This window comes from Amphiura filiformis, chromosome 16 (assembly GCF_039555335.1).
Source record: "Amphiura filiformis chromosome 16, Afil_fr2py, whole genome shotgun sequence".
Taxonomy (NCBI): domain Eukaryota; kingdom Metazoa; phylum Echinodermata; class Ophiuroidea; order Amphilepidida; family Amphiuridae; genus Amphiura; species Amphiura filiformis.
In genome coordinates, this window is record NC_092643.1 from 10,143,298 (window position 1) to 10,278,194 (window position 134,897).

The following is a 134,897-nucleotide window of genomic DNA, read 5'->3' on the forward strand; positions in this document are numbered from 1 at the left end:
CACCATAAACACTGTCTGACACAGCGCCATCCGCCATTTCATGTAAGCTATTCATTTCCTCGAAAAACCGTTTATTTCAATGTTTTTAATTTCTATATTGCATTTATTTATTTATTTACATATTTATAAAGTGTGAGTATGTGAACAACTTGTGAAATAGCACTAGTACAGCAATAATAAGTGAAAGAGTGAGTAAAATATATAAATAAATAATACTCAATTAAAATATCTGAAGGATCAGAAACTGACAATCCCGATTTACAGTCTTTCTGTTATGTTCTCATGGTGCTGACCAAGGTAATCGGGCTTCAGTACTTGGTAGTGCAGTGTTCTGTTGCCTAAACATTTTACATTTATAAATGAAATGCGAATCTCCTGATTTATGTTCTTTTTGAAAAATGTTAAGAAATAAGTCCGATCCTTCAAATTATTGAGTACTGTATATATATGTGTCCATTAGTGAGTATAAAGTGAGCAAATTAGTGAAAGAGAGTAAAATAAATAAATACATAAGCAAAAACATAAATAAACAAACAAACAAACATAAATAAATAAATAAACATACATAAATAAGTAAATAAATGCACATAATCTACCAAATCAGTTTACACCATGCCGGCCGGCAACAGAATATATAGGCAATATAGCCCAAGGTTCACAAACTAGAACAACGTATCAAAGTAAAAGACATTAATAACAAATGAAATGATAAATGGCGTAATGTCAGACTCTGGAGAAGGTCATTTATGATGATGGATCAATTAATTCACTGAATATAAGTTCACGTTGGAAAAATGTAGTTAGACTTAGTAATCTAAGCCATTGACACCAGACGATGTCAGTTGGCTCATAAGAAAGGAAACTCCTTGATTCCATTGTGAATGAAAATTCTTAATTTTTCCCCTATTATTGCAAAATCCCAGTTTTCTATAAATGACAAAAGCATGGAGATGCTGTGTAATATGGCCACTTACTTGAAAGACACAGTCTAATGCTGTATGTCCAAAAGCAGATCTTGTTTCTGGTAGTACATTGTGCCGTTCTTTGCATACTAATCTCTTTGTGCATACTGTTTGTGCATGTTTGGTTCGAGAGTTATCCAAGTCTCTGCTGATCCTCTCAAGGACTCAATGTGTGACTTTCACCTTCTTTACATCTCTGTAAGAAAGGATGGAAAATAATGAATTTGTATTACATAAAAATGAAAGAGAGTGCCCTCAAAATCCAAGTCTCCACCAGACGACGGTGGACTACATTATTCAATGTGGCAACAGCCAAAAGCGTAAACAAAACAGACAATATGACGGCAACACTGCCTGCACGATGGACGAATTATTTTTTCCCGGAGCCAAGATCCGCTTTTAGCTCTATTGTCCGGGTGGCCCCATTACAGAAAAAAAAAAAAGCACAAAATATATTTCCCCGTGCAATATATACATTTTCACATGAAAATAAATAATTTTAAATTCAAAGAAAAAAGAAGACGAAAATTTTTTAATCATCGCCGGGGATGGGAATCGATCTCGGGACCCTTTGCGTGGTAGGCGAGATCCGTAACCACTACACCACGTAAACTCATTGATACACGGAGGGGAAATTTTCAGTATATATTGTAACATATCGTGCGTTATTCACACAAAAAAACTTAAAAAAACAGTACTTACAATGAGGTTCACTGGCGAACCTCAACGGATTTAGACTGATAAAATAGTGCTTAATAACATACGTACAGTTTTGGAATAATTTGAGACATTTTTGTGTTTACGTGTAAAACCAATGACGACGTCAAAATTGAGCCAATCTTGGCCGGCCCCCCCCTGGTCTCCACTGATGATGTTAAAGACTCCTGTGTTTCTTTCAGCTTCTTTCCATATAAAGGAGAGAAGATAATGAATATCACATCAAAATCATCAGGAACACCCTAAGCGCGCTTCAGACTCCGAGTATTGTACATACAATATTGTATGTACAATATGTACGATATTTAATCTATTGCCATTCTATTTCCAGTAATGTTTAAGTTCTAACGAATATTTAATGACGAAAAATCGATAATATGTTACATACAATATCTAGCAGAAATATATTATCGATTTTACGTCATCAAACATTCGTTAGAACTTAAACATTACTGGAAATAGAATGGCAATAGATTAAATAACGTATATATGTACATACAATATTGTACGTACATAATAAAAAGTCTGTATACTGCTTAAGAGATAGTGGGGGTATTATTACTTATAGGTGGTGCACAACTTAATGACTCCCGACTGTTGTTAATGGATCAGAAACACAAACAAACTACATGTTGTTCTCCAAATCCTAAGTAAGGACTGAGAACACCAAGAGTTTGGATGAAAGTCTTCTACATTCATTCTCTGAGATAAAAAAACCCTTTAGCCATCATGATAAACTTTTCGGCTGCAAATTTATATTTATATTTCAGTATTTCATATTCACATTTAGGAAATAACATGAAATAAAATAGACACCACATTGAAGTTTATTTGGCTTATAATATAAGCACAAATTTGGTTTTTGTTACTGCTCATCAATAAAGTCCCAACTTAGTTGTAAATGCAAACAAGCGTGCGCTAGTCATGCATTTAAGCAACCCGCAACTAACTGCGTAAGTACTGTGTACATGACATGCTATATCAACACACAATCTTCATTCAGATATTATAAGCCAAACAAACTTTATTTTAGCTTAGAAGCACTCAAGCAAAAATATAATAAATATATTGCAACAAAATACACAATGCGCTACATCAGTTCGCAGGCACTCATAATGCACAGACGTCTCTGATTTCAAAGACGGGTCAGTGATTTCACATACGGGATTCTGTACGTGATATCACATACGCCAAGCTTTGTTAACAGCTGGGCACTTTCGATGCAGCACATCGGAATGAAGCCGAGTGGATTAGAATAAGATTTCCTATGTTTTGCAAATATCTACCTGTGCAAAAATTATAACTATCTGTGCAAATTCTGACAAATGGTCCCAGAACACATTTAGATTGCAATGACCAAAATCTAATGTTTTGAAGTTAAAAAATCCCTGAGTACCTGAGCCTGCGCTCTAATTCATGAATTGGATAGTAAAATTAGCAGGCACTCAACTTGGCCTAGCTACAACCCTGATAAGGCCTACACCTTGGTCTGGGGCGGACATTTTAAAAATGAATTTAGGAGAGCAGCAATGGCATCACTTGCATTACATTCCAGATGTTAAATCTACATCATATGCAAAATTTGAGGAAATTCGCACGAGTCCGTTTTATTTTAGGGCCATTTGTCTGTAACTGGTCTTGACATGTAGCCCTATGGAGAGAGTGCCCGTTGAGGGCGCTTATAACCCCATTTTAGGAACAAAATGTGATTTAAAAAAACGGACTCGTCATGAATTTTCTAAAATTTTCAGAGTATGTAGTATGAACATGTAGAAATATAATCAAGTAGTTTCCCTATCTGCTCTCCTCCAAAAAAATAAAAAGTCCTATACCTCAATGATAATGAAACCTAGGTGCCTACTCACAAAATTATTCCCACTGCACTGGCACGTTCACCAAAATTACTAATATTGTTTGTGACTGGGTTTTGAAACTGGGGAGTATGTGATTTATGAGATGTCTCTGAAATATGATACTGTTATGACACTTCAAGAGTATTTGATATCAGAGATGTCCATGAATTAAGAGCGCCCACAAACTGACATAGTACAGCTGCTAAGCAAAGCATTGAGAATTTCCAAACATGAGGTACAATGTCCTGTGTTGATTTTAAGATGTGTGTAGCCATTTTGGATTAGACCCCTGGTGACAGCTAAAAGTTGCAAAAGGTCATACAGGGGTATTAAAAATGCTCCGAGCTTGCTGACAGATATACCACATTACTTGTCTAATTGTAAGGATTACAAAAATGTATAGTTTGTGCTATCTACAACCTATTGTTAAGAATTATCCTACAAAAACATCATTTTGATGTCTTTGGTTGTACAGAGGTATATACTCCAAATTTAGCACAAATGGTGTAAAATTTCTCATCTTGACATAGGAAGCAAGAAATGGTATATAGAACTTGCTTCCTAAACTGTTATGTGCATTGGAAATCAAGGATTAACAGCTAGGGCATACAGCCACCCAATGACCTTTGACCTTGTTTGTCCTTTATCTCAGTAGAAGAACACAGTACATAGGCAAAACAATTATTCTCCCGATTTGTATCAACTATATGAACAATTTGCCACCGTCTTTGTTTTCTCAAAATTGGAGCAATTAAGTTGATACAGCTGTTGAACCAAAAAAGTGACATGTTGCTTTCCTCATCGCAAACTTTTAGACTAGAATCCCTCAAAGGTCTCCAAATGAGGGACACGGTTGAGTGACTCCAACGCAAGTAAGTGCTATAGTATCTGAAGTGGATAATGACCATGTACAACAGTTTATGAGTGGATTGCAGGAGATAGGTACACAAAGAGTGCTGGGTGTGCAGTCACCTATGAAAATAAAATCATTAAACCCTAGTCTAAAAGTTTGCGTTTAGGAAAGCCAACATGGACATAAGTAAAAAAGTTTACAATAACTCCATAATAATATGTCGTAGATAGCACAAACTATACATTGCTTTAATCCTTGTGATCAAACAAGTAATTTGGTATGACTCCCCTGAATGACCTTTTGTGACCACGAGTCAAATCAAAATGGCTCCATATCTTGAAATCTTGTACTTCATGTACGGCAACTCTCATGCTTCTATTAGGAAGTGCACAAATATGGTTCCCAGTCAGGGAGCTTAGCAGCTGTACTACAACTTCAAACATATGTGTGGCTGCATGCCACTCCTGACTATACTGCTGATCTAAACTTTCAGCAACATTGCAAAATTATAGTAAAATAGAAATTTTACATGAGAGCACAAAGAAATGCTTGAATCAAACCTCATGTTTTACCCAACTCAAATGTTTCCCTTGAAATTCAGATTGCTACAAAGAAGCCTATCAAACAGGCCTATATGCATTTTGACGATTAAGAATAACTCTTACCTATGAATGAATGATCCCATTGGGTAGTAATCCCAGCCTAGCATTCCAGTTCAAACAACTTCGGCTCCCAATAGCTGAATGACATCCGTCCAACAACATTCAAAATCTGCAAAATTTTCAAAAAATTACACGATTATAAGTATAAGTTTTTGAATGCGATGTTTAAGCTACTTGGCGTGATACCATTGGTTTACCAAGAATCGCCATAGACTGTACATTACTTGAGAACTAGTTACACATTCGAGGCAAGAGTCCTTTGCAATCATTTTTTGGCAGATCAGTGTTGTAAGTTTTTGCAACACATTTTAAATAGTCTGTTGATGTTTGAATTTGAATATAGTTATCTTAATGAGTCAACTGTATCTTTAGAGCAAAGGCTGCCTATTTTGAAGTCTTAAATGGAGTTGAATTGCAATTTAAGGCTATAATGTTTGATCTTTTAAAAATGAATTTGATCTATTTTTTTTTTAAACCTGAATTTTTGGCATACCGTAAAACCCCATCTACAAGCATATAGTGTGCTTCTGATGAAAGCTACATTAAAGCAGTATTTCGTGATCCTAGCATCCTCTATTTATGTCATTTTTCATTAGATATCCACGAAAAACACCTATTCCCAAAATTTCAGTTGATTCCGATTTTATGCGTTCATGAAGTTATGCATGATTGTGTGTATTACACTGCTCCATAGACAATGCGTTGTAATTTCGTTCTGGTGCACCAGAACGAAATTCAAATTTCACGATATCTTTGCTAAACAAATTAATCTGCAAGAAATATTTTGTACATAAACATTATGTAGCCAGAGGTTTCCAGTGATATAAAAATCTCAACTTTTTTGAGAAAAGTGGGGGATCGATGACGCTGTGGATCACGAAATGCCCCTTTAATCCAGTCGCCATTATGGAGTTTGAGCAAATAAATTGCGATCCAAGCATATACAAACAAGTATTATTTTAAGACCAATCTATTGTATTGGTATATTAACACTTGCTTCAAATTAATTAAGCTTTTATAAAAAACACTATATATGCTTGTAGACGGGGTTTTACGGTATTTGTCATGTTTACACATGTCCCAACTTACACCTAATTCCACCGTTAACCCTGAGTCACTCACGACCCTTTTGGGGGTTACTTGCCAGAAAAAAAATCAAAATACTAATCAATTATTGTTTTATGAAATGAAGCCACCCAGGTTAATCCTGACATCAAGAATAAGTCATGGAAGATAGAAAGTGGAAATCTAGTAGTACCGAACGAGAAAGAGCCAAAAAAAGGTGCCAAATATGAAAAAGTTTTAATCAGCACCAGTTTTACGTATGGTTTGGAGGGTTAAATGTTGAGATTAGAACCAGTGTGTTATCTGCAACGTAGTGTTATCCTCGGAAAGCATGAATCCACATAAAAGCAGTGGCAGGCATTTAGAGGTAAAACACAGAAAAAAAGTTGGGAAACCAAAAACTTTTTTCCATTACGGAAACATTGGTATTACCAGCTATAAATGACATGGTAAAAATAATGCTACGAGAAGAATAAGCCAAAAATAAATCCATACCGCTGTCAAATTACACAGTAAATAGAGGATTTGATTCGATAAGTGCAAACCAAGAAGAAACCTTGTACATCACTTAAATGCAATATTTTTTTAAGGTGGTACTACACCCCTGGCCAATTTTGTGCCTATTTTTGCATTTTTCTCAAAAAGTATAGCGCATTGGTGACAAGTAAGATATGCATATTATAGGGGCAATGACTACAACTATTGCACTGACAATTTTATTTCAGCACAGACAACAGTTGTGGAGTTACAGTCAAAAATGAGGAGACACCCATATTTGATCAATAAATCAATAACTACTTGTCTTGAATCACTGAAATTCCAGTGCAGTAACTGGATTCCTTGCCCCTATAATATACATAACTATTTTTACCAGTGTTTTATTATTTTTTGAGAAAAATGCAAAAATAGTTACAAATTTATCAAGGGGTGTAGTACCACCTTAAGCATATATGCTCTTCAAGCAGATGCAAGCACTGAAGGACAGTATTGTTCATTTCTTGGTATTTGTTTGCCATATATATGGGAAGAAAAATTTGAGGATTTGCCTTATTGGTGCCTTCCTTTCTTTATAAGAGTGCAAGACAGCAGCAGTAATGATTGATGTATGACTGTAATGTTTTATGACTCCTAACAACATTCCATGGGATAAAATGGTACCTGGGATTTTGCACTGACAGAGCTCCATCAATGGCTGGTGAGAGAAGTGCTGTGTATGTGTTTATATGCATTTTTAATAAATTTACATTCAGATACATACTTATTTTAGCCATCTGTGTGAAAAAAGTGTTGCTCCAGGTCAAACAGGTTGTTAATTATTGTCAATTAACCCTAAACCGTACCAGGTACTACAAAATACTACTTGATATATGTGCTGTTCATGCGTGCACCCCACATAATGTGATGATGCAATCGCCCTAAGAGATATATAGACACGGTTTCGCTGGCCAGCGAAGCCCAACACCCATGACAAAGTGTTGCCGACCCAGTGGTTGGCATGCGTGGGGTCTCGGGTTCAAATCCCACCCAGAGCAAACATCTCTCTTTGTTTTCTCTCAAAATTCCTTCCTTCTTTCCCCGTCCCGTCGCCAAAAAGGTTAGGTTAGGTTACTACTATCGACACTCAATATAGGCTTCCTTAACCCTAACTGCATTCCGCTTAGGCCAATTTGGCTGACTAGCAAATGTGTTTAAACTATAAGGTTTGCCTTTCATACCTACAAAATACTACTTGATATATGCGCTGTTCGTGCACACATCCCACATAGTGTGATGACGCAACAACCCTAAGTGATATATAGGCATGGTTTCGCTGGCCAGTGTAGCCCAACGCCCATGGCAAAGTGTCGCCGACCCAGTGGTTGGCATGCGAGGGGTCTCGGGTTCGAATCCCACCCAGAGCAAACAACTACTTTCTTTGTTTTCTTTCAAAATTCCTTCCTTCTTTCCCCGTCCCTTTGCTAAAAAGCCCTTAGGGTTAATATTTTGATTCATGAAAACAATTAACATTAGAGACACCCTATGGCACTTCCTCAAACGTTCAAAATTTGTAGTTACTACAACTGTGCTAAACCATTTATCAGTCATTTCAGTGGCCTTTTATTTAGTACATTGTAGGTATGAAAGTCAAACTTTGTTAACACATTTGCTAGTCAGCCAAATTGGTGTAAACCGGGGCCCAAACACAAAAAAAATTTTACATAGAAAATTAAAAGAAAAGATTTTCAATCAAAACCTACATAAATATTTTGTCTATGCTTCACTTGACCCAAATATATGATTTATTTTTGTGATGTGATAATCGCACATATATAATTATATAGGGATTTTGATAGCAGTTCCACATAGGAAAAGCTGCTCTATCTCGAGACTGTGCTGTTTTGTAAAGCAATTGATGCATCAACTGTTCACTCTTTAACAAGATGTAACTTTGCTGCGGAAATGCTATGACAAATGATTTTCAGTTTTGGCTTTCTTTACTCAAGGGCTTTAATTTGATATATAAAATTCATTCATTCATTCATTCATTTTTTTAAATTCTACTTGCTGCTATCCAATCTTTGTATTGTGTTCCCCTGTGTTCCCTTTGTGTGCTTTAATTATCTTCTACTGCTTGCATTCCTACAATAGTAGCCACCGAACTTCACAAAATGATGTGGTTTGATGGCAAATTTGAATTCAACTTTTATACCTAATATATGGCTCACAACATTCCATGGGATGGAATGGTGGGATTTTGCCCCGGGCATTCAAAAGTTCTAGTTCTAGTTCTACTGGATTTATGGGTAGACAACTTACGTTGTATCATGCCCATCTTGTACTCTTGAACCTAGAGGGTTGAGTGCAGATATCAGAACCGGGCATGGTTCCCCTTCTTTTTTTTAATAGCTCTGACACTGCACAGGGATGAATCCTCCTGAACACGGGACCAATGGCTTTACTTGACTTCCAAATGGCGGACGTTGCACATACACCAGTGGTGTAACTAGGGTTGGTAGCGCCCGGGGCAAGAAACAAAATTGGCGGACAAATAAGGCATACCACTAAGTTTGGTTAGAAGTTGAATATCGGTCTTAAAATGTTCTTCTTGCCGCCCCCCCCCCCCACTGTAGTTACGCCACTGACATACACTACCTATATCTGCACATGCTAAGCAGTGTATGGGGGCGAGAAGAAATTCTACAATTAAATCAATTCTGTGATGAAACTGGACTCAATTGAAGGATTCCCGACCATATAGAAACTTTTTGGGAGGGAAGTGAATTTTCACCTAAGGCAAGCCCAAGGCTCGAACCCTCGCCGATCGTATCTCCCGGCTGACAGCGCAATGCCTTAACCGCTCTACCATCTCGCCCTTACCATCTCTAGATTTTGATAGAAAAAGGCCTCTAGCCTCCAATCATTGCCAATATGAAGCTACTAGTGAGCAAATTCAAACTACACTTCTAAGACTCTAGTTAACTGTACTCTTTCATGTTAGCATGCCATGATAGTAGACCTAGTTCAGGACCTTGCATGGTAGGCCTGCACTAGTATATTGTCAAGCGTGTCATGAATCATGATGGACGGTTTTATAATAGTATGCTTAATTTGTAAAAAATGATTTGGCAAAAAATATTAATGATGTTCAGAAACGCAATTTATGGTTCAGAATTCACCTTACACTCGGCAGCGCAGCCGTGGCCATGTAGTGATGTACATGTTGGCATAGTCGGAGGTGCTCTGACGATAACACTCCGATCGCCAGGCAATCTCGCTTATAGTGTAGTAGGCCAGGGGACAACGCAACCGCCACGTGAACGAGCTAATGTTGGCAGTGCCGCTTTGCCATGCATGCCCCAAGACACATAGACGTTGTCAGAAAAAGAATGAATTAAAGTCATATTATGTACGATCTTTTTTCAGAATTTACCTTTATTTTTTTCAAAACCGATTTTTTGACATATTTGTAATACTTACACATGTTCTAACTTAAATCTATGAGCAAACTGTCAAATTCGTCCTATTTGTAGTAAAACGGGACGATTTTCTGTTGGTCCGACATAAAGTCATAATTTTTAGATTATGACTTTATGTCGGCCACGATCGCAAAACCGTAGTCTCGTACAAAACTAGTTGGTTACGCTCCCTCCACATGTGGAAGGAGCGTAACCAAACTGGCCGTGTAGGAGACTAACTCTGAGGCCGCACTCGCTGTCCTAATCCAAATAGTGCGAGATGTTTCGAGCCGTGATAGAGGTGAAGTTTATGATGTTGTTTCTTTGCAAATTCCCAATGTTTTTCAAGCGTCCAAATGTATTGGGAACTTTCATAATGATTGCATATTATCATTTTAGAAGAAAAATCTAAAAATTTAAAAAGATCGTACATTAAGGCTTTAATGATACGCGTCATCAAGTTTATGGATGACGGATTCCTTCCTTCCTCCCTTCCTTCCGATAAAGTGCAGACCACATAGATATGGATAATCACACTTATTACTATAATAGTCTAACATGTATCAGTGTGGCATCATTTTACTAATATATGTCTTACCCAACCAACATGCATGCAGTACAGGCCGGCACAACAAATTCAAAAATGGGAATCCTGAACTTGAACTTTCATCCCGGGACTTTCATAAATGTACCTCCTTCGCAAATTTTGTTTTCCATGTACCAAAGTGGGCATGCGCAAAAGAAAATTTATTGGTAACGACAGTCCGTGTGCTTTATGGGCGCCCACCACTAGCTAAATTTGAGTTTCACCCCGGGAGTTCCACTATTTAAGGGCTGGGGTATGAACGTTTGGACAGTATTTATTTTGGGACATTAGAGCACATCAGACATATCGAATTGCATTCTGAATACGAAGAATGTCATTCTGATATCAAATAATTTTGATTTTTGAAATTCGCAATTTGATACACATTTTATGGCAAATCATTAAAAATTGATATTTTTGATATTTAACAGTACTTGAAGAAAACTTTATAAATCTGATGATTTATACTTAAAGTATATGTAGGTGGGATGAAAAGCCGACGATCAATTGAAAATTTTGACCTTTCGTATTGCAGATATGGATTTTTTTCCCAAAACACCAAAAAAAATAGGTCTTTTTGGGAAAAAATCCATATCTTCAATATGAAAGGTCAAAATTTTCAATTGACCGTCGGCTTTTCCTCCCTGCTACATACACTTTAAGAATATATCATTAGATTTATATAATTTACTTCGAGGACTGTTATATATCAAAATTTGAAAAATATCAAATTTTTATAATGTGTCATAAAATTTGTATTATATTGTGATTTAAAAAAATGAAAATTATTTGATATCAGAAAGACATGCTTCGTATTCAGAATGCAATTCGATAGGTCTGAGGTGCTCTCATGTCCCACAAAAAATACTGTCGAAACTCAATAAACGCTCATTTTGGATCCCTTAAGCCTTCTCCACTGAAAGTGGAGAATATCAGTTCATACTGCAGTTACTGTCCGTTTTCCTATACACAATACACAGTGCTCTTTCCCATTGACGCGTGACCTTTACAAATAGCCCTACGTTAACAGTATGGGGATATGACTAGTTAACGTCGCTGTGTGAAAAATAACCGGCCAATATTAAAAGTACTCTTCTAAAGTTCTAGAAAATATAGTTTTTAACATGTCCTAAATTTTTAGCTAATTTAGATGTTTGGAAATATTCGTACTTTGGTGTTTTAGTTAATGTTATAGGTAATAGTACATTGCCTAGTTAACGTCGCTGTGTGAAAAATAACCGGCCAATATTAAAAGTACTCTTCTAAAATTCTAGACAATATAGTTTTGTAACATGTCCTAAATTTTAGCAAATTTAGATGTTTGGAAATACTCGTACTTTGGTGTTTTAGGAAGGATATGTAAACGACAGATAACACCAAAAATATGAAGAAATTATTTCTAAACCGTGTTAAGTCAAAAATCATTATGTTGCTCATTTTCAAGAATGCTGGTTTACAAAAAGCACGACATTGTCTGATTTCGTGAACAAAGCCACACATAACATTGTTTCCTTTCGTTTCCTTTATAATCGGTTACCCAACTGAAGCTATGAATAGCAGCTTTATTGCGATATCGCACATGAAAACAGTCACTTGTGCACAACCAGAGAAGATCCGATTTAATCAGTTGAGCTGTTTCAATGAGTGTTATCTTGGTTTAATAGCTTTTAATGGGGTTAAGTCCTGCAAAGGTCGAGATGAATTCTACTGTAGACATGACTGCATCATGTTGAGCAACCTCGGACTAGGGGAGTGATCATTAATAATTTTGTTTGGGGGGGGGGGAGTAGTTTTCGTCAAACTTTTTTGTCACCGCCCTCAATGAACCACTAAACTTTTTTGACTCCCCTCTTTTGACCGGGCTTTTGACAGACTTTGTGACCTCAATCCACCCATTATCCCAGCCCATTATCGTACAAAAATAGGCGTTGTTTACATTGGTGCGATATCTGGGTCACATGTCACTGAGGGAGAAAAATGTTTCAAACATTCCCGGTGGGACAATTAAAGACCCATTCAATCCCAGCGCAATTGTTTATAAATTGCTTAAAAGTGAAGCACACTGTGAAAGTGAAGGATAGGCTAAGTCATTCAAATTGTCATTTCGGGTATTTTTGAAATGACAGAAAGCAGCAGTAGGCCCCCTACTGACGAAGTTGAAGCCTGAGACCATGGAGGTATATAAATACCTCCATGCTGAGACGAATCAGGTTGAAGCCTCATTCAAATACATGCAGCTAATTTAGATAGGGGGCCTACTGTCAGTATCTAAATTACAGATTCGTGTAAAATATCTTATTTTATACGCGGCTTTCGGCTGAACCACTCGCAGGCTATGTTAGCACATCTCCCGGGGCACATCTATGACAACGAGGTACCAAAATCTGAATTTTGATGATTTTTACAATCATCCGGATGAGCAAATCACGAATGGGCATGGAAATTTGTATCATCGGAACAGACGGACCTACTAAATTTAGATTTTTTCCGAATCAAGGTGTTTATCTGCATTTGACAGGGATAAATCAATATTGCACGCTTTGCGCCACTGGCCCATCAAATTGCAAAACACACCTTCATTTTAAATTAGTCTGAAAGTTACATTTTTCGCGCGCTTCATCATGCGAGCCAAAACATGACGATCCTTCATGTAATTATTTCGTGTAGGGGCCTAAGCTAATCCTAACCCTAAGTCCTAACCCTAATCCTAACCCAACCCTATCCCTAACCATAATTTCGTGTATACTTACATGAAGGAGTAACCCAAAAACAAGGCCTACTTTTTGCAATCCTTTTAGAGTGAAATTTTTCTACTCAAAAAGGGGTTGTCCTCCATTTCACTCTTTTTTCCACTCTTTCCGCTCGGTGTACCTTCAAATGCACGAGAAAAAGTTTGCCATATTGAAGCTAAACTGGTGTAAAAGTAGAATACATGCGCGCGAAGCTCACGAAAATTTGCCAAAATGGCCAAATATGAGAGCTTATCATGATGCAGTTTTGTCTACAGTAGAATTCACCACGACCTTTGCCGGACTTTAAAAGCTATTAAAAGCTATTAAAAGCTATTAAACCAAGATAACACTCATTGAAAACAGCTCAACTATGTTAAATCAGATCTTCTCTGGTTAAATCCACACTACACATGTTTCTGTTTAACCTGTGCGATATTGCAATGAGCTGGTATTATAGTTTCAGTTATAAAGCAAACGCAAGGTAGCAATGGTGTGTGGGCCTTTGTTTCCAAAATGAGACAATAGTCTGCATATTGTTTAGTTAACCAGCATTCTTGAAAATGAGAAACATAATGGTTGTAGACTTTTAACACGGTTTGGAAATAATTTCTTTTTTTTTTTGGTGTCATCTGTCGTTTACATATCCTTCCTAAAGCACCAAAGTGCGAATATTTCCAAACACCTAAATTAGCTAAAATGTAGGACATGTTACAAAACTATATTTTCTAGAATTCCAGAGAGTACTTTAAATATTGGCCGGTTATTTTTCACACAGTGACGTTAACTAGGCAATGCCCTACCCAGCAAACACAAAAACGTTTTAAAAACCTTTTAAATAAGTTATATTTTGGCTTTTGGTTTAGGTAAAAACGTTTTAATAACATTAAAATGTCGGGTTATATAAAGGTCATGATAACGTTTTAAAACGTTTTGTATGAAAACACACTACAACAATATTTTTTAATGTTTTCAAAAATGTTATTGTAAACTATTTTTGCAAACATTTTGCCAAATATTGTGTCAATACTTAAATAACATTATGTTAAAATATTGAAACCAGCAAACACAGAAATGTTCTTAAAATGTTTTTTCCAAAACCTTTCAATAACATTTAAATGTCGGGTTATATAAAGGTCATGAAAACGTTTTTAAAACGTTATTGAAAATATTTTGGGCAAACATTTTTCGCAAAATATTTTTTAAACCCCAAATAACATTCTGTTTAGAATGTTTTGTATCAAGTTTTCAAGAGTATCATAGGCACAAATACATTGTTGTTAAAAATGAACATAAGTGATGATGACTTATGTACTTTTTGTAAGATAAATCCAGAAACAATCAAGCATCTCTTTGTGGATTGCCCTTTTTCTAGAAATTTTTGGGAAGATCTCAAAGACTGGATATAAGACAAGATCAGTATAGATCTAGCTATGAACCCTCAGTTAATTCTTTTTGGATCTAAATATGATTTAATTCTAACATTGATTTTGACTATTGCAAAATTACATTTGTATAGAGTAAAGATGACAGAGAAACGACCAAACTTAGATGTTTTAAAAAGGGAACTTAAATGTTATTATCATGTTTTGAAATACCAAGCAGTATGTAGCCTAAAGTTACAAAAGTTTAATAATGAGTGGCAATCCTGGCAACTATTAATGTTATGATATAATTTTTCATTCCTGTGTATTTTTAATCCATAGTAAAGAAAGTAAAATATGCTCAACATGCTCAATGTGTGGTGGAGGGGGTCGGCAGGGTGGGTCGGGTGGAGCTCATTGTTGATTGTTTGTTTTTTGTTTTCTACTCAATTTGAGTACAAAATAATCAGCAGTTAGTTCTATTCGCTCATTCTGTTGCTCTTTTCCCTTATTTTTGTTGCTTGTTTTTTCAATCCTCTTATAACTCTCTTGAAATGACTATGTCACTAATATTAATAAATAAAATGCACGTTAATGTATTTAAGGTCATTGATTAAGTGACAGTACTATGTATTAAGAAACTTTTAATAAAGACAGCTGTCTACAAAAAAAAAAAAAAAAAAAAAAAAGGTTTTCAAGAATGTTTTTGGAATGTTATTAAAACGTTTTATACCCTTTATATAACCCGATATTTAAACGTTTTCTGTAAAACATTTTTGTTTGCTGAGCAGTAGATTATCAAAAATGTTTTTTAAGGTTATGCAAACGCTTTATACTCTTAATTTACCCTTTATATAACCCGACATTTAAACGTTTTCTGACAACCTTTTATAACCTTTTGCGAATGATGTCGAAAACGTTTTGTGTTTGCTGGGTATACCTATAACATAGGCCCTACACTAAAACACCAAAGTGCGAATATTTCCAAACACCTAAATAAGCTACAAATTTAGGACATGTTACAAAACTATATTTTCTAGAATTTCAGAGAGTACTTTAAATATTGGCCGGTTATTTTTCACACAGTGACGTTAATTAGGCAATGCCCATATATAACATACACTGTTTGTAGAGGTCAATGGTGAGAGTACATGTGTATTATGTATAGGAAAATGAACAGTAACTGCAGTATGCGAGGTTAATTTGGTCACAGGCGTCAATTTCCCCATATCAAAATGGGATTTATGCAAAAATGGACCCAAGTGTCCTAAAACTACACTCATAGAAATTGTTCGTTGGCATTACTCAGTAAGTTGATGTAAGTCGTTGCGTCAACTTTCCGAGTAATGCCAACGCGTACAGTTTGAGTAACCCTGACTCGATATCATTATGTTGGTCGCACTCATTTGCACTTACCTTATTGAGTTGTTACAACTCAGAAAATGAAACTAGGTTAGCATAATTTACTAGAGGTGTGCTATAGTATACAAAATTTTGCACTGATTACAAAAATATATATTTGAATACTGCTCATTGTGCAGAAAATGATCCAATTACGTGAATTAAGTAACAAAGTACCAAATTGGAATAACTCAAAACAATAAGTACCAATAATTTAATATGAACGAGTTACATCAACTTACATGTTGAGTTACAATAACTCAACTAATTGGTTCTTTGAACCTTGTTTATTTTTCTAAGTTCCCTGAACTTGCATTCAGAAGTTGGCATTACTTAAAAGTCGACGCAACGACTTACATCAACTTTTAAGTAATGCCAACAAAGTTGATTAGTCGACGGAACTCTTTGAGCTTTTTCAGCATTTTTAAGTTCGGAAAACTAAATGAATTTTGTTTTGGCCACTTTTACACTATTTTTGAGTTGTCCAAACTTACTCCTTTTGAATTGCGCCAACAAGGCGAACAAGTCAGTTCTATGAGCGTATACTACCCGAAATTGGGAAGGTATTTCGAGCCAGGGGAACAAAGCAATACACCTTCCATCACGGACCTATGCTCTAAACGTACGGGGTCCAGGGGTAAGCCGCTGACGGGTGTGCTATAGCCCCGGAACTACATAAAGGCGCAGGATTGGTCATTGCACAAATAGCCTACAGTTGCAAGAAAGTGTGCAATTTGTACAAATAGCACAAATAGCCAGTTGCTTAAGCAATTTTCACAAATTGCATAAATAGCCACAGACAGTTGCAATTGTTGCAATCTATATCGGACAAATTGTATAAATAGCCACAGGTGTTGCAATATTTGTGATTTATAGTGTCAGTCAATTGCACGAATGGCCTACAGTTGCAAGAAAATGTGCAATTTGTACAAATAGCACAAATAGCCACGTACGTAAGCAATTTTTACAAATTGCATAAATAGCCTCAGGTGTTGCAATTTGTGCCATTTATGTCAGTCAATTGCACGAATAGCCTAAAGTTGTAAGAAAGTGTGACGGCTCGAAGGGACTTGGCGATCAATGTCATTGCTCTTATATAGCCGGCACGTTAAAGCCCATTCCACCAAATTGCACATTTAATAGCGATCATCGGAAGCAACTCAGATATGAGAAAAAAGAATCTAAGATAATAATTGCATAAATTGCACAAATTGACGGCGGCTATGAGGGACTTGGCGATCAATGTCATAATTGCTTTTATAGCCGGCACGTTAGAGCCCTAAGTTTCCACCAATTGCAGAAATAGCACAAATAGCAATCATTGGAAGCAACTCAGATATGAGAAAAAATAATCTAAGTCAATAATTGCTTATACGGCCGGTACGTTAAAGCCCTTGGAACCCTTGTCATTTGCATTTATTTCTAGCTATTTGTGCTATTTGTATGTAAAATTTCCCCATACTTAAAGTATGGGAAATCTGCTCAAACAACCAATCTTGCGCCTTTCTCGGAAGCTAACGAGTTTTAGGGGTTTTCAAGGCATCAGGAGAGCAGCGTAAGTTTGCCTACTATTTTCTAAATTTTCTAAATTGTATAAATTCGGGTATAAATTGTATAAATATTACAACTTGTACCATACACGTATAATATCTGCTCTATACAATATAAGGCAGCCGACTCATTCGGATATTTACTTTCAATCAAATTTAATGACATCATCATCATTTTTAATATGCGTTAAAAATGTGACCGCTGATCTACCAAAAAAACCCGTAGCTTAGACCCAGAGCCCGGTACCGGAATATTGGAAATCTCTATACCTGCATAGTGCAAAAAAACACCCGATCACTATACCTCGCTTCTATCAGTTAATCAACCCATCTCTATACCATTTTTACTGTAATGGTGACCCATCATTATATCATCAATATAACCAAAAACTTACAACAGCCCATCTCAATACCATCACAGAAATAAGGGGCCATTAATATACCCGAAACAAATTCAAAACCACCCCATTGGTATACCAAAAACGATGAAAATGCACCTCAAAACCTTTGAGCATCCCCGTATACCATTTCTTAGGGAGAGGCCCCCCCGGGATATTTTGTTTATTTCTTAACACTGGGTATGCAGAGCAAATGTAAGAAAGTATCTTTTCTGTCCTGGGTAAACGGTGTAACGACGACTGGAAACCTTCAAAGTGATACAGAAGGTACTTTGGCAAAAGAACTCCCAGAAAAAAATAATGTCCTTTATTAAGATAACATCACAAAATTAACCTTAAATCAGCCGGTGAACGCTCATTTCATTTTGCTGCTCCAACTGTTTGGAACTCGCTTCCAAACAACCTTCGTAACATCCCCACAAGCTCCCACACTTTTTCAATTTAAACGTCAGCTTAAAACCCATCTCTTTCGTCAAGCATTTCCAGATTCACAGAATTAATTGCTTCTTTGTTTGTTACCTAGCCGGGACACCGGCTAGGTCTTGTGATGCTATCAGATCTTTCTTCTGCTTCTTTCTGGCAACACGTGCGTGACTTGCCACGTTTCGCCCTAGCTCTGTTATGCTTTGACCGATTTTGACTATACTTGGTCGCAAACACCATTGACCATGTCCCCACATGTGACATGACATTGAACTCCATTAGACCTTTGACCTGCTCACAATGGCAAAAATGCGATTTTTACTCTAAAATGCTTCTTCTTCCACAAATAACATGTGATGGTGACATGCTTAGGTCATGTAACTTGACTTTGGTCGGTGTCTATAGGGTGTTCACAGATAAGGGGTCAAAGGTCATTAAGGGGGTCATTTCCGGTGAGAATGCTAAAAATATTCAAAAAATCACTGCTTTTACAAATTACATAGCAGAGTATTGTCATTAACACACTTGCATTGCTACTAACCAGGGTCCTTGGGGTGCTTACGGTTTTGGGGTCAAAGGTCATTAAGGGGTCGCTTCCGGTCAAAAACCAAAAATCATCAAATATGTTCATTTTTTTATATCTCAAAACGTAACCAGACCAGAGTGACATAAACTTCATATATGCATTAGTGTTACCCGATGTATGCACGGTATTTTTATTTTTTTGGTCAAAGGTCATTTAGACGTCATTTCCGGTTTTAAGCTAAATAACTTGAAGAATTTTTATCTCCATAACTAAGCATAGTAGATTTTTTAAAATTTAAACTGTAACAATGCATTTTCTCGGTGTATATGAGGTTTTTTTTTTTTATTGGAGTCAAAGGTCATTAAGGAGTTCAAAACGTCAAATTTGCCAAAAAATGTTTAAAATTACGGAAAAGTAGCTGCATCTCAGCCTATGGAAGACGGATAAAGCACCTACATGCTACAGTGATGCACCATTAATGGTGTGAGATGTCCATAATAGCCGGTCAAAGGTCAAACTTTAAGATAAGACTGGCATTTCCGGCCCCGGCTAGGTCCAGATCTGTAACCAGATCTAGTTTGTCTTTTTCATGTGTTTGCGCGCTCTGAGTTCCACGGAAGATTTTGCGCCTTAAAAGAACCATTCATTACACAGCCGTGACGTTAGTCACGGCTGTGTCTTTTTTCTTACAGGTTCTTCTTTCTTTCTTTACACAGCCGTGACGTTAGTCACGGCTGTGTCTTTTTTCTTATAGGTTCTTTACACAGCCGTGACGTTAGTCACGGCTGTGTCTTTTTTCTTACAGGATCTTCTTCTTCTTTCTTTCTTCTTTCTGTCAACCATTACATTTGCTCTAGCACTCACATGCTTATATCGATTTTGACTTAACTTGGTCACAATGATCATTGACCGTGCCCCTACATGTCACATGAAACTTGTGGGGTCAAAGGTCACGCAGGGGTCATAGGGGTCAAAAACGTGATTTCAACTAAAAATGCATCTTCTCCTACAGATTACGTACGACAGTGACGCCACTTGCACACATGCGTTGTTATTAACCAGTGTCTATATGGTGTACACAGATTTGGGGTCAAAGGTCATTAAGGGGTCACTTCCGGTATAAAACGAAATACTTTCAAATTTTTTTATTAGCTAAGGAAAACATAGGACAGTAACGGTATATTCACATATGAGTTGCAGTGACCCAATGTATATGTGGTATTTTTTTATTTGGGGTCAAAGGTCATTAAGGGGTCACTTCCGGAATAAAACGAAATACCTTTAAAAATGCATCTTCTCCCACAAATTACGTAGGACAGTGACACCACTTGCACACATGCATTGCTATTACCCAGTGTCAATGTGGTGTACACAGATTTGGGGCCAAAGGTCATTAAGGGCCACTTCCGGTATAAATTGAAATATCTTCAAAAAATGTATTAGCTAAGAAGAACATAGGAGAGTAATGGTATGTTCACACATGAATTGTGTTTAACCAATGTATATATGATATTTTTTTATTTGGGGTCAAAGGTCATTAAGTGGTCATTTCCGGTATAAAACGAAATACCTTTAAAATGCATCTTCTCCCACAAATTACTCAGGACAGTGATGCCACTTACACACATGCATTGTTATTACCCAGTGTTTATGGGGTGTACACAGATTTGGGGTCAAAGGTCATTAAGGGCCACTTCCGGTCTGAGACGAAAAACGTTCAAAATGCCCCTTCTGCCACAAATAACATGGCAAAATAATGCCACGTGCACGCATACATTGACATTAGCCAATGCCTATGGGGTTTTCATACATTTTGAGGTCAAAGGTCATTAAGAGGTCACAACACGGCTGTGTTCGTGGTCTTAGACCACAGCTAAGTCTAGTTACACAGCCGTGACGTTAGTCACGGCTGTGTCTTTTTTCTTACAGGTTCTTTCTTCTTCTGTCAACCATTACATTTGCTCTAGCACTCACATGCTAACATCGATTTTGACCTAACTTGGTCACAATGATCATTGACCATGCCCCTACATGTCATATGAAACTCGCGGGGTCAAAGGTCACGCAGGGGTCACAAACGTGATTTCAACTAAAAATGCATCTTCTCCTACAACTTACGTATGACAGCGACCCCACTTGCACACATGCATTGTTATTACCCAGTGTCTATGTGGTGTACACAGATTTGTGGTCAAAGGTCATTAAGGGGTCACTTCCGGTATAAAACGAAAAACCTTCAAAAATTTTTATTAGCTAAGTAAAACATAGCACAGTAACGATATGTTCACATATGATCTGCAGTCACCCAGTGTATATGTGGTATTTATTTATTTGGGGTCAAAGCTCATTAAGGGGTCACTTCCGGTATAAAACGAAATACCTTTAAAATGCATCTTCTCTCACAGATTCTGTAGGACAGTGATGCCACTTGCACACATGCATTGTTATTACTCAGTGTCTATGGGGTGTACACAGATTTGGGGTCAAAGGTCATTAAGGGGTCACTTCCGGTATAAAACGAAATACCTTCAAAAATTTGTATTAGCTCAGTAAAACATGTGACAGTAACGGTATGTTCACACATGATCTGCAGTCACCCAATGTATATGGGGTATTTTTTATTTTGGGTCAAAGGTCATTAAGGGGTCACTTCCGGTATAAATCGAAATACCTTTAAAATGCATCTTCTCCCACAAATTACGTGGGACAGTGACGCCACTTGCACACATGCATTGTCATTACCCAGTGTCTACGGGGTGTACACAGATTTGGGGTCAAAGGTCATTAAAGGGTCACTTCCGGTATAAAACGAAATACCTTCAAACATTTTTATTAGCTAAACAAAACATAGGGTAGTAACGGTATGTTCACACATGAATTGTGGTTACCCAGTGTATCTCTGGTATTTTTTTTTATTTGGGATCAAAGGTCATTAAGGGATCACTTCCGGTCTAAAACGAAATTCCTTCTAAATGCCTCTTCTGGCATAAATAACATAGCAGAGTGATGCCACGTGCACACGTGCATTGAGATTAGCCAATGTCTATGGAGTGTTCTGAGATTTTGGAGTCAAAGGTCATTAAGGGGTTACACCACGGCTGTGTTCGTGGTCTTAGACCACAGCTAAGTCTAGTTCTTTCTTCTTCTTCTTCTGTCAACCATTACATGTGCTCTAGCACTCACACGCTTACATCGATTTTGACCTTACTTGGTCACAATGATCATTGACCATGCCCCTACATGTCTCATGAAACTCGTGGGGTCAAAGGTCACGTAGGGGTCATAGAGGTCATAAACGTAATTTCAGCTCAAAATGCATCTTCTCCCACATATAACGTAGGACAGTGATGCCACTTGCACACATGCATTGTTATTACCCAGTATCTATGGGGTGTACACAGATTTGGGGTCAAAGGTCATTAAGGGGTCATTTCCGGTATAAAACGAAAAACCTTCAAATTTTTTTATTAGCTCAGTAAAACATGGGACAGTAACGGTATATTCACATATGATCTGTAGTCACTCAATGTATATGTGGTATTTTTTTTTATTTGGGGTCAAAGCTCATTAAGGGGCCACTTCCGGTGTAAAAAGAAATACCTTTAAAATGCATCTTCTTCCACAAATTATGTAGGACAGAGACGCCACTTGCACACATGCATTATTATTACCCAGTGTCTATGGGGTGTACACAGATTTGGGGTCAAAGGTCATTAAGAGGTCACTTCCGGTATAAAACGAAATACCTTCAAAAATTTCTATTAGCTAAGTAAAACATGGGACAGTAACGGTATGTTCACAAATGATCTGCAGTCACTCAATGTATATGTGGTATATTTTTATTTGGGGTCAAACCTCATTAAGGGGTCACTTCCGGTATAAAACGAAATACCTTTAAAATGCATCTTCTTCCACAGATTATGTAGGACCGTGACGCCACTTGCACACATGCATTATTATTACCCAGTGTCTATGGGGTGTACACAGATTTGGGGTCAAAGGTCATTAAGGGGTCACTTCCGGTATAAAACGAAATATCTTCAAAACATTTTATTAGCTAAGAAAAACGTAGGACAGTAACGATATATGCACACATAAATTGTGGTTGCCCAGTGCATATGTGGTATTTTTTAATTTGGGGTCAAAGGTCATTAAGGGGTCAATTCCGGTATAAAACGAAATACTTATAAAATGCATCTTCTTCCACAAATTATGTAGGACAGTGATACCACTTGCACACATGCATTGGTGTTACCCAGTGTATATGGGGTGTACACAGATTTGGGGTCAAAGGTCATTACGGGGTGACTTCCGGTTTAAAACGAAATACCTTCAAAATTTTTTTTTTTATTAGCTAAGAAAAACAAAGGACAGTAACGGTATGTTCATATATGTATTGTGGTTACCCAGTGTATATATTTTTTTTTTGGGTCAAAGGTCATTAACGGGTCACTTCCGGTCTGTGACGAAAAACCTTCAAAATGCCCCTTCTGCCACAAGTAACATGGCATAGTGATGCCACATGCTAATGTACATTGACACTAGCCAATGTCTATGGGACTTTCATATATTTTGGGGTCAAAGGTCAATAAGGGGTCACAACACGGCTGTGTTCGTGGTCTTAGACCACAGCTAAGTCTAGTCTTTCTTCTTTCTTTCTGTCAACCATTACATTTGCTCTAGCACTCACATGCTTACATCGATTTTGACCTAACTTGGTCACAATGATCATTGACCGTGCCCCTACATGTCACATGAAACTTGTGGGGTCAAAGGTCACGCAGGGGTCATAAACGTGATTTCAACTAAACATGCATCTTTTCCCACAACTTACGTATGACAGCAACGCCACTTGCACACATGAATTGTTATTAACCAGTGTCCATGTGGTGTACACAGATTTGGGGTCAAAGGTCATTAAGGGGTCACTTCCGGTATAAAACGAAATACCTTCAAAAATTTTTATTAGCTAAGAAAAACATAGGAGAGTAATGGTATGTTCACACATGAATTGTGTTTACCCAATGTATATATGGTATTTTTTTAATTGGGGTCAAAGGTCATTAAGGGGTCATTTCCGGTATAAAACGAAATACCTTTAAAATGCATCTTCTCCCACAAATTACGTACGACAGTGATGCCACTTGTACACATGCATTGTTATTACTCAGTGTTTATGGGGTGTACACAGATTTGGGGTCAAAGGTCATTAAGGGGCCACTTCCGGTATAAATCGAAATATCTTCAAAAAATTTTATTAGCTAAGAAAAACAGGAGAGTGATGGTATGTTCATACATGAATTGTGCTTACCCAATGTATATATGGTATTTTTTTATTTAGGGTCAAAGGTCATTAAGGGGTCATTTCCGGTATAAAACGAAATACCTTTAAAATGCATCTTCTCCCACAAATTACGTAGGACAGTGATGCCACTTGCACACATGCATTATTATTACCAAGTGTCTATGGGTGTACACAGATTTGGGGTCAAAGGTCATTAAGGGGTCACTTCCGGTCTGAGACAAAAAACCTTCAAAATGCCCTTCTGCCAAAAAAAAACATGGCAAAGTTATGCCACGTGCACACATACATTGACATTAGCCAATGTCTATGGGGTTTTCATATATTTTAGGGTCAAAGGTCATTAAGGGGTCACAACACGGCTGTGTTCGTGGTCTTAGACCACAGCTAAGTCTAGTTATTATTATTATTATTATTATATAATGGATTCGTGAAATTACATTTATAAAGCTGTGTATTAAGAAATCAAAAGACAAGCACTGGTTAATCATTTTTCTGAAATAATAATTGTTCTTTTCTATTCTTTAGTGATTGAATGACAACTTGACATGTTTCAATCATTTGAAATACAACATTATACAATTTTAACGTGGATTGTAAAATACAGCATCGATCGAATCCGAGCATTAAAGGGCATTTCGTGATCCACAGCCTCATCCCCCACTTTTCTCAAAAAAAGTTGAGATTTTTATATCACTGGAAACCTCTGGCTACATAATGTTTATGTACAAAATATTTCTTGCAGATTAATTCGTTTAGCAAAGATATCGTGAAATTTGAATTTCGTTCTGGTGCACCAGAACGAAATTACAACGTATTGTCTATGGAGCAGTGTAATACACATAATCATGCATAACTCGCAAACGCAATATCGGAATCAACTGAAATTTTGGGAATATGCTTTTTCGTGGATATGTACTAAAAATGTCATAAAAAGAGGATGCTAGGATCACGAAATACTCCTTTAATAGGTATAGCTAAAATGCAATCTAAACCCATTCCATAGAGAATTATTATACTGAAATTGTCTTTTTTTCTGGTAGCTTTGATTTTGTTTTAAATTTTACGATCAATCATTTGAATGACGATGACAGTGACGATGACCATGTCTTGATTAATTGGTAATGAGCAAAAACAAAAACATCTTTTTTGCCGCCCTTCTTCTTATGCCGCCCTTCCTTTTTGCTGCCCTCTGCTTTTACCCCCCGATATACTCACAGGGATGAGTCAGTTTTGGGGATACCTTTTTAGTGATTTATGTATATTGATGAAGTGCCCTTAAGGGGTACTACACCCATGTGGTAATTTTTGACTATTTTTTTATTTTTCAAAAAATAATTACACATTGTAACAAAAGTTATGTATATTATTGGGGCAAGGAATCCAATTACTACACTGAAATTTCAGTGACTCAAGACAAGCGGTTCAGTAAATATGATGGGAAACGAGGTACATCCTAGCGGTACCTTATTTCTGATCATAAATAGCAAACCGCTTGTCTTGGGTCACTGCAATTCCAGTGTAGTAATTGGATTCCTTGCCCCTATAATATACATAACTTTTGTTACCACTGTGTAATTAGTTTTGAGAAAAATGCAAAATAGACACAAATTTATCGAGGGGTGTAGTACCCCTTAAGGTTAGTAACTCTTTTAAACTGTTGCGATTTGGTAGTTCACAGCATCTTGCGAATAGTAGTCAGTTTTGGCTAAAATTGCATTGATCATTTCATAGCGAGTGTGTATAAGAATTCAAATATCACAGATATACTTTTGTAGGTCCCATTTACCCATTATGTTGGGCAAATATTTTGCTTAATAGTTTTGCAAAAAATAAACCAATTACATATGAACCAGTACTGTGACTGTGTAAAAAGGCCCAACAGTTTGATCAAATTTTGAACAATAATTGGTAAAAAAATATTTGCCCAATACTGGTAAATAATTTGTTAAACGCAATTAACAATTTCGTCTTTATTTTGGACCAAAATAGTGTAAAATTAGCCTGGTAAACACGAAATTCCATCATTGGCTTAGGAAGATTTTCAACATCGGCTACCCTGGGGTGGCTGAGGGGTTTCTGTGGCCGAGGGAGGTTCCCCCTCGAGTCAGAAATTGTGCAAAATATAGGTCACAAACACCAATTTTCCTCTATTTTATCATAATTTTTTAACTTCACCTAGGATTATTGAGGGGGGGGGGGACTGAAAGGTATTCCAGCCCCGCACCAAAATTATTGAGGGGCTGGGACCCACCCAACCCACCGGTTCCTAAGCCTATGATAATTTTGGGCTTAAATAGTGTACAATTTAAATTTAAATTTTGTTCGCAATTACCAAAATGATGCCCACCGGTGTTTTGTCTCTGGCCCTTTAGAAAACTTAGCATGATACGTCTTTGAACGTGAATACTTGGACCCCCCAAGGATTTGTACAAAGACCACACTGTATCATAGGGCCTACTGACTTATGATTAAAGTACAACAATATTATAAAACGTACGTCATATTTTCGTCTTTAGTTTCAGATTTCTGGCTTCCAGCCTCCAGGCTTAGTTCCAACGAGATAAATCATCGTATTCAATCATTCCATTATCCGTATACGCCAATCTATATACCTGTCCCTGTCTGTGGTTCTGATACATGATAACATGACGAACGACTGAAAGCTAATGTCCACGCCCGCGAAAAATGAATAAAATATCAGTCATGTGATAAAATCGTGAAATCATTACGTTTGGGAATTGGAAAGAACCTTCTGATAAATCATGCATGACTCAATTACAAATCTCTACATCCCTTTCTTCTTGTCTATTGATATTTTGAATAGTGTTTATCTTTCCCTAATAGATAGCGCCCTGATCGATTCTTCCTGCATATCAATATGCTTCATTTACATTACATTACAGAGATCGGACACTAATCCCTACCATAACAAACCATGTATAGACTCTACATGCAAATACAGGTGATATAACAGGTCTATATTACAGGATTAGATTAGTAAACTATGATCTATTTGCAAGTATTATATTGATTGAGCAGGAAAGATTTGATACTATTTTTTTGTATAGTAGTCTAGTTGCCGGCGTGCGTTATTTCTTTCTGCAACCATAATGGGCCACAATGCGATAACACATAGTACATACATGTAATTAATAGGCCTATGAGGCTAGATATAACACGAGTTTATTACCATTATTATTTCCTCTTACTTAATAAAATAAAAAAGAAATCGATAGAATTAAAATTCTATAACGGTTTACCTGGGGTTCGAACCCACAACCTTTGTATCCATAGTCTAATGCCTACACGACTGTGCTATGATTCGTTGTGCCAGAAAGGTGTTTGTTTATGATACTTATTGATTACGGAATAAACTGCATACACACAATATACTATTACCAGTATAATAAATACGAATATAATCCTAACCCTAACCCTAATCCCTAACCCTAACCCTAACCCTTACCCTAACCCTAACCCTAACCCTAACCCCTAACCCTAACCCCTAACCCCTAACCATAACTATAAGACCCTAACCCTAAGACCCTAACCCTGACAATAATGAACCTTGCCTCGGACTATGCGGTTAGTGATATATTGCGGCCCATTATGGTTGCAGAAAGAAATTATTTATGTCCTCTTTGCACAATTACTGTATTTTTGTGGGACCTGAATTTCAAATTTTTATGATGATGACATAGACTCGCTTGCCAGTCCTATATACGCCGTACCTATGTATATTGAGGACTGGCTTACGCCATTTTGGATGTCAATGGGAAATACACACTTAACGATTTGCGCCGGTTAGAAACTTGAAAAAAAATCTTTAAAATTTCATCAATGTATATAAATGTGGTACCAACTGTATTGTGCTTGATAATTTAAGACTCGGTTGAAACAAAATTAAGGATCGAAAGCATTTAAGTGTCCAAAAAGGCAAAATTATCGTCAAAGTTCTGCCGAAATCGGCACCCTTGCGAAGGGTTCAGAATTCGAATCGGGAACGAAAATATCCGATCTTTGCGATCAAAAACACAAAATTACAACTTTAAACATACTATTGGCAAAAGACATTATTACCAAACAATATAGAATAGAAAATTTGACATCATTTTCTCAAAATAATGAAAAAATTTGCTCACTAGCCATCGAAAAAGTACGCAATCCAATTCCCGTTCAAACGCGTGGGAAACTGAAAGTGCATAATCGTGACTAATGATGACATGTATGATGCAAACTCATAGGTGTTGTGCGTTTGGCAAGTTGGGAGGGGTGGGGGTTCAAAATGACCCCATAGGATTATAAAATTGCTCAAATACCTCTTTCAAATATATCAAATTAGTTACATAAATAAACAAAAACAAATAAATAAATATATAAATAAATAAATAAATAAATAAATAAATAAATAAATAAATAAATAAACGAAAAAAATTGAACAAATTTTAGCGTAGCATTAAAATCATAAATATAACCATTGCTGGCAGGAGGACTCGAACCAACGATATTGATATCAGCAGTCTGATGCTCTACCATTGAGCTAAATGACAGCATCTAGTGATGAGCGTCGAGTTTTTAGCTTATACAGTGTTTGTCTGTGATAATGTCGCCTCGTGAAAGAAAGAAATATAAAATCTCAATTTGTAATTTAAATTTATTTGATAATTTTCTAACCTATATTTTCTTTCGAGCAGGGACAAATATTTCCCCTTTTATCTAATTTGACCGCTATATAAGAATCTATTTCTTTTATTACTGATTTAATTCCGCGATTTGTTCCATTAAGCAATATCAAAGATTAATGTCACACATCTCACAACAGATATTTAGTTGGTCTAGTGGTCTTTCACAGTGCTGTTTAACCGGGAGGTACCGATATCGATTCCCACCTCTGCCTGCAATTTTTTTAAAGACTGGGAAATAATAACCTGACATTCGCCGCTGATATTCGTACTTCAGTAGCGGAGTTATAACTTGTTAAACTTTTGCTCCTTCCGTAAAAGGGTACATTATTTTGGCACTACATTATTTCTTCTTTTTTTTTTTATTGCTGGTATTAAATATCAAATGGTCATAATTGGCGGTCACTTCAAATCATCCCCAACTGAACTAGGTTCAGGAATTTCCTCTCATTGTTAACTGTTGGTTAACCCACCACTTGAGAATAAAGGACTATGATAGGTGCAACAGGATTACCTACGGGATTATCTCAAGGATATAATTCTGTTCTCCATCCTTTTCTTACATCTTCTCTGATATGTGCTAGTGTCAATGGTTATTGTTAAAAGGCAATAAGGTGTGTAATTGCAATATTTCCTCTGAATAGGAAAGACTCTCTACATAGAGTTATGTATGCTGGTGGTTCGCAATACTGTTATTTAAGAGAAGGTATCTTCCAAATCCAAATTCAAATGTATAGTGAGGCGTAAGTGTGATAAACCTGTTAGTGGTATGGTATCCAGTAGAGCGTAGCCAGCGGGGGGCATGGCCTAACAAAAAATAAGAAAAATAGGCTTACTCCTCTGATATAAAAAAAAAATCAAAAAGAAAATGGGGAAGGCAAAGTGCAAAGTAAAAAAAGGAATAAAAGCTATATCTCACTGGTATAATCGGGTATAACCAGGAAATTTTGTTCGTCTTTGTCCCGAACTTTCTATTTTGCCCCCTCCCAAATACCAAGAAAGCTGGCTAAGCTGAGAGAAAAGCCTTTGGAATAGGGGAAACGACATGCCAAAAATGCTTTCCCCCCTCGGTCTGTCACTAATTGCTTACCCTCTCCCCCGAAGCCCTGCAAAAAACAAACAAACAAAAAACCATTTCTCCCACCCTTTTGCACATGCCAAATTGTTGGGATATTGCGAGCGTAGCGAACGGGAAAACTTGCTTAAAGGCCCTTTACTGTTTTCTTTAGTTTTTTAGAGCGTTTTATCTAAAAGGCACGCCATGAATGTATGCCAAAAATCGTTTGCTCCTCCTCTCGGCTTGCCAAAAATTGCCCCCCCCCTCCACTTCCGGCTGGTCAAAAAATCTTCCCTCCCCCAATTTGACCCTCCCCCAGGGCTCATTGCACAGTCCATGAAAGGATTGATGAAACTTGAGTGTGTGTATGAACCGTGGTAGAATCTTTAATTCTTATATTTTTTGTTAAGGGCTCTGGTATGAACGTTTTGACAGTATTGTTTGTGGGACATTAGAGCACATCAGACATATCGAATTGAATTCTGAATACGAGGAATGTATTGGTATTGGTAAAGTTACTATGTAGTATCTACTGTTGATATTGGTATTGATGAAGTATTTATCTACTGCTGATATTGGTATTGATGAAGTAGCATTCTGCTGTTGATATTGATGAAGTAGCTAGCTATCTACGGCTGATATTGGTATTGATGAAGTAGCTATCTACTGCTGATATTGGTATTGATGAAGCAGCCATCTATTGTAATATAGGTATTGATGAAGTGGCTATCTACTGCTGATATTGGCATTGATGAAGTATTAATCTACTGCTGATATTGGTATTGATGAAGTAGATATCTACTGCTGATATTGGCATTGATGAAGTAGCTATCTACTGCTGATATTGATATTGATGAAGTAGCTATCTACTGTGATATTGGCAGTGATATAGTAGCTATCTACTGCTCATATTGGTATTAAGTAGCTATCTATTGCTGATATTGGTATTGATGAAGTAGCTATCTACTGCTGATATTGGTATTGATGAAGTAGCTACATACTGTGATATTGGTATTGATGAAGTAGCTATCTACTGCTGATATTGGTATTGATCATGTTGATGAAGTAACTATCATCTATTTCTGATATTGGTATTGATGAAGTAGCTACCTACTGTGATATTGGTATTGATTAAGTAGCTATCTACTGCTGATATTGATATTGATGAAGTAGCTAGCTATCTACTGCTGATATTGATATTGATGAAGTAGCTATCTACTGTGATATTGGCAGTGATATAGTAGCTATCTACTGCTCATATTGGTATTAAGTAGCTATCTATTGCTGATATTGGTATTGATGAAGTAGCTATCTACTCCTGATATTGGTATTGATGAAGTAGCTACCTACTGTGATATTGGTATTGATGAAGTAGCTATCTACTGCTGATATTGGTATTGATGAAGTAGCTAGCATCTACTGCTGATATTGGTATTGATGAAGTAGCTACCTATTGTGATATTGGTATTGATTAAGTAGCTATCTACTGCTGATATTGATATTGATGAAGTAGCTAGCTATCTACTGTTGATATTGGTATTGATGAAGTAGCTATCTACTGCTGATATTGATATTGATGAAGTAGCTAGCTATCTACTGCTGATATTGGTATTGATGAAGTAGCTAGCTATCTACTGCTGATATTGGTATTGATGAAGTATCTATCTATCTACTGCTGATATTGGTATTGATGAAGTATCAATCTATCTACTGCTGATATTGGTATTGATGAAGTAGCTATCTACTGCTGATATTGATATTGATGAAGTAGCTAGCTATCTACTGCTGATATATTGGTATTGATGAAGTAGCTATCTACTGCTGATATTGATATTGATGAAGTAGCTATTCACTGCTGATATTGGTATTGATGAAGTAGCTATCTACTGCTGATATTGGTATTGATGAAGTAGCTATCTACTGCTGATATTGGTATTGATGAAGTAGCTATCTACTGCTGATATTGGTATTGATGAAGTAGCTACATACCGTGATATTGGTATTGATGAAGTAGCTATCTACTGCTGATATTGGTATTGATCATGTTGATGAAGTAACTATCATCTATTTCTGATATTGGTATTGATGAAGTAGCTACCTACTGTGATATTGGTATTGATTAAGTAGCTATCTACTGCTGATATTGATATTGATGAAGTAGCTAGCTATCTACTGCTGATATTGATATTGATGAAGTAGTTATCTACTGCTGATATTGGCAGTGATATAGTAGCTATCTACTGCTCATATTGGTATTAAGTAGCTATCTATTGCTGATATTGGTATTGATGAAGTAGCTATCTACTCCTGATATTGGTATTGATGAAGTAGCTACCTACTGTGATATTGGTATTGATGAAGTAGCTATCTACTGCTGATATTGGTATTGATGAAGTAGCTAGCATCTACTGCTGATATTGGTGTTGATGAAGTAGCTACCTACTGTGATATTGGTATTGATTAAGTAGCTATCTACTGCTGATATTGGTATTGATGAAGTAGCTATCTACTGCTGATATTGATATTGATGAAGTAGCTAGCTATCTACTGCTGATATTGGTATTGATGAAGTAGCTAGCTATCTACTGCTGATATTGGTATTGATGAAGTATCTATCTATCTACTGCTGATATTGGTATTGATGAAGTATCAATCTATCTACTGCTGATATTGGTATTGATGAAGTAGCTATCTACTGCTGATATTGATATTGATGAAGTAGCTAGCTATCTACTGCTGATATTGGTATTGATGAAGTAGCTATCTACTGCTGATATTGGTATTGATGAAGTAGCTATCTACTGCTGATATTGGTATTGATGAAGTAGCTATCTACTGCTGATATTGGTATTGATGAAGTAGCTATCTACTGCTGATATTGGTATTGATGAAGTAGCTAGCTATCTACTGCTGATATTGGTATTGATGAAGTAGCTATCTACTGCTGATATTGATATTGATGAAGTAGCTAGCTATCTACTGCTGATATTGGTATTGATGAAGTATCTATCTATCTACTGCTGATATTGGTATTGATGAAGTATCTATCTATCTACTGCTGATATTGGTATTGATGAAGTATCTATCTACTGCTGATATTGGTATTGATGAAGTAGCTATCTACTGCTGATATTGGTATTGATGAAGTAGCTATCTACTGCTGATATTGGTATTGATGAAGTAGCTATCTACTGCTGATATTGGTATTGATGAAGTAGCTATCCACTGCTGATATTGGTATTGATGAAGTAGCTATCTATCTATCTATCTATCTATCTATCTATCTATCTATCTATCTATCTATCTATCTATGTATCTATGTATGCCTATAAAGGCTCCGTCAGTTTCGATCCAAATGTCGCCAAATTCATACGGGAGATCGATGAATATACGGGAACGTGTTTAAACTTTATTTGGTTGAAAACGGTCAAGAATTGGCCTCAAAATCAATGAAAATGTGGTACGTTGCTATGCTGGGTAAACAAAAAAGGGAGTCAGTTGTTAAGCTAGCCCGTGCGCGTCGTACGGGCATATTTATTTTATTTATTTATTTATTTATTTATTTGAACAGACGCTTTTGAATCAGCGGCACACGTCTAAATTGGCGGTGCGTTCATATAAAAGACAAAAATACATTTCAAACAATAACAACAATAACTCATAGTAATCAATATAAATATTAAATAATGTACAATGTATAAAAGATACACAACCCACTCACCCCCACCCCCACGCTCTTATCCCTCTCACCCTTACTCACCCCATTCATATCACACATAATATACCCTCACACACATGAACACAAGATCAAACGTATGTAGGTCTATTATCTATACTATTAAGGGGGCGCAACACTAAATCACTACGCATTTATGTAAGAACGAAATTCGGCTAATATAGTCCACAGTGAGTATGAGATTGTAGCGACCATATCTACCGACATGTTCACTTTAAATCACTCAATATCAGCTCATATGAATTCGACAAGTGTCTTCAATGATAACATGCAGAAAAAACCGGAAATTTTATCTCAAAAGCAATTCTCTGTGGCGGATGAAGACAACTTCCGATTTTGAAATGTGAGTGGTGAATTTAGTATATTTTTAGGCCATATTTTTTGCACCGCGAAATAGCGAAAAAAGTCAACGGTCATCGATATATGCCGACAAAAGTTTTGGAATCTACAGAAACAGAGCTTTAATTTGATACCAAATTTATTTTGCCAAGTATTGCAGGGACGCCAGGAATGGCGCTCGAAGTAGGCCAAAATCACACGTTATCCTATGGGACGCTTATTTAGTGTTGCGCCCCTTAAAGAGGAACTTGCCGATAATCGATACTTTGAAGAGGAACTGATCGATTCATCGGTATCATCTCGGAGATTATAGATAAATTATAAATTAATAAATAGATAAATAAATAAGTTCTAGCATTTCCAGATGAATGGTAAATGCATAGATAGATAGATAAATTAATAAATACAAATAATTATTTGGATTTATTCGGTAGATCAACCAATGGTGGCCCGCTTATTTACGGTCCGTTGCTGCGTTGCTATACGCGGATTAATTACGCACAGGTCGTGGCAACTTCCCGACGCGCTAATGGTAACAAAACTTCCAGTTTCATCTAAGACGGAAAATATCACATCTCTAATAGACGGAACTAACAAATTAATGGCTGAGACAAAGGTGGTTTTAAGTTACGTATTTTGAAAATAAATGGTCCAAGTGATCTAATAATTTTGAAAGTGATATTAGTTTATCCGTTCGTGGTGACTTTCGACGGAGAGTGGGCATTATGCGGCATGGTAACCGCAACGGCTATAATAATAAATCAACTGCATTCGTTTATGCAAATTATGACTTTCGGAAACTTCTTTTGTGATGACTTTCCGAAGATTTTAAATTCAAGGTAGGCCTAGGCATATATACGGTATTGGAAAGTAATTTGAGTTTATTCGTTTGTCATGTTGTGATGAATTTCGATGGGGAGTGTGGGTCATTATTAGCAGATTATAGCATGGTATAAAACCGCAACCGCTAAATATCCGTGGCGTAGATTTCTTTTTGACACTAGGGGAGGGATGAAAACATTTCTTGAAGTAGGCATATTAATAGTGAATCCGGCATCTTTTGGCAACATTAACAATGGCGTAGATTTCTCTTGACATGGCATGGGGGATGAGTCCGTTTAAATCAATTTCTTGCAATAGGCCTACAGTGAAGCCAGCATCTTGGCGACAGAATAATTTATGGCAAGCTAATTAGGCCTACTGGTGAATTATATTGTGCAAAAGTGGAACAAATTCGCACGAAGGCCGCAAAAATTGGCACTTTTTAGTTTGGCCAAAAAATGAGGTTAATTTTGTCAGAAACCGTACCCACATCTATTATACATGTGTGAACTTGGGGTGATTGTACGGACCATTGACCTTATCAAAACATTGGGGGGGGGTTATACCCACCCCAACACCGGAATTTACGCTATGTAACTCAACCTTCTTGAAACCCAATGTTGCTATAGGCCTACTTGATGAAACAGAAACACATATAAAAAAAGAACGAACGAAAGAAATAAAGGAACCCACCACAGAGGAGTAAGATAGACAGAGCGCGTACCACCAGTCAAAGTCCCCGTGTATTGTATGCTACCAGTTCTCGCATATTCATGAGGGCCGATTGTTCGATTGTGCTGTGTCTAACAATCACGCCAGCACTGCGTGCCTTCGCGTATACGCGATAGAGCGTTGCGTGCTTTCGCGATTACGCAACAGATCATGAAAATACGCGGTAATTGCGTAGCAGTCTCGGCTGTCGCATTTCATGGAACAATCGGCCCTCATTATCGGATGAGGCGGAGACTTTGACTGATGGTACGCGCTCTGTCTATCTTACTCCTCTGTGGAACCCACATACATGCGTCAACATGGAGGTGATTCAGTAGATCATGCCCCTTATCGAAATATTGAGGAATTTATTACTCATCCCGGGATTTATGCCTATGTAAAGAAAGAAGAAGGAAGGAAGAAAAAAAGGAAGGAAAGAGGGAAGGAAAGAGGGAAAGAAAGAGAACGAACGAAAGAAAGAAAGAAAGAAAGAAAGAAAGAAAGAAAGAAAGAAAGAAAGAAAGAAAGAAAGAAAGAAAGAAAGAAAGAAAGAAAGAAAGAAAGAAAGAAAGAAAGAAAGAAAGAAAGAAAGAAAGAAAGAAAGAAAAAAGAAACAACGGGAAAGCAAGAAAGAGAAAGGGAGAGAGAACGAAAACAAAGAAGAAATAGACAGAAAGAAAGAAAGAAAGAAGAGAGAGAGAGAGAGAGAGAAAGAAAGTGAACAAGCAAGAAACAGAAAGAGAAATGGAACGCAGGAAAGAGAGAAACTGAAAGAAAAAAGGGAAAGACAAAGAAAAAATAAGTAAAGAGGGAAAGAAAGAAAGAAAGAAAGAAAGATAGAAAGAAAGGGAAAGAAAGAAAGAAAGAAAGAAAGAAAAACAGAAAGAAAGAAAGAAAAGAAAGAAAGAAAGAAAGAAAGAAAGAAAGAAAGAAAGAAAGAAAGAAAGAAAGAAAGAAAGAAAGAAAGAAAGAAAGAAAGAAAGAAAGGAAAGCAAGAAAGAAAGTGAGGGAAAGCAAGAAAGAAAGGGAGGGAAAGCAAGAAAGAAAGGGAGGGAAAGCAAGAAAGAAAGGGAGGGAAAGCAAGAAAGAAAGGGAGGAAAAGTAACAGTAGCGTAGCCAGCGGGGGGCAGGTGGGGCAGAGTGCCCCCTGACAAAAAATGAAAGAAAAAAGTGCCCTCTGACAAAAAAATGAGAGAAAATCAGGAGGGCAAAGGAAAAGAAAAAGGGCAAGGAGCCCCTTGTCTAGCAAAATTCAGGGCCAAAATAGTGTAAAATACAAAATTTTTCACTACGCGAGCAAATTGTAACAATAAAGCCCTTTTTTAGCCGGATAATGGGCGAAAATAGTGTAAAATAGCATTTTTTTCGCGCTACGTGCGCACATTATCCCAATAAGGCCCTTTTCGGGAAGCTCGAAGACATACAGTCTCTATGTATTGTATGATGCAACTGCAATTTTTTTCGTCTGTGCCCCCAAAATTTTATTTTGCCCCCCCTGACCAAGAAAGCTGGCTACGCCCCTGGAAAGTAAGAACTTGGAAAGAACGTCGTTTGCAAAGTAGAGGCAACAAAAAGGGAGGGAAAGCAAGAAAGAAAGGGAGGGAAAGCAAGAAAGAAAGGGAGGAAAGCAAGAAAGAAAGAACGGAAAGCAAGAAAGAAAGAACGGGAAAGCAAGAAAGAAAGAACGGGAAAGCAAGAAAGAAAGAACGGGAAAGCAAGAAAGAAAGAACGGGAAAGTAAGAAAGAAAGAACGTCGTTTGCAAAGTAGAGGCAACAAATGGTAGGCCTACCACATAACCGCGTAATAATTGAGCTGTTAAAAGCGATACCAATTGACATGATTACCATTTCCATCGTTTATACTAACCGATCCCGTTTACTAACGCCAAATTGGTCAAGCTGGGAGATTCCACGTTTGTTGATAGAAAGACAGCCTAAGCTAGTAGAAATTGGCACTCCATTCGTGGTGGATAATAATAAAGTTTAAAACATGTAGGCCTAGCCTATATCCGGCACTTCTAAGGCAGTGTGATTACTTTGTTGGATTATTTTATTTGATCCTATTTGTGAGCCCTTCTCATAATTTATTACTTTCCTTTTCTCACAAGTAAAGTCTGAAACATCGAGTCGTAGTACCGTCCATGCGAACTTGGATGCCCGGCTTGGATGTAAGCTTAAGCGCTTAGGCCTACATGTTGACGCAAATTCAAGAAAGTAGAAAACTTGGAAGTATGACTATATCCCGGGTCTGCCTCTGTATTTTGCAAACTAAAACAAGAATAGGAGGGCCTACTCTATTAAATAAATACGAAAATGAGACGCAGCTTTCAGCAGCTGTACTCGATCCAACCGCGATCGTATATCGCGTATTTCAAATTACAACACGAACGCACGACCTTGGTTACAATGCTAACCAATCACGAGTGCGTTGCCATGGTTGGATTCACTTCTGCGTTACTCACACACAGTCGCACACGCTGGCGTACATCCCGCAGTGTACGCAAAAATTCGTCACGCTATTGAAAGCTGCGTTCATTCAATTGGAATTCCCACTATAGGCCTATGACTGAATTAATTTAGATGCAGACACTGAAAGTGATATCGTAAAAGTCACACCGGCGCTTGCACAAAGTTAATTATGAATGGTTTATACTCATCACATGTATATCGCCATGGTCGGGGCACGTATGTAGGGCTATTTGCATGCTTGTCATGGGTCGACCTGGCTAAAAATCCTGGCGTTTGCGGGCCGAATGTGGCAACCCAAAATTTACGGTCTACCTGGGAGAAACCGATTTACGATAACTTAGGTGGTCTATCGTGTGCGATACGCTATTTTTGGTCGACCTGGGATTTTTTTCTCCCAGCTTGACCCAAAACGCTTTACTAACCGCTCCCATTTACTCATCTAGCGGGGGCCCGCGCGAAGCGCGGGTACCCGCTAGTATAAATAAAAGGAAGTCGCTAAATCTTGTGCGCGAATAGACTCAGAGATGATTTCACTTTCAGCTCTGATTTATTGGTACATTGATAGGGTACATATTGCCATTAAACCATCTGAGGTTCATTTTTGCAAAAATTGGTGGTAACTAAGAGAATAACATAAAAAACTGTCGTGTTGCTATGCAAAATCGATCGCAGTGGCATTGTGGGTAATAAGGACAGTGTGAACCGCGTAATAATATTTCCATTAAAAACCATACGCAGAGCAACATTGCCCCGTTTTCTGCCAACTGCGAGGTGGCCAAGAAATGATTCAGGCTATCTAGATGCACAACAGCGAATAATTTAATAATGATCTTACGAGCTTTTCATTTAATAATGATCTTACGAGCTTTTCGTCCCTACGCAGATCTACGCGCCCCATTTACCGCCACTGCATCAAGGTTGGCAGCCAAGAAATTAAGGCTACGACGCGTGAATCAGGTCTTTGCGTCATCACTAAGGTAACGTAGGAAACAGTGGTCTGGTAGTCTAGAGTGGTGATAGTGCCTGCGTGGAGACCCGGGGTGCAGACAGTCAGTGTACAATTTCATTATTTATTCTAGGCCTATGAATCGTCCGGAGATTGAGGAATATATACGGGAAATGCATTGCACTTTATTTGGTTGAAAACGGTCAACAAATATGGTTAAAGAAACCGGAATTTTTTTCCCGGGCCTTTTTATTGTCAAAACTCAGTGGTAGCGCGTACCGTAACTAACTGGCAGCGCGTTGGTGTTAGTGCGTTGGCGTACAAGGGATGTGACTCGCACGCACGGGTCGCATATGCATAGGCCAACTTTCCGTGCCAGAGAAATAGAAAAGAAAAGAAAGTAGGACAAAACTGAAAAGGTAGGCCTACTATGGATGGGTTATGGGTACAGGGTTGTGGATTAGAGTAAATAAATAAATAAATCTAGGCCTATATAAATAAAAGGAAGACGCATATGCATAGGCCAACTTTCCGTACCAGAAAAGAAAAGAAAGTAGGACAAAAAGGGATAATGGGTTTAGTTAAGAGATTACCAAAATGATAAAAATCGTAAGGATACGGGAGGCAGGAAGGAACCTAAAAAATGAAAGAATAAATAAATAAATAAATAATTCATGAAAAAGGAAGCTAAAATAATGAGAACAGAATTAAATACAAACGGGAAATCACAAGCTATAAACTTATAAGCAGGAAATATGAAAAATGGGAACAAAATAATAGAAAAAAAAAACCTAAAGCTAAAAGGACAAATCTAAGTAAGGGTATAGATTTATAAATAATGCATATGAACGGGGTTCAATAAATAAATAACATGGGAACGGAAAATCACAAGCTAAGCAGCATATATCTATTGGAACAAAATAGATTTATGTAGAAGAAACTGAAAAGAAAGAAAGAATAAAATGAATAGCATATATCTATTGGAACAAAATAGATTTATGTAGAAGAAACTGAAAAGAAAGAAAGAATAAAAATGAATAAAAAAGAAAAGAAATGGAAGACAAAAAAAAAAGATACGGGTATTATACAGGTTACTAAATGAAACGGGAGCAAAATAAAGAAGGAAAGAAAGAAACTAATCAGGAAACGTAAGAAAAAAAAGCTAAAATTAAAAACTAATCAGAAAATATAAGAAAAATGAAGCCAAAATAATGAAAACAGAATTAAATACCGTAAAACCCCGTCTACAAGGATATACCTAAGAAACGCCCTCAATAAAATTGGTTGCTTGTTGTATTTGGAGTTTGAGCAAATATATACTGGCACTGGGTGGCTATGCATTCCATCTAAGTATGTTGTAACACCAATCAATTGTATTGACATAATAACGACTGTTTCGTATATCAGGATCGTATAGCTCAATTGATAGAGCGTCAGACTTTGGAACTGAAGACATGCTGAAGAGAGCATGGTCCGGGCACCGGTTCCGTTTGTTCATTCTCGTTTAATTTTACCCTTTTGACTTGTTCTTTTTTTCTTTCTTCATTTTTTCTTTTCTTTTTTTAATTTTAGGTTTTTTTTTTTTTTTTTTTTTTTAATAGTTTTTTAATAGTTTTTTAGTAATTTTGTGGTTTTATAGAAACTAGTAAAAGCATTTATTCTAAATAATAGCGAAACCCACGGTTAGACAGATGTGTTGTAACTACTTGTCTGTCCTCGTCTTTGCAATAAAAGCCTATGTTGCACCTTTGTGCCATCCCAATTCTTGAGGAATGGTAGGTAGGGTGCGTTTTTGGCTTAAGCACGATTTTGTTTCTACTTGAAATGAAATCAAAATAAATATTGTTCTGTTGCCACAATTGCAGTTTTTTCAATAAAAAAAAAATAGATGAGGAATAATAATTATTCCATATTTGAATCTATTGTCCCATCAAGAATAGAGTGTCTTCAAAAACTTCAATCAATTCATCTGACAAAGGAAACTATTCTGGTCATTCAATTTTGTTTCGCTTGCACCTGTTATGGTCAGAATTTATTCGGCCATTATACGCTGGTGAAGTTGCGTAATTAATCGGATTAATTACCATAGCAATAGGTGAAAACAATTTTGAACATATCGCGCTGCGCTACAAGCAGGTTACACTCATCACCTGTACTGTGTATGTCTGCAATCATAGATTGAATACAATACTGGTCTTTTCAAAGATCTTACAGGTGCAGCATGATATGGTTCAATGAAGAGGTACCGCCTGAACGTATCAGTGTATAACGCGGTATATTCAAAAATTGTTTTCACCTATTGCTATGGTAGTTAATCCGATTATTACGTAACTTCGCCAGCGTATTGGAATAAAACAGGAGGATGTGAGTTCATAAGGGCAATGTCGGGGATTATAGGTCACAATCGATGTGGAGAGATGAGAGGTCCGACCAACAGCCATAGCGAATGGTTCATGTTCAACTAATTCCAGCGGACGGTCTGTGGCTAGTAAGGAATCGTCTTTGACCACATGCGCAGATCTGTCTCGTCAGGAAGATATTTAATATCCCGAATTTATAATAGGCCTAATCCTACCAGTTCCATCGTATAACCGATTTGCTAGAGAATATTTGTTACCATGTTTAATAAATTCGTATTTATCGTATAATAAAATGTAGCCAAATGTATATTATGTGTCACACGGTTTTCTGCTGAACCACTAGCAGGCTATGTTACCACATCTATGACAATGACAAAGGTGAATTTTGATGATTTTTACGATCGTCCGGATGAGCAAATCACTGAATGGGTCTTTAGTTCCCTCCTCTCCTTATCCTGCCAATATTATATGAATCAAAGAAAAATAAAGAAAAAATAAAATTAAACAAGAAAAAAAGACAAAGAAAAGAAACAATAAAAGAAAAACAATAGAATAAATTAAACTAAATATGAAAAAAAATGATCACGAAAGGAGTCTTTAGAAAATGCAAGAAAATATAAATGAAAAGTTTGAACAATATTTTGTTTATAAAAGTTTGTGTGACCGTGATGAGGCTCGAACTCACCATCTTCCGATCTAAAGAACCAAAGTCTTATGCCTTGCCAAGTGAGCTATGCTCGTGAGATGCGAAATAAAGATAAAATAATACATTGTATACCTGCTTGTGTCGGTAAATGATTTGCTCAAATTCCATAATGATATAATATTGTGGAGGGCGCTAGCGTGAAATATGCTATCATCACAGTCGCTTCTATTCCTTATAGACGGGTTTCTACGGTATATTAACATAAATAACGGGAAAAAACAAGCTAAGCAGCATAAAAAAGAAGCTAAAAGGGAAACGTAAGAAAGGACAGATTTAGAAAATAATGGGAATGTGGTTAGGCCTAAATAAATAAATAACATGGAAACGGAAAATCCCAAGCTAAATAGCAATTTTTTAATGGGAACAAACTAGACCCATGTAGAAGAAACTGAAAAGAAAGAAAGAAAGAAGCTAAATGGAAATGCAAGAAGGAACAGGTTTAGAAAAATAAAATTTACCTTTTCAATGATTCTACCTTTTCAGTAATTCCTCCTGTTTTAGTGATCGCTCCCATTTACTCATCTAGCGGGGACCCGCGCGAAGCGCGGGTATCCCGCTAGTATCTTACTATAAATAGGGGAATGTTGTATGTATGTATCTATCTATCTATGTATGCTATAAAGGCTCCGTCAGTTTCGATCCAAATGTCGCCAAATTCATACGGGAGATCGATGAATATACGGAACGTGTTAAACTTTATTTGGTTGAAAACGGTCAAGAATTGGCCTCAAAATCAGTGAAAATGTGGTCCGTTGCTATCCAAGGTAAACAAAAGAGGAGTCAGTTACTAAGCTAGGCCTGCGCGTCGCACGGGCGTATCTCATGCCAAGCCGCTCGCGTAGCGCAGCGATACCGCGCGGGTCACGCAGCACTACGCCATGGCACGCGTAAACGACGCAGAGTCACGTAATGAATGATATTACGGGTGAACGACCGTAGCGTAATAAATACGGGAAACAGATGTGTGTTAAAAAGTACAAACAACATGAAGAGGTAGGCCTACTATAAATAAAAAAGAAAACAAAATGAGGACAAACAGGCTGTACGAGTATGTGGGTTATACTAAGTCACAAAATGAAACCGGGAATAAAATAGGCTAAAGAAGGAAAGAAAGAAACTCTTCAGGAACAGGTTCAGATAAATAAAATTTACCTTTTCAATGATTCTACCTGTTCAGTAAATCCTCCTGTTTTAGTGAACGCTCCCATTTACTCATCTAGCGGGGACCTGCGCGTAGCGCGGTGTCCCGCTAGTCTTACTATAAATAGGGGAATGTTGTATGTATGTATCTATGTATGTATCTATGTATCATGTATAAAGGCTCCGTCAGTTTCGATCCAAATGTCGCCAAATTCATACGGGAGATCGAGGAATATACGGGAAATTGCCTCGACTTTATTTGGTTGAAATCGGTCAAGAATTGGCTGCAAAAACAGTGAAAATATGGGTAAAAACGGGGTTTTTGTTATGAAAATCAGTTACCAGCCTGCGCGTCACTGCAGCTGGCAGGCAGCGCGTCGGCGCGAGAGCGTAATGCGCACTACGCCAATGCGCGCGTAAACGGCGCAGAGCCACGCGACTTGCGAGCCAGAGACCAGTGGACATGATAATACAGAAAGAAGGAAAAATAAATAAAAATTAAAGGGTAAAAAGGTAGGCCTACATGGACGGGTCACGGGATTATGATAACGATGAACACGTCCGCATACACGCTATGAGATACGGGAAAAATATGTGTGTTGTATAAACAAAATGAAGCGCGGTAGACCTACTATAAAGAAAAATGAAATTAACATGACAAAAGAGGTACGAGTAATAGGCCAACGGGTTAAAATAACTAGATGAAACGGGAACGAAACAAAGAAGGAAAGAAACTAATCGGGAAATGTAAGAAAAAAAAGAAGCAAATAAATCAGAATGTAACAAATAACAGATTTAGAAAAAAAATGGGAACGGGCTTAAATAAATAAATAACATGGAAACGGAAAATCACAAGCTAGGCAGCAAATATTTCTTTTTAAATGGGAACAAAATAAGCCCCATGTACGTCGTAGAAGAAACTGAAAAGAAAGGAAAAAAGGAAATGTAAGAAGAGACAGATTTATAATATAAATAAAATGTATCTTTTCGATGATTCTACCTGTTCAGTAATTCTTCCTCTTATAGTGAACGCTCCCATTTACTCATCTAGCGGGGACCCGCGCGAAGCGCGGGTATCCCGCTAGTCTTACTAATATCAATATATCAATATATTTTTATTAACATTCACCAAACAAACTGGTATAGTTAATATTTACAAATACAAATATTTACAATTGAAATTGCAATATTAAAGTTACAAGTACAAATATTTACAATTATAGAAGAAATATAAATTAGTCTTAATAATAATAGACAATATTAATAGTGGCGCTCAAGTCCATGTTACATTGAGCCTATATAATGAAAATATGACAGGGCGTCGCTGCTCTAAGCCCAAATGGGAACTTTGTTATTATCTATAAGTCCATGTTCGTTCGTGAATCAAAAGCTGATTTGACGAATTTGGTTATTGGAGTAATACTGTCAAAATCACTTGCACTCATTATAAGTTTGAAAATGTCAGTGTCTACCATACCATCTATATCATACATTTCATGTATTGTAGATAATAAATCTTGGCGAGGGTTGGTATAGAAAGGACATATCATTACAAAATGAAATTCATCCTCCACCTTATTTAAATTACAAAGTGTACAAATTCTATTCTCTGGATTAATTTTTGGAGAGAAGTGACGCCCCTTTTCGATCATGAGATTATGTGCGCTTATTCTTAATTTACAGAATGCAGCCCTGGAAGATCTTTTAGCGATAATAACATAATTTTCTGCACTGAAAGAATTTTTGAATGTACAATATGTTCTGAGTTTAGGACTAAAATTATTAATATGATTAACCCAAAGATTGTTATAGACGATTTGAAGTTTAGATACAATAATTTCATTAAAATTGGAAGCGGTGATCGTATTTGGTTTATCCCAAATGTCAATCCTATTGATAAGGCTAAATATATTTTTATACCTGTCGACCATGTGAAATTATTAGTACACACTAACTTTCTGTTATCTACAAGTGCTTGAATTACAAGAGAATCATTACCATTCATACATTTTTCGTTTAGCTTCCACCAGTATTTTACAGATAAAGAAAGCATAGTCGCGTAAACGGCGCAGAGCCACACGACTTGCGAGCCAGAGACCAGTGGACATGATAATACGGAAAGAAGGAAAAATAAAGGACAAAAAAGTACATGGACGGGTCACGGGATACCGGGTGAACACGTCCGCAGACACGCTATGAGAGGACGTAATAAATACGGGAAAAGATGTGTGTTGTATAAACAACATGAAGCGGTACTATAAAGAAAAATTAAATTAAAATGGGGACAAAAAGGTACGAGTAATTAGGCCAACGGGTTAAAGTAACTAAATGAAACGGGAACGAAACAAAGAAGGAAATAAACTAATCAGGAATTGTAAGAAAAAAAGAAGTTACAATAATGAGAACAGAATTAAGTAAAAAACATGGAAACGGGAAATCACAAGCAGCAAATAAAAAAAAAAGATGCTAAGGGAAATGTAGGAAAGAACAGATTTAGAAAATAATGATTCAATGATTCTACCTGTTCAGTATTTCTTCCTGTTGTAGTGAACGCCAATGCGCGCGTCTAGCGGGGACCCGCGCGAAGCGCGGGTATCCCGCTAGTCTTACTATAAATAGGGAAATGTTGTATCTATGTATGTATCTATCTATGTATGTATCGCTATAGAGGCTCCGTCAGTTTCGATCCAAATGTCGCCAAATTCATACGGAAGATCGAGGAATATACGGGAACGTGTTTAAACTTTATTTGGTTGAAAACGGTCAAGAATTGGCCTCAAAATCAGTGAAAATGTGGTCCGTTGCTATCCAAGGTAAACAAAAGAGGAGTCAGTTACTAAGCTAGGCCTGCGCGTCGCACGGGCGTATCTAATGCCAAGCCGCTCGCGTAGCGCAGCGATACCGCGCGGGTAACGCAGCACTACGCCATGGCACGCGTAAACGACGCAGAGTCACGTACACACTTAAAACTACGGGGTCAAAAATGACCCAAACGGGGTCATTTTTGACCCCAGCATAGTTATCAACTAAACACCATACCACTAACGGGGTCATTTTGACCCCATTGGTCGGGGTCATTGCAATGACTACGCATTTGGGTCAAATAGTAACCCCATTGGGGTCAAAATATTACCACATTTTGGGGTCAAATGAAATGACCCCTTCAAAAGGGTTGCCTTATTGGGTTACTTAATGACCTCATTTCGGGGTCAAATGAAATGACCCATTTGAAAGGGTTGTTTTATAGGGTTACTCAATAACCACATTTAGGGGTTGTTTGGATTTTTTTAGTAGGCCTATGGTCATGCTGGTCCCACCAGGACATAAGTGTGTTTCTGCACAGAGAAAGCATTATACATAAACAGCAAACTGCAAAATGCATCTGTGTATCACACTCACACACAGTCAGTCATCGCCTATGACAGTTCACGTATTATAAGCTTACATGATATAAGCTTATAACAACTGCAGCCAAGACACCAGCCACGACAGCATGAAATTGGAATGAATCTGCGTGCATAGACAAGGGTCTATGCATCCTTGCAGTCTCACTTTTCAACTAACTTTTCATATTCCACATCATGCAGACAAGCACACACGACAATCCGCTGAGCTGCACAATCAGAACAAATATGGCGCTGATGTTACCACGTGAGCCGATGCACACCGTGTGTGCAAATAGTTCCGAAATGCAAGTCATTATAAAGTTGACAAATTGGGTAACTTCGGTCAAAAAATTAGTTTTATTTATCAATCAACAAACTATAATTGCAGCTCATGTTTAAACTCATTTATGAATTGAGATTTTCAAAGCGGAAGATTGAAACTGATATCAATGCGCGACGGTATCGGCAAAATGACCACTAAGTTTTTGACCACGTTCGTCGTGGCTAAAATGACCTCGTGAATGTGGTCAAATTAAAACAGTACAACCCCCCTTGAAGGGTCAAAACAACCCCAAACGTGGTCAATTCAAAATGACCACGGAAAATATAACCCCGTAGTTTTTAGTGTGTAATGAATGATATTACGCAGTCAGTCGTGAGCACGGTCGCTAATGAGCTGAATCGGCTAGTTGTGAAATGAGGATCTCGAAGAATCTCATGGTTTCTCGCTCGCAATCCGTGTACAATAATTTAGACAAAAACACGCTCAGCACTGGCTGACCTGAAAGATAAGGTATATACTGTCATCTGTTTTCTGAAAAACATTTCAAAATTGCTTCAAAATTGCTAAGGAGGCATGTACATTTAATTATGTGACAAAAAACGAGACCAAGTTTGCTTTATTTTTGTTGTTTTTGATCATTTAAATGACACTAACTTTTTGTTCAATTTTTCCAAATTGAAAACCTTAGGCGACATTCGTCTACCTCCCTCCGATTTACCTAATCATGAACTTTTTGACTTCATTTTCACGTAGTTCACATAATTCCGCTTCGTTTGGTATATTTATAGGTATGTGTTATTTAGATTAAGTGTCTAAATTGTTCTTCGAATTTTACCGAATTACAGGCCTTTCTCGTGGTGTTTTTTGCGTCACCTATCAATCAACATTCGGGTTGTACGCGCCCTAACACAAATACCGCGCCGGCGCGCGCTTAACTTTGCGTGACGCTCGCGCTATGCAAGTGGTGTACAGTGTGATACGCGTTTAAGTTCGCCAAAGCATAAATAAGTAAACAAAAGTTTTAAAAACCTGAATATTTTCAAAGCTCATTTCATCTTCGCCGATAACTGTCTACCTCCCGGGTGATTTACGTCAATTTGTACAACATTTTCGTGGCATTTGTGTACAAAACCGTTTTATCTTTCATATTTGTGATTTTTAAGATTGTGTTATTTAAATTACAAATACAAAATTAAGTTTAAATATGGTGCTTTTTTCCCAACGTTTTACTGAAATTGTTTAGTTCAAAACACACGTTTATTTTTCATCTAAATAATCTTTGATTTCCTTCTTTTTTTGTGACATGCAAGTTCACTAGTTTGGAATGCTAATTTGAGAGAGTGATAATTTTTCGTGTTAAAATAAAGAAATTAGAGCTCTTCAAACAGGGAAATGTCATGGGCTGATTGTTCTCGAACCTCATTTTACCTTCCCATAAAAGTGTCTACCTCCTGGTCGATTTACGCCAATTCGTACGGATTTTTCGAGGTATTTGTATTCAAAACCTTTGTATCGGTCAAATTTTTGAATTATACGAATGTGTTATTTCAATTACCGCAGAAAAATGGAATTTAATACTGTGTTTTTCCGACATTTGTACTGAAATGTGCTAGTTCAAAACACACGCTATTTATTCATCCGAATAAACTTGGATCTACTTCTTTTTTTTTTTTTTTTAAGTTCATTGGGTTGGCATCATAATTTGAAAGTTTCGTAATTTTTCGTGTTAAAACAAAGAAATGAGAGCTCTTCAAACAGGGGAATGTCATGAGCTAATAAGTATGCATAATTGGTCACGGAGCATTACGCGCACTGGTTGTTATGCATATTTACTTTCACACAGAGCAGCGTTTTGAGCGTGCTCACGACTGACTGTACGGGTACGGGTGAACGACCGTAGCGTAATATACGGCGACATACGGGAAACAGATGTGTGTTAAAAAGTACAAACAACATGAAGAGGTAGGCCTACTATAAATAAAAAAGAAAACAAAATGAGGACAAACAGGCTGTACGAGTATGTGGGTTATACTATGTCACAAAATGAAACCGGGAATAAAATAGGCTAAAGAAGGAAAGAAAGAAACTCTTCAGGAAATGTAAGGGGAAAAAAGCTATAATAAAATCAGGAAGTTTAAATAAAAAAGCTATTAAACTGAGGACAGAATTAAATAAATAACATGAAAACGGGAAATCACAAGCTATGCAGCAAATAAAATAGAAGCTAAAATGGAAATGTAAGAAAGGACAGATTTAGAAAATAATGGGAACGGGGTTAAATAAATAAAAAAACATGGTAACGGAAAATCGGAAGCTTAGCAGCAGAATTTTTTTTTTTAAATGGAACAAAATTGGCCCATGTAGAAAAAACTAAAAAGAAAGAAAGAAGTTAAAATGGAAACGTAGGCTTAAAGATGGTCAGGTTCAGATAAATAAAATTTACCTTTTCAATGATTCTACCTGTTCAGTAATTCCTCCTGTTTTAGTGAACGCTCCCATTTACTCACTAGCGGGACACCCGCGCTACGCGCGGGTCCCCGCTAGGTGAGTAAATGGGAGCGTTCACTAAAACGGGAGGAATTACTGAACAGGTAGAATCATTGAAAAGGTAAATTTCATTTATCTGAGTCTGTCCCTCGTTAAGCCTAAGTTTCCATTTTAGCTTCTTTCTTTCTATTTAGTTTCTTCTACATGGGCCAATTCTGTTCCATTTTTTAAAAACATTTTGCTGCTAAGCTTGCAAATTTCCGTTACCATGTTTTTTATTTACTCAATCCCGTTCCCATTATTTTCTAAATCTGTCCTTTCTTACATTTCCCTGTTGACTTCATTTTTTATTTGCTGCTTAGCTTGTGATTTCCCGTTTTCATGTTATTTATTTACTTCTGTCCTCAGTTTAATAGCTTTTTTTTTTATTTAAATCATCTAATTTTATTAGATTTTATTATTCTTTCCTTCTTTAGCCTATTTTATTCCCGTTTTCATTTTCTTACTGTGACTAACTATAGGCTAACCCACATACTCGTAGGCCTACCTGTTTGTCCTCATTTTGTTTTCTTTTTTGATTACAGTAGGCCTACCTCTTCATGTTGTTTGTACTTTTTAACACACATCTTTTCCCCGTATTTATTACGCCTACGGTCGGTCGTTCACCCGTATTATCATTCATTGCGCGACTCTGCGTCGTTTACTTATAGTAGGCCTACCTCTTCATGTTGTTTGTACTTTTTAACACACATCTGTTTCCCGTATTTATTACGCTACGGTCGTTCACCCGTAATATCATTCATTACGTGACTCTGCGTCGTTTACGCGTGCCATGGCGTAGTGCTGCGTTACCCGCGCGGTATCGCTGCGCTACGCGAGCGGCTTGGCATTAGATACGCCCGTGCGACGCGCAGGCCTAGCTTAGTAACTGACTCCTCTTTTGTTTACCTTGGATAGCAACGGACCACATTTTCACTGATTTTGAGGCCAATTCTTGACCGTTTTCAACCAAATAAAGTTTAAACACGTCCCCGTATATTCCTCGATCTCCCGTATGCATTTGGCGCCATTTGGTTCGAATCTGACGGAGCCTTTATAGCGATACATACATAGATAGATACATACATACAACATTCCCCTATTTATAGTAAGATCATCTTACTATAAATAGGGGAATGTTGTATCTATCTATCTATCTATGTATCTATGTATGCCTATAAAGGCTCCGTCAGTTTCGATCCAAATGTCTCCAAATTCATACGGCAGCTCGATGAATATACGGGAACGTGTTTAAACTTTATTTGGTTGAAAACGGTCAAGAATTGGCTGCAAAAACAGTGAAAATATGGGTAAAAACGGGTTTTCTGTTATGAAAATCGGTTGTCAGCCTACGCGTCACTGCAGCTGGCCGGCAGCGCGTCGGCGCCTCGTGCGTAATGCGCACTACGCCAATGGGCGCGTAAACGGCGCAGAGCCACGCGACTGCGAGCCAGAGACCAGTGGACATGATAATACGGAAAGAAAGAAAAATAAAGGACAAAAAGGTACATGGACGGGTCACGGGATTATGATAACGGGTGAACACGTCCGCAGACACGCTATGAGAGGACGTAATAAATACGGGAAAAAGATGTTTGTTTTATAAACAACATGAACATGATGAAGCGGTACTATAAAGAAAAATAAAATTAAAATGATGACAAAAAAGTACGAGTAATAGGCCAACGGGTTAAAGTAACTAAATGAAACGGGAACGAAACAAAGAAGGAAAGAAACTAATCAGGAAATGTAAGAAAAAAGAAGCTAAAATAATGAGAACATAATTAAATAAAAAACATGGAAACAGAAAATCTCAAGCAGCAAATAAACAAAGAACCTAAAGGGAAATGTAAGAAAGAACAGATTTAGAAAATAATGGGAACGAGGTTAAATAAATAAATAACATGGAAACGGAAAATCACAAGCTAAGCAAAAGAAACTAAAAAAGAAAGTGTAAGAAGAGACAGGTTTAGAAAAATAAAATGTACCTTTTCAATGATTCTACCTGTTCAGTAATTATTCCTGTTATGGTGAACGCTCCCATCTAGCGGGGACCCGCGCTATGGGGTTATATCAGATGAGAAATTGTTTTTAGGTACCGCACCGCTCCCCGCAGCCCCGTACCGCTCCCCGCAGCCCCGCACCGCTCCCCGCAGCCCCGCACCGCAGCCCCGCACCGCTAAAGGTTATATGCACCGTCCGTCAAAGTCATCGTAGAGCTATTTTTGACACTACATAATGTATTCATTATTCTGTGAGTGTGGAAGAGGGGAGGTTGGAAAAAGGAGGTTTTTAAAAACCATGGTTAAACTATGGTTTTGAATAGCTCCGGGGAATAGCTAAATGGTTGAAATGGCAAGCCCTTTGTGTAGATTTTCATGTTGGACCCTCATCCTCCATACACATGAAAGTTGAGGTACTGCGTTTATCATTTATATTTAAAGCAATTTCATTTGAGACCAAGGAAAAGGCATATAATAATTTAATTAAATTAATGATTTAATTTTACTCATGATATGATGTGTTTTTCCCTGCAATGAAAAGCTGCTCTGTTAATTTATACAATCTTGAACTTCAGCAGCGATAGAAACACCAACATGAAATTAGGAAAAGGTGTCGATATCGTAAAGCATTTTTAAACATTGTAGGCCTATGCATCGTTTTGTGATCAACACTGTTAAAACACAGTCTATTAAAACAAAAGTCTATTATTGTAAGGGAGGGGAAGCCAAGCCAAAATGTTTGAGAGAACCAGTAAAACATTACACGTGATTTGATATGCTTCAACATTCACAAGGAAACTGGTCAAGTAAAGGTATCAAAGCAATTGTTCAAGTTTCCTCTTTGCACGAATCCATCCATATCATGATAATTTGTAGAAGAGATCACTTTAATGGTAAAGGAATTTTGGGACACCCTGTATAAATATTCATAATAAACACTAACGTTAACCATAACCCTAACCATAGGCCTTCATGGGCTTCTAAATTTAAAAAAATTTCAAATTTCAAAATTAGCCCATGGACGACTATTATAGCCAAACCTCTGCTGTGCGGGACTGCGGTGCGGGGCTGCGGGGAGCGGTGCGGGACTGCGGTGCGGGCTGCGGGGAGCGGTGCGGGGCTGCGGTGCGGGGCGGCGGGGAGCGATGCGGGGCTGCGGGGAGCGGTGCGGTACCTAAAAACAATTTCTCATCTGATATAACCCCATACGCGCGAAGCGCGGGTATCCCGCTAGTATGTACAAAGGTAGATCAAATCAAATCAAATCACGCACACCCCACGCTCTCAAATCTAATGCCAAGCCGCTCGCGTAGCGCAGCGATAGCGAGCGGGTAACGCAGCACTACGCCATGTCGCGCGTAAACGACGCAGAGTCGTGCAATGAATGATAATACGGGTGAACGACCGACCGTAGGCGTAATAAATACGGGGAAAGATGTGTGTTAAAAAGTACAAACAACATGAAGAGGTAGGCCTACTGTAATTAAAAATGAAAACAAAATGAGGACAAACAGGTAGGCCTACGAGTATGTGGGTTAGCCTATAGTTAGTCACAGTAAGAAAATGAAAACGGAAATAAAATAGGCTAAAGAAGGAAAGAATAATAAAATCTAATAAAATTAGATGATTTAAATAAAAAAAAGCTATTAAACTGAGGACAGAACTAAATAAATAACATGAAAACGGGAAATCACAAGCTAAGCAGCAAATAAAAAATGAAGTCAACAGGGAAATGTAAGAAAGGACAGATTTAGAAAATAATGGGAACGGGATTGAGTAAATAAAAAACATGGTAACGAAAATTTGCAAGCTTTATACCAGCAAAATGTTTTTAAAAAATGGAACAAAATTGGCCCATGTAGAAGAAACTAAAAAGAAAGAAAGAAGCTAAAATGGAAACTTACGCTTAACGAGGGTCAGACTCAGATAAATGAAATTTACCTTTTCAATTATTCTACCTGTTCAGTAATTCCTCCCGTTTTAGTGAACGCTCCCATTTACTCACCTAGCGGGGACCCGCGCGTAGCGCGGGTGTCCCGCTAGTAACCTTAATAGTGTAAAACTCCGAATTAGCCATATTCATGCAGCTTCATATTTATTGAAATCTGCCCCGAAAATCTCTTCTTCTTTTCTCTGTTATACCAAACTTGTAAATATGGAACGTTCCATTCTATTAACAGCTTATTCTGTCACATTCACCTTATTATTCACCGTAGAAGTGATGATGTAGCAGGATTAACAAATATAGCAATAGGTCAAAACTATTTTTGAAAACATTCGCAGGTACACTTATCACCTGTGCAATACAATGCCGCTCTTTTGAAAGATACTTATCTTACAGGTGCGAGTGATCAGCATGGTATGAATATTTTATAGAATTACGATCCAGGTCTTTATTCTTTGGCATCTATGGTTCAATGCAGAGGTACTGCGTGAACGTACTAGTGAAGTGCGATATATTCAAAAATTGTTTTGACCTATTGCTATTGTAGTTTTGTAGTTAATCCTGTAACATCATCACTTCTACGTCGAATAGCCACAGGTATTTTCTATACATGATGCAATACAATGGACACTCTGGAAACATCTGGGGATCTCCAAAAAAAAAACCATTCTGGAATTGTGGATTATTAAACATGAATATTCTGGAAAATTCTGGTGATTTCCAAAATCTATAGATAGATCTGATATGATTTTGTTGCGATTTACATGAGAGGGGATTCCCATGTCGAAATAGCTTTTAACAGTAAACACATATCAAATTAAATTTATCAGGGCATAAAACAAGCTTTCATAAAGGTCATTATTCATGAAGAAATATTTAATAACGCGTTTCTGCTGCACTTATTTTTAGAGATGATACATCTATTATTAGTATTAAATGGACTGTACGCGTGTTACAATAGATCTGTTGTATGCCTATTGCATGCGCGTACGCAGGAATTTCTAAAGGGGGGTGTGATGATAAAGAAAACTAACAAAATAATGAAACCCGTCGCGCTTGCGCGACGCAGGGGGGTGTCTGTGGGGGGATGTGCCCCCCTCAGAATTTAGAAACTTTTGCAAAATGAAGACCTAATTGAAGCGATTTGGTAGACAATTTTGGCACTATTAGTGTGTAAAATTTTAATTTGAAAAAGCCGAAAATGTGTGAAATGACGGTCCATGAAGCCTTTCGTGAACAAGTTTTCCCTACAGTTGTAGGCCTATTGTGTTAAAAATTGGTAAATGTCGAAAGCAGAAGCCAAAATGGCTACTTGTTTATCCACTACACAGAATGCCCGCCCCCCCTTTCAGAATTAAGAAACTTTGCAAAATGAAGACCTAATTGAGGAAATTTGGCGGACCATTTTGGCACCGTAGTGTGTAAAATTTTAGTTTGAAAAAGCCGAAAATTTGTGAAATAACGGTCCATGAAGCCCTCCTACAGAAGTTGGAAAATTTTGCAAAATGAAGGTCCGATTGAAGCCATTTGGTGCATAATTTTTACACTATTTAAATTATTGCTTCAAACAGAAAAAAGAGCCCAAACTCAATTTGCACAATTAAATTAAAACATTTTACGTACGTACGTTGCCGGGGTAGGGGTGTGACGATATGGAGAGGTGTTGGTGTTAACATGATGTAGGCCGATATCCATGTCAATTAACAATTAAATGGGGGCGTGGGTGTGTGTGGAGGGGTGTTAACATTAATCGACATATTTACTTTAAATTTAAACTACAATATTTACGTACGTTGCCGGTCAGTCAATACCGGGTATAGGGTAGAGAAAAATTTGAGTGGGGGTAGTTAAGACATCTATAGGCCTAATATGATAATTTGATATTATGTCCCCTATGCCATGCTCATCTCCCTCCTCTCCTCTTCCCCCCTCTCCCTGTCTTTCTCTCTCCCTCCCTCTCTCTTTCTTTGCCTTTTCTCCCCCCATTTTTATTTTTTGGACAAACCCAAGGGGGGTGTTTCACACACGTAACACCCCCCCTGCGTACGCCAATGGCCTATTGATTAGTGGAGCAGAAAGGCAAATAATTATGAACATTAATGATATCTTTGAATGTGGTGGCTGGCTAAGCGGCTGCGTCACCGTCACCAAGCCCTGTGAACAAATTAGGCATATTTTAGTACACGGCACTCTGTAGTCATATTTGAATTAGCATTTGTCTTGCTACATTAGGGCAATTCCAAGCATCATTCCGCAACGCGAAGTTTGCATATGCAAATTAGGGTCATTTGGAAAAGTTTCTCCCACTTTAATCTTTCACTTACCCAATATAGATAACATTATACTATTCACCTTCCTAATTGGCTGCTGCATTAAAAAGAAATCATGTGCAAAAGTCGCGTTGCAGAATGATGTTGCTTGGAATTGCCCATTAATGGAACCATGTTTTGGGCATCCTTACACCTCAAATGATAATGCTAGAATTGGTTCCATTTTTTCACCCCCCCCCCATCCAAGGTCATAATGGGGACAAATTTAAAATGTGTTCCATGGTGTTGTAATATTGTTCCTCTCGTTCATGTCGTTGCTACGAATAAAAAGTCAATTGTCATATTGCACGAGGTGCTTAGTTCAAAAGTTATAGCGTTTCTTAGTTCAAAAGATATAGCATGGTAGGTATTATAGCGTTAAGTAGGTCAAATGTCGCAGAGGTAGCTGATTATTTCAGAACCGTGTTAGTGGTGCCATCTACTGAAGAGAAAGAAAAAAATTCCAGTATGGAACAAGTTAGTTAATACTGAAAAACTTTTATTCACAAACTGATTTTTTTCCAGTCAGAGTATTACTAGTCAAAAGTTGCGTAAGACGGCATTTTGTTTATTTAAATCAAAATATTTCTGCTCTTGAAATGTGTTTTAAAATGAGCTTTCCCGTTACAATGAATTCATGCGCAGTTGCTATCTACCGAAGATAGCTTAAATTTAAAGCATTAAGTTAAGTATTCTAATCTCTTGAACGAAATAGATTGATGTATTTAGAATTGTGATAGTGGCGCTATCTATTCAAGATCAAAGCAAAATTTCCAAGTGTTGTGATAATTTCTTTTGCTAGGCACAATAAGCATGATGAATCCACGTGTTTTTCCTATCACAGCTGATTATTTCATAACCGTGTTAGTGGTGCTATCTACTGAAAGAAATTTCCAGTATGGTGGTCAAAAATAAACATTTTAAAAGCAAGCACTAAATAAACATGTTTAAAGCAAGTTTTCACCCCGGTTTTCACTGCTTGAAATTTTATTTGGATCTTTAGTAGATATATATAGCACCAGCAGGTCTAATTCTAAAATATCAATCTATCTCGTTCAGGAGACAAAAATGACAACATAGGCCTGCATTTTATTTCAGCTATCTTCAGTAGATAAGAAAGAAAACACATGGATTTAAAATTAAAGTAAAACAAAATGTCGCTACACTTGAAATTTTAATTTGATTCTCAAAAGATATAGCACCAGTAGACCTAATTCGATTCGAAAATCACTCTATCTCGCGCAGGGGACAAAAATGACAACATGGGCCTGCATTTTATTTCAGCTATATACCTATTCAGTAGATAGAACAAAAAAAGACATGAATTTAAAATTATAAACCAAAACAAAATGCCGCAACATTGAAATTTTAATTTGATCTTCAGAAGATAGCACACAAGTAACATAATTCTATAAAATATCACTTTTTCTCGTTCAGCAGACAAAAACGACAACCAACTGGCATTTAAATTTGAGCTTTCTGCAGTTGATAGTAAAACCACATGAATTCAACAAATACCAAATGACATAATACAGATAGAGAAATGCAAAGGCTTTATTTCAAAGTTTGTTTCAGCGTCATACGGTATTCTGTTCTTGAGATATTTCAATTTTAATATTACCCATGTAAATCAATGCAGGAGCTCTATAGACACCGGCACCAGAATCGAGCAAATTACGGCATGTCTCGCCACATTTTCTTTTAGTATAAAGTTATGGTAAATTCGCGTTTTTACTATTACTACTGACGATAGCTTAAATTAAATTGATGGTGTAATTTTTGTCCCCAGTATTGCCAGCTACTGAAGATCAAGTTAAAATATTCAAGCAGTTAGGTCTGCAGTGTTGTGACATTTTTTTTGAAAAGGAGTACGAGAACGTCATAAGCGTAACGGATGCGCGAATAACGCGTGCAGCATCAAATTATCGCGTTGTTTTTACGCAATCACGCGCGATATTCGATCTATCATCTTCAGGAGAATAGCAAAACCAAGGATGAATAATAGGTGCGTTGACCATAGACTACACTGCAAAATTCCTGGCGACATAGTGACTATATCGCACTGGAACTCTAAAGTCACTACCGCCGTCACTCCAGAATAACCTACCTTATGGTGGCCGACGGAGTCACTACAGGAGAGTGACTACATCGGAAACAAGGCAGTAGGGTATTATGCAGCAGTGTCATCACGCAGTGACTACAACTGCTAGCCTCCGATGTGTTACCTGCTCGATGCCGCATCGGCGACTCATGATGTACACCACTGAGTAGATTCCGACAGTGGTCCACATCTTGTAGTCACATCAAAGTGACTTCCGTAGCCAGTGCCCCCATGCGTCGCCTGCTCGGTGCCCAGTCGGCGAACTTCAAGGTGACTACACTGCCAAAAGGTCGTTGACCGAGCCCTGTTATGAGTTCGAACACTCTGGGGACGCGCGCGTATATCTACAAAATACGCGTTGATGATGACAAAATACGCGTATCATGCTTGTTTACTGCTTGCATACGCTCATGAATGGAATGAGTTGGTTTTATAATTAATTGATTGATGCATGCTGTACACTGGGTCTGTGGCTAACTGTACTGCCGTCTTTGTGTTTTTTTATCGTGCTTTTGCATTCTTTATCATTTATATTTCAACTGTGAGACTTCCGATTAATTTTGTTTCGTTTATTTATTGTGTGTGTTTTATTTGCAGTTCTTGTTCTTGGTTTATTTGTTTGTTTCATTTCAAACGTTTTTATTTTCTTTATTTGTTTGTTTGTTTTCCCACAAAACTTATATCATTGCTTTGTTTACTTCAGTGGTTAGATGGCATGTTTTGCAATCAAATTAGGCCTATTTTTCATATTTTTGCATGATAACGTTATAGGCCTATTGACACTTTTTTTAATTTAAAATAAATTGTGTTAAAAGCGATATTAATTTTATTTTCAGCCGAAGTTCGCATGCCTATAGGCCTAGCATTTTCAATTTAATCATTTTGATTTGCCAAAGCTTCACTTACATGTAGGCCCTATGTTGAAGCAAGAATTTTTCTGTTAATTGATTTATAGGCCTAGCATGCATTTTGTTTTACTTCTTGTCACTTTCCTGAATATAGGCCTACTACAATTTATACTTTTACTGCCGTAAGTTTATGCAAAACTTTGGCTTGTGCTATTTTCTTTTTCCGTTTTTCAAAATGGTGTTTTTATAGGCCTATTAGTTTGATTTCTTTTTCATGTTGATTTTTTTTACGTTATCAAATTATGCCTATATAAATCGGGGAATTTTTTTATTTGTATTTTGTTGCTATTGTCGTCGACTGGCGACTCGTAGGTAAACTTTTGTTTGCTGTGTATTTTTGTAAACTTGATGCGTGCACTTTTTAAAAATAGCTACGGTAACTTGTTTTTGTTGCTTGAGTTTGATATTCACTTAAATATATTTCACTAAATTTTGTTTTTATTTATTCACATCAATATAGGCCTATTGCAGTGTTTGTTTGAAACTGTGTCTTATTTTTTATCACGCAAATATTAATGCTTGTTATAAATTATTATTGTTATAATTATTATTATTAATTTATTTTACACATTTAATATTTTAATTCATCAGTAGGCCTACATGCTTCTTATAATATTCCTACTTTTAACTTCTTTAATTGCAATTTTCCTCAAGTTGTTTTCTTTCGAAGTGTTTCTTTGTTTCTTCCATTCTTTGCATGTTTATTGGTTTCTTCATGTTTATTTATTTCTTATTTTTTTTAATTTATTTAGTTATTCAAATAACTTGACCACCAATTAATAAAAATGTATCTTATTCATCATGTTAGTTTATTGAATTATACTTTGTTTACTTATCATGTTTATTTCTTTTACTAACACATTTATTTTATTCATCTAATATTTCCCTTATTTTTAAAGTGCAGTTTGTAATTTCCCCCTCCCTAATCCCTCAAAAAAGCAAGAAATAAAGAATATTAATTGAATAAATCAAGAGAATATAAAAATATGGCAATAAAAGCAAAACCGGCAACCCAAAACCCCGGTACTGAGCACCCAGGCACAGTCGCGTAGTCACACCGGTGTGACTCTCCTGCGAAGTCACCGCGCCGCGAAGTCACTATGTAGAAACCTAGGAGGCTGGCTACCCGGCTATTTCGGACCGGCGATATGGAAAACCGAGGTGTAGTTTCCGATGGAGTGACATTGTGATGACATCGGCGTCACACAGATGAGAATCTTGCAGTGTAGGCACAATAAGTATGATGAATCCACATGTTTTTCCTATCTACTAAAGATAGCTCAAATTAAATGCATGTTGTCATTTTGTCTCAAAGAGATAGCTGATTATTTCATAACCGTGTTAGTGGTTCTACTGAAAGAAATTTCCAGTATGGTGGTCAAGGAACCACTAAATAAACATGTTAAAAGCAAGTTTTCACTGCTTGAAATTTTATTTGGTTCTTTAGTAGATATATATAGCACCAGCAGGTCTAATACTACAATATCAATCTATCTCGTTCAGGAGACAAAAATGACAACATAGGCCTGCATGTTATTTCAGCTATCTTCAGTAGATAAGAAGAAAACACACGAATTTGATGTAATGGGGCTTTTGTGTGGTAAATCAATTGTATGATCAATCATAAGACTTTGTAAAACAGGTCACCGATGAGAAGTAAAGATGATGGCAGATTTCATGATGCAACACAAACTTGACAACCATTACAAATATGATATCCAAAAAATATTTTATTGAGAATGATTGTATTCATCATACAAATAATTAGAAACCCTTCTTAAAAATTCACAAAAGGTTCAACATTATGAAGCAAAATTAGTGGTCTGCCGAATAAATTTGTGTTTCTTTCCACCTCACATTTCCACACAATAACCAATATTTAGACAATATGCTGAAAATTATAACAAAATTGGTATTAAAGCTTGTGGGATGATTAAATTGGTGTTGATGAAAATAATAAAACACGAAAAAATGTGACCACTTTTGGAGTAATACATAATTTTTTGCAACAAAACACTAATTTTGCTTGATTGCCTCATTGTACAAAAAATAATTGGTGGATTTTGAACTTGTATGGTGTTCTGAACAGTGGTATAGCCAATGGGGGCACCTCCAGTCCTCCACCCCTGTGCAGGAAAGTTGAGATCTTCCACAGCTTTCCCGCCCTGTGGAACATCATCCCTCCCTTTATGGATGCTGACCATTTATAGAATTTTAGGCCATTATTGAAAATTTTCTCTGAACCCCCCTCCCTCTCCCCTGAGAGTTAACTTGCCCCCTTGCTATGCCAGTAATTTCCCACTACAATGAATAAGATTGTTCAGAGCATCATATGCCCACAGGTCATTTTTTTGCCTAAATATTTGTACTTTGAAAGAACCCTACACAACTCAACAGCTAATCTATAACCCATTCACCAAATTATAGTAAGAAAAAAAAAAAAAGACATACTGAGTCAAGTCATTACGCTACTTGCAGGTTCCGCCATTATGCACTATGTGGGGAGAGCCTCGAACTGGCAGCATACATGAATGGGAATTGAACTAGTCATAACGTTCTGTGTAAGGTTACATAATTCTTCCTTTCATGTATGCTGCCAGTTCGAGGCTCTCCCGCACATAGTGCATAATGGCGGAACCGTGCAAGTAGCTAATAGTTATTAACAGTTTTAAAGTTTTCCATCAAATCAATGGCTCAGCGGCAGAAAGGTGTATGTCCATTCATGCTCTATTGCATGTGATAAGCAGGATTCAAGAGTTTGCTCAATGGATTGGGAGCCAAGTACTCATGCATAACACTGCCAATCAATCATACGCCCATCACCTAAATTATTTGCTGCATGCTTCAGTCATACATAGGTCAGCCTCAATCAGGCAACAGCCTGAATGGCAGTGTTAATCCTCTAAATATAACATTATAGACAATGTTAGATTTGTTTCCCTCTTCCCATTCACAGGGGTAGCGCTAGGCTGCATTTTGGGGTCCCGGACCCACCAAAATAGAGTTCGGACCCCCTGTTTTTATATTTTCTGTGAGTTCAGGGTCCCTGCAGACCCCAGTTTTTCAATCTAGCGCTAACGCAGACATACTATTTATGCTACATTTGTGCAACTTCGGACTCACCAAACTCTACTTCGGACCCTCTACTTTTTAATTTTCTGCAAGTTCGGGGGTCCCTGCGGACTCTGGAATGTTTTGTTCTAGCGCTACCCCTGCCCATTCATGCTGCTGTCAGTTAAAGGTTCTACCCACATAATCGATGCAAGGAGTGTACGCACCATATTTAGTCCCATCTACTGTTGTGCAATCAATTATATTCAAAGATATTTGAAAGGTAAAGGCAAGATGCACCTCCAAGCCGACAAATAAAAAACGCTGTTCTATGGGCGGGTAGACTTTTTTTTTCAGTCAAAATCAATTCACTTTGGCCAAAACCGGCTGTTTTTAATTTCACACAGGAAAGAAAAAAATCTCTAAAATGCAAAACCTGGTCAGTCGGGCCCATAGTACAGGGTTTATTTTGGGTCACCTAAGAGCTGTATTTTTCCTGAATCCTAAATAATAGAATAGGTAGGTTGGAAAATATCATTTTATAAGGGTTTGTAGGCTTGGATTCCATGGAGAGATTGCCAATACTTATATACAAGTACAAAGCCTCACCTACAAAATTCTCATACAGTTCTAGACTCCTGGTGAAAACAAATTTGAACTCAGTTTCACAGCAAAGTCTGGAAGAGCTGAACAATCCTTAAAGAGTTTCTTGCAAAGTGTTCCCTTTACAATTTATGTAGCATGTAATTATAATGTTTAGATGTGGAAATTAAACAGTGTGTTTTACAGAATAAAGAACTGTGATGCCTATACAGTTTGCAAATTTATGCCTGTTTTAAGAGTTTGCATATATTCAACTTTTGATTTCATTTTGAAGATAAAAAAGTTTTCTTCTGTATTCCTTGAAGCTCTCTGATTGGTTTGAAGTTGGTGTAAAGTTGGTATTACCCCTGTAAGTAGCCCCTGTAATAGATAACACAGAAAACAAATGTTAAACAGACCAGAATGTACACATTGAGTAACTGGTTGCAATTAGAGGGACTTTCAGAGATCCGTTGAGGATCACACAAATCTGTGAAATTTTCTGAGGTCCTTTAAAAACGGTTGATAATCAAGAAAATAACCTAAATCAATTTCTTGTCAAAAATATCCAAATATTCACTGAAAGGTTACGCTCATCTTTGAGATCGCATCTTCAATTGGATTTGCACAAATGACAAAATTAATATGAGTCTTTAGAGCTGGGCGACTATCACTTTTTTTCCTAGTCGACAGCAAATAGTCATGACCAGGGTTGTAGCTACGCTGGGCGGTGGTGGGCGGACTCGCCCGGCACTCTTAATTTCCACCCGGCACTCAAGTTAATTTTGAGCCCAAATACCCGGCACTCAAGTCTCAAATGTTTCAAAATCAATGAACAATCAGTATAAAAATTTGCAATTCTTATCAAAATTTCAATTTTTTTACCATTTCATATAAATTTCACCCGGCACTAAAATTTGCCTAGCTATAACCCTGGTCATGACTACGACTATCTGTGGTCAAAATGGACTGAAAAATCGGGTTAAAGATTGGTGCAAATTTACAATAACAAGTCAACAACACAAATTTAATGATGATTTATGGACTTTGTGATTACTTGTTGGTTAGTGACTATTGGTAAGACAATGACTATAAATGTTTTTATATCACATTTTCGCAGTTTATAATGTTAGTATTTGATTGGTTTCAGTGCGGATATCTGGCGTTTTTAACATGTTTTTTTAACATAAAAAATATTTGTGTTAGTCGACTTTTGGTTTTCATTAGTCTTAGTCACGACTACCGGTAAAAGTCGCGACTAACGACTATTGGTCGACTTAGTAACCCAAGTCTATGAGTCTTGACCTTGCATTTGGTCAAAATTAAAATGTAGAAACAGGGTTTGTGTTCTTGGACACTTCTATGAAGAATTTTATATAAAACAAAATTTTTTGGTATAAAAGAAATAAATATTTTGTTTTCCTCATATTTTTGTACTTGTAAATGAGTGGATTGGCCAGTTGCAAGTTTTATAAGGTTGTGACAAACGAGCATAATTTTGTTATGCCTAGAAATGATAAAAAACTTCATCTGTTACTTACGGAAGTTTCATACGCATAAAAACCCTCAGCATGAAGAATGATATCAGTATACACACAAAGCCTACAAAGAGCAGCAAAAATCTGTTGAGCTTAGGCATTAAGGTAGCGTTGGATTTGTCAAGGACAACAAAGCCCAGGCCGCCAATTGTGAAGAGAAAACTCGATGCTAATCCCTCCATGATGTACTGACCATTCACTCGGTATGGCATGAATGCAACCTGAAATAAACATAATAAAATATCATCAAGTGTTTGGAAAAACTTAAAGCACATCAACCAGACATATTTGCAACAACAGAAATTGGATGCAGTTATAATACAATGTGTCAGTTCTTGATGCATGGGACAAATGATGTTTTTAAATGATGAAAAGATTGCATTTCATGCTTCTGAATCAGTCCTATTGGACCTCTGACAACAACAAATATACCAAATCAAAGAGTGCCTCAATTCCATCAGATTTTCTTTACATATCTTACTTACATATGTTATAACAGCAGGGGATGAAAAAAAATTTAATAATAAGTAAATTAATTTAGTTTTAGGTCTGCAGCTCTTACAGATTTTCTGTGGCAGTCATTTTAAGTTGGAGTGGGGTCTAAATTTGGTCTCAAAATAAATTGCATCTTTGGGAGCGTGCTTCTTACTCAGAGAGAGAGGTCTGACATCATTTCCAAGTCCCAATAATTTCACATGAATTTCAACTTGAACTTGAACTTGAACATGTTGATCAAGGCATTAGCCAGAGGGGTGTCTTTAGGGTGTCCAAAATGGTCAAAAATACCTTATTCTACAAAATCAGGGTGTCCACTTCCTCACTCCTTTATAAAAATCATAATTTTAGGGTGTCCAAATTGAAAACAGGGTGTCCAAATGACGCCTGGATACCCCTCTGGCTAATGCCTTGATGTTGATTTCATATAAAACGGCAAGCGTTAAGTGAACAAAATGTTACTGTTTTTACTACTCAATCAGGATTCCAGAGTACATTTTGTACTTCTTCACACAACTATCAGGGCAAAAAACTAAGCATGGCGATAGAAAGAAGCATACTTACAGGTTTTTGATGGCCGTTTTCATCTGTTGTTGATCCTACACTAGGAGGCTCTACAATAACATCATAAATTACACCTGTAAATTTAACAGAAGAAAAGGCAAAATCAAGATATTGTTGACATACATGTATATATTATTTATGCTATAAAATATACACTTAACAAATTAAAAACAGGCCAGCTCAAAATGATTGGTAGTTTGGTACTTTGGTACCAACACATATCATATTAAGTACGGCACATTGTTGCATTTTATACATATGTACGCTATGTCTAAATCTTCTTTGTTATTCTAGATTATAACTTTCATATCTAGTGATTTAAATGTCAAGACATGTTTTATGTTAGTTATATCCAGTGATTATTTTCGTGATGTTTATAATATTGATGTTGACTGTTTGTTAAGTATTTTTGACTCAGCATGTAAATCATTTTTAAAAAGAGCCTGGGTCATACGTAATAATTGTATAAAGTAAGTCGACAATCTTTTATTTTATCCTTTACATGTTTAATACTCGGCTCTTCATTTTGTAATTTTACGTACATATTATATATTTTTTTTCTTTCTATGTACAGTCCCATTCGATCTGTCGGACACCCGCCAAGCGCTACTTGTTAGATCGTAATCGCTTCACTTTATGCGTATCGCCTCACTCAACTCAGTGACTTTAACGTAGCGCTGTTGCGCCTGGGTCACCATCCGCAGCATCCCGCCTGGGTGTCTAGAGTTCGATTTTGGGTTCTCACAGTTTTAAATACTGTTTTAGTTGTTTAATTGTCTCTTAATCTTTTTACATACTTTATGTTTTTCTATATTTTGTAATACTTTTTGCTTTATAAATTTTTTTATTGTACAAGAACGCACCGTCATGTAGACGAGTGCCGCTGTTTCACAAGCATTGTTCAAATAAAATTATTATTATTATTGTCATAGACGCATAGTAAGTGACCTTCCACCAGTCTGGATAAGGCCATATATGTGGTGTGCGCCAATACGTTCACTTCTAACTCAGTATTTAGGTATGCTAGGTGAATTCAAATTTACCATCAAACTGCATCATTTTACATATCAAATTAAAGCCCTTGAGTAAAGAAAGCCAAAACTGAAAACATTTTTGTCATAGCACTTTCCGTAACAAAGTTACATCTTGTCAAAGATTGACTTTCATCAAAAAGATTCTGCTAGCAAAATTCCCCAAAACGGCATTTAGGGTTGTTTCTAGATCTTAAGCCTCCAGCATACTTTCCTGCAGGGCGTTTCAACCAATGACAAGCCTTGATTGTGTCTGTTTGTCTGCAATACGCGTGCTGCGCCACGCCGCTCAGCGGCAAGCGGCAGGGTAGTATGAAACCAGCATTAGTCTCATGGCGATAGCAGCTTTTTTTAATGGAACTGCTATCAAAATCCCTCTAAAATTCCATGTGCGACTTGATTATCACCACAAAAAATCATATAGGTATGCTAGGTGAATTCAAATTTGCCATCAAACTGCATCATTTTATATATCAAATTAAAGCCCTTGAGTAAACAAAGCCAAAACTGAAAACCTTTTTTTCATAGCACTTTCCGTAGCAAAGTTACATCTTGTCAAAGATTGACATTCATCAAACAATGAAACAATGTCAAAAAGATTCAGCTAGCAAAATTCCCCAAAACGACATTTCGGGGGTGTTTCTAGATCTTAATCTCATGATGATAGCAGCTTTTGTTAATGGAACTGCTATCAAAAACCCTCTACAATTCCATGTGCGAGTGACTTATCACCATAAAAAATCATATATTTGGGTCAAGTGAAGTATAGAAAACATATTTATGTAGGTTTCCTTCGGCCATAAATTTCTATGTAAAAATGCATTGACATTGTCGGCGAATTTGGCTGACTAGCAAATGTGTTTGCCTGGCATACCTAAATCATATATTTGGGTCAAGTGAAGTATAGAAAACATATTTATGTAGGTTTCCTTCACTGACGTGGCCCGACCTATCCTGAATCCTCGAAAAAAATTCAAATTTCTACGTAAATATGCGTTGTTAGGGACAGGCACATCTGAGCGAGGGCGCTATTTATTTTACTTGATAATAAAGCCCTATGTAAATCTGTGCCATTTTGTGCCACTGAAAACACCATTTTTGGAGAAAATGATGGATAAAACCAAAATTAATCTGTTTCAGATGCTCTAGTTTGCATTGACAACAGTTTCAATGCTTTAGGAAGCAGAATGCAACATTGACTTTACTTTTGAATATTTTTTTCTGTGAGATATGCCTTGGTGAAAATCACCGTTTTGGTCAAAAAGGGGGTCAAAAGGGGCATTTTGGGAAAAAATTCTATTTTGACCCAAAATTCATCTTCTGACAAAAGGGAAACATGGTTTGACAAAAACTTTCATCCTTTTCACATAACAATTCCAGTTTACTTGTTTGCTGGGAGAAATCACTTTTTTGTTATCGCTTGGGAAAAATCATTGTTTTTGCCTAAAATGGGCCCAAAATGGCCGAAAATTTTTTTTACCACCTTAAAATTTGAATTTTCATACAAAATTTCACAGATGTGTTGAAAATGATAACATACATAATATTCAACAAAAATTAGATTAAATTACAGTGAAAACAAAAAATTGACAGGGGGGCACAAAAATGATCAAGTCCCCCCCCCCCCCATGCACTCCTATGGTAAGTCTTATCAGAGAAAATGGCCCAATGTTCCGACAGTAATTTCGTCATAACTTCACTAATTAGCAATACAGTAGAAGATTGGTTTTGGTGTCAAATTGTTTCTGAGAAGTTCTCTCTTCCAATAAACACATGAACAACAATTCATGTTAATATAATTAATTTGAAATTTTTATGCCTGTCCCTAGCGTTGTGTTTGGGCCCCGGTCTCGGCGAATTTCGCTGACTAGCAAATGTGTTAACTAAGGTTTGCCAGTTTGCCTGGGACTGGGATACCTATCATCATGATCATGCCTATTCAAAATGTGACATGACGAACATTTACAGCCTCAAAATTTGACCTTTCTTTTCTATTTTTATGGGACTTTTGTCACATTAAGGATATGTAAATTACATTTTTGGTATCTACTTGAACATAATATGTAGTTTTAGGTCTAGGAAGACCATTTTTTTATGCAGTTTACCAGTGTTCGATTTACCTGGATTCGCATCGCAAAATGCGAGTCATTTTCTACAAACTGCTACTCAACTACACAGACCAGTAGCAAAAAATGCGATCCAAAAAATCAGGGAAAATGCCTACTTGCATCCGTGAACCACGCTGATATACCATCATTTGCAAGTTACCATTTGTCAAGTCAAAAATGTCTCCATAAATTCCATTTCCAAGAAAATCATCCACAAAAATATGATCCAAAAGTCCCCAAATCGTGATGTCTACGCCATTAAACGAAATACAGTATCCTCCCTTATATGCAAATTTTATGCAAATGACATGTTGTGTTACATACTTCCATGTATTACCAGATAACAAAAAACATGCATATTCATTTATGACATCATAGAAGTAGCAATGTTTATATGGGTATAATAGTTCAGTGGTGAGACGGAAATATCGTGTGTCCTTGGTGACAATCTTCCAAAACTACACAAGATTTTTAGGATTTCATAGATTCCTCACATTATTTTAATGCTTCAGCTAGTAAATAAGTGAGTTTCCTCTACTCAAAAATGTAGGACTTCTCTTGATTACTGAAGGAAAATTTGCGTTTAGAAAGGGCACATGATAATCAGCTTAGGAAGTTTAGGTGCCGAATTTTGAACCACATTCGGTCTGCAATTGCATAACGTTGCCCGGGACGTTGCCTCTCTACTATGTTATTTAACCGGCGCATTATATGGTAAAGTTTCACATCATCTAGTAAATTTCCTTCCAAATGAAAAAATTACCCAGTAATATTAAGGCGATATAATACCCCGATTTTCATCAGTACCCCTCTTCTTTTTTTTTTTTGCAAATTTATTAAGTACATATATATGTTTATCACCTCATGTCCTGAACTTATAAAATATATCTACATATAAAGTGAATTTCAACAATTTTAGTAAGTCATTTTAGCCCTATATATTTTTTGTTTACTGTAACCTAGTAACTCAGATCTGTGTTTCATAACAAACCATAATTTATTCTTTTGAAAATGTTCAAGTAGGGTACATGAATAGAATACATTAAATCCTTTGTTATACTCTCTATAGAAAATCTATAGTGGTGCATGCAAAATACCTACCATGCTATAACACTGAATAAATTAAATAAACACTTATACAATGGATGCATAGTCATTAGTTGTTAGGAGAAGAAAAGGCTATTAGGTCACCGTATGTCAGGTTATAGGTCAATTGGTTCAGGTCAAATTTAAGCATCAATTTTGAATACACATGTGAGAGTCTGTGATATCATATGAGGCATAATTTTGATATTCTGTCTTTAACTGGATATATATCGAGAAGTGCATGGTGGATATACTAATATACCTTGGGATGTAAATGGTGAGTACAATTTAGAATGCCTAGTTGAGACGGATTTCACAAATAAATATAAAATAGTTACCAAAATCACAAAAGTTAAGCTTACGGAAAACTACCCAATATGGTTGTATAGGTGACAAGAAATACAATTTTTTTCATCATTGCTGTAGTATGGTTGTTGTAACCTGTTACCTATGGCTTAATTAAGTTTCAGTGCAATAATGTCGCAAGTTAAAAATGCAAAATATAGCTCAACATTGAAAATAGAAGCATTTTAACCAGTTCCTTTTTTGATAGTTGTGGAGCACCAAGTTCATGAAGTCATAAAAGAAATCAGGAACCACTTATTCCCATTTTACATATCAACTTTATTTCCCTAATGTGTTAGCAACACATATCCAAAATTTTAACGAAATCCGTTGATAGTAAGCTTTCCAAAATGAAGTGAATTTAAATCATCAGTGATGTACCTCCTTTTGGCTTCTATCTGTAAAAGCATGTAAGCTACATTGATACCGATACCACCAATAAAACGAGAAGATTTGCCCTTCATTTTGCATACCACTTTGTCCAATTTTTTTTGTAATTTCTTCACAAAATGCAAAAAATGCAAAAAAAAATCAATGGGTGTAGTACCCCCTTAAGCTTAACAAATGTTACAGTTTTCCATGCATGGGTGTGGTATGTGTAAATTATTGTTGCAATTTCAAAACATCAGATCCATGGATGGGAAGGGCAATGTAACTAGAATAAGGTGGATTTTCCCAGAAGGTGAGGTCTTTCTCTTTTCCAATAGGGGCCTAAAGATGGTATCCATGCAGTGCTTGATTTTTGTCTATTTTTTTAAGCATTGAGTACCGGGATTGAGTAATCTGTGAGAAGACAAGAAAATACAAAAAAATCGATAAAATATGGTGAAAACAAACTGCTACTCAAAATTTTGGAATTGCTACTCAAATCTGAAAGTGAGTAGCAATTTTCGCTACACAAAAAAATAGATGAAAATCGAACACTGCAGTTTACTGGAACTACGTCATGACGTGGGACCAAGCATATCATGTCATGTCTGTTGAATTCGACAGGCTTCGAACACGACACCGATACAAAATCACTAAAATTGTCTTCTACAACTTACCACCCGTAACTAAAAAGTAAGAAGCTAGTACAACAATGTATACTGTCATTGCTGACGGAACCTGGACCCATGACGGCCATTTCAATTTGATATTTGGGCATTCTAAAACAGAGTAAGGGATAGCGTACAGTCTCTCCATGGTTGATGATGTGTACTTCTTTTTTTATAGACATGGGCGATGTCACATAACAGCGCTAAAGTTCTTAAGGCGAGTTGGAGGGAACAATGACCTAATTATATTGAGACTAAAAGCTGACTCACAAGAGGATAGACTGGCCCCCAGTCTCGGTTCGGTTCCATCTCTGGATAATGTAACAATAAATAATTACATAATGCCCTATGAAAAAAATGCCAAAGTGTACCCCCCTTATTTTCTTCAATGCCAAAAACCCATTCCTCTTCATCCACAAATCGACGCCACTAATTACACCCACCACATGGTCAACCATGCAGCAATATAGAAATATAGGCCTACTCGTATTAGGCCTATAAGTGAACGCGAAAGTCCATTGGGTTGATTTTTAATGCTATGTAATCTACATTACCAGTCGTTCTCCATGGACCCGAGGGCCGGGTCTAACAAGAGGAATGGTATGAGTTCTAAAGGGGATCACAAGGATTGATATATTAAAGTGTTCCTCCCCCATGACCATTTGCATGATTTTTCTAGGGAGGGGGAAATTCATCTTGGCCTAACTCCATTCAAAATACCTACGAGCTCCTACGGGAACGTGCCACGCAAACTTTAGAATGCTGTCTTTCTCTATACTATTACCTACATTTCAATTGCTATTTTTGCAACCCATCAGTGATGATGTGTAGGCCTACTTCTTTTTTATGGACACAAAAAGCACCCGGCCAGTAACACCCAAATTTGGCGTTTTTAGGGCTTTTTTGCACAAAATGCGCCCAATTGGTCGCATTGGTCTTCACTGTACACCGATATACCGCAAAGGCTCTGAAAAGCCCCCCATTCGATTGCAAAATTGCCGAAAAACGGCTTGTGCCCCCCATCATGGTCGGTGCCCCCCCATGACCCACGCTACGCCACTGCAGAAGGTAGGCCTATATGCCTACTAATGGCACAAGTCTCGTCCTCGAACCCCTCCGAGCCGTTATTCCCGGGGGTTATTCGTTCTAGATCCACTCCTCCTGACAGTGTGATCTCAAATTGGGCTATTCCAGAAAATAGATGCACACCCCTATAGAGGAGTTCGGATTTCCAGACTTTTTGTCCAATCGTGACTGTTGGAAATCCAGACTTTTAAAGTGACCATAGGTTATAAAATCCGGCAGAAAAATAGTTCAAAATCATTTGAGAGCTCATTTTGGACATTTCCGTGATTTTTCCTTCATTTAATTGGATTTCCAAGCTTTTTCAAGTGACATTGCCAACTGGAATTCCAGTCGTTTTCAGAAAGCAGACTTGGATATCCAGACATTTCTTTGATTGAAAATTTACTCCTCTATAGGGGGTGTAGCCCAATTTACCGCTCGATATTAGGGTGAAATAACTTTCACTCTTTGCGGAGTGGTATTCACTCGATATTCTTGATATCTTCTAAAGGCAGTCTTGCTATCTGCGGAAAATAGTCTTGCTATCTACTGAAGATACGGTAGTTTTGCTATCTGCTGATGATATATAAATTTCAAGGATTTAAAATAAATCCTAAAGGATTGTAATTAATTGTGCCGTATGAGTGTCCACCCCTTATAGGGTAAATTTCAGAGTGAGCAAATTCACTCTTTTCTCAAGACTATCTTCAGTAGATAGCAAGATTATCTTCAGTAGATAGCAAGGTTATCATCAGCAGATTTCAGGATTATCTTCATGATATGATAGCATGTATCTTCAGTAGATTGCAAGACTATACTCTAAATTACAAGGATTTAAAAATAAATCCTTATAAGGATTGTAATTAGGGATCAATCAAGTATTAGATTTGAAATTAAATCTTACTGATTTAAAAAACAAATTAAATCTTTAAAGATTAAAATTCAAATCTATAAGATTAACTTTAAATCGGAAAATCGTGAAAAATCATCTAAATTACACGCCGAAATTAATACATAAATTGGCTATAGATTTTTGTTTCAGAAATATTTAAATGGCCAAACTCTTTCTCAAAGATCGTACATTCTTAGAAAAAAAAGTGCAACTTAAGGCCAACTATAAGGTTCAAAGAGCCGATAAAAGTTCCATATAAAGAACCTTAAAGATTCAAATAGGCCTAACTTTCTAATTCAATCAATTTTATCAATCATGGTAATGTACATGAATGTAGGGACTGCACTGGGACTCATCGCAAATACGAAAAGTGAAAAGTAGTGTTAACGCTTTTTGGTTCTTAAAAATCATTTTCTTCACTTCTGTTCTACTGTGATGAACCTATGAAGGGTTCTTTATTAAAAGGTTCTTTAAAGGTTCTTCAAGCTTTTAAAGCTTTTATATACAAAGCACAATTCAGTTCTTGGCTAACGAACATTTTTTTGTTCTTTACAAAGATTGAACTTTAGCTCAGGTCAAAAAATGCTGAGCACCGGTGGGTACAATTTCCATATGGCGTGCCAAAAATTACCCCCACCCCCACTCGGCCTGCTAAAAGTTGCTTTCCCTCCCCTACTCTCGGCCTGACAAAAATCATTGGCCGGTTACCATACCAAATTTATGGGTTCCATTTGCATATTTCAGTATAGGGCCTACTGTTTCCCTAAGCCTTTTTGTGTGTTAGGTGTCCGGTAATGTATGTCAAAAATCACCTGACCCCCCTCCCCCAAAAAAGCTTGCCCCCTCCCCTTGTCAAAAAAAATCTTGACCCTCCCCTATTGGTTAAAAATGCATTTCTATATAGTTTTGACCGATCTGTATAGGATTTATACCGTTCTTGAGTTATTGAATACGGTAGCCTATTCCTTTTAACGGGTTTAAATTTTTAAAAGAAAAAAAAAAACCAAAACCAAAAAAAAAACCCGGAAACCCTGCCATGCCACACTATCATCATCTCAGAAAAAGGTGAAGGTGTGGCATCTAAGGTATGTCTAAAGTAGGCTACCCGAGGACGGGGAGTCTTCGAAAAAAAATTGTAAGTGGAAAAAGCTCTAAAAAGGCCTAAAAACTTTAAAATCCAATGCGAAATGCGTTTTTTAATTCACCTTTTTTCTTCACCGACTCAAACTCAAACTTTCAAATCTTTCCTGTGCAAATATTAATGAAAATGTTTCCACTGTACTGTTTGAGTTCAAACACCGCTAGGTCATGCTCGCCTTTGATCCGACTCGCCTTAACACAACTATACTACTCGAGGCTGTTACAGAAAGTTATCGCCCAGCACTAAGTGCCACACGATCATTAGTATCATTATTAACAATTGAACGCTTCAATTTAATACTGTGTAAAGAAAGTTGTAGCATGCAAGAATACATACAGAGTTTACTTATATTAAACAACAGAGGGCAGCATTATTACTTTTATAACAGAAGACATCAGACATAGGCCGAAAAAAAGTATAATGTTTTGCTTTTTGTCCCCACTTCTGGACTTGTCAGATTTTGAAACAAATTCTTAGACTTAAAAAAAAAAATAGACTTTAGAATGCTTTATTATAATTATTTCCATAATCAACACCAACAAAATCCAACATTAAATACATTATTAGCCTACTATTATAATAGGCCTAGTACAAAAGAAAATTAAACGCACGCCGGACCCCGTTTCCCGGGCCCGTTTCACAGAGAGAAAAAACCAACTGATAAACACTCACCCCACGTGACCCCCCACCCCCCACCCCAACACCCCGACCCCACCAACAACCAACCCCACACCGTCCATAGGCCTATGAGATGAGATGAGATGCAAATGTAGGCCTATGAGTATATTTTTTTCGAAAGTTAAGTTCCACTGATTGCGAGGTTCTTTGACATAAAGGAGTTCCATGCATATGATTGGGCATGTGCTTCTGACTGCTAATTGATCAGTAAAAACTTTTTTTATTTCTTGTTTGATTAAAATTGTTGCTGTTTCTTATGTGATAGCCTATCATAATAGCATTTTATAATGAAGTTCAGCTTGGTAACAATATCATTTGTACATAAAATGCATCCAATTCAGGTATCAAATAGGGCCTACGTTTCGTGGTCCAGAACTTAAATGAGTGCATGATGATGATAGTTAGTTCTCAAAGTCTTTTTTGAAGCTTGTATTTTTCCATGTTTTGCACATGTTCCCCTAAATGAGAAACCCGTATAATTAACATGACAGGACATAGAGTACTTCGCGAAATTGTTTTTGATATGGGCCACCATATGTGACATTTCCATTATAATGTAAAGATATCGATTTTCATCTACTACTCCCAACATAACAATTTGGTCTTAGTTATTCTAGTTTTGTAGTTTTTTTTGTATATAGTTAACATCTTTTTGTAGTTAATATCTTTTGTAGGTAATATCTTTTTGTGAGATGTGCCATCATTAGAGTCAAGTTTCCATATAAGTCATTTTTGGGTACCCATAATCATATTTCATAATCATAATCAATTTGTAAGCGCTCTTGTTAGCAAATCATTGACACCCGTATGACAAAACAGGCGAAAATAGGCCTAACCTTTTGCACAAGATTTGCAATTTAAAGAGATATTGGTCTTGCTCATTAAAATGAGGCTAGTCTGGATGATATATAGGCCTAAGGCTTAAGTGTGCTCTTTCCTTTAAGGGCTGGGGTATGAACGTTTGGACAGTATTTATTGTGGGACATTAGAGCACATCAGACATATCGAATTGCATTCTGAATACGAAGAATGTCATTCTGATATCAAATAATTTTGATTTTTGAAATTCGCAATTTAATACACATTTTATGGCAAATCATTAAAATTGATATTTTGATATTTAACAGTACTTGAAGTAAACTTTATAAATCTGATGATTTATACTTAAAGTGTATGTAGGTGGGATAAAAAGCCGACGATCAATTGAAAATTTTGACTTTTCGTATTGAAGATGTGGATTTTTTTTCCCAAAACACCAAAAAAAATTAGGTCTTTTTGGGAAAAAAAAATCCATATCTTCAATATGAAAGGTCAAAATTTTCAATTGACCGTCGGCTTTTCCTCCTGCTACATACACTTTAAGAATATGTCATTAGATTTATATAATTTACTTCGAGGACTGTTATATATCAAAATTTGAAAATATCAAATTTTTATAATTTGTCATAAAATTTGCATTATATTGTGATTTTCAAAAATGAAAATTATTTGATATCAGAAAGACATGCTTCGTATTCAGAATGCAATTCGATAGGTCTGAGGTGCTCTCATGTCCCAAAAAAAATACTGTCGAAACGCAATAAACGCTCATTTTAGATCCCTTAATGACACAAAATTTGAAAAATATTGTAAGGAACACTTGAGGGGTTGACTTTTAAAACCTACATTTTGGTCACAAAATGTGCTTGGATAGGTAGTCAATATGGAAAAGTAGTCTCTTTTGCTCAAATAAAAGGGGTCCCACAGTTAAGCATTGGGAGAAAATTGTCTTTTTTCACTTTCAACTTCAATTATTATAAAGGAAAGTCTTTTATTTTTGGCTCGCTCTTAATTGTCTCATGTATATATTAAACTTTACTTTCCCTGATTTTCTAGGAAATCTGATGAAAGACCTCGTCGTACAGGAGCACTAAACACCGCGAGGTATTCCCAAAATCTCACTCGATTTATGGCGAAATACACTGACATGCACCCCCGTGTCATTAAAGTAGCGTGCTATAGACGGCCCTCACTTGATAATAGTCAGTCCAATTGACTTGGCTCAAACGGTATTTCCTAGAAATACTTTGCCAGATTCTCCTCTCTAAAAAGGAATCTGATTGGTTACAAAATGCCGTCGTACGAAAAACCATACCCTCTTCCGTACAACCCTGCTTAGTGTGTTGTGTGGTAATGTATGCATTGTGCATTGACCTCGAACGCCTCTGTACACACAGCGTGCACACACTGGAGTCGAGTATAATTTATTTAAAGAGACTTTCATAGGAAAACTTTTCCATATTAACAGATTTACCACATTCGCCTTGAATTGCGTTATCTGTTGACCTAATGGGGAAAACTGTTCATCAATTTACGTTTGATATAAAAAAATTCTGCTTGGATGAAGAGAACACCTGAGGTGTCGACAAAAACCAATCACAGAGGCCTGTTTTCAAGCTAGAACCTCACACAGCTCTTACGATGCTATAATGCACTCAACCGCCGTGTGATCAAAGACCGTGTACGAGACAATTCACTGCTTGCTTGAGCTCTTGGACGAAAATGTATGCTCAGGTGTATCGAGGTGGATTGACTGAAACTGTGCATACTGGGCGGGTTTTATAAGAGAATCCTCTTTGTATACAAACTTGACGCATTAATATGATAGGCATATACAGAATAAAACGTATAGTACTAGGCCTACTTGAGCCTTTGAAGTTCAGAATATTGTGATCAATTGATAAGTAGGCCAGTTGTTATGATATACTTCATTAAGTTTATCAACAAGATGATGATGATCGCCATATGGGTGGAATATGGTTGGCTCTAAAACCAAATTGTTTTCATTTGAATTATATGGTTTTGGTCAATAAATATGTTGAAACTAATCTTTCCAGGATTTTAGAGAAACACGGCAAAGCGATTTCAGCATCATCAGTTTTGTAAATGGGAATTATTTTAGCTACTTTTAATAGGCCTAGACTAGGACCATTTCCAGTCGACAAAGACAAATTAAAGTTTCTCAATTAAAAAGTTTTCATTAAATTTGATAATATTTTGCACCGAAGCGTGACCACCATTACGATACTAGCTTGAAATTTCAGATGAACGGTCTGAAAAGCGGTTTTGCCTTTGTGATTTTTTAAAGTTTGGATTCAATTACAAGCATAATTGTTGGCACTTATCAATCAATAAAGAAAAAGTAATATTAAATGCAATTTAAGCCCTGGGTAGGCTATTGCAATAGGCCTATTGGTTCAGTCCAAAACTTCATTTTTTGTGATTTTTTGTCAACATATTGTCAAAACCTGGATGTGGATGAACTCCACAAAACCACTTGGCCATCAGAATTTTCCGAAATGTATGATGTAATGTAAATGTTCTACTGGAATAGGAAAAATTGATAATGTTGCTTGAAACAAATGCAGTAAGAGAGAAGTCATTTGCAAATTTTTTTTTTTTTGGGGGGCTCAAAAGACCACTTTGCATTGTTTAGGAATCGACTGGTGACACCCATGACATGTACCATCTGGTGAATAAATGATCAGTTAGCCCGCCCTCTTTCGGTCCAAAATCACTTCATAATAACAATCGTATGGTCAACATGCTGTGGAAAAATGATGTGAAAACTATGGAATAATTGCCAAAACTGGTCAGCAAAATGGCCCACATACCCAAGAAATCAATTCTGAAAAGATCGCAGTTCATAGACAAGAAAAGAATTAAAGCTGAAAATGCACGGCAAGTGGAGTTAGACGAAAATATCTGTGTGATCGGGTACGCGAGTAAATTATTCCGAGACGATGCTAAAGCACTGAGTCTACACCGTGGCGAACATCTGATCCCATGGCAAGGCGACGAGTCGCTGAAGATCGATAGGTAAATGGAATTTTTCCGGTATCAAACTTATGTTTTTATATATTTCCATATGTCTGACAATGTACAAATTTGTTTTATATGTTCCTAATATTTACAGGAACAATATGTCTGAGTTTCAGTACCGTGGGGTTATGTACTGTGTATTTATCAAGGAAAACGTCTGGATTTTCCGTGGCTAAATTGAGGAACCATCAACCGGTCATTCACTCATTCATTGTGTAGCGAGCACAGCTGATGCACGGTTCAATGAATGGCTTATTTAGATGACCTTGCAAGTGACATCTATGGTGTGCCAGTGCAGTATCACAGATTTCATAATTTTAACACATGTTTGTACTTTGTAAACATTGGAAAAATGGTGGAACCAGGAAATTCATTAAATTAAAAATTATATTAATATATATACATGAATAATGATTAATAATTTTATAAATGACTGAGTGAGATTGCATGGCGATCGGAGTGTTTATATCGTCAGAGCACCTCGGACTATGTACATATTAATCATGGTGATGCGTATATTGCTGTACATTAGGCCCTTCACAATTAATTCTTAGTTTCCTGTTTCAAGTTTGAAAATAAAGGACGAGGCGACTTTTAATTATTAATTATTAATTATCTATTAATTATTAATTATCTATTACTTTCTTTATTTTGAAAATGTGGTTGTGACTATTATCAACAGTCCATTTGGACATTTTGACTAAGACTACGGATTTAATTATTTTACCTTTATAATTGATTTTTTACATTAATATTAGTAGGGGACCCTACAATGTTCTTCTTTTATATTCATAATCAAAGTTGAGATGATCAAAAACAGATATTAGCAAATAAAAGTAATTACAAAGTCAATTAAAAGATGAAAATACCTAAATAAAAATAAAATAATTAAATATTTTTCCATTCTTGATTTTGGACGCGCGAGGGAAACAGGAAACTAAGGATCAATTGTAATTGGCCTTACACTGCAGTATCACAGATTTTGTGGCGATCCTGACTTTTAGACCACCCTCGCTATATAGGGCTCAAATATTACTATTTCATCAAGGTTTAAGGGGTACTACACCCTGTGGTAAATTGTGACTATTTTTGCATTTTTCTCAAAAATAATAACACACTGGTAACAAAAGTTATGTATATTATTGGGGCAAGGAATCCAATTACTTCACTGAAATTTCAGCGACTCAAGACAAGCGGTTCAGTATATATGATTGGAAATGAGGTACATACTAGCGGTACCTTATTTCTTATCATAAATAACGAACCGCTTGTCATGGGTCACCGAAATTCCAGTGTAGTAATTGGATTCTTTTGCCCCTATAATATACGTAACTTTTGTTACCACCAGTGTCCGAAATAAGGAAAATATGGAGGTTATCCCGAGGATAACTAAAGCATAAATTTTGCTTGTCCTCAATACATTTTGGTTGTCCCCAAAATGTGTCATACTTTTGAAGGTAAATATAGTGGTTGTCCAGGGGATAAGTACATAGCTCAATATGGTTGTCCCCAGTGATTTTTGGACAAGAGGACAAGAGGATAAGTGCTTATTTCGAACACTGGTTACCACTGTGTTATTAGTTTTTGAGAAAAATGCAAAAATAGACACAAATTTATCGAGGGGTGTAGTACCCCCTTAATATTCTAACAAGCTTAAACTAAAAGTTCCATCTAAGGAGTCAAGCTTTAAACTATTAAGCAACAATATCCAACAAGCTAAAAACTATTTTTTACCCGTTTTTTAACAAGCTAAAACCAATTTTTGAAAAGAAGCTTTAACATCAATGTTTTCATTGTAAAACCATCTAAACAATCTTTAAAAATACAGTGACCTACCTAATATTACTAATCTATGTTTCCGATGATATCCAAGAAGCTAAAATATTGTGAAAGAGGGCAGGGCTTGAGTAATGAGGGAAATTACGGGTAAAATACATCACGTTTTTTTAGAAATTCGCCATCTTGAATAAATGCAGAATTGCGTCATGCAGTAAAACAATGTCAAACGCGCTTGAAAATGCATGATACGCGAGCGTAAATTACCGTCAAAATGAGCGTACATCAAGCGCTTGTGCTACTGCGAAAACTTCGAGCTGGCATCACGGTTTTGTAACCAGCTCTTTTACGTCAAAAATAGCTATAAAATCGTGAATTTTTGAACAAAATAAAGCTTGTTTGATGGAATAAAAGGTATGTTTGTACAGTTAAAACATGTTTAACCTTGTTGCGAAAGTTAAATATGATAAATTTGCAATTTGTACCTTATATAGCGCGGGTGGTCTAAAAGTCAGGATCGCCGATTTTGTATTATCCGCTGGAAAAATGGTGGAACAAGGATCAGGAAATTCATATGAAAATAATAATTTTATAAATAAGGCCCTTCGCACTTGATTATTAGTTTCCTGTTTAAGATTTTGAAAAAGGGACGAGGTGACTTTTAATTAATTATTAATTATCTTTTATTTTCTTTATTTAGTTTGAACTATTACAAGCAACTATTGACTTGTTTTGACTAGAGCGGACATTTAATTATTTCACAATAATATTTGATCATTATTGTTGATATTATGTCTTAATGAAAGTCAGAAAATGGCAAGTAGAAGTAGTTGAAAGTTATTTTAGAGGAGAAAATTAGAAATAAATATAAAATAATTAATTATTTTGAGATTTTCAATTTTGGACGCGGGCGGTAAACAGGAAACAAATAATCAAGTGCGAAGGGCCTAACAGGCTGAGGGGGATGTGATCATGGTGACTGATGATGGTATAAGAGCATGAGGTGGGGGGGGGGACAATTTTTTTCATTGCCTAATTTAATATGGTGCACTAGAATTTCAATAATTTCATCAGATTTGTGCTTGATGATGCACACAGATTATGGTTCAATGAATCCTGGGCAATTATGAATGGCTTATTTAGATGACCTTGCATCTGACATAGATCTACATGTAGAAGTAGAAGTAGAATTGTATACTAAGTATTGCTGTACAGTATCACAGATTTCAATCATACATTGTAAGGTGCTATGGTTACCAAACTTTCAGGGGTGGTAAATAAGATATATCTAAATTCCCTCGCAGCTTTTTCCAATTAAGTGTTTCTATTCTTTTTAGCTACAGCGTAACTTCTAACATTCCCTAAAATAAAAAATGATTTTTTTTCTTCAAAAAGTAACACTTTATACAAAAATCCTGGTGAGAGAATGTAGATAAATTTTAAGTTTGGTAACCATAGCTCCTTTAAGCGGGAAAATGAAATCAAAAACTGTCCAAATTTAGGGAATTTTCACAAAATAAAGAAAAACATAAGAATTGTTACAATTCTAAGACTCTTAAGGAGGCTGTGTACTCTCAGACATGCATGTAGTAAAAGTGCCATAACTTTGCAATTATTCACGCAAGACATATAAAAGCATACATTTTTATAAAGGCAAGACATCAATGAATCTCAATATAAAATATACGGTACAGATTTGGTGTAAAAACAACAATTATGAAGAAAATCACAAAAAAAGTGAATTTTTGGCAATTTTGAAGAAAATCACAAAAGTGAATTTTTGGCAATCATAACAAAAAAAACACTCTTTCCAAAAATGTTTTTTTTTGTTTTTTCTTAATCTTGAGGCACCATTCCAAAAATGTTTTTCTTTAGTTTTTTGATATTGGCCTTAGTTTTTGAGATATTGACCATATAAGGCATCAAAATGAACTTTTTAAAATTCACAAATGCCTATTTGCACAAAATGATGCCTAAAATCGGAAATAGACCAAGATATAAAAAAATGAGAAAACCGTTTCTTAAGTCGATCATGCTTTTTATGATGAGCATAATTGCTTACCTACATGTATAGATGCTGTATTTATTGAGTTATCGTGTACCGGTACCTACATCATCATTTTACCGAGAAAATGAACATATTGAAATAAAGGCTGTTGAAGTTAAAAGTGGTCACATTTTGCACTTTGATCTAAGCTCACAGTAGAATGCGTCATTTCTTGTTTTTCTACCTTACATTACGTGAACATCGGGTAAATCTACAGCCCCTTGAGAAGTTTGGGCGAAATCTTTTCATATCTTGATGTTTAAATCGGGGGAAAGAACTTGAAAAAATTCACATTTTATCAGCTAAAACGGAGCCATTTGACCGCTAGGTTTTTGTGAAATCAGTGCTTCCGTGGTGCTTCCATAAGATGCGCTGCGCATGCTGATAAGCGTTATGCGTATGCGTAGCGTATCTGTGCGTTAACAAATTGCGCGACTACAAAACGCGATGCGTTGTTGCACGCGAGTACCCGATGGTACAACAAAGATTTTCTTTCCTTTTTTGCGGAAATGAGTGAAATAGTGAAATAAAATCCATAAAATACATTGTAGAGCAGTTAGAGTTAACAAATCTGGATTTTCTTTCCTTGTATTTATAAAAAACATAACAAAGTAAATACATTTCAAAAAAAGCTCAATTTCATGAAAGAAACAATGTCTAGAGTACACAGCCACGTTAAGGTGGTATTGGATGCATTTTCTAGAAATAAGGAAATGTTTTGAGCATGTTTTAAACAGATTAATTAATTGAGTAGAGTAAAGTACACTGATCAATATGCCTTTTGTTTGGAGCAAATCGGACATACATGTATACGGTTTACCTCTAATGTATAGTGAAGCCACCCTCTAATTTGCATATTTGCATAATTAATGAGCTAATTAGCATTTATGCAAATATGCAAATTGAGGCGGCTTCACTATATAATACATTAGAACATAATTAGAAACACTTTGACCAAGTTTCAAGGCAAAAGTATGCAAAATAAAAGTACCCTGAACATTTATGCATGGATTTTTAGCAAAATATTGGCAAAAATTATATGTAAATGAGCTTCTCCAGTCATTTTAGCTCATTAACTTTATTGATTATTGATAAAAACAATAAGATACAAAGAAAATATAAATTGATATATTTGTCCGATTAGCTTCAAATAAAAGGCATATTGATCAGTGTTCTCTGCCCTACTCAATTAATCTGCTTAAATAATAATCTGTTTCTGAGTGTTTTATAATGCCTCCAATACTACCTTAAGGTCCATTCATACTACGCTGCAATTGCGTTGCAATGCAGTGCGATGCCGCGTCGCATTGTACTGAAATATACTGCATTGCGATATCGCAATCAAGTTATATACATTTTAACTTTGAAATGCGACAAGTTGCGTTGAGTTGCGGCAAAAAGTAATCGATATATCGGCATCGCACCGCATCTAACGCAATTGCGGCGTAGTATGAATGGATCTTTAAAATAGGTGGGGAAAATACTTTTCTTTGTTATGATTTTAAGATTTAAAGACCTGATTGATTTGACACAGGAGCTATTTTCCTGCAAGGGTGTTGTATCCGAGGCAGCTAAACACTGGAAAAATGGTGGAACCAGGAAATTCATTGTTAAAAATTATAATAATAATTTTAAAAATGATTGAGACTGAGGCTGAGGGGAATGTGATCATAGAGATGGTATAATGGGCATGATAATGGGCATGATTGGGGGGCAATTTTTTTTCATTGCCTAATTATCATCAGATTCTTGCTTTCACTGTTGCTTGATTCACTACTGAAAATGATATTATTACTATTCCTTTTTTTTTTATTTTTTGGGCTTGAATGTTGAAGCCCTGTGAGATGTTCTCAAAGTTCTCACTTTTTCCAAGTCTGTAAAATGGCTAAAGAATAGACAGTGATTTACAATACGGCCAGTCAGCATTGACCAGAGCAGCCAACACTCAGTCACAACAACGATTAATTGTGACAGAAGCCACGTTTATACATTGTGACTATAATTGTGACATCTAAATAAAAGACAAGTGGCATGGTTCAATGATTCTTTTAAAAGTGTGGTGCCATCAGCTGATCAGTACAATCAAAAAGTGGTAATTGTGGATTCACTGGGATGTACAATATATGACCACTATAATTGTGCATTCACTGGGATGCATACTTTGTCACTTTCTAATCAATAAGTTACTTAGTTTCTATTGTCCTATTAATCTGATTGTTTCCTTATTATCTTGATTAGTTTTTGAAGGATGAATGCCAGAGAAAAAATAGTGGATGAAAAATTGAAAGTCATGAAATTCAGTCAAGACTGCTGTTGGGTAAAAGGCTGGGCAAATGCCCAAGAACAGGTTTTTTGGGATTTTAAAAATCGGGCCCCTGGAATCCCCCGGCCGTTAGTATGGGCGAGAGCTTAGCTCGCTTGCACTCGCTACGCCAAATCTTCCTTGTTTTTTATAAAGATCCTGTATCAGGTCTGATTTTTAAAATTCATAAACTGGAATATTCTGCCCTTTTTGAATCCAAATGCTGCAACTTCCTACAAATGCCAGTTAAAAAACACCACTTGGGCCAGTGGGAGTAGGGTAAGATGAGTCCTGCATGCTTTTATCGATTGGGTCCAAGTAAAGGATTTAAACCGGTGTCCTTCACCGTAATCATGGCGCAGGGCAGTTCATTCAATCAAATGTTGTTATCAACAGGTCTATTTGATTGTAGTGCATTTGTTATGTGTGTGTGAAACAAACTGTCGCGGTAGATTGCAATCATGCTTTTGTTGAATGCATTTGAGAAGTCCGCCATATTTACGGTATGATACGGCATACATGATACATGTATATGCACAACCTCTATTGGCAGGTACAAACAGGTCTGTTCACATGTACCTCTCTAGTACCTCCTCTAGTGTCAGTGCAGTGAGTGCACTAAGTATAAAACAGGTGCAGAAAAAGCATTATGTGGTACAGATAACAAATGTTGCTTCTCACATTTGCAGGCTCAGAAATCTGACGCGAATCCGCAAATCGATTCGCGCAAAGATTCTCGTAAAACATCAACCGGGCGAATCATATGGATTCGCGTTGTGCATTGGCAGTGTACAGAAAGAAAAAAATATGTACCCAGTTTGAGTCCCGGTTTGACTATTTATACTTCATTAAAAGCAACTGAACCCCCAAAATGGTGAAATATGGTATAATTTACTTAAAAATCATTAATGATTTGTACAATAATACTGATTTGAGAGGGCATTTTAACAGCAAAAACAGCCATCGGTTGCGTGTCGATGTTTCGTTCACCAGAGCCGCCATCTTGGATGATTGATCAGACTGTATGAGGGCAGTATTTTTTTCAATCATTGTGCAGCGGGAGCGGGATGTAGATTTGAGCGAATCAGGGATTCTCGCAAAATTCTCTTGCGAGAATCCAAATGGATTCGCCCGCAATGTCACAGATTTCTAGGCCTGATTTGTAATCTAGTGAGTATTTACAATTAGGGGTGTGATTTTCTTTTTCTTTTTTTTTTTTTTTTTTTTTTTTTTCAAATTTTTTTTTTTGGTTTTGTAGTGTCTCTGGACCTAGACCTAAATGCTAGGATCATTCATGGTTGACCTAAAAAAAAATTGAATTTTGCACATTGTTTTGTGTTTTAAATATGAAAATTGATACATAGTTTTCATGTCATACTCTATTAATGATATCAAAATGCATTCAAATTCAATGCATTTTGATATCATTAATAGAGTATGACATGAAAACTATGCATCAATTTTCATATTAAAAACACAAAACAATGTGCAAAATTCAATAGGATTATCGGGCGGGACTCGAATACCCGGGACTCACTCACACCCTTATTTACAATGTCCTTATCAGGTCACCAACTGGAGGCTACTAGACTGGAATCATCTTCCAGAATGCTGGAGTACATAACAATTCACCTGCTTGGGCTGGCTTACTATGGAATTCTGTGATGTTTTGTTCTCTATACTGTTCTGGAGGCAGTTAACCATGACCTCTCAGCATGCATGCACCCTATTGCTACCAAATTTGTTGAAATGTCAACAATAATGTTTCAGAGCTGACTTGTATTGTAACCAGTTTATGTGCTCATTTTTTCTTTCCTACAGATATGATGTTCGAGGGCATCTATCAGACTTGTCTGATTTCCAGACGGATTCATGGAATCGAGAGTATCAGCTATCCAGTGAAGAGCAGAGAATTGAATCACTCTGTGACGAGGAAAGATATCTGGCTTTACATAAAGATCTTATTGAAGAACAGCATCGCCAAGGTGAGATTATGGGATCAAAAAGTATCAGAAAAATAATACCCACAATAATCATCTTGAATAAATTAGAATCATAAAACTTTATTTTTGAGTGGCTACAGTATCGCACGTTATCCTAGTATCATCAGGCACAGATCCTGGAAATAACATTTCCAGGATCTGTGCTTCAGGTCAGCTGATGATCCAGTGGCAATTGGTCATTGACCTTTGACAAATGGTCTCGCCAGAGGGTAGGATAGGGTGCGATACCATAGCTACTCAAAAATGTGAGTCCAGTTGATTAGTTTTTTTTTCCAATTTAATATTTAATTATAATGTAGACCTACATGTAACCTACACTGACAAATGAAACACAGTCTACATGTATGAACAGCAGTGTCCGCAGACATCCCACAGTTCCTTTTGTCCACATTTACACACAATTTCTTACGTGTGCACCCTTAGGCCTAAAAAAATTCGTTTAATTGGCATAACCCGATTGACCCTAAAAATAGGCCCGGCCCTAGACTTCTTTTCTTATTTTTTACCAAAAATTAAAAAAAAGAAACAAAAAGTTCCAAGGCCTTTATCATATGCAATTTACAGCTTAAAATGTGTGTGAAAAAATAAAAAATTGACGACCGATCTACCCCAATTTATTTTTTATGTTACGCCAAACAATTTTTTAGGCCTTATTTGACATACCCTCCCTCAGGTTTTGTGGATAATGACTGGTAATGTAGACTAGATACTCATACTACTGCTATACCATTATTGAGTGATTAAGAGGAAGGTAGTTTTTAGCTCAAGATTGTCTCTTGAGTATTTAGATGTGGATTTTGGAGAGAACTGAGCAGGGGGAGGGGGGAGGAAGTCACATTACTTAAGGGGGCCTACAGATGTATTGCTCCATTACCCACAGACGGAATTAAGTCTATGTTAGGCAGTGTTTACAAGCACTCACACACTCACCCCTACACACAGCTCATCCAGGTTGTACCATAGTACACAACCATATCAAATAGCCAATCATTTGCATGCAATCCATGCATGCATCAAGGCTATGTCTGTTGCTATTAAAATTAAAATTTATGATGAGACATTTACCTCATTTGTTTCATATGATAAGGGAACCATTATTATAGCAATTGCCTTATGTCATCCAACATGTGTTCAGACACAATGAAGAAGAAGCTATCATGCATTAATATTTATTTAACAATTATACAATTTGATAAAGTCATATCGTTTGACAATAACAAAGCCGTTGAACTTCAGACGGACACTACATGTAGTACGGGGTGGAATGTGTATCATGCTGTATACAATACGCAGGGGAGCATATAGCAGTAATAAGACTAATAGTGTCATATTGTAATATTTTCCTCAAGGTTATTTAAAGCAGGTTCAACCTGATTTGTATGACTTGGATGTCGACGAAGATGTACCCCAAGTATTTGTGGAAACTACTTGGCTTTCTGAAATTAGATATTGTTTTGGGGCCCTGCATTACTATCCATTGAAAAAGACTTAACATTTGCTCGTAGTGCTCATTGGCATTTTAGAATTGTATGTTGCTAGTAAATGCTACACAGGTTGCATGATCAAATTTGAAGAAATTATTTTGATATTTGGAAAAAGCTTATTTCCACACAGAACAGCCCTAAACATGTGTAATAATTTGTGTGATACTGATAATAAAATGTAGCGAATCTAGTCTTTATATACAATGTAATTTTGTGAAGCTTTAAGGTGGTACTACACACCCTGATCAATTTTGTGACTAATTTTGCATTTTTCTCAAAAAATAACTACACACTGGTAACAAAAGTTATACATGTATTAAAGGGGCAAGGAATCCAATTACTTCACTGAAATTTCAGTGATTCAAGACAAGTGGTTCATTATATGTTTGAAAATGAGGTACATTCTAGCGGTACCTCTTTTCTTATCATAAATGATGTACCGCTTGTCTTAAGTCACTGAAATTCCAGTGTAGTAACTGGATAAATAACTTGTGTTACCAGTGTGTTATTATTTTTTGAGATAAATGCAAATATAGTCACTAATTTATTTGTAGTACCACCTTAAGGGATGTGACCCGATTGACAACCTCATCTTCCATTTTGTTCTCACAAAGAAGAAAGCTCATATTTTTCTCCATACCTCAGTAAAATCTAACACCTGAGATATGTTTTGTTCAGATGGTGTGAACAAATACCACACCCGGAAGTATGTACTGTCATATGAGGCACTGTTCTACACATTTTTGCTTCTCATGTCAAAACCGCTGGAGTAATATTATATAATCCAAAATTTGGCAATGTATCTTTTAATGGTAGGCCTCAATGTAAGATGGAAAACAACGTGAACAAATTGAGCAACTCCCCTTTAGGGACGCACCATTTGATTTTTTTTTGGCCGCCGAAGGAGGCATGTTTTTTTATTTTTTAATTTCATGCATTTATACACAGTTAGGTGGGGGAAGGTTTTTTTAGTGTTGGTAGGAAAGTTTTTTTGCTCATGTAGTGGGTGAAGTATTTTTTTTTGAAAAACTTCCTACCCCCACCCTGAGAATCTAATGGTGCGTCCCTTAGCGGATGTTCACTTTCATGGAATGACCTTGACTTTGCTCTCCATTTACATTTTAATGTAGCATCTGTCAGATGTCTGCTGTTGATTGTCATTCCTGCTGTTTTTGGTTAATTAATTAAAATTAATTAGAATTGCTTTTTTGTATTCACAATTTTAATAAGTCACTTCTTTTGTACAAAAAACATATCGTCATTAGGATCACGTAGAATCCCGGGGGGGGGGGGGTACTCAAGTTTGGTTTTGGTAGGGACGTGCCGCTGAGATTTTGGAAGAAGACCCATAAATATATCAATTTTTCAAGAAATTTGGACCCATTGATATACCAAAAGTCAAAATTTTCGGCCGAATTTACCCAAAAGTGTCTTAGTTTTTACAAATTTTCCCAAAATTTTGGCTAGATTAAGGAAAAATTGGGCTGTTTTCCGAAAATAGGCTTTGAAAAAGGGGTCATTGATATACCAGAAGGCTGAAAATGCTACCCATGTTTGCGGCACGTCCCCCGTATGGTCATTTGTACTGAGTACCCCCCCAGGATTAGAATCATATTGTCCTTTTTGATAACAAATGATGAGTGAGCTTTACTAAATTGTCCAATGTCCATGCACAGTATGCAATATGCGTAATATTATGCACAATAGAGGTGCTGCAGACCCCCCGGGCTGCAGACCTCAAGGAACCAAGGATGGTGTCTGTTTGTAGGTAAGTCCACTGTTTAAATGTGTGTACTGATTTGCAGGCAAGCACCATCGCAAACACACGCCCCCACTCACCCACACACTCCCATGACAAGACTGGCAAATGAAAACGAGGAGACCTGAAACTTTATGCCCAACTGTGCATCCGCTGTCCAACCGAAATTGGATTTTTATGCTGGCGAATAAGACATGAGCTATAAATTAATGCAATTTTTACATTGTATTATGAAATTATGTTGATGGCGGAAAAGGAACATAGGACGTCCACGGTTGGTGTGTTAACTTAAGGTCATACAGTATCAAACAAAAAACAAGGAGAGTTGGCAAGACCAGAAGCAACCATTACCCCTGTAAAATATAGAATATCTTTGTTACTTGGGCCTTGCAGGGTCCAAGCCAATACCCCACAAATGAGCTCTCCATTCTAAGTATAGTGTATGAACAATAACAATAATACACTCTGCATCGTGTGGTCTGTCATAGGGATCAAATAAGCCCTGAAGTAAAACATGTACATCAAAATGTGCAATGTGTTAAAAGAAAAATGTGAAAAAGGTGAGGGGGCCCAGGAAGGGGGCATGGTAGCCCATGCTTCGCTCTCGATATGGTCCATTGTCACGATAGAAATATGCCCCCATAAAAAGGCTGTATGTTTGTGTATTGTTCTGGGTGCCAATTGTCACTCATACATGGGTGCGGTACCTGTACTATAGATTTGAAGCACTGGCAACACATGACAGTGAATCTTGAGTCTCCTGATGATGATGCCTGGTTGGAATGGATAAATTGCCAAGGCAGCTCAGTCTGCATCCCTGGTTAAATTTATCCATTCCAAAAATCAACCTTGAATTTAGGAATCTACCATACAGACATTGCAAAGTCAATTTATTCAAAAGATGAGGATACAGTTGAATGAGTCTGATGAGCAGGAAAAGCACCGTGGAAATGAATTGGAGTGTGATGAATGCTGGTTTCATGATGGATAAAGGGATGATAGATATGTGTATTGATGTGATGTGAGGAGGAAATATAAATTATTGCCCTAATATAAATTGGATAATGAATATTAACTGTTTGTCATCTTGGAAGGTTTTTAATTTACCTAAATTAAAAAATGATCCTAAAATAGGTTTGAAATTTTGGACTGGTATAAATGATAAGAGAAATGTTACTGACTCTTATTTTTGAATTCAAGTCTGTTGCATATAAAATAGAGAATAGTTGTGTCTCACCAGTATAAACTATTCAATGCTTTTTGTTAACAAATCTGTGCCTGCACTTCACCTTGAACCCCACCTTTACATAATCACACCCACTCACTCACCCCTCAGGCATACACAGCTGATGCAGTCTCGATCAAGTTCAACAGCCTTTTTGCGGTTTTCAGCCTTACTCAACATGGCCTTGGAATAGATAGGCTCATTTAATTCTAGCTCCCTCTACATGTAGAGCTCAAAACAGTCTCAGCAGCCTCTGTGTGTATGATGCGCCCTTTTTGCAAAACTTGCATAAGTTCAGACTTAAAGGTGCTTGACCTGATCGAGAGCTTCGTTCCCCATTTTTCTTCATTGAAACTGCATGAGATTTGGTTATCTTAAGGGGGTACTACACCCCTGGCCAATTTTGTGCCTATTTTTGCATTTTTCTCAAAAATTATAGCGCATTGGTGACAGGTAAGATATGTATATTATAGGGGCAAAGACTACAACTACTGCACTGAAAATGCAGCAACTCAAAGCAAGTAGTTATTGATTTATTGATCAAATAGTGGTTTTCCCTCATTTTTGACTGTAACTCCACAACTGTTGTCTGTGCTGAAATAAAATTTTCAGTGCAGTAGTTGTAGTCCTTGCCCCTATAATATATATATATCTTACTTGTCATCAATGCGCTAAAATATTTGAGAAAAATACAAAAATAGGCACAAAATTGGGCAGGGGTGTAGTACCCCCTTAAGAAAGCTCATACATAATTTGTATTTTGCTCATTACCCCAGTGAAATTTACGTATGAGATATTTTTCTTAAACGGTGTGAACAAAAACGTAGGGATTTGTTGCAATACCCCGATACTATACACATTTTGCTTCTCATATCAAAACCACTGGAGCAATACAACTCAAAATTTTGAAACATTTTTTTAATGGAAGGCCTCAATCTAAGTAAAAAGTAACAGAACATGAAAAATAGGACCACGCCTCTTTTAGATACATGTACACAAATATTTTTTCACCAATGTTGTGTTGAACGAAGTATAGCTTAGTTAAATGCAACCTATGTACACATAACTTTAATGCAAGTGGATATACTAAATCTAACAGCATTGCATTTAGAGTTCAGTCAAATTTTGTGTGTAAAGTTCAGGCTGGCATTTTTAAGCAAGTGAAAGCATGATGGTCACATTCACATGCATCATGTGTAGACATTTATACAGGAAAGCAGGAAGAACTGTATGTTATGTTAGACTAATGTAGCAGAAAAGGGCTGCTAGTAAGAATTTATATAAAGCTGAATTTTTACTGAGACATGAAATATAAAATATTAAAATTATAAACTGTTTATTTGTTTGTTTATAAACAACAGACCTACATTGTGTGTACACTGCATTTCTGCATAGTTTGGGCATATTGATTATTATCATTTTTGTCACTACAAAAAAATTAGGTTATTCCATGCAATAAACTGTGCATGTATGCAATACAACATCACTCATGGCAGAGTCATCCTCATTTAAATGAAATTCTGTCCGCTATAATCAATTGCAGTAAACCTTTGACGGCGTGTATTTAAAGCATACATCGCGTATTTACTGCGTTGGACGCACTTGTCTCTGATTGGCTGCTGAGGCGATCTACTGTTGCTGAGTGGAAATTTATGAATGAACTGTGCGCTGTACGCGCATTGTTTTACTGCAAAATAGTATAGGAGGCCTTTATGGGGTAGTTCTCATGATAATACAAGAAAACAGGAGATACATAATGTAGGTAAGAAGGGTTGTGGAATTGAACTGGAGACCTGTCCTCCTTCTGGCACCTTAGAAAGTACATGGCTGTCATTTCAATAGTTATACCATTCCGATTGGTTTATTGCATACAGTCAAAACTAAGTGAAATAAATTTCAATCCTTATTTTTTATTTTAAAATAAAACCAACACAGGCACACCCTACACATACTCTGTCACACACAAAAAAAGTGGAATTCCATGATTCACACTGTTTCAGTTGCAAGCACTGCTAATTTGATTCGTTTTATTAAATCGGGTGTACGTATAACCTCTGTCGGTTTGAGCTGCATCACATGAATAATTCATTAACATTTATGAATTCCAATGACGCTAAATGATTCTGTGCTCTTTAATTTGATACGATGTTCTATTTTATTTTCTATTACAGAAGAGGAACTGAAGAGGCTAAATGAGGCCATAGCATCAGATGAGGGGTACAATGCAGTAGGGTTTAACTATACTGGACGTGGTGGTAATGATGAGTATGATCCTATGAACCCTACAGAAGATGAAACAGGTATAGTATGAGTATAACATACATGTATGTGACACGGTCTGGTCCATGGAGGCCAAAGGCGGCAAATTTGAAATTGAGATAAAAGTGACAATATGTAGTAAAAAATAATAAAATACATAAGAAAATTGACATCACAAAACTTATGCTAGACCTTTGGTGTTTTCAGTATATGATAGCCTATTGTTTGTATAAGGTAATAATTATAGTAACTCAATTTTCAAAAATGCCTCCTTTGGCCTCCATGGACCAGATCGTGTCACATATGAGAGGCTAAATATATACTTTCTTTCATACTGGACTTGGTGGTAATGATGATTATGATCCTATGAACCCTGCAGAAGATGAAACAGGTAGATTATGAGTAACATAATGAAAGGCTAAATATATACTTTTTTAATACTGGACCTAATGGCAATGATGAGTATGATCCTGTGAAGCATACAGAATATGGAACAGGTAAAGTACAGTGTATGAGTAACAGGGCGGTGTAGGCTGTTATCATGGAGTATGTGATACAATTTTTGTAAGGCTCCATAAATTAATTTTTTGGTTGTCGTCCAAAGGATTTTCATAAATTGGCATCACTAAAGTTTGTTCGGGTTATATTTAAGGCGGAAATTATTCGACTTTTTTACTGCGCGTGTCAATAAAGTTCCAACTCACGCTCGCGTAAATTCACATAAGGGTGTGCCAGTCACGCATTACGCAACGCACAACTAGCATAAGCATTGTGCCCAACTGAGTGCATGGCATTCTATATCAATACACGGTGTTATAATTCTTATTTTTTCCGCCTTATACAAATAAGCCGAACAAACTTTAGTAGTAGTTGTAATCTTTTTTCAATGCTTTCTTGGAAAATAATGAAGGGTTTCTTATTTGGTCATGAGAGGTACATTGTAGAATACGGTATTGCAAAAAGTGATTCATGTTGTATAGTTAACTTTTTTATCATGATTTGCTATAGCTTTAAAAGCAAAAGTTATATACTTGAAAATTGAAATTTAAGAACAAAATGTGGACCAACTCTAGAAGACGATGTGGGCGGGGGACAAGGAGAAATATAAAGATACAACCAGAACACAAAAATAGTCTTCATGGGCTGGTGTTCTTTTTATTCCAAACAATTAATCATCACTCTCAAGGATGATAATGGCAAACCAATGAAATACTGATTGCTGAAGTCTGACAGTATAGAAAGTTCCCATAGAACAGTGTGTCTTCACAATATTGAGAGGCTAAAAGGGTTAGAGTGCAAGCTGGCCATACCTGCAAAAGCTGCCATGTAGACATTTGGACATTTCTACATTGTATATTATATAAACATTACAGCTGTCAGCTATTGCAGACAGACAGGCCTTCTGGCACTTAATAAACACTTTGATATAGGGAACTCCAATTCTAATCTGAAAGGATGGAGATTCTTTAAATGGGCTATTCCAGTTGAAATCCATATACCCCTTATTATACCCCTAAATCTTCCACACAGGGAGTGTGAACTTCAAATGGGATTTCCTGAATGGGTCATTCCATTTGAAATCTACACTCCCTGTGTAGAAGATTAAGGACATGTCTTCCATAAGGGGATGTGTGGATTTCAAATGGAATGGTCCAATTTAAGACTTCCAAAATGTAGATCAGTTTGGGCAAACTTGGTCTAGTTTTATGGATGGTTGTTCTTTGAGGTGTTTAACAAGTGGAAATTTACAATTTTCCATTAGCATCTTCACTATCTTGACCATCTTCATGGTTGAAAAAGGTACAGGCAATTTACAGGTCATTATTGTGTAATCATAATTATAGTAAATTAGAACTTGAATAATTTACCAAAAATTACACTGACTTAATTACATGAATTAGGTTTGAAAACAAAAGTCAACCATATTGATCGAAATTGACCAATTTAACCAAAATTGACTCTAAAAGTAATAGTCAAAAGTGATGTGATTGTGCTTAATTTTAACAAGTTTTTAAAAATCTGGTTCAGAAAGAAGTGATTCCTGTACCCCAAAGCCTTGCTTTCACAGATTTGGTGTTTTTTTGAGTTCATAGTACTGCAGCTGCAGTAGTGTAATTGAGCTACAACCTTCTGCTACAGATTAGTAACACTGACAATCATTAACCTACATGTTATGTAGGTAATATTATGCTGACCAATAATAATATCAAATTAGTCTATTCAGTCAATGTTGATTTATTGCATGAGGATGTGTTACGGCTCATTTATTTCATAAGCCACTCTTGTCAGCCAATATTTTGATTTGTTCAAAACACGAAATAGTAGAAGTCTGTCAAGCCTCGTTTTCCTGGTTGAAAATACATTGACATTGCTGATCGACCCTAATGCAAAGGTCTCTACAAAGGTTCATGCACTGAGCCTAATAATGAGCTACCATGCAATTTCTGACAGTTACCCGATTATTATGTTGACCAATAATAAGTGAATTAACCTGTTCATGCATTCAGCCTTGATTGTTGAAACTAATTTGTTGCATGGCTCATTAAACTCTTGTGATGCAATGTCTCGTTCTGCTCAAAACACAAAATGGTTCAATACATTGACAATGCCGACATTTACTCAACCTCTATGTAGTGTTATTTCTCAGAATATGGACATTTGTCTTCAGAAAACCCTTAATATTATAATTAGAGCATGATTTCATAACAAAATTTTGTTTCTACAATTTGATTCTGTTTTTTTGGGACATATCACCAACCAACCAGTGTTTTGATGGCCATATGGATATAGATTTTCAATCTGATAAATATCTGTTTATTTACTGTTAGATAATAGAAACAGTTTGGGTTGACATCCTTTGTCTGGGTCAATGCTCTTTTTGTCTGTTGCATGAACTGAAATGGAGCTCGAACAAATTTTTAATATATTCTAATCTTTTTATGAAGTTTATTTCCAAGTGTGTTATAATTGTGGTAATAACCAGTCCTCTTTTTTTTTGCTCCAGAAACGAGAGAAGAAAACATTCCACCATCACCAACAGCTCAGAATGAGGCTGAGAGAGCAGCTACACCTGAACCGGATGAAGAACCTTTTATCGCTCCTGAAGAATTAAGTGTACCAAAGGGAATTGAACCGGTAGGTATGGTAGTGAGAATAAGCAAGTTTGATAATTCAGAACAGAATGCATGGTGGGTAAAAAGCTAAAAAGTATCAGATGCGACAAGGGATGCAATAAATACCTGGCACTTGTGATGCAACTTTGCCGTAGGATTCAAAGCGCAAAACGCGCAAGACATACCAAGGGAAGAGCCTATGCATCATGGTTGACCGTGTCAAAACATACTAGTACCAAAAAGGGCATAATATGTTAGCCAATTCAAATACACAATACAAGAGAAAAAAGCAAATAATTGAGTTTTAACAAGTGACTTAAAAACACTTGAAGCACACCTCAGTCATCCCGTAGATGTCCGTGGGAATGAACTTTGACTGATTGGAAATTCCTGTAATTTTCCTTTTCATTTACAACACTGGCACTTCAAAGGGAAAGTTAAAACCATCTTGGTTTGTTGTGCCCCAACAATTGGCAAATAAAAAAAAAGGTTTAAGAAAATGCAAAGTTTGTTGCCACTGAAATTCTGTTCATGTCTGGCCATGACATCCCGCCAGATATTACCCACAATGAATTACTGAACTCGCTTAGGCTCATATTATTCCACACTGAAGAATTTCTTCAGTAACTTATTACATATCATTATCTTGTATGTTCCAATCTGCTGGGACACAGTTCTTTTTAAACCTCAATATGCATAGGGGAATGACCTTTGTATTGGGTACACAAACTCATTCCCTATAACTTGAGAACAAATTTTAGATCTACTTCCTCAAAATGGAGGTTATGAAACTCTGCCACAGGATGAGATCATTGATAGTAAGATTTGATCATAAGCGATTAAGAAGATTTCTATTCAAGGTCATCCAACAAGGAAATAATTTAGTGACCTTATGTGTCCGTTCCATCCACACATTTGAGGCAAAGTAGTTCATGATGTGTCCAGTATTCAGAAAGTTTGTTGTACTTTTGCCCGAATGGCTTCTTCAATTACTTCCTGTACATGTAGGTAGCAACTGGGGGAAGTCCTAACCTGATGTAAACAGGCACGCCAATTATGGAGTGACACTAATTGCATGACATTCTATGCAGTTTTCCAAACTGTAATGGACACAAATTGCAGATATTTTGTGCTGTTTTCAAACTTTGTTTTAGCATACCTACATTGTCAAGTAAAGACAATGTTCAGATTGAGCTTGCACATAAAAAATAGATCCTCCTAAAAAAGAGGTCCAAGGAGGTTATTTTCACTGGGGTTTATAAATTTTAGATACAAAATGTCCATTGATACTGCATCAACGCTGATGACACATTATTGCTGAGGTCTTTCAGTCGGAAGATGAAATGTCTAAAACATGTTTTAATTATTGGACTCGTAAAACAAAATTTACCAAATGTTTGTCCATTGATTTTTCTTTCAGCCTGCAACTTTGAAGACCCATCTTATCATGGAGAAGACTGCCATGTTTGTTGCTAACCAAGGAACTCAAATGGAGATCATAGTGAAAGCCAAGCAGGCCAACAACCCACAGTTCTCCTTCCTCCATTTTGAGCATTATTTGAATCCGTACTACAAGCATCTAGTGAAGATGATCAAATCAAAGAGATACAGACCAAAACCACTCTCACAGTTGGACCAGAATAATGGCAGAGGTAAATTTTGGGTTCTGTTTTTCTGTTTTTAAGTTGTGTTGCAGGCAAGACAGTCAGAAGGTGGTGCTACTCATCTCCAGGAGACGCAAGACAATACAGGGACTGCCATTTGAGGAGAGCGAGAGCAATCGCTCTCTACTGCTCTCCTTAAATCTGAAATAGGAGAGTGATTTTTAGCTCTCCTTAGTTGATCATTCTCTCCTTACATTCTATTGTAAATGCTCTAAACCGCTCTCCTTGAATCAGCCCTCGAATTAACCCACCGCACCGACGGCATATTGCCGTGGGTGCCCACCCCCATTGCCGCAATGCCCTCAAAATATGTCTTTTACCGACGGCAGTCACTTGCCGTGCCCCTAAATGAAGTTGCCGTGGGTGCCCTAGCCGGCCAGCCCTGCCCCTTCATTATAAAATCATTAACAAGTACTGGTTAAATCCCAGCAAAATTGTGGAAAATTAAATGGAAAATCTTGAACACGATCGCTATTTTGAGCATCGTAACCCAGCTATCAATCACAGTATACACAATAGTTTGTTGTGAATTAATATTCATTACCCCTACGTAAGCTTACATATTCAGCCAATCACATCGGCTTTTATACAAAATGTACATTATCTGGTTGCTAGAAATCTGACTTCATTTTCTCGATTGGTCAGAGAAATACCTTCAACGTACTATCGACCAATCAGAAACACCGTTAAGTAACTAAGCTTCCTCGACCTCGTGTCGTAAACAAAATCTGAGTGCTGGGCAAATCAATTCTCTCGATTATCAAACATTGACTTCCCATTGTAAACCGATGGCGATACCCTTCCGGTATCGTCTTATCTTGTACATGTGAGCCCATCTCTAGATATGTTTTGCACGAAATTGTTTTTATCCCGGCGAATTTGATCAATATTATTACCAAAGTTACAGCTGTTTCATCGCTGTTTCCAGGCAGTTTTGCAGTTCAGAACTAGGGATCGCAAAATTTAAGTAAATTAAACTGTTGATTTTTGATTGTTTTGTATTATAAAGTAGGTTTAATTTTAAGCAATCAGGTTAGTTTTAGTGTAAAGTTGAGAGTCGAATTTTACTTTGGTGTCGAATTCAGCTGACGGTAATGCATCTATTCGCTTTTGAAAAATTGCCTTGGTGCCCTTCTCAAATTTTCAACAGTTGCCTTGATGCCCTTTTGAAATATTACAAATTGCCGTGCTGCCTCGCCTTTTCAGTGAAAATCCACGGCAATTATCAACTTGCCCTAAAAAAGTTGCCGTGCCCCTTCAGATCCTTAATTCGAGGGCTGCCTTGAATGCTCCAGAAGAACTATTTAATGATCTCCTGCAAATTCCAAAAGACAGTCCCTGACAATACCACCGATAATGTAATGGAAACTGGTGCATGCAGGTGTCATATTGAGGGAACTAGATGTCTCAAAACAAGAAAGTTAATTTTTAAATCCATGGTGAATGGCTGCTGCTCAGCAAACACAAAAATGTTTTTAAATATATTTTTTTTGGGGGAAGGGACATTTTAGTAACATTAAATGTTGGTTCATGAAAATGATTTAAAACAACCAACATTTTAAAAATTTGTCGAAATGTTATTTTAAATATTTTTCTTGCAAACATTATTTGTCAACTTTATAAATAATGTTATTGTTATGTTAGGATGTTTTGTAGAAATTTTTAAAAGGGTGTTTAAAATGTTATTCAAATGTTTTGTACCCTTTATATAATCAACATTTAAACGTTTTCTGGCAACCTTTCTAACCTTTTGCGAATGGTTTTGAAAACGTTTTGTGTTTGCTAGGTAATTCAAAAGTACCGCATAAACTGATGATATTAGTTCCATATCTCTAGGAGATGATTAACACTTTGCCTTTCAAGTGTGTCAGTACACAGAGAAGTTAGTATCACATATGGCATACAATTCAAAGGATTGTTTCTTAAAAAAAAATTTTTTTGAATTGCATAAACTTTTTGTGTTCTGCATTACAACATGTTTGATATAGTATCTGATGTGTCAAACTCATTCAATGCAAACAGGCTTCAGGTGTTTGGTTTTGTTGCTAGGACACAAGGAAGCACAATACACAAAATTGGAGCTACAAGCTGTATACAGTGTCCCAAAAAAGTTGTCTAACTGGCCCATAATATTGAAAAATATGTAACAAAATTATTTAGGATTTTTTTACTCCTCTACTGCTTGCTTACAATCAAGGTAACTGTAATTAATAAAAAAGAAATGAAAACCAAACTTAGATGGGTCCGTGCCTCTGTAACTCTGATAACTTTAGGGCCATTTATGATACTGATGTGCATGTATCTATAAAAATCAGTGGAAAATACCCATTTTGCAATTTTGCGGTTGAGTGATCACTGATAGCTCAAATGTTGGTTTGGTTATCCCATTAGATTTGCTTTATGTAAGAGTACTGAACCAATTAAATAGTTCAGAGCACAGATCCAGGAATGTGTTCAGTTATAATATGGTATTATCAAATCACAGAATTTGTTGGATTTCTCAATTTTGCAAAAAAAATTTGCACAGCATGCCCTTCAGTGCTTATTATAAAAGAAATTTAAACAAGATGTGTCTTGATCAAGGGAAATAAGTTGTACAAATGTTATTCAGACAGAAGTTAGAAATAGCATGGTGGTCTGGCTTGGATTCCATCCACTCGCTGAGAAAATCGCCCTTACTTCTTATAAATGAATTTTGAAGGAACTATTCGATTCGGGCAAATTTATTAACTGTGTAGACATTGAAAATTAATGAAAATCAACACAGATTCATGAGAGCGATTGTGATATAAAATAAATCACCACATTTTGGTACTCATCCACTGCTTGCTTGAAAGAATCTAAGGTAAAAAGAAGAAGAAAGAAACCTAATTGAGTGTGTACCTCTTTAACTCTTGACAACTACATGTATAGGGCCATTTATGATACCAATGTAGATCAAAATAATTGGGAAAATACCCAATTTGTAATATTTTTGTGGTTGAGTGATTACCAATAGTACCGTACTTTTCAAGTGAAATATTTCAAGGTTATGTGGTGTTAATAATTTTTTTTGATTTTAGAATTTTTCCAATTGGATTTTGGCTTTATTTGCACACAGTGGCTTTTGTAAAAAAAAAGAGGAAATGTGGGGGGGGGGATTAATTGGCTTATTTCCCCACGACAAATGTGCATCGCAAAACGAACGTATGGCAGCTTTGAGACACATTATTTTTTTCGCCTATTTTAAACCGACTTATTTGGGGATATTGAACTTGATATGCTTGATTACATCACATGTATTTGCTGTAAAGTTCCTGATTCAATTTTTCTTGCAGGACAGACATCACGCTTGGTTTGTTCACAATCTAATCAGTCAAGGGTTTAGGCATTGGGATTATATAAATCATCACATATTTTTCCAGATCAAAAAAAAGTCAGTAATTTTCCATAGCATGGAAGCATCTGATTGTAATATGTTACCTGTGGCCTTACAAGATTACATCAGGTGATCATGGTGATACCAGGCATAGGGGCTGGCCAAGGCTACGGGCTTTATATATGCGTCATCCAGGTGTATCTATCCAGCACCTTCCTAGACATAAACACCTGGTAGTATAGATGATAACATTTAAAAACGGGATGTTTCTAAGTTTGTTGACTTCCTCTCGTCGATGTAGTTGTTTGTTTACTATCGTGGGAAACAAGTGTAAGAGCACGTTCTTGTTTTTGCACTATAGTGGCGTGACTGGAGGCGGGAATGGGGATGGGCCAGATGGCGGTAGTCAGATGTTACTGGAATCCGTGCATGCTAAAATTATATTCATATGCTTCAATGCTATGGAAAAGGTTTTGTGATCTGGAAAAATATGTGATGATTTATAATCCCAGCGTACTAACCAGTCCTGAACGCTTCAAGACCCTCTTTGCTAAAAAATAACTATAGGGCCTATACCCCAAATATACAGGGAGTTTTATATGTTCCATTTTTGGCATGTCTTGAATATGGCACTTGCCCAGAGGCAATTGAAAGTTGTAAGAGAGCAGAGTGGTATTAGAATTAAGGTCTTTGACTTTGGTGCAAGAGGTCCTCCTCTTCCCCCTGGTTCAGACATGGTGGAGGCAAATATCAAAAGAATTCTTATCCGCTCTTTTCATAAGTGCATTGAATTGATAAACAAGCAGACTGTTATGGAGGGATCAAGATTCTATCCGCCTGATTTGCATTGGATTCCTTGCTATCATCTCTGCTATCAGAGACTATTTAAGGTCTACATGTACATCATTACTCTACCATGGACACGCTCCTCAGTAATAACATTGCAATTAGGAATGTCAATTGCCAAGGGTTCAGTTAGTGTATAGATTACACAGATTCAGAGCTTTAGGCTACAATAATTACGGCCGTCAATCGTAAATGTCAAACATTGCTACATTGCTTCATCATTGAAACTCTACCAATATCAGTTTCAATATAGTCATCCTCCGTAGGAAAAAATGCTGCATGGCTGTTTTGGCTTCAGTTGAACGATCTTTATCAGCAAAGTTAACAATAGCAATCAAACTTCACTTGTTGCATTGCTTTCTTTAAAGGCTTGTTCATTCACTTGAATGAAAGTGCAGCATCAGTAATTTGGATGAGAATAAGATTTTCTAGTATAGGTAGATGTGAACTTCTTATACATGTTCACGTTTACAACCTTCTTCAACTCATTTACATAATTTTGGATACCATGATCGTATATTGATTTCTTGAACCTTCTAATTAGCATACTTTTGAATATCTCCATATTTGGTTTTACCTAATTAATTATTAATACCTTTGTTCATTGCATGGTAACGTCATTAGAGCTTGTCACTTTCTCAATATGAAACATGCCATTTTTATTTTCTCAGATGACTTGACCTTCAGAGGTCAATAGACTTGCTTACCAGTCATTTTTGTTGTCCTAACTACAGTTCATAGTTCGTACATTGAAATGTGAACTTTGACATACGTGACAGTGCGAAAATTCTTGCCATACATTTTTTGGTGTATTAATATTCATGCTTCAGTCGGGCTGGTTGCATTTGTGGCCATGCATCAGTGTACATATCACCATTTGCAGTTGTTATAATTCTCTGGATGGGATTTGAATGTTTTGTTCCATGTTTCTTGAGCTTTTTATAAGCACAATCACCAATGCACACCCAATCTATAATCTAATGTAATGTAATCTAATCTAATTAGCATATCCAACAATTTTAAAGATGTCGGCACGTAGGTCAAATGAAAAGAGGTTATACAAAGTCCCTATCCATTTATAACAGCTCTTTGACCATGATCGTTGTAAAGTGAAATTCAACCTCAATAGTTAATTCTGCCTGGGTAACCCAACCTCATCACCAGATGGGAAGGACTAAGCAGATTATGTAGGCCGAGTTCGGACTTGGAATATCACACCGGTACATCCGAGATGAGACATGATATATCTGAGGCAAGACGCTACATATGAGATGATGAGAGCTGATGTCGAGACATTTGGACGAGAGTGCATTGACCTTTGAGTGAATTATGCTGCTAATGTTTATCATGGGATACAGGGAATGTGTATACATCGTTGTCATACACCACCTGTGCCAACACTAGGATCCCAATCATTTGTCAGTACATATTAAACTCAATATGTCAGTACAGTCATAGAATGTCCTTCGAAGGTTTTGGGTACAAAAACTCATACCCGTCAACTTGAGGTCAAATGTTGCGATATGATTAGTGAATGGAAGTTTTTTGACTACTAGTATGTCACTGGCAGTGAGATCATTGTGTTGCATAATGCTGAAGGAGGATGGAAGGAAAAAGTCAATTTTTGGCGCTGCTTTTATTTGTGCACATTTCAGAACATATTGTTGAATCTTATCTGCACATTTCAGAACATATCGTTGAATCTTATCTACACATGACTGAAGAGTATGTGCATATGCGTGGAAATATTTGAAATATATTGAATTAAGAATGAACAAACCTGTTCAATTTGATGCGGACTATATACCTAGACACAAACATTAGCATACACATATATTGTGGTGGGAAGTAATTGTGTGTTATTAGGATATCAAATGATGGATAGTATCTCTGTCCAGGGTTTATATTACAGTGGGTTAACCGCTCATGGAACTTTCCATTAGGTATAGGATGCTTATTACTTGGTTATTACTCTGTTCAGGTATACAAATTTTGATTGATTAGGGTTTAAGGCACTAACATAATTTGTTGATTTTCCTCAAAGGAACATTTTGTGATCCACAGCCCCTACTTTTCTCAAAAAAAGTTGAGAATTTTATATTGGAAACCTCTGGCTGCTCATGTACAAACAATTTCTTGCAGATTAATTCGTTTAGCAAAGATATCGACAAATTTGAATTACGTTCTGGTATACCAGAACATAATTCAACACAGTGGCCTATGGAGCAGTTTAATACACATAATCATGCATAACAATTGGAATCAACTGAAATTGTGGGAATAAGCTTTTTTAGTGGATATCTACTGAAAAATCATAACAAGAGGATGCTAGGATCATGATATACTCCTTTAATTTTGGTTGTCACAAATAAATAAAATCATAATTTATATCTGTAATTCTGTATTCTTGGTGAAGATAGCAAGGAAGTATTATAGTAATAAAAACTGTTAAAACTGTTCAATAATAATGTACAACATCCAAAATTTAGATTAAAAAGAAAATTTTGATTTCTGTCAAAAATTCAATTAACCTCTGGGATAAAAAATTAAAATGGCTGTTTTTAACTTTGTACAGCTAAAAATAATAGTCTAAAATGCTATGTTAAAATCAAAACGCAGTCAATGAAAATTATGATTCTTGCATTTTGTAATGACACAAACAAACATTGCAATCTGTGTAATGAACCAAATGCTAACCCAGACAAATGGACGAATTAGGCTGATGAAGGCAACAAGCATTTCAAATGAAATATAGTGCTTCATGTTGCTGTCATTAGCAGTCTTGTTTGTATTTCTTACTGGTGATTAATCATGTAAATCACTATGGACCACAATGGCCTCATCCCAATAGCATAGTTCAATAACCTCAATTAAACAATCATAGTGAAAAATTTGACCTCAAGTTGCGGAGTATGAGTTTTTGTACCCAAATTTTCACAGGTCGTTCAATGAATGTACAGATGTATTGGGGTTACAGAATTATGCCCTTATAGATGAGCATGTTGTGGATCCCAGTGAATGATAAAAAGGACGGCAATATAAGCACAATGTTGGAAATGCACCTGCGTACGATATATTACAAGTTCCTATGTTGCACCATGAGAGCTTATGAGCTCAGTGTTTCATCCCCAATGGCAGAGTTCATTAAGATCCATTCAACATTGATAGCTCAAAAATTGACCTCAAGTTGTGGAGTATGAGTTTTTGTACCTAACACTTGAAAAGGTTATTCTATGAGTGTACAAGTGTATTGGGGTTCAAGAACTGTGTACTGATGGATGAGAATGTTTAGTGTTGGCCGGTTCCAACAGCTGTGTAACTTGGCTGTTACAGTATCGTGGCATCAGCCGATATGAATTATGTTATATTATTAGGGGGCTTATATAATCATTAAAATAAATCAAATCATGCTTTATAAAGAGCTTGTATGTATTTGTTAAAATATTATATAATTGAATTATTTGAGAGTGATACAAGAATGTATTTTACACAAGATAGAAAAATATTGCATGAGTCGAAGATGACTCGAAGATGAGTGCAAGTGGTCTCGAGTGCGATATTTTCTTGTATCACACAAAAATAAGGTATTTAATAATAATATTATTATTTTTATCAGACTAACTTGTGAAAAATGAATTAAATTTACCTGTTTGACCAACTCAAATGTGAGTATAAAGCTGATCAGCGAAATGTATATGCGTGCACACCGTACATCATCTGCGCATACATTTTAAAAATATTGTAGTCATCCGAGGACTTGGAGCAACATGCGGATTTATTGTAGCAGTCGGAAGGCTGGTATAAATACGGATGAATGTTATGTATGTATCATTAGTGATCAATTTCAATGTTGCTTTAATTAAAAATGTGTTAAGATCATCAAGGAGATCCAATTACTTTGAGTCATTTAATAGAATATCATAAATGTTGACTAGCTTCTATTTTGACCAGTCAAGTGTACCTTCTAGTGTTGATGGAATATTCCACTCAAGTATTATACTACGTTCAGTACTAAACAAGCAGATTTCAAAATATCTAGAATTGATAAACAAATTGGCATTGATGCAGTGAACTGTGCAATTCAGTTACAACAGGTATTGGGATGTGTCAGCAAAATACTAGCACTACAATCAGTACTAAACAGCTGATTTCTAAATATCTAGGATTGATCAAACATTGAAGCAGTGAACTGTGCAATTCAGTTGCAACAGGTGAAATACTGATGTGTCATCTCTGTTTATTCAGTAGATATTGGCCGGTGTTCTTATTTCGGTACTGAACGGAGTATAGTAACAGGCTGGTATGAAAATGAATGAATATTATACAAATATTGAATGTTTAAGAGTACAATGGTAAGAATATTTTTATGAGATGATATATGGACTGTTCCATTCAACAAGGCTTTGCCAAGTTGAATGAAACAGTTTATACATGTATTTTTCACCTCATGAAAATATTTTTTCCATTGAATGTATGTTTCTTTGATTGATATTTAACTTGTAGGCCTACACTGTATATAAATTTCTTTTCTTGCACTTAAGGGAAGGGGTATGAACGTTTGGACAGTATTTATTGTGGGACATTAGAGCACATCAGACATATCGAATTGCATTCTGAATACTGAAGAATGTCCTTCTGATATCAAATAATTTTGATTTTTGAAATTACAATGTAATACACATTTTATGGCAAATCATTAAAATTGATATTTTTGATATTTAACAGTACTTGAAGTAAACTTTATAAATCTGATTATTTATACTTAAAGTGTATGTAGGTGGGATGAAAAGCCGACGATCAATTGAAAATTTTGACCTTTCGTATTGAAGATATGGATTTTTTTCCCCAAAACACCAAAAAAAATAGGTCTGTTTGGGAAAAAAATCCATATCTTCAAAGGTCAAAATTTTCAATTGATCGTCGGCTTTTCCTCCCAGCTACATACACTTAAAGAATATATCATTAGATTTATAAAATTTATTTCGAGGACTGTTATATATCAAAAATTTGAAAAATATCAAATTTTAATAATTTGTCATAAAATTTGTATTATATCGTGAATTTCAAAAATGAAAATTATTTGATATCAGAAAGACATGCTTCATATTCAGAATGCAATTCGATACATCTGAGGTGCTCTCATGTCTCACAAAAAATACTGTCGAAACGCCATAAACGCTCATTCTAGATCCCTTAATTTCATAAATCATTGTAACACAAAATAAATTTAAATTAAAGATAGGCCTAATTATTTTAGAAGTAAACACTTGCACCTGTAATTTGTGTATCAAGGTGGTCACCGCATCACACAAAATTGAATGCTACACTTACTTTTATTAGTGTTGAGACATTAGCATGCAATGCTTCCACATGAATGCATTGAAGCTGAAGCCGTGGAGTGCACCAGCCTTTTTGCAGCTGATGCTAAATATACCCAAAATAATCAATTGTAATTTGTCAATCAAATGACAGGAATCTTTGTACAAGTTATACAATATGTATGTACGGAATAATGTCTGATTATAAAAGGTTGCTGTTATTCTTTTGTTTTAGCCATAAGATGTTTAGTTATGATTTTACAGTATTTAGTAAATTAGGGTACTTACAATGTAGGTGAAGAAAATTGACTGGTCTCTAAGGTTATGTACTATAATTTCTGTGAGAATTTAAATGCAGATTTGTTTCATACCATGCTTCTGAGGCATGAAGTTGGTCTAATGATGGCTTGGTGGGTACTCCATTCTTATTTCAAAACTTTCTCAATTTTTTTGGAAAATAGCCCAATTTTGCCTCAATCTAAATTTGACCAAAAATTTTGACTCCTGATATATTGATGGGTCCAAATTTCTTGAAAAATTAGTACAGTATATTGATGGGTCCACTTTCAAATTCTCAGCGACACACTCCTACCGAAACCAAACTTGAGTAGCCCCCCCCCACCCCCGATTGAAGGCAACACAGGGATCAAAGGAACATACACAAATTATGTAAGGCCCGACAATGTATTTCTTTGTTATTTTCCACTAATCCATTACGGGATCCATTGTCTTAGTTTGGGCTTATCTTGAAACAATGTATACCATTCATTTGCAGACAGACACTGAATCTTTCCATATCATTTCCTCACAATTGGACCACTTTATTTGGAGTTAATTGGTGGAAATGGTGTGTTTAACTCATTAGTGAATAAGTCAACACTTTGTACTTTGTAGGCCAAGGCCACCTGCACAAATCACTGAATGTAATTATGATGATCAAATACAATAGGTATTGGTAGGACCAGGTAGCAAAATCTATATGTATATACACTTAGATATTGCATTTACCATTTAATTTTGCATGTGAGGGATATATCTCCTCCTTGAATAATGTGGATGTTGTACGCCCTTTGTTTAAGGGGGTACTACACCCCTGGCCAATTTTGTGCCTATTTTTTGCATTTTTCTCAAAAATTATAGCGCATAGGTGACAAATAAGATATGTATATTATAGGGGCAAGGACTATACTGCACTGAAAATTCAGCAACTCAAGGCAAGTAGTTATTGATTTATTGATCAAATATTGGTTTTCCCTTATTTTTGACTGTAACTCCAGTGTAGCATTTGTAGTCCTTGCCCCTATAATATACATATCTTATGTCACCAAAGAACTATAATTTTTGATTAAATTGCAAAAATAGGCACAAAATTGGGCAGGGGTGTAGTACCCCCTTAAAATTGTGTAAATGAAATTAGCAGCCTACTACGTGTACATCAGCACCTGCTCATAATCAAATACAGTCAAAGTGGAAATTTTCGTGCTACATTTATCATTTTTCACACTTTTTGCGTGCCCAGCTGCTACCGCTAAAATAGCAATCTGTGAATTATACTCCTTTTGTGTACAGGTCAATGTAAGGACATGTATAATTGCAAATTTAAAAACAAAATTGGCATGTCGCAAAAAAATTTATTGCGGGAAAATGTTAACTTTTAGTACAGAATGCATTTTGGCAACTTGTTTGGACATCTGTGAGAACCAGTAATAAGAGTTCCCTCGTGTCTAAAAAAAGGACACTCTGCAAAATCATATCAAACTGTTAACAAAATACACAGCTATCCAGTGTAAAAATGCATGGAATATGCCCTTTTGTGAAATCTGCATGAGACACAAATTGCTTTGTGATCAAACAGGGACAGCAATTTTGCAGACCAGTGATTGTCTCCCAGGTCTGTCTGTGGATGTGATTGCATTTGAGTTGACCAGAGGTATAACTGGTAGCATTTCAAATGCTGGTTTGACAGCCACTGCTGATTGATTTGTTGTCCAAAACATTTGGCATTGATAGACTGAGTGACTAGTAGACAACAAACATATCTGAGCTATTAATACATGTATAAGCACAGGGAAAATGTGTGATTTTTGAGAGCAAAAGGCGCAATTTGCGTTTTTTTCTTCCAAAATGTGTGAATTTTCTCCACAAAAAGTTTGTATTTGTAAATTTTTACTTATTTTTCTTGCATTTTTTTGCGACGGTCTATTTTCTATATTTTTTTAAACATCGATTGTGTTGCAGATCATTATGGATTCTTAGTTGAAAATGGTTATTTTGGGAAATTCTTAAAATTTGCGGTTGGATCTATAATATACAATTATACCTAAAATGTGCAAATTTCTGCGCTTTTTGCGCTTCGCGCATTTTCCCTGTCCTCATTAATATTATAGACTGGGTAGCATGCACATGTTATAACTGCAGGTGTAGCATTCGTGAAAATAGTATACAGGTATTTGCACCTTACAAATTTTGATTTTAAAGTGGACTTTCTTATGATACATGCACAGACTTTTGTAATGTTTATACACTCATTTGGGTCCCATGAGTTGTAATTCAGTATGGGATAATTTAAGTCCTGTCTTTTGCAAGATAGTGCAGAAGTTGATAAAATAGCCAACATCACTATCCAAACCAAAAGCCATGCAGCATCTGATGCTGATTCTATGTTGAATGACTTGACCGACACCATTATAGCTTCAATAATCTCCTTGACTGTTGATCCATTTTGATTAATATAGATCTTATTTTTTTTCATTTCCTATTGGTAATTACAGATCGAAGGAGAAGAAGAAGTAGAAGCAATAGCGGTAGTAGCCATCATAGCGATGATGAAGATGATAATGAAAATAGCGGCTACTTACATCCAAGTCTACTGGGGAAACCCAAGGCGGTACCTATTCCTGCTACTGAAGCCAAGGTAAATTATGCCAAAAAAAAAAAAGGGTCGTCTTAAAGCTTGCGCGCTCATTTGTAAAATCCCACGATTTGACAAAAAACAAATGCGAATTTTTTTATTTCAAAAAAAAAAAAAATTTTTAGTTTAGTCGGAATAAAAAAAAAAAAAAAAATCGCATTTCGCATTTGTTTTTAAATTTCCTGTGAGCTTTGAGACAAACCTTTTTTTTTTTTGCCTTATAAGAAGGCATTAATAATGGCATGCAGCCGAGAAGATATCTTACACTTCCCATAATGCATTTCTCAGATTTTAATTTTCTGTACTGATTTGCTATTTAGTGCAGCATGGGTCGATAGTGATGAAATGTATCTCAGTGATCTAGATCTTATCAAAATATGGTTCATTTTTGATTATCGACCCATGTTTAACCAGTCTATTCTCAAAATGAAAACCAAGGGAACGTGTACAAAGCAGACTTGTAGTTCACGTACCCGTACTCGTACCTGTACCCGTACTCGAGTCCCAATTCCAGTACCCGTACTGGTACCCATGGCTTCGGAGTACCCATACTCATGCCCTATTTTGAATTCAGACCCGTACCCATACTCAGGGACTGGGACCTGTACCCATACTCAGGGACTGGGACCTGTACCCGTATAATGGCCTGGGACCTGTACTCATGGTCCGGGACCCGGACCTGTACTCATGACCTGGGACCCGTATCCGTACTCATGGTCCGGGACCCGTACCATACTCAAGGCGGATCCCCAATACTACAAGTCTGGTACAAAGTAAGAGACACTGTTAATATAGTATTTTGTAGAAGTCAGTCAGACATTTCATTGATGACAAGTTGTTATGATTATAATGTCACCAGTACTAATCATGTATATTCCGTATGCCCATTTCTTTGATATCAATCTGCAGGTTCCAGCCAGTGAAGGTCCACTATCAGCTGCCCCAACAGACACCAGTACTGATCCAATGTATTCCACAGCTCCAACACCCACAACAAGTACTGGTTATCCCATGGACCCACGCCTACAGACCCTGCTGCAGTACATGGACCCTGCGGCATTAGTGGCTGCTGGGTATTTAGACCCTAATACAGGAATGGTCAACCCATATTTGTTATCTCAGCTTCAACCACCTCCGCCACCGCCCCCGGATGGAGCAGGTAGGTTTTCAACTGGTACATTACTTAATATTAGTTGTTGTATCATATCTTTCTCAGCTCACTCTCATCTAGTTCTTAATATATTGGCAATCTGTCAATTCCAGGGCTTGAAGCGGCCCTTTATTTACTATATTTTTGAATTCCGCATAAAGAAAGGCCGATTTATCTGGTGCCGATCGAAGAAAAGGAATAGCAGAAAATGGCGAAAAATTACGTACTTTTACAAGGCAAAAAGCAACTTTTCTAGGCATTGTTGACATGGTGCCTTCGCGAAAGAAAGTTTCCTACTATAAAGACCTAACTTTTGAGATGGTTTGTATGTTTAAAGGTGCAAAATTAACAATAATGCGCCCGGTTATACCGCCACGTTCAGCAAGTCATCATCACGACACTTGTAAACAAACCATGCTCGAATTTGATTGACAGATGACATCAGACGCGATAAATATCTCTGTCTTTCATTATAGTTTATTAGTACTGTATATTATTCATAGTCATCCTACCAGTGCAAAATGATGTACACATCATGCAAAAATGAAAGTATCTTTGGGACTTTTTCCTCTTAACAATAGTTACTGGTCTCTGATATCCACTGTATTTGACTTCAGCTGTCCTATATTTGTCCTAATTTGCATACAAAATGTCCAATTGTTGCTCTTATATTTTTTACAAGGGCTGGCTTGAAGCCCTGCAATTCCTTTGTTTCCTCAAGAAAAAAAAACCAAATGAAACAGTGAACAAGATGTCTAGACAGGTCATAGAAATCATTTTGCCTTTCTGGGAACGATCAAATAAATCAGAACGAAATTCCAGAAATTTTCTGCAATTTCCTGTTTGTTTAACATTCGTGGTGTTATAATAAGCTTATCTGGTTACAAAAATAGCAAGTAGGAGGCAACGAACTAATTTGCATATTAAACCAAGAAGAAATTACAAATACAGCAAATTTTCGCAATTTATTGCATTTTACAATTTATTTCTATCATTTCTCAAGATTTTTATGCCCTTTTCTATGCTTTGGAAGATATTTGACTGGAATTGTTGAGATTTTGGTAATTTATACTGTGTTGAAAATAAAGTACCGTACTGACGCGAGTATAGTCCCACCTTTGAGTAAAGTCCCACCCCCAAATTTTCGAAAAAATTTCAGAAATTAAATTTTTGAAAGTTATTTATTTTTTCGGCTTTGGAGTGTCCCAGGACCTAGACCTAAATGCTAGGATCATTCATGGTTGACCTAAAAAGATTGCATTTTGAAATCATTAATAGAGTATGACATGAAAACAAATTATCAATTTTCATATTAAAAATACAAAACATCTTGAAATTTTTTTTTTTTTTTTTTTTTTTACCATGAATGACCCTAGCATTTAGGTCTAGGTCCAGGGACACTACAAAACCGAAAAAATAAAAAACTTTAAAAAAGATATTGATATATGTTATAAAGTAAAAATTTTGTCAAGAAAAAAATGTTCACTTTGATTTTAGGGAACAAACCAAAAGATCGATGACGTCCTATAAACGAGTTTCGTTTAGGGGTTAAAAATACTCGATTACGTTTGTACAAAAACATCGGTCTGAAGAATGTGTCATTATTATTATGTCAAAATTTTCAACATTTCATTATTACGTTTCTGGCAGGGAGGGAGGGGGTCGGCTGAGAAACGAAACTAGTTACGTTTATAGGACGTCATCGATCTTTTGGTTTGTTCCCTTACTTAGATGTGTTGATTGGTCACTTAACAGGTAAATGACAAGAGATTGTAGTCTGTGTACAGGCCCCACATATGAAAGTCTAATCATATTAAATATTTTTTCTATTCCACAGAACCTAGTGTACCTGGGCCGCCATACATGCCTTACCTTGACCCCTCTTTTATGGCAGCACCACCTCCACCACCACCTGGCCATTCGCTACCTCCTCATTCCACAACAGTGCCAATAAATACCACAGTGCCACCTCCTACAGCAGGGCCCCCTCCAACAACAGGGCCCCCTCCCACAGTAAGGCTCCCTCCTACAACAGGGCCACCTCCTGTATCACTCCCCCTTAATACCTCAATCCCCCCTCCTGTATCAGTCCCACCTGATACCTCGGTTCCCCCTCCTCTTCTGCTGGACCCCAGTACAAGTTCTATGCCTATAGCAGGATCTGTGTCTGTGACTGGTACCATAGGAGCAGCTCAACATGTGGTACCGCCACCTCACAGTAGTGCATCTCCCCCTGTCTCAGAAAACAAGTAAGTAGTAAAGTACAGTATATAACAATAAATCCAAACCCATAAACAAACAATGTAGATTCTCAAAATCTGTAAACTATACTTTGTTTCACCTCGAGTTGGGTAGTGATATGGGTGTGTATTTTGCTTGGAATATCTGCAGAGCTTTTTTCAGGACAAGTGCAGCGTACAATCACATAAAGGCACCGATTTCACTTCCAAACTCGAGGCGAAACAAATTACCGTTGGATTGTATTTAACATATGCTGAAAGACCATGTTTTGAAAAGTGGTAATAAAAGTGGTTCACTTATGATATGAGAATCACGTAACATTAATAATTGAGCAATACAAAGATGGGACCAAAGAATAAAACCAATCGGACAAACAAGAATACTGAGTTGGCTTCAAAAATAGTATTTTCCGTGTCTATGGAGGGTATGACCATATCAACAGATTATGACATTGAAATTGGGGAATGGGAACATTTGAAGTACCCAAGTCAAAGTGTTCAAACAATTTAGACTGGGATTGTGGTTTGAATAGATCATAGCACAAATGATATGTACAGCATGTATTTCACAATATGATTTTGTTCACATTGTCTCTCCAGTAAAGTGGAAGCACCCAACATCATTCCGCCTCCTCCCGACATCCAACCAATCATTGACAAGCTGGCCAGGTACGTAGCCAAGAACGGCGAGGACTTTGAAGCCAGCGTTCGCTCCAAAGCAGACCAACGATTTGAGTTTCTTCTTCCCTGGCATCCATTCAATGCCTATTATATGCAAAAGAAAAGACTTTACTTGAAGGAGATGGGGAAAGATGTAGGTGATTTGGATGCCAGTGTGGATGCCTTGTCACAAGTCAAGAAAGGTAAGCAATAATGTTGTTTTCACTGAAATCATTGAGTGGCATATGTTAGCTGTTGCATTGGTTTTCTGTATAGAATTATATGTGTTACCCTGCAACTGTTATTCTCCATCGAATTGACGTAATAAATCGGATTAACTACCATAGCAATGGGGTAAACCAATTTTTAAAATACCGCGCTGCACTGGTACGTTCACACGGTACCTCTGCATTGAACCATATCAAGCTGATCACTCGCACCTATAAGATTAGTATATTTGAAAGGAGCGGTATTGTAATCAATCTATGATTGCAGACATACACAGGTGATGAGTACAACCTGCTTGTAGTTCAGCCCGATACATTCAAAAATTGTTTTACTCCATTGCTATGGTAGTTAATCCGATTATTACGTCACTTCAACAGTGAATCCTTGACCCATCATTGCAGAATAAAGTGCTTTCATGTGACACATTTTGACCAATTACAGTATGTGATTTTCAACAATGGGTTGTAGGGTAATAGAATAAATAATGTAGTGCTGTGAAACCACTTGCTTTCAAGATGTGAAAATCTCTCCTATAACTGAAAAAAGAAGCATTCCCCCAAAAAGAGTAAGACCACTATGTGTGACTGAAACTTACTTTGTGGCAATGTCGTGTGTTTATGTGACACATTCAAATCTCTATAAGGATTGTACAATTTTGTTTTGATCATTTCAGGGCCAGTGTCATTCTCCATAAAAGCAAAGAAGCCAGAAGAAAGGGAACTAGAGAGAAAGAGTGCCTTACCTATAGAGAGTAGTGATTCAGAAACGGAGGAAGAAAAAGAAAGAACTAATCCAGCCCCAAGAGGGCAGATGATGATGAAAAGAACGTTTAGAGAAACTTTATCTGCTGATTTTAGAGAGAGAAAAGGGTTTATACCTTTAGAAGGAAGCACGATGGATGCGAAGGACTGGCGCGAGTTGTATCCTGATGATGATGCTCCACCGGCTGATTACGGAGAGAGGCCATTCCCAATGCCACTGCCTGATGATAGGTCACGGAAACCGCCGATTCCTCCTGAGGAACTCGCCTTCAGAAATTGTGAGTAGGGAAACAAATTGTCAGACTATATTATTAAAGTACCATTTTTGAATGAGTTTACAAATGTAATTCTGGAGTAATGTTCCATATTCTACCGATAAATCACTGAACATACATTATTATTATTATTATTATTATTATATATGTTGGCCAATTTTCAAAATGGCAGACCAAATGTAATATTTGGATTTCACACATCTTATGGTAAGCTTACATCACAATTTTTCATCAAAAGTTTACCTGCAGTTGCTCCCTGTTGATAAATTTCATGCCCTGAGTTGTTTATTAGGAACAATGCCGTAAGTGCTTACACCCCTTGTGCAATCAAGGGTTGACATAATATTCATTTTAGACACAAAAGTAAAAGGTATACACTAAGAAATATGTTAGTTGAAAAGTATTATGTGATGCGATCAAGCAAAATGAGTTGTTTGACAAACAAAAAATCAAAATACAGTCTTTAAGTTGTGAGTTACTTTGAGAGCTAAAGCTCCATCACAATTGGACTTTCAGTGCTAGATATATGGTAATTTTAGTGTTGCTCAAAACAACAAAAAAACCCAAAGGAAGTTGAAGTCTATTATTGGCTATATCGCAATATTAGCCAGACGATGGTAGACGACAGTCATTTAATGCGGCAACAGCCGATAGCGTAAACAAAACAGACACAAAAAAAATGCACAAAATATATTTCCCAGTGCACTGTATACATTTTCACATGAAAATAAATAATCTTGGATTCAAAATGAATGTGAAGAAAAAGAAATAATTTAGCCGGGAGTGGGAATCAATCTCGGGACCCTTGGCGTCGCATGCGAACACATCAACCACTACACCACAAAGACATTGATACACGTGGGAGGAAATTTTCTGTATATATCATAACGTATTGTGTGTTATTCATACAAAAAATTTAAAAAAACAGTACTTACAATGAGGTTCACTGTCGAACCTCAATGGATTTAGACTGATAAAATAGTGCTTGATAACATGCATACACTTTTGGAATTATTTGAAAAATTTTCGTGTTTATGTGTAAAACCAATGACGACATCAAAATTCAGTCAATCTTGGCCGCCCCCCCCCTGATATTAGCAACACACAACTCATTTAGCTTGATCACACCACATACACATCACATATTACAGGTGCTCCCAATGTATTTCTTCCACTTACTTGATAATACTTAACCATGATTTATTACAGCCAAACATAAATTACAAGACAGATTAGCTACGGCTGCTAGAAACAAGATAGCTAATGAATCCAAGGAGAGAGTCCTTCAGATGGAGCGAAGGAAAAAAGCCGCCTTATTCCTCAATATGATTAAAGACCGCCCTCAAGCAGCAGTTTCTGCCGATGTACCCATGGGATCTGGTAAGTTAACCATTGTTGTATGTTTACAATATTTATAAAGACCATGGGATTTTATGGCTACTGTAAAATATAAGTGTTTTGAGATGTTTGGAGTTAAGAAAGAAATTGAATAAGGATAGAAATTTCATTGTAAAAAAGAAGAAATGCATACCAATAGTAATTTATTTACTTAGCACTTGATGAAGTGCCCAACATGAGTGTCTCTTTTCTTTAGTTTCTCAAGTGTATCTTCCAGTGTTGTTTGCTAGCCCAAGTTGAGTACCAGGGCATATTCTTTTTAGTGAACGCAAGGGATCGGGAATAGGCTACATAGAATATTACCCCCCTATTTTTTTGGTCTTTTTTGATGAAAAAGAAAATCATTTCTTTTGTGCTGATCGGCCAGCGTCAGTGCCAGCTGAACACGACGGGTGCCGACCAGCGTAGCAAAAACCTTGTTACCTTCCTTAATCATGTCTTCTCAATTATGTTTCAGAATCCCCTACAGAAGTGATAGATCTTGTTGATGACTATGATGAACCTCCTACAAGACGAGAGAAGGGAGATCAGCATCGCAAGAGGTATTCCAGGTCAACGAGTCCCCCCTCGCATCCGAGGCGTTATGCATCCCCAACTAGAGGCTTCAAAGCGGGTAGGAATAGAGATACTGATAATGACGGCAAGTCACGGATAAGGTCACGAACGAGGTCAAGGTCAAGGTCCCGGCACGGTCAAGCAATAGGTAATTAGAGAATAAGCGATAGGAATTTTTATTTTGCCTATCCTCTACCGTGTGATAGAGCGACAGGCAGGTCCAATATTTTGAGTAGTGGATGCGGCGCGCGGTATCCACTACGATAAAAATATTGGACCTGCCTGTCGCCTATCATAGGGAGAGGATAGGCAAAATAAAAATTCCTATCGTTTATTCTCATTCTTAGTCAGTTAAATATTATTTTAATAACTGTAAACTATTTTTTAAAGCAAAAATTTAGTTACCGTCATAAAAACACCCCTTTTCTAAAATGAACGAAACTTGTTTACAACTTCACATCTTTTGTTGCGCGTACTGCTAGCGCGTGCGAGTATTCCGCACTGCGTCTACACATACCACGCGATACATACGCGCACCTCTATGAGCGTGTTACGCTCATGATGACGTGGGTCGTCTACAGCCTGATAGACGACACCCAAAATCATGAGATTGTCGAATCAGATTATGTGTCTACGTAATAGACCACTCCCACTGACTAAGAATAATATTATGAACACTCTCCTTTGTTTTGTCTGCAACAATCTATCAGACAGTATGTCTGTCTCCTTTGAATTATAGTTCTGTGTTTGTTCTTTTATTGTATTTGCTTGTATTTAACATTAATTAATGAGCATGCTGAAGAGGGGGATGATTGCTGCACATGTCGTGGGTGTGGCAAGGACAGTAAGTGTGCAGTGTGTTGAGGGGGGTCGGGAGGCACTTTGGGCCAGGTCAGGGTTACTGGTAGTCAGTTAAGGCATGGGCGGGCAACCAACATGCCTTGTGTCACATCCCCCTGTGATATTCCTCCGGGATCATCATACTAGTGTTCTGTAAATGGCCCAAAAACCTTGAACACACATTCCATGGTGTTTTTTGCCCAAAGTTCTGGTTGTTGCTTTTTGACCATATGGGCCTTGTTGACAATAACCCCTTAGGGGTGGTTTGAGTGGAGGTGCCTGTGTGTTGCCCACCAAGGTACCACTGAAAGGGAGGCACCCCAGTTGTTGGAATATATTGGTTGTGGCAGGGTTATGGTTAATATTAAAGACAAAGTTTGTGTTTTATCTTACAGATCACCTTTAAGAAAGAGAAGATTTCTATCGAGGTCCCCATCACCACAAAGAAGTAATAGTCTTAGTCCAGAATACAGTCCAGAATACGCACAAGAAAGTTACAAGTAAGTGTGTCAGCAAATTATGAGTTCAGTAAAATATGCTTGAAATTGAACTTATCAGCAGGAAGTCTTTTATCCGGCCATGATGGGACCAACCATTGTCCAGATAAGTGAAAAATGCGGATAAGTGAACTACATGTATTCTGCATTGACTGTCCCAATTACTGAAATTGTGACAACAAAAGATTGTTTTAACATGGGGTAATAACACTAATAGATGGCTTTAGAGTGCTTTATGCAACATAGATATGTCATTCTAAGCATTCAGAGCATGGAATAAAGGTGTCAAATCATCTAAAATTTTGTTTTCCTGTTAAGATTTCACAGCCGGATAATAGAGAGATCCATATAAAAGAGGTCTGGAAAAGAGAGGTTAGACTGTATTAGGATATACACCCATGACCTTTTCATTATAAGACTGAACCTTAACCATTTGCGTATTATTTTCATTTTCTTTAAAGTTTGAAAAGCCTAATATCAGCCTGTGTTTGTCATATTTACAGGTCTCATTCCCCCGCTGATGATTACACAGGGTCATACAATGATGAACAACGTGTAAGACTAAACAGGTCAGTAAAATAAATAGAACATTAACATTGATATAACAGGTCACATACCTATGGACTACACATTATTCTACCTCTAATTTGGTAGTGACCTAAGTGTGTATCTCGCTGTATAGTTTACTATAAAACACTTTAATTTTGCAGCACCTTTATTTCGCGAATCCCAAATTGTTGATGTTTTACCAATCTGAATATTTTACTGTTACTTTCAATGCAAAATTTTGACTTTAGCAGGTATTTAATTTCACGAATCCACACCCCTTACGAAATTGCAAAATTAAACCCATGGCGAAATTAAGTGGATTTTACAGTAGTGTGTGGTGCAATGAGTGTGGAAGCCTGAGATGTACTAGTAGTTAATCTGTTCTGAGCTTTAAAAGGTTGGCTTTAGTAGATAGCTATGAGCCTTAATAATTTGATTAGATATTTAGAGAACAACGTAGGCTGAAAGCATGTGCAAAATCCATTTCACACAATCTCTGATATTTTCAGAATTCAAAATCAGCTGCACTCAAATTGTACTCCAGGGATGGAAATATTCAGCTAATTGCAAGATTCTCGAATTAATATTTAATCCCCAAATATTTATGAAAGAATTAAAAAATTATTATATGTGAATGTTCAGGTATGTTGATTGGTTCTTTTTGGACGTGCCCATTTCACTCCTGGTACATGCAGATATCATGGTTCCCAGCCACTTGTGGAAATCAGGGAAAATATTTTCCCGACACGGAAACTTAGAAAATTGGAGAAAATCAGGGAATTATAGTGGCCAAAGAGGGCAATAATTGTTTTTGCCATTTTGGCATACATGTGTCTTGCATACAACATATGACTCTGAAATTGACTTGAAGTGCAGCCAAGGATCATAGCATCGCCATTGGCTGCCTTTAATTTGAACCAAGACCCAAATAAAGCAGTCAGTATTTGTTTTATGCTATGGAACGTAAAGATATTGCTGTAAATTGATAAAAGAATCTATTTTGCAATCTATTGCAATTTGGTAGTGTGTTCCAAAGCACAATTTCTTGGATGTGTGTGGTGCATTCAATTGGCTATGGCAACAAATGTTTACCTATTTTAGCGCCGATTCAAATGGGTGGGTACTATCTTTCGTTTTATGGGCTGTACGTGGACTGAAATTCAGGGCATAGTTAAAACAATGCCTCCACATTAGATGACAGGAATATATGTATGAGGTACATAATAGTTTCTACATAATACATGTAATACATTTGTAGATAATGCATATTGTTGCATGGTATATATTCGAATGAAATAACCTAATTTGCATGATTAGCCTCTAGATATAATCACTAATATGCATGTTATTGGTGTGTTTGTTTGCTTAATTCTAGCTCTCCTCCAGTAGAGATAGATCTTACTGATGACACACCACCTAGTGCAGACTCTGCCCCAACAGTGAGTATTATACACTAGGATCCACAACATGCTCATCTATCAGGGGCACAGTTCTTTAACACCAATACATTTGCACATTCATTGAATGACCTTTGAAAATTTGGGTACAAAAACTCATACTCTGTAATTCGAGGTCAAATTTTGCACTATAGTTGTTTAATTGAGGTTATTGAACTATGCCATTGGGATGAGGCTATTTGTGGTCCATAGTGATAGCAGTACAGAATAGAAATTTCTAACAACAATTTACTGGAGTACAAGGATTACAAATCCTACACACGTGTGCATCAAAACAGACACAGATCAAACTCTTTCATGTGCCCAAGTAACCACATCAAGGTATTCAAAATAATTGATGTACATTACTCTGACATGCTCCGACTGATTTGACGGCGATACCCTTAACATTTGCTTAGTTATGAATTTGTCACTGTTTTCTAGTATCTTCACTACCATTTGTAAATTGATTTTGGAAACAGGTGGTACTATTTCACACCCTGTTGGAATGTTGAATGAGAGGTAGACATCAAATTAAGCTCTATCGCATCATAATTTACACTCAAAATTGGTCTGTTGTGATACAACTTTGAAAATGTGAAGCAAAATGTGCTATTCAACTGAAACATGGGCGAAATGCGCAGTTACCTGACTACCAAACTGGAGGTGAAACGAAACAATGGGCTATTTACAGTTGAAATTCATACACCCCTTAATAATGGAATACATGACCTTACTCTTCCATGCAGGGAGTGTGAATTTCTAATGCAGTTACCTGAATGGGTGACTCCATATGAAATATACACCCCCTGTGTGGGAGATTAAGGTATGTCTTCCATAGGGGGTGTATCTATTTCATCTGGAATTACCCGAATAGCTCAATATAGCAGAATGAGCAGATGATAATAGAAGTGTTTTGTGTTTGCTTCCCTTTATCCAGGATCTCCGTTCCAAAGTCCGAGCAATGTTAGCAGAAACAAGAGGAATGGTGTTTGAACCGACATAGATAACAGCACCGTCAGTTTGAGATGGCAGGGTGTGGATTACACCACTTGTCATCTGGCTGTTATAACTACGCCATGCTGCACTATGTTAATTTTTTGTGTGTAAATCCATAGTCTTGTACATGTTATTTTAGACAGTGTGTCTATATGTTGGTCTTATTTAGACATTCTGCCTATATTTGTGTTAATTTCAGGCAGACTGTCTTTGGTCAGTCAAAGAATGACATTCTCTTTGCCATCCACTGGATAAAAAAAAACTGAATTACTGGTAAAGTGGACATTTTCACGCTACATTTATTTTGGCGTTCCAAGCAACTACCAATTACAGGGTTTCCACAGTCCTTGAAAGTCCTTGAATTTGAAAACACATTTCAATCCTGGAAATTTGCACAAGGTCTTTCAAAGTCCTTGAAAATTGGAATTTTACCTAAAGTATAATTTTGACCCAATTTGGGAGTGGAGAGGAACTGTTACTTCTGTTAATATGTGTCGTATGGAGAGCCACATCATGATTTTTGTGTTGTGGTAAGTCCTTGAAAATCATGCTTTTGAACCTTGAAAGTCCTTGAAAAGTCCTTGAATTTTAAAGGCTTCAAGGTGCTGGAACCTTGCAATTAACAAGATGTGAATCATATATTCCTTTTGTGCATTGATCACTGTAAGGAAGCTTTAAATCCCAAATTAAAAAACAAGTGAGATAGTTCAAAATGAATTGCGTGAAAATATCCACTTTTGCAGATACTGTAGTAGATTGCTTGCACATACAAAGAGCACACTCAATAGTGTCAAGGTATATTTAAACCTGAAATGTATGTGCAATACAGTACTGCAAATTTTAAATAAGATAAGATTGTCTCAGAGAAGATATCTAACAATTCCCACAAGGCATCTCTTCCCTGTACTGTTTTACTTTTCAGTGCAACATGGGTCGATAGTGACTAAAAATACCTTAATTAACAGAGCTTATCCAGATGTTACAATTGTATTTCTTGTCACTTTCGACCCATGTTGCAATGAATAGCACAGAGAAGAAATGCACTGTGGGAAGTGTTAAGGTCTGTTTATACTACCACCGCATTTGCGATGCGTTGCTTTGCGATGCCGATATATCGATTACTTTTTGCCACAACTCAACGCAACTCGTCACATTTCCAAGTTAAAATGCATTTAACTTCATTGCGATATCGCAATGCAGTAGTTTGCAGTACGATGCAGTGCGGCAACGCACTGCATAGCAATGCAACGCATTGCAAATGCGGTGGTAGTATGAACGGACCTTTAGATATCATCTCTGGGATTGTCTGATCTCCAATTCCAATTCAGTCATAAATTTGAGGAGGACTTTGAAAACTACATTGGGTTTAAGGAACATCAATCCAATGCAAGTCCTTATGGAATTGCTGCCAAATGTTGCCACTTGAATATGGCACCTTAAAAGTTGCCACTTGAAAAGATATATGGCACCCAAAATTTGCAGTGGAGTACAAACTGAATGATTTTCTATAATGTTTGACCCTAAATATATGGTTGGACTCACTCAGGGATGAGCCTATCAACCAGGAGATATGAACAGTGTGATATAAGATTATTATGTGTGTGACTCATAAGGATGAAGATGAAAAAAAAAAGCCAAACTACCTCTTTTGGGTTGGTTTGGTAGGAATTACATGTACAATGTTCTTAATACCATAGATATAGAATTATACTGTATGTATCTAATAATGGAGTGAGTTATTGATGCCAATTCCTTGCAGTAGTTTCCACTATGGCAATAAAAACGCAAAACATGATTTTACATAGAAATGAATAAAATTAATTGGAAAGCAGAAGTTACCTGCAATTTCAATACACTTTGTTGAATTGACATAGTGGAAACTTAACATTGTGATTTAACATTGGGAATATTGGTGCTTTTATATTTTCTAATCATGTGTATACAGCATATAGTTTGATCAGCTTGTAACAGGCAGAAAATTTTAGGCTTTTACCACTACGCTGAAAAATAGACCTTTGTTAAGAGTGCTATTAGTTGACTTGTCAGGTCTATATTTTGTGTGTTAAAGAAAGCACACAAAGTATAGGACTTGAATTAATAATTTGTGATACTTAAGGCGAGATGTCACAAGACTATTCTCAAAATAAAATATTTTGATATTAATCCGCGATGTTATAAGGCCCGCCGATTACGAGCTGATCAAAGTATAGCATTGTACTGTTATCAGTATTACATGTGTAAGTGTGGTATTCTGTAATGAGCAAGGAATTGGACTCACTAACTAAAATTTGACATGTTGATAGTCTCATGTCAGGAGCCAAATTTCTCTGTATATAATACTTGTGAATATGAATAGTGACATGAGAGGAGAGAGATGAGAATAGTAAGGTACATATAAGTACAGTCATGTAGACCTAGTGCGTCACAATTTCAATCAAATATTTTTCTGCTCCAAGATGGAGATGAATACAATTTCCGTAAGCAATGTTCTTGTATAACTCTTGAAATACTAGTTGTAAACTGCTTAAACTGCGCTACATGTCTAGAGATGTAGTAGCACTCAAGATTAGTGACATGTGGTTTTGATTATTGCAGAATCTTTATGAAAGGAAAACAAAAGAATTGTAGTAAAATCAGTGGCGTACCAACTCAAGAGGGCTGGGGGGGGGGTTTCCTCCTGGCTCGAAATACTGGGACAGAATTCACAAAAATGTGCAACTTCAACTCCTTTTGGTCTCTTTAGTGCATTTGTCCCAGTAAAGTAATTCCAGGAGTGGGTCAGCAAGACAGCTTTGGAATTTTGTGCCCCTTGGTAACTTTGGGCATTATGCCACTGACTTAACGTACAATGTTTTCCGATCTCAATCTGCCAAGTGTCAATCAGCAAAGTGATGAAGGTTCTACTAGGATCGAAAGCTCTTACCAGTAATATATTCTTGAATAGTGCTTTTCAAAGATTCTCTCATTGTGTAATTTCGATGTAATGTTCTTATTGTTGGAAGTTACTCAAATGCTATAAGTATCACATACATGGATGTAAATGATCCAGGTGTAGTGGTTACATCATTGCCATCAATTTGTGGCACACCCCCTATGGAAGTCATGACATTGATGGGGTTACCTGAATGGGTGACTCCATTTGAAATATACACTCCCTGTGTTGGAGATTAAGGTCATGTCTTCCATAGAGGGTATAAAAACTCATAAAACTCATAAAAACCTCAAAGTCATTTTTATGGGGGAGAGTTGTCACTTTTCTATGCTTTACTACTCAAAATAGGTATGAACTCAAATAGATTTGAACTGATAATTTCATCACATTTTGAGCTCTAGTAAGTGGAATTCTATTTGCTTGCAACAAAAAATACTTGCATCAATGTGTGGCAATTTGTTTCAGATCTTCTGGGAACTGGATATAAATATTGTAATCAAAGAGGTTAGAACCAAAGAGTACCGACTCAAAATTAACCTGTTTATATTACTGTGGCATTTTGGTCGCAAATAACCAGGCACTTCAAAGTTTGCTGGGTGCTTGGCAAAATGTGTTTTGCCCTCAATGAGCAACACATGGTGGAGCAACACAAAAATGATGGAGTTGGTACTCTTTGGTTCTACCTCATTAGTTTTATACTGAAAACGTATGAAGATCATTGCAATGTGTCTATAAACTGATTTTACCATCATCACTGTGATAAGACACCTGTTAAAGACCTACTTATTGGAAGGCCGGAGTGTTTACCCTTGTACACATCCCTTCATACCTCAATTCCAATCTTTGAAAGGCCATTCAGATTCCTTTAGAAAGAAACCCCCTCAACTTCAGTGTGAAATATGGAGATTTCCAATCGCAGGTTACTCTCTTTATTGATGGCACATGTTTACATTCAGAGTGCAGCACACAAGGCAAATTATAATACAGCGTGTCTAAGGCGGACCAAATAAAATCATTTTCAAAACCAAATTTACAAAAGCTTTGTTTAATTTAGTGATATTGCATAGCTTATGGCACTGTAAGCAGATCGGTAATATTTTTGGTATTTTATTTGCTTTGAAACCAAAGTTAATGTAAAATAAAATCAACTTCCTCCATATATATAGACTATAGGGTCTTTTGACCTGCATTAAAAAAATCTCAGACCAACAAAGGACGTTCCAAATGTAAACACATCAACTTGTCTATAAATCGTGGGTACTGGTACGATACTAACGATCTTATCTCTTTGTCGATGTTAACTTAACATGTACTGTAAATGTGCACTCTTATAACATAATACTAGAATAAAGCTGGTATACTGTACAATCTTAATATCACTCAAAATTGTAAGTACTTAATTACTGTCTTGTTATTCCAAATACATACATTTACAAAATATGCAGTTTCACACTTGCAGAATGTTATATATCAGATCTAACTGTATACTTCGATAACTTCTCAGTCCTCGTCTGTGGTGTCCAACTTAAGAGTATCAAGTCCATAAATAATAAGGATGGATATTTGGCCCTCATTGGATATTTTGAACTGTGTTGTACCTCTGTGTGATGTGATCAAACAAAATGATAAGAATTTGTCACTAAAATTGATTTGGAGGTTGAGCAAAAAAACTGTTCAATTTCCTTATTTTATTTTTTCAATAACATGAATGTTATATATATCTCAGGACCTGCAATTCCAATTTCGATACCATTTCTGTATATTATAGCAAGAATATATAGTAGGAAAGAATAATTATTTAGACAAAGATGAAAAACAATTTTCTGTGGTAAAGGACTCGTTTTATTTGATCCCATCACATGTGAAGTTGATATGTTGGTCAGTCTTGTTCATCAGATATATTTATCATAATTTAAAAGCACTTTGGTTGTAGAAATGGATACTAAATGATAAGCAAGACAGTTAACGCCCACAGCAGCAGATAGGTGTATCCCATCATGCTCTGCAGTACCACAGTAGAACTGCACATGCCATAGAAAGTGTACACAAAATCCCTCACTTCAACTTTCAATTACTCGCTTATATCAGGGGAGTTAAGACTTTTGTTTGAAAAATATGATCTCCAAAGTATTGTGAAACTATCCATAGCTCTCAATATCTAAGCCACTCTTACTTATGCTTTGTATGTATTTGCTATGGAGCAAGCAGATGCATGATGGGATACTCCCTTCAGCTGCTGTGGTTAATGCCATTTAGGTGGACTTGATGTTGGACATGTACATTCCTGAAGCAGAAATAAAAGTGATCTTGATTTGACTTCAGCACATTCAAACTGGATACCATATCCGTATAAATCATCTTTCAAATATTGCAGCTGTTTGATGTGATTTAGTGAATGATGGAAGCATATGTGTCTACTGTGAGATATTCACGAGGAGAACTCACTCACTCAGCCATGTTTGTGTGTGTGTCACTTATGGAGGGAGAAGTAGTGTACCTCTGGAATATTTGCCATGCCCGCAACTTGTTTATGTTGTACAAGATGAGGCATTTGTGCTGATAACATGCTAAATACTACATGTGTAAACCTTAAAGATGCAAATATTCAATCAATATAGGTTATTTTGATCTCCATGCATGACAAGCCAATATGGTGGACTTACCCTAGCGTTAGGAACAGAATTTCTGAGTTGGTACTCTTTGGTTTTCTCGAATCTTGGCTAGTGGTCAGGCTTCCTAAGGCAGTAGGCCAGCCCTACCAATGTGGATCCATTTTATTGATGTGTCTTTCTAGGTGATGTATGATGTCAAATTGTAAGCACTGGTATATAGGACTAATTGGCCTTAAGCTTGATGGTTTAAAAAGCCTGACCACTAGCCATACTTCGAGAAACCTGCCTTTTGGGTCTAATGTAATTGGTAATTCATAACAACAACAATATGATTGTACGTTTCTGTGTTGAATATAGAGGTATAACTTTTTTTGTTACTAGTCAACTGGACATAAAACTGTTGGGCTGATAAATTGAGTGTGACACTTATATGGCTCTTGAGAGGGGATTGACAAGTGTGCCAAATTTGTGAGGATTTCTATGATGGAGACTGAAGAGAAGTTTGAATTATTGTCAACCTCCAACCAGTGAGAATGGGTTATTCCAATTGAAATCCATACACCCCCAGTGGAAAACATGACCTTGTTTTTCCACACAGGGAGTCTAATGAAATCTACACCCCTGTGTGGTATATTAAGGTCATGTCTTCCATACGGGTGAATGGATTCAACTAGAATAGCCCAATATTTGTTTGTGAGAAGTAGGTTTCCAAATAATGCAAAGTATTGAGTGTTGACATTCTGAATGTATGATTAAGTCTTTGTGAATACTTGGTACTTGCATAGTATAAAATCCTGAGTTCACTAACATTTATGATGCTAACATTAACTGTGACGCGCCATAAAAGATAAGTAAAATGCACACCTGTTTTCTAGATTGCATTGAAGTAGATTTTAGTCAAGTGGCACCTTTACCTGTTACAAACAGGTTAGAGTTTTGGTTTGGATGAGACAAATTGCAGAAAGTTTAGTTTTTCAAATGAAAACTAATAAGTGAATATATTTTTTCTTGACATAATTCCTGAATGAATGAACCTCACCCTTTTCTTGGCTCAGGTGTTGACTACCCTGAAAATTATTATGTTTACACTATCTGTGTAAAGATGCTTGCCAGGTCAGCAAAAGCAGGAATCAACCTGATATGGGTTAATTAACCTCACAAAATGTTATTTTATGTTATTCTATAATTGTTACATACTTTGTTGTCAAGTTACAAATACTTTCCATTTATTGTAACTTAACAACAAGTGCCATATTAATGGAAATACATGTCGGTCATAAAAGACCTGATGAATGTGGTTAAAAGCGTGATAGAGTTTGCACCCTTACAAGATATGTCAACTTTCTGTTGCAACATTATTAAAAACTGAAATGCATGTTCTGAGCCTAAAAATGAAGACTTCATGTACTAAGTGTCAAAATCCATTGTAATCGGGTAAGTAAATCATATCTATGCATTACACATTGGTATCACTATGGACCACAATGGCCTCATCCGAATGGCATAGTTCAGTAACCTTAATTAAACACTCATCGTGCAAAATTTGACCTAAAGTTGCAGAGAATGACTTTTTGTACCCATATTTTCTAAGGTCATTCAATGAATGTACAAATGTATTGGGGTTAAAGAACTGTACCCTGATAGATGAACATGTTGTGGATCCTAGTGTATGGGTTCCTTGTTAGGTTACAGATCTTCATGAAATGAAGGACTGCTAGCTAGAGTAGAATTGTTTTGAGTGTTAACCCCCTGAGCACTACCTGCCGATCTAACATTGCCTCTGATTGGTCATTTACATGATATCTTCACTTAAATCACCAGTCAGTATGGAGCTTTGCAAATAATTCACCCCAATTTTTTTGCGTGGTGAAATTATTCTAAGAATGTTGCTGATTTGGCCAATTGGTAATGAAAACTTCTTTTCGGCCAATCGGCAGGTAGTTCTCATGGGGGTTAGTTAACCTGTTTGTAAGTTTGATCATGAATAGTGATGAGAAGCATGTGCAAAATAAAAAACCAAATTGTTTACATAACTTATTCTCTTGCAATTTGTCATTAATTTGATAGTGGGATTTCTTGTTTTCCTTCTTCTGACCTTTAGAAGTTAGTACTGACAGTATTCTCACATTTTGCCCTTTATATGGCGGAGTGCCAGTTTTAACCATCTGTCGTATTGAGAGCAAAGTGACATACAAGTGAGATCTAAGAACCCCTTGTATACCATTTTTCACCCTGATGTGACAGTGATGTCGGTGTGTGCATTTCATTGGGTGCAGCTTCAAATCGCTAGTGTTCGCTCAGAGTGCTGGCGTACACACACCCACACCAAGACGCTGCATAGATGCACAAGCCAAGCGAAATGGCTACCTCAATGTGTTTGTGTCACTGCCACATCGGGGTGAAAAATGGTACAGGGTCTAGGGAAGGTGGGATCCAGAGGCTATTTTATGTCGTCTTTTATTGCTGGAGACTGCCTGCATGCTAACTTTGGCATGTGTACAGGGGGTTGCAGACCTTTGTGACTTTCTGCTGTAGACAACTATACAGAGAAACTGACAGATTTTCCACAGCTGCAAGTCATAATGGGCTATTCCAGTTGAAATTCATACACCCCATATAGAAGACATGATCTTAACTTCCCACACTGGGTGTAGATTTCAAATGGAGTCACCCATTCAAGTAAACCTATTTGAAACTCACATTCCCTGTGTGGAAGATTAAAGTCTTGTCTTCCATAAGGGGTGTATGGACTGGAACAGCCCAATGAAAATTACACCCTGGCAAAAATCCACAACAAAAAGGTTGCAATGAAGAAAACAATTGGAGCATATATGATTTCCTCTGAAGATGATACACATTTTGAGCAAAGACCTAGCCTTTCAACAAGGCTTTGCCTGGAGCACCGTAGTGGGAGCGCCATCTATATTATTCTACTGGGGCTCGCGACTTCTGCGCTCGCAGCCGCTCCTTCGGCGCTCCTCTCGCGGCCTCGCCATTCGCCCCCTAGCTAGGATCGCGAGGTCTTTGACAAAGACTAGCAAGGACCAGCATGTACAAGGTGCTCTCAATCCAATAGCTTTTCCAATCACTTTTGCTCTTTTGACACGGTTACGCTGTTATTTCAAAGAACCATTTTTCCGAAGGGTCGTTATTCCATAGGTTTGTCATTCCAGAAGGTCATTACTCGGAAGGGTCATTACTCTGAATTGATTACTCCAAAGGTTCATTACTCCGAATTTACAATACTCCAAACTTGAACAAGGATCGTTACTCCAAAGGGTCATTACTCCAAATTCCAGAGTAATGACCCTTTAGATTAATGAACCTAGTTGAAAATACGAAGTAATAACCCTTCGTTGTAATGAGCCTTTGGAGGTATAACTCTTAAGAATAATTACCCTTCGGAATTGTTGTCCTTCAGAATACTAATCTGTTCCCATTGACACACTGTCCTGTGGACCTGTTAAATTTTGTCACTTAAGTACACTACGGGATTCTCATGAGAGTAGCAGCGCTGCTACTCTCGAGTACCCACGTCGGCCACCAGACCCTTGTGGCCCAGCAAGCCGGCTGCAACTCGCGAATACCTCGTGGCGTAGGTACTTTGAAGGTACTCAGAGTACCGACACTGGTACTCACCTGCCAGGTAATATGCAGCTGAGTACCGACGTGGGTTACTCTGGCAAGAAAATGAGGTAAGCGGGTTGCCATTTCTTATTTGTTTTTGTTGCCATATTGATTTATGTTGATTAATATGTTCTTGATTTATGTTTCTTATTTGTTTTGGGGCATTTTTAAGCGGATAAGTTAAGTAGGCCTAGGCCTATTAGTAAATGAGTAAATAAATAAGTAAATAAGTAAGTAAACAACTACTAAAGGAGTAAGTAAATAAATAAGGCAATAGGTAAACAAATAAATAAGTTATTAAATAAATAATTACCCAACTTGATAAATAAGGAGATTGGTAAACAACTAATCATAAAAATAAGTAAATAATTAGGTAAATAATAACTAAATGAGTAAATAAATAAACAAGGAAATAAGAAAATACTAACCAAGTAAGTAAATAAGCAAATAAATAAATAAATATCTAAATGAGTAAGTAAATAAATAAGTGAAGATAATAAATAAGTATATAAACAACTAAATAAAAAATAAATAGTGAAATAAGTAAAGAAAAAGTAAATTTATAAGTAGGCCTACATAAATAAATAAGTAAATAAATAAATAGGTAATAAATAAATGAGTAAATAACTAAAGCAAATAATGATTTAATGAATAAAAAACATATGAACATGTCAATAAAATACATGATTCCAATCTTTTCTAACCATTTCTGAAAAATAATAAACTTACTAAATAATTAATTAAATAAGATAAAAATCACAAATGAAAACAACCAAGCTGAGCAACCAGCCAAGCAAACGGCTAACTAACCAACCAAGTAAACAATCAAACAAACATAAAACTGATACAAAAATCAAAGCACAAGAAAATAAATAACAATCTTCAGGTTTTGGAACAAGGCAATTTAAAACAGAAAAATCTTCACATAACATTGGTCTAAGTAACATGCTAAAATATTATTAACATAACAATGATAATTTGGTATTAACAAATTAAAGTGTTATTTTCTTAACAGAACAAAACGGAAAACAAAAGAAAAACGACAGGATTATAATATAACACTGTCGCCGCATACTGGAAAAACTGCATTGTGCAACAAGCATTATTGCATCCATCATAACAAATTAATAATTCCACTTCAACGCGTTAGTGTGCAAACCTTGTTGAACAGCGTAGTCGGCAGCAGAAGTTGTATCATAAGGCGCCGCGCCTTGAAGTCAATGAACTTTACGATCGAAGGATTTTGGCGACGGAGTACCTCGCGGGTGTGTACCTTCACTGCTGACACATGGGTACACCATGTATGCGGTTACTGTGCAGGTACTTCCGCTGAAGGGCCATTGAAGTACCCCCGACTATGGTGTGCCTATAAGTCACCTACTCGGAACATCGCAGTTGACTCTTAGGTGACGCATGGCGGAGTATCGATGTAAGTACTTTGCTACGGGGTATCTACAGTATGGTGGCCGGCGCTGGTACTTTGGTGTAGTACCAACGTCGGCCACAAAGGGATTGGGTACTCGGTAGTAGCAGCGGTAGTAGCCGCGAAGTAACATTGCAGCAGAGGTACTACGTCACCAGGAATCTTGTAGTGTAATCAAGACTGACTCAATGTTGACTTGACATCAATCCGTAACTGTTATTTGGCATTACCTGTTAATGATTTGCGAGAGTTAACTATATTAGAAAGTGTCATAAATGTGGACCATTCTAACATTTAAATCTTTGGCCCCTAGTGTCAATTATACAAACACTGCACAGCGGAAATATCACAAATACAGGATACAAATTCAGATTTCCAGTCTTAGCTTTAATTTCCTCACATTGTTATACCCATTAGTGAAATATACATTTTTAAAACAAATAAAATAACATGGAGAAACCCTGCTCTCAGTGAAAAGTTAGTGACCTTATACTAATATATATGCACACAATACATATTCTTTGGTTATTTGAGTACTTCACAAAATGGCCTTTTTATATTGCACATTATTGATAACTAGGCGGTTACCCGTATTTCGCGGTTCTCGGCTGTCATAGTTATTGGCTTTTGCAGATCTCAAACCTGGGCTTCCTTGGCCAAAGTTACACCCACCGACCAAGTTTGAGCTCCATAAGCAATTTGAAATCTTTGTGTTTTGACCTATGACCTCTCCACCGTAGGTGACAAAAAAGGTCACAATGGAACTTTTGTTTGTTAGTCTAATTTCCACCTACCCACCAAGTATGAGCTCCATAGGCAATTTGAAATTTTTACCTTTTTGACCTTTGACCTCTTAACCGTAGGTCTGAAGAAAAGATCACAGTGGAAACTTTTGTTTGTTAGTCCAAGGTCCACCCACCCACCAAGTTTGAGTTCCAGAGGGGCAATTTGAAATTTTGACCTTTCTTGACCTATGACCTCTTAACCGTGGGTCTGACGAAAAGGTCACCGTGGAAACTTTTGTTTGTTAGTCCAAGGTCCACCCACCTACCAAGTTTGAGATCCATAGGGGCAATTGAAAATTTTGACATTTCTTGACCTATGACCTCTTAACCGTGGGTCTGACTGAAAAAATCACCGTGGAAACTTTTGTTTGTTAGTCCAAGGTCCACCCACCCACCAAGTTTGAGCTCAATGGGAGCACTTTGAAATTGTTACCTTTCTTGACCTATGACCTCTTAACCGGAGGTATGACGAAAAGGTCACCGTGGAAACTTTTGCTTGTTAGTCCCAGGTCCACCCACCCACCAAGTTTGAGCTCCATAGGAGCAATTTGAAATTGTTACCTTTCTTGACCTATGACCTCTTAACCATAGGTATGATGAAAAGGTCACTGTGGAAACTTTTGTTTGTTAGTCCAAGGTCCACCCACCCACGATGTTTGAGCTCCATAGGGGCAATTTGAAATTTTTACCTTTCTTGACCTATGACCTCTTAACCGTGGGTATGATGAAAAGGTCACTGTGGAAACTTTTGTTTGTTAGTCAAAGGTCCACCCACCCACCAAGTTTGAGCTCCATAGGGGCAATTTGAATTTGTTACGTTTCTTGACCTATAACCTCTTAACCGTAGGTCTGACAAAAAGGTCACCATGGAAACTTTTGTTTGTTAGTCCAAGGTCCACCCACCCACCAAGTTTGAGCTCCATATGGGCAATTTGAAATTAGACTTCAATTGAACTTGACCCGTCCTTGACCTTTGACCTTAAAAAATATAAACTCGTTCTTCCTCATACCAAGCTGCACCCACCCACCAAGTTCGAGCCCCGTATGACCTACGGTGGCCTCACATTAGCAGTCACAGACAGACAAACAGACAGAGAGACAGAGAGACAGAGAGACAGAGAATAGCGTATTATTATATAGATTAAGACAAATTATTACAGTGTTTATCATTGCACTTATGTCACAGAAACACACTTTTTATAATTACTGAACACCCCAGATAACTAGACTACTTTGGGCCAATGTCATCTATGTTGGACCAATGCCATGTTGGCTGGTAACCCAATATATTGGTTTAAAGTTCTTTGGTCACAAAATGGCCTTTTTGGAGGAAAGACATTGCCTTTCGATCACTCAGTTGAAAGAACAACTGACTACCAAATATTATAAACATCTTTTGGTATTTGGTTGGAATGCCAACGATGAAACAAAATTGTGCCAAAATCATGTTTGGCCAATAGCAACGCTGGTGACCAATGCCAATGTTGGCCCAACGTAGCTGTGCTATCTGGGACATGTCTTATGTCTTAGACTGGTAATCATAGATGATTGTGACATTCTGAACTATACATTAATAAAACAGTACTTGATCATTGATGGGGGTAGTAGCCTCTGACAAATGCCTACTTCCTTA

At 36.7% G+C, this 134,897-nt stretch overlaps 2 protein-coding genes across 2 annotated transcripts; one reads left to right on the forward strand and one right to left on the reverse strand.

Annotated features, from left to right (window-relative positions):
• Positions 1-61,968: 61,968 nt before the first annotated feature.
• On the reverse strand, positions 61,969-70,765 carry LOC140135528 (oligosaccharyltransferase complex subunit ostc-B-like). The gene is made up of 4 exons (XM_072157065.1): positions 70,605-70,765; positions 64,989-65,062; positions 63,933-64,150; positions 61,969-62,772 (listed from the first exon to the last, which is right to left on the reverse strand). The coding sequence occupies exons 1-4, from the start codon at positions 70,741-70,743 to the stop codon at positions 62,754-62,756; spliced, it is 450 nt and encodes a 149-aa protein (XP_072013166.1). The 5' UTR covers positions 70,744-70,765; the 3' UTR covers positions 61,969-62,753.
• A 7,172-nt stretch (positions 70,766-77,937) lies between these two features.
• LOC140135529 (splicing factor, suppressor of white-apricot homolog) lies at positions 77,938-119,434 on the forward strand. The gene is made up of 14 exons (XM_072157066.1): positions 77,938-78,229; positions 86,179-86,342; positions 93,000-93,128; positions 96,092-96,222; positions 97,621-97,852; positions 110,158-110,300; positions 111,207-111,456; positions 113,285-113,696; positions 114,288-114,550; positions 115,249-115,614; positions 116,821-116,991; positions 117,467-117,712; positions 118,800-118,904; positions 119,405-119,434. The coding sequence occupies exons 1-13, from the start codon at positions 78,012-78,014 to the stop codon at positions 118,808-118,810; spliced, it is 2,736 nt and encodes a 911-aa protein (XP_072013167.1). The 5' UTR covers positions 77,938-78,011; the 3' UTR covers positions 118,811-118,904; positions 119,405-119,434.
• Positions 119,435-134,897: the final 15,463 nt, after the last annotated feature.

What these genes read in the sequence shown, in the direction of transcription:
- LOC140135528 (XM_072157065.1), bottom strand. Translation starts at nt 70,743, where the DNA reads ATGGAGAGACTGTACGCTATCCCTTACTCTGTTTTAGAATGCCCAAAT. An exon ending in TTACTTTTTAGTTACGGGTG is followed by an intron (nt 65,063 to 70,604) that starts GTAAGTTGTAGA and finishes TTAAATTTACAG; the next exon opens with GTGTAATTTATGATGTTATT. An exon ending in AAAACGGCCATCAAAAACCT is followed by an intron (nt 64,151 to 64,988) that starts GTAAGTATGCTT and finishes TGTTTATTTCAG; the next exon opens with GTTGCATTCATGCCATACCG.
- LOC140135529 (XM_072157066.1), top strand. Translation starts at nt 78,012, where the DNA reads ATGGCCCACATACCCAAGAAATCAATTCTGAAAAGATCGCAGTTCATA. An exon ending in TACCAAAGGGAATTGAACCG is followed by an intron (nt 96,223 to 97,620) that starts GTAGGTATGGTA and finishes TTTTTCTTTCAG; the next exon opens with CCTGCAACTTTGAAGACCCA. An exon ending in TTCCTGCTACTGAAGCCAAG is followed by an intron (nt 110,301 to 111,206) that starts GTAAATTATGCC and finishes ATCAATCTGCAG; the next exon opens with GTTCCAGCCAGTGAAGGTCC.